The 144,179-nt window shown below is 24.9% G+C and overlaps 1 long non-coding RNA gene across 1 annotated transcript; it reads left to right on the top strand.

Moving 5' to 3' along the window:
* The first annotated feature begins 36,043 nt into the window (after window positions 1-36,043).
* Window positions 36,044-143,456, top strand: LOC129612830 (uncharacterized). Its single transcript, XR_008697279.1, has 3 exons — window positions 36,044-36,180; window positions 114,130-114,171; window positions 143,287-143,456. It is a non-coding gene; the product is annotated as an uncharacterized LOC129612830 (long non-coding RNA).
* Window positions 143,457-144,179: the final 723 nt, after the last annotated feature.

Raw genomic sequence — 144,179 nt, 5'->3', positions numbered from 1 at the left:
TGGTGACTGACAATAATACCAAAATTGTAATAGGTTTGAAAAATATATGGGGAAAAAATTCCTAAAACATGGAATATACATGAGTCTGTAGGGTAGTTATGAAGAATGTTTAATGAAAAAATTTTGATGAATAAAAAAAGAAGAGATGTGAGTTGATAAGATTAATTATAGAAGCAATTCCCCAAAACTAAATGTACCTAAAAAATTTTGAGTAGGTTTTATATAATAAAAGAATTTATCGAAATATTCAGGTTAGAATATTTTACTTTTACAATATTGTTTAATTATAAGTGAGTATATTTTAAAAAAAGTCATAAAATATTATGTAAGCTTTTGAAGAACCAAAAGCTATTATGATTTTGAATATGTTTTACGAGAATTTGAATATGTTTTTCATACATAAAATCTTGATTTATTAAAGAGCCAATCGGGATTTAGGTTTTTTTATCAAGAAACGATAACCTTATAGATACAACCATATCTTTTTACCAAGAAGAGGCTCCGAAGCCGAGACTTATTGCATTAAAAGTAATTACTTTTGAATATCTAAAATCAGAAACTTAGTCGTATTTCAAAGAAGAAAGCGATTGAGAATTTTATTCCATAAACAACAATTTACTTTGTCAAATTAGGGCAGGACATAAATTTTAATAAAAATTTTTGGTTATATCTTGAATTTCGGCAACATGAATTATAAAATTAGTGTTAGACTTAAAATATTTAATTTTTAATAAAAAATAATTTCAATATTTAAAATTCAAAAAATGAGGCATAATATTTCATTATGGTACTGTTGTATAAAAAATTATTATCAAGTAATTTAATTTATTGAAAAAAATTTTTGTAAAATAGTTTTAATTTAAGGTGGCACTACATTATATTTATAAATAATGCAGTACATACTAATGTTGCACCTGTAAATATGCAATTTTTTTAAAAATATTTTTTACAAAATTATAAATTGAATTCAGTTTAAAAAAGTTTCTACATTATATAACAAGATTTATAAGATTTTTAAATTGCTGTAGAAAATTAATTTAAATTTTATTTTTTCAAAAAATGATAATAAACTCAGTTACTATTATGTACAAATAAATAAAATTAGAGAAATGAAATTAGAATTTAAAAAAATATTTTTAAGAAATATGATTATTTTTTCTACATTATTAATTTGGGACTTGTTTCAAATGTACCTATATAATTTCCATGTATGTAAGAATAAATTTGCTTTTATATATCAACATCAAAAGAAATTGAGAAAATTTTGTTTGAACATAATAAAAATTAAAAAAGAAAAATTTTAAATGAATGTTTGTACACTAATTATGTTACACATAGATACATACACACATAGATACACATGTACTTAAGTTATATTCAAATATCGTTTATTATTCATAATAAAGAGCTTAAAAACACAAAAAAAATAACAAAATATACGAAAATTGATGGGCGGTCAATAATTTCAGATGAATTAATTTGCATATATAAAGCCAATTTTTCCTAAATTTCAAAAAAAAAAAAATTTATATACATACATAAATACAAACACATATACTTTTGTATAAATTTTTATAAATGCAACACACTTCATTCGACATGATCTTAAAAAAAATTGTTTTTGTTATAACAAACGGACTACACACTAACAAATTAAAACACCAATATTCTCCGCTGTAAAATGTGGCGTGTGAATTTTTTGTATATTTTTTTTTATGATATTGGAAGGATAGTGAAAATTAAGTATGTATGTATGTATAAATTGTATATGTATTATTGTATATACAAGGTGAATGAATGAGAATAGTATTAAAAGAAAGAAGTGAAAAAAAAAGTATAGCGGCCGCGATGATCAAAATTAAATTTTTGTGATAATTGGCTAATTAAGAAAACTGCTTATTGGTTTTTCATTAAAGAAAAAAAACAGAAAATAAAATTGTTGATTTTTTTTTTACTTTTCTTAATTTTATTTTCCAATGAATATGGTAATCATGGGGTTTTTATATATATGTACCAATTAATAAACTAATTGACTTAAATTATGTACCGGAGTTTTTGATTATATTTTTATAATTTTTAATTTTTTATTATTATTTTTAAATGCATTTTATGTTTTTTTTTATGAAATAAAGTGGTAATTTTTTTTTAAAAATTATAATCTAATTAATATTTTATTACTAAATTTGAATAAGAAGTGGGACATCCATAGTTTTATTTCTTATGAAAATAGGCAACACTTAAATTTATAATATTGTTTAATTTAAAATTTATATAAAAGAGTTAAATTTGCCTGTGCTAGAGCAAAATTATCTTATGTCACAATTTGCAAAGTAAAGATCGAATCCATTACCAATTAAACAATATTCTTGAATAATACAAAATATATATATTTTCCATAGAATGTACATATATATAAGGCCTGACCTGATAATCACGGGGTAGTAGTAGCAAAGTGGCATATTTGTGCTATTTTGAGTGCGGTAAACCTGCTGCACCTGCCATGTCAACTAACTAACCAAAAAAATGTACATTTAGAAAATTTTCATATGGAATTTAATTAAAAATTCTGTCTATAATTTCAATTCGAAATGTTCAGTATTCTTATTTCCTGTTGCTTTCCCTATATCGCATTTAAAAAATTGAATAAATTTATTAAATTTTAAAATTAATTAAATCTGAATTTTTCATAAATATATTCGTTCATATTTTTGGCTGATAAACGGAAAAAATAATGTGCATAAACACTAATTTGCTGAATTGAAAATTTATTATAAAGGTAAATGATATACATACACAAGCAATTTCCCCTTCATCGCGCCACGACTAATACTCGTAAAATGCAGATATTTGAAGAGCATGAAGTCTAATATTTAATAAATTTTTCTTTACTGTTCTATTCCATAAATGGCTCACTCAATAATTATTAATAAACGCTTTTATGTATGCATTTATTTTAATTAATATTTTTTTTTTTTAAATAAAAATTTTTTAATTTAGAATCGTAATATTTAATAGATCTAGTTTTAATAGATTTTATTTATTAAAAATTTGTTTAGAATTTTAGATGTTAATTATTGTGAAATATTAACAATTAATATTTGAATATTATTTCGTGAATTAAAATTAATTATTTTAGAACTAATGAATTAATTGATTTCGAATTGTTATTGACGATTAGCCCTAATGGCTAACTTTACTTACTGATTTTTTGAAAGTATATATCTTGTAAATTATGGTTCTTATACAACTTTTTAATTAGAAACAATCCTATATACAAGCTGAGGTTTTTCCGAACCATTTCAACTGGTCGAACTTACCAGTATAGATGATACAATATTATTTAAAATTATGCGACTCAAATTTTTCATAATTTAAATAACTCAAACATATATGTAAGAGTTTTTAGTAAAAATTCGAAGAGAATAATAATTGTATATTTATTTATTTTAAATGATTTTATAAAACTGAGGCGTGATTCCTATGATATATCATTTTGTACAATATTTGTAAATAATGGAGTCTATCTAAATAAAATCTAGAGTTCAATTCAAACTAATCGACAAATCCATTCAAGTCGATGTTAGGCTGCATTTTTAAAAGATGCCCTATAAAATTTATGAACTGAAATGTTAATACAATAAAATTGTCTTCTATGTCTATTTAAATCATCTCTCTTTAAACATTTTATTAAAGATTAATCATTAGAATTTTTTTTAAGTAATTTAAGAATTTCATGAAATTTTTTGTTCTTTTTGTATATATTATTGTGTCTAGCTACCAAAAATAATATTTTATATTCATTTTAATATTAAATTCTTAATTAATTAGTTCTACCATCACCTGCTTTATATTTTGGATACCAAAAATTATTATTTTTGTGAATTTCATAGAAATTCATTAATAAAGAATTCAATTCACATTAAATTTCTATTGTTTTCTCTCGATTTTTTGGAAAAGATATTTAAATATTTCAACTATGTTGGCCTATAGTTTATGGTGCTCTAAATAATATTAATGAAAAAAAAAAAAAGAAATTTGTTATTTTTTCATTGTAATTTTTTTTTGTAAAGCCGGAAATCTTAAAATGAAAACAAAAAGCCATAAAAGTTTTTCTAAATTGTTAAAAAAGAAAATATTTTCGTTGTTGCTTACTTTTAACTCGCCCCCTAATAATATTTTCTAAAAAAAAATCTTTTTAAAACTTCATTCTTTTGCTTTAATTTTTTTTATTGTTTTTAATTGTCTTTTAGGTTATGTTTTTGCTTTTTGAATTTTTTTTTACAAAATAGTAAATTAATAGCTATATAAGGGGAGCTCCCCAGCCTAGTAGCTGTTTAATATTACTTGTGTCGGTGTTTTGTTTAATTGTTAAATTTGATTTTGTTGTTCTTGTAAGGTGGCAATAGAAAACATATTAATTTTAGATAATTATGTAGAAATTTTTAAAATTAATTTCGAATTTAATTTTCGAATTTAATATTTTGTTTTATCATAGTGGGTATGGCCGTATCAAATTCTTTTAATTGCTACTTAATTGACTACTTCATTTAAAGTTGCATATTATTAGGCTACAACTAAATTGATTTGAACAATTAATTCTATTTAATTATTTTCTAATTTTACCAATTTTAATATTGTGTTTCAAGTTATAAGGTGAGTAGATAAGCAACATAGACATGGGAAAAAAATAGAGAATAGTCCCGAATAAAAAGTGATTTTAATACATTTAGCAAAATCCGTTTGATTACTAAGTAGAACGTAATGCCGAAAACATAAAATAAAGTTAAGAAATTGCAAGAAAAAGCTTTTGTTATCAAACCTGGTACAATGTACCCTTGATATCAAAATTACATCAATATTTCTGTAAAAATATACTATTGGACCAATCAACGAATAGTGTGTAGACAAATATTCAGCAGTGTAAATGTATGTGTATAACAGAAATCATTCAAAAAATTTTATTTTATGCATGCAGTGCTTACAAAAATTCAAGTCTAACGCGATCTTATTCAGCAATATAATTTTAATTTATTCTTCTTTTATTACTATAACTTCTGGCTCAGTGTACCGTAAAGGTTTTACTCTACAATATAAAGATCAATGACTGATATACAACATGTAGTTTGTTCTTTTCTTTAATGGGAGAATTATGGATTATGAAAGAATGTTTACGCATTTTAAATCATTTAATTATTTTAAAATTATTTTAAATTGAGATTTATAGAAATTTTATTTTAAAATTAAGATTTATGAATAATAATTATTAAGTAAAGAATCAACTAACTTTATGAATACATGGTGTACAAGACTCGGTAGCGAAGCGTAAGATGATAAAATGGGCTCAAAAGAACAAAAAATACCAAGTGACAAGTGAAATTTTGCTTTTTAAGCCCTTGTTCTGGAGTTTGATGTCTCTAAGTTGGTGATTCGGAAATCCATCGGGTTTACTATATTTTTACTTACAACTCAGGCAATATAATAGAAAACGTTAACATGGTATATTCTCATAAAAGCTAACGATAGTGGCCGTCAGGTGGTGTGTCACTGGTGTCGAAGTCTTTCTTTATTTTCGGAAATGGAAACTTAGAGTTTTTGAGACTGCAATTAAAAAAATCTTATTAATTTTTCATACGTTTACATTCCTATAGTTGTTATTATAAATGAATTTCAAAACTTATTCCATTTCAGAAACAATTGTTTAAAAAAAAATAACAAAACAAAAAATACTTTTCCTCAATTTTCTTACTGAATGAATCATGCAATTCTTATGCTTTAAATTTAAAGACAATATTGCACTTATTTACATTTATTACCTATATTTAAACGTAAGACTGTGTACAGATACATAAATTATTATAGTGCTGCCGATATAAATTTCAACAACACTGTATACACGCTACTTTATACTGTACTGACAATAATAACCTGGCGGTCATATTATTCATTACATTTTTCGATTTTATGCTAATTCCCCTCTTTCTTAAGTCAAAAAATAAACAATTTTATTTTTTTTAGATTGAATGATTTTTGAGGTTTCGATGGCGTTTTTGTTTTTTTTTTGTAAACTTCAATTTCGTTTTAAATTTCTTTATATCGTAGCTTCTTCATTTTGCAAAAAAGAATCAAGAAACGAAAAATTTGAAAAAAATAAAAAGAGTGGAATTCATTAAGCATGAAAATAATCAACCGATTTGACCGACTAGGCGTACATTTTCTCGTTGCACATAAAAATATTTTTCTCTATCTATATTATGACTATGTACACAATACTTACTTACTCGTATACAAGTTTATTACGTTACTATTATCTGGCTTATAAAGGATTTATACATACACACACACACGCACTACTGTTATTGTTATATGCGAACTGTGTGATTGCATGCAAAACCTTAAAGACAAGCTCTAGTGATTTTTAACCATTTAAATAAAAAAGTATTAATAGAAAGAAGAGCAAAACAAAGAAAATTCCATATGGTCTTCTTTAATGTTTACACAAAGCAGTACAGTACTAGTAGCATAGCGAAAAGAATTTAAACTTTTCATACTTTATAGACTAACGCTGAAGAGTCCAAACTATGTGCGTGTGTGTGTGTTTTGTTAATGGTTATATTATTATATTGCTTCTGTCGAATTGTGCTATTTTACAGTCGATCACGAGGTTGATGACTCTGTAAAGAGAGCATATAAAAGTGAATATTTTATTGTGCCATCATCATTGAACATTTTTTTTTTCTTTTTCTTTTGGTTTGCTTGCCAATCAAAAAAAGTGCATAAAGTTTTATAGTATAGGTTTTCTTGGATAGGTATTATGTGATTGATAGAGGCATCAAATACGTATAGACAGCAGATATACATGGCAGAAAGAGATGGGATATAGTGAAGTAGGAAATAAACGAAACACATAAAAAACTCAATTTGACCTCTGACAGACAACTCTTTGCAAAATTTTCAAGATCATTACAGCGGTGTCACCGAATGTGAAAAGCCATTTCTTAGAACCTAAAGCATGTTCAAAAAAATTGTCAAACAAAAATTGTAGAGATTTTGGGAAGGTTTTTGTCGGTATGCCTCACGACCATATGTGATCAACTTTTCTAAAGACTCTTATTGGATTCTTGCATAGAAAAAGCAGTTTCAATACCGATATGCGTGCTGTAAAAATTTATATCTATGACAAGTTTTAAGTCTATAGTCTGTTGCCTTTTCAAATATCCGTTTCAATGGCAGACAGGAAAATAGGCATAGCTAGATCGACTTAGTGTTTGATATTGAACAAGAATATATAGATCTAATTTATTTTATCTTCTTTTTGTTGATTAAAACTTTTAATTTATTCAGCAGATCTACATCAACACGGTATTTATTCAGCCTTTGTGTTGTAATTGCTGAATTTCTCAGAAATTCACAGTAACAGAAATCACGGTATATTGCATTTCAAAGGTGGAAACAAAGATTGTGGGAATATAATATTTTGAAAAAAAAACTAATAATTTCTCCTACAATTATTTTTTCAAAGAAGAAATTATGGGAAGAATTTCCAATTAAAAATTCTCCTAAAATTTAAGGTTAAAATTTCTTCTATTCAAAAGCTGTCAATTTCTAATAATTTTACCTAAAAACTCTTTCCTTTTGTTTTTTATAATTCTATGAAAACTGATACTAAAGTTTATGCTACGAACCATAAACCATCGATCATTTTATATAGAGAGAGACAGACTCCTTTTGTATAATATTATTCATAATATAATATTGTACGAAGAAGAGATTCTAATCAAAACCGACCAACTGTAAATAAGGGTAAGAGAGATGAGTAAAAGAAAACAATAAACCAGCACATATTACAATAAATTTAAAGTAATAAAAAAGTGAGAGCATAAAGAGCGTAAATTTATTGTACTTCAACTTAAAGCGGTGTAATGCAGTACAAGATAACGAAAAGTACAGTGTAGACGCTATAGACATTTTGTAGTTTAAGATAGAATTACTTAACTTTTTGTGTTTTTTTTTTTGTTTTAACTTAACTTTATATTATCATCAATCGTTACTTTTATTTTTTACTGTCATTCAATTGCTACGAGGTCTTCTTTCACTAAACATTTCATATTTTTTCGTCTACTATATGGTTGGATTTTTATGGTTTTTTCACAAAACTATGATTGTACAGAGTGATTATTTTTTTGATAACGTACATAGCATACATATGTACAGGTATACAAAATTTGTTTGATTAATATAGACTAGAGGGATAGCATAGTAGAGTACAGTGAGTTTCTTGAAACGTTAAATAATGTACTAACTGCTGTGTTCTAAAAGATTATTATTTTATTAGTGTGTAATATAATTTAACTTTTTGAATTTTTATTGAGAAGCCCCAATTTCGATTTAGCGTTGGTTACTGAACCTGACACAAGCTCCAATATTTTCTCAAATTTTAAACTTAATTCATGAATTCTACTCGAAACCAAAAGTCTGACTACTATGATCTTGATCTAGACCAGTTTATTTTCAAATTTTAAACTTAACTCCTGGAATCTGACTCTTACCTCTTTATAAAAATTCTAAAAAAATATTTTTAAATTTCCAGCCTTGATTTTGATCCCGATTTTGACACTAACTCCGACTAAAATTCTGATTTATTCGAACCCAACTTTGAGCTGAGTTCAATTAAAACACCGACCAGTTTATTTTCCGATTATAACCCTGACCTCGACCAGTTCGTCATTATTTTTGAATTGTATACAAAACTTGACTGTGATTCTGATTTTTTTAAGCTAATCTTCACATTACGGCTCCACTATCCTGAAAATTGAAGTTTTGCAAGAAATTTAAAGAAAAATGCCGTCATATAAGTTCTGTTCAAAAATTTAAGAAAAAGTTTAATTGTGAATTTATTGTTACACCTTGTATAATGTGGTGTGACATAGATCACATCAATAGACTGTAAAATTTTTGTCTGTACATTCGTACTAACAATTTTAAAGTAAAAATTCTTCATATATCAACTTTTTGATTATAGTTTTCTTCATGGTTTATGGTTATTTTTAAAATAGAGGAAAATTGTTTTTCTTCTCCTTTTGTTTTGCTTTTTTAACTTTACTTTTACATTTTGTTTGTCTAACATGCGTTTATATGTAACGATATTTTTGTGGTTAGTTATTTTCTAGGTCTATCAATACCATCTTTTTACATATACAATAATACAAGTATAACTATGTATGTAATAATGTTTGAAGACATTTTTCAAAAAAAAAAAAAGAGAAAATATTTGTCAGAAGCAAATTAAAAAGATGAAAAACTTTCTGGTCTATAAAAACATAAAGAAAAAACTTAACAGTCTATCATCATCAATATCATCAAAATCATCATCGTTATCATTATCATCATCACTATTGTCGTCGTCGTCATCGTCATATCGTTACTTTTTGTATATATTGTGTTTTAAATTTCCTTTTGATTGTTTTTTTGCGGATGAAAAAACGTCAGGTGTTCTGGCGTTTCCTGTTCATTTCTGAAGTTTTAAATGTTACTCGCATATACATGAGTAAAGTAAGTATTATAATATGATATATAATATGGTATATAATGCTATAGGGTGTATATATCGTTACAGGCTATACATTATACTCATTATAAAAAAGATGAGAAAAACAAACGGCAAACGAAGGAAATTTAAAGTTGATTGAAATAGTTTTTGTAGTATAAACATAATATTATAGGAATATATTTTTTTATTATTGGACTACTTTCGATTTGTAATAATTTATTAGTGATGATAACAAGGGATAAGATATTGTGTGATAATTACATGAACTTGTTCACTTTACAATAACCCTATAGTACGGTAAAATAAAATTAAATTTTAATTACAAGAAATTTTTAAAAATCAACCATTTAAATCTCATACTGTAAAATATTATTAAAAATTTAATATTATTATGACAATATTGAGCACACAACTTTTGTAATTTATTTAAATGTAGACTGGGTGGTACATAATTAATATCGTATTCGCTTAACCCCTAAATTTTGTCACTAACTTATTATTGGATTTTTGATATTTTCATTGTTAATTCTTTAAAAATTTGAATAGATTTTAAACAAAAATTATATGAGAATTCTAAAACAAGCAGATTAATTTTTGATACTTTCAAAATATTTGAATTTCGTTAAGAATTAATTCCTAGAAATAGTTGTACGTTTCTCGAATCTCTTAAGTGTTAAGCTTATATTGCTTAACCTTTTATAAACGGAAGAACAGTTATTGAACATTTCTTTTGAATGTTACACATTCATAACTTTTTCAGCGGGCAAAATAAAATTAAACAATAATACAAAAAAGAAAAAATAACCCTTATTATACTTTATTCCATATTGTATAATGCAGAAGCATATTGGCTATAAGGTATTCTACCTTTAATATGTATGTAACTATGTATGTATAATACTATGTATTGGCATTCAAGGAATAAAAAAAATGCAGTGAATTTTAAATGTACACAATATTATAAAAAAATACAATATCAAAAATTTATGAAGAAAATGTACTTTACTTGTCCATAATGATGATAAAATAAGTCAAGCTTCAGTTATTTTATTTTTGGAAAAAGAAGAAAAAGGAATGGTATTAAAAATAATTTTTGTATATAGTTTTTCCAGTGAATAATAATGGTTTATTGATATATCATTATAATGAATGTTCATACTGTATGTATACGTAGTAGGTACTTGATCTATTTCTGTTCTATAAAAGAAACCCCAAGGGAGATATTTTAATTCTTTGTAATATGAAAATGTGGTTTCTTTACCAAGTTTTTTACATATTTGTAAGTTTGTGCTGTATAATATTGTAATGTTAATGTGCTATATTGAAATTTAAATATGCGATAATTTTTTTTTCTACTTCTTGTAATTTTCTGAAATTCTTTTTTCACTTAAACTTGTTAATTGAATTGTATAAAATGAGAATATTTGTTTGTTATACGAGTAAGGAGGTATAAATTGGTAAGATTACCTGATAACATACACTTGATTGTGCTGAATTTAAAATGGCTCAGTCTAGAGTCTCTCGATTCGTTGCTTAAATATCTAAAATTAATTTATGAAATTGTAATATCTGTTAGTAATTAATATAATTTAAGCAATTAACAATATTGAGATACTTGTAAATGAGAAAAAATATCCTATTTGTCATTAAAATATTAAATTTGAGGAAAAAATCAAAATGATTAGTTTTGAAAATTTCCGCAATTCATGTCGATTCGACTCAAATTCCCAAAAAAAGCATGATTTGTTAAAACTGAAGTTATCCTAGTTTTAAAATCCACTATTATGAATTTGTCATTCTTGTTTCCCATTTTCAGTTTTTGTAGGTGGAAGTACTCCTGAAAGTGAATTAGATCACTTTAAAAAGACGAAAGTTGTCCTCAAATATAATTGGCCACTTTCCATTCCAAATTACGGAAATTATTTATATTTTTATTCCAAACGTGTAATTGAATGGTGCTCCAATGAATAACTATTTAACTAGACGAAAATTCTTGTATTGTATATGAATATTTAAGAAATGTGAATTTTCTCCATTTCTACACATTTAACTTCTAATCTCAGGCCGCTAATATAAATACTAAATTCGACTCTGAATATATGCACTTCGTATATCAATTTACCTTTGATTCAATCTGGTTTTTCTGTATTCGTTATTGATTTTGACTAAAATGAAAAAAGCAGAATAAGCAGAAAAAAAAAATTAGTAAATATTGGAAATTCTATAGGATTTTAAAATTCTGTAGAATGAAAATTATATAATAAATTATTGAAAAATTTTCAAATTATTCCAAGTATAATTTGTTTTTTTAAGGAAATACATTAAAAAATATTTACGCTATGAATAGAGAACTTGTTTAAAAAATAATATCTAGTTACATTATAAATTATATTAAAACTTCTATATTTTATGGTAATTGAGAATTTTTCAAATAGAAGACAAAAAACAAAAATGTATTGAATAAAATTTTAATTTTATTGTAATTGTAGCACTTCTTATTGCTGACACTGAATAAAATTATTTTGAAATATTCTGCATACTTACTCAATATTACTGAAATAGGTGTATTATAACAAATTAACAGATGGTCCAAGAAATTTCTTTATTATTTTAAAAATCGTAGATACATTGTTCTTATGCCCGCTGTTGATTATGACGAAGTCTTCAAAAATTAAAGTCATCAGTTTTTAAGCAAAAACTTTTCTGGAATTAAACGATTCCGCACGTGAAATTCTATTAGTTTTGGTTTTCCGCAAATAGTACTTAGACATAAATTAAAAATAAAATTGGAATTTTAAAAACTTGAGTTTTAAAACTTTTATTTTAAAAAAGAAAATTTTCTACTTTTATATTTTGCTAATTTTATTAATTTGTTCGATGTGGAATAACAATTTTCAATTTTGACAATTTATATTTGATTTAAATCGAAATCGATCTTTAATAAAATCGAAATATGTATAAAATATTTTAGCAGAATTCAAATGATTTCGAGCCTCGAAATTGCAATTTTTATTTTATTTTCAAAGAGAAACAAATATTAGTTACCGTTTTGTATTTTTTTACCCCATATTCAGAAATAATTAAGTAGTATTGATAAAATTTCGATTACAAGTACAGTACTGTCATTCGAGTATAATATAAGAAAATTCTTAAAACTTCGATAAAAATTATGATTGTCAATATTGATCAATAATATTGAAGAATCAATTCATTGAAAAATGAATTTAATCGAATTTTTATTAGATGACAAAGAAATGACCATATTTAGAAAATAATTTTAATTGAGTTTATAAGTCATTCTTAATTCATCTAAGAATTAAAATGACACTTGTAACAAAGACTGTATCGAAATTATTTAATAACTTTGAGTTGAATATTAGGATTTCTAACCATGATTCTTCAAAATGAAAACAAATTTAGAATAATTCAAGGTTTCCTTTGTAATCTAATCTAACATACTTACATATTTAATCTAATTTTCAACTTGCCATAATTTTTAAATCTACATAGAAAATCCATACTTACTTCATTACTATTTTAAAATTTTTGATAGTAAAAAATTTCGATAAAATCGCATTTTGTTTTAATAAAAATATTTTTATACTAATTTATTTGATTTGAACTTGATTAATAGGTCTGAACTGAATTAAATTAGAAAATTTGAAAATTTTAATAAAAATGTTAAGAGTTTTGTTTGTTAAATCGTACTAATGTTGGGAAATCACGATGTTTAATCACGTTTTTCATTTTAAATTTTTCATTTATTTGATAAAATTTTTTTAACAGTCTTAATAATTTAATTTTAATCTTTAGCTAAACAAATTTACCTTCTCATTGTTTACATAATTGGAATAGAATTTCAAGGATATAATAAACTTCAATTTTATAGTATTTTTGAAAATTTATTGAAAATTTATAAAAGAAATTCAGAAATACATGCAGTGTGCGAATGAAATTTATATAAAAATATGATATTAATAGTTTTAAGTTTATTCGTCAGCCGTCGTCAGCCCGACTAGTGAGGTTGGGAGTCGAAAGCGAGATAGGCGAAGCTCTTCATCCCTGACTAGACATTGGAGACTGGCTGATCACTTGTACAAATGTGGGAAATCTAGAGAGTGGTTGTGTAGGTTTTGCAGTGACGAAGATGAAGCTGAGCATATTCTCTGCTTTTGTGATGTATTGGCCAGAAGCCGATTGATGGTGCTTAGGTGAATTTGTAATTACGTGGCAAAAATTGACTTAGCTGGCGCTTTATAAAAGGTGGGATGTTACAATAAGTTTTCTACAATCTACAAATCTGTGATCTAGTGTATTAGAAGCTACTTATTTCTTCACTCACATTATTTTCTCATTTAATAAAAATTACATAGCATTATGTATACATTTAATTTTCTCCAATTCAAAATTAATTACAAATCAATGTTTAAGATGGCGCTGTAATATTAAAGGAATTGTAATGCAATTTTAATAGTCAAATTAATTAAGTTGTAAATTAATTTAAAATTTTTAGTAAACATAAACAAGGCAATTTGAATTTATATAGCCGCTAATTAACGTATTTGACATTAAGAGACAGAACTAATAAATTCATTTTCATAGAGTTGACACATATTCTGAGAATTAATAAAATATATTATGCTACAAACGTACACCTATAGGTAGGTAATACCAACTCAGTTACCATAATAATATTATACAAAAGCTATTTAGATCAATAAAGATTGTAATCTTTTTAAGTCATTATTTAAAGTTACGAGTAAAATATTCATTATATTGATAACACATGAAATTTATGTGATTTTGTATAAGAGGTCATGTTGAAATTTGTTTTATATACTTAAGTATATGTGCATTAAAAATTATCATTTAATTTAAAAGAAATGATAAAGAAATGAAATATCATCTAATTTCAATTTGTTTTTCAAATTTTTTATATGGTATGCATGTGCAAATATTTTTGGTTTAAAATTGCTATTAAAAAATAAAGTAAAGAAAAAATTTTTTTCTTTGAAATCTTGTAAAACTTGAAATGTTTGACAATTTTTCATTCTCTTTTGCTACGCTGATAATTTTAACGGTTCCGTTTGTAACAAGAGCTGAACGTACATATGTGTATGAAGTGAGTAGAACAAAGTGGTTGAGAGTAGCCATGAGGTCAAAAATGTCGTCATAATGCTTTTTTCCAGCAGTAAAGCTTTAATTCCTAAATTGAAATAAATATCAGCCGTAGTATTTTATTGACAAACAGCATTATCTGTTGTAGTAATTTTGCATTGTATTATGTTGCGTTACGTTGCGTTGGGTTGCGTTATAGTACTTCTTAATTGTCTTATATGAAATTGTCAGTTTAGAAGTTAATAAAACCTTTATATACATACAGAGTGAATCAGTTTAGTATTTTCTTCACATTTAGGTAAAGAAAACCGTATAAATCTTGTGATTGAGAGTGACAGACTCAAAAATATTACAGCTAACTATCGGCTAAATGTTTTCGACGTTTTCTCATCTATTCATTAATTCAAACTGCTGCCATTTGGTTTGTATTGGAGCTTTCTTATACACATCTAAAACCAACATAATCAACTTTGGAGCGAATTGTGCCATTTGCCTACCAGTACCTCAAAGTTTACTTGCTCACCTTTAAATTTGTATGCTGTTTTTCTTTTATTATTACAAGAAATAATTTACCTCCGTTTTGTTATTTGAATTTTTTCTTCTTTTATAATGAAAAAAATCTAACTCATACCATAAAGCTACTTTGTATCAATTTAATGAGACACAACATGCATAATTTTATTATTTATTACTATTATGAATTGAATTCAGCAAAAATTCAAAAAGTACATTTATAGTCATAATTAAACGTAAATTCTACAAGTTTTGATTTAATCAATTTTCACTTTTTAGATAGAATTTCAGTTATTTTTGTTGTTTATGTAATTGCATTTGTTATTTTTTTAATTAATTAAAATGTTAAAGAATCCAATATTTTTATATTAATGTATATTAGAAAATGTTAAATTTTGTATTTTATAATATAAAATGCAAAATTTATAATTATTTGAAGAAAAGAGAAATAAAAGCAAAAACAAAAATGTCACACATTATGGCAAAATAAGTTTTTAAAATAGAAATAATTTGTGCTTTTTACGCCTACCCTATAGCTTATAAAAATGTTAGCTAATTGAATTTGAAATGTTGATCGGCTTAATATGGCCAATTATATAGGAATAAATATGTAAAAATATTTTCATACCGTTATGATTCACAAAAGTGATAAAATAATTATCACCAATGAATAGTGAAAATAAAAAAAAAATTATAACAAGTTTTGTTTTGATTTATCAAATATGGCAACCCTGAAGAGACATAAAAAATATTTTATATTATGTTTGGTAAAAATATGACGTATCTATCAATGATGATTGAATATTTTCGATCATAACGGATTAAGTTTCTTAAGTAAAATAAGTAAAAACGCTGTAGCCTGAAATACAAGTTGTATAACCAAAATCTGATATATATAAAGCATATGACCGACTGCACATTGCTAACAAATTCTTGCGCCATCTATTGAGCAGTTGATGGGAAGACCTGTTAAGCTCTGTAATCCATTCTTCGTAAAAAATTCGTTTGCAAATAGTTGTTTCGCTCTTTTAAAAAACAAATTTGAAATATATAATTTCAAGAAAATACAACAAGATTTTTTTTGCAGGTGGTCGAAAATGCTAAACAGAGCCTTAGGTAACGTTCTTAAAACTAAACATATGACATAAAAATTGAGCAATTTATCGAATTCTGTATATTAATAAACTCAGATTCCACGTGGATTCTAGTTCATTCGAAATTGAGACTTACCAGGGAAGACACATGGAAGCTGACAAATTAAGAATCAAACTCGCAATTATTGTAGAAATTTCGTACTGTCAAAATATTCCATTAAGTGTATGTGATGCGGTTGATAACAAACTCGTTATAAACAGCTGACCTTTTTTAAGCTTGTTTTTTCTTTGTTTTTCATTATTGCGTTCGAATTTCTAGCATTTTCAAAAATTTTTTAAGTATTTCGTCGCCAATTTTTTTTAATTTTTATAGCTATATTTTTATGTGTTTCGAATCACTCAATTAAAACCTTTAGAACACAAAATTCGTTAAGATTTCGGAAACAATATTAAAATATAAATGAAACGATGCATTAAACAACTGAAGAATTAAATTTTTCTATATTTTTTTTATTAATTCTATAATAAAATTATAAAAGATAATAAAAAATAAAAGAAAAAACACCTCCATACTTAAAATTAGTGAAAATAAATAGTTATTATCTTGTTAAAGTGATGGTGAAAATCTTATAATGTCATAATGATTATCATGAATTTTGATTACACCCTACTGTTATTCAAAAGTTAATTTTCTTTTAACTTCTTATTTTTTCAAATTAAAGTTGGTGGGATTCATAATATTGTGTAGTCAATGAGCATATAAAAAGTATATATTTTTTTTCTCTTTTCTTCTTAATTTTCCATCTTACTGTTATTTTTAATGAAGAATAAGAGAAAGGCAAGAGGAAAATGAAGAGAAGAATTTATTTTCTACTTTAATGAACGTAAAAAAACTAAATCTTGTTAACAATATTGTAATATTCAATAATCATCAAAATGCGAGTATATATTATATGTTACGCTAGAAAATCATCTTAAAACTTAATTCATGTTATACAGTCAATTAAACATTGAGTAAAATACAAGCAACTGTGAAAAATTTTGGTTCATTGAGAAGAGAATTTGGTAATTTGTGAGGTGATATATTGGAGGAATTATTTTTATAAGCTAGTAAAATTAATTGACATAAATTTATAAGTATATTTTTGATTTGTAGATTTTAAGGTTGATTGAATAAGTGGAAAACGATATTTTCCTTTCGGTCGCTGTAGCCATTTTTGAGGCGACCAAAATGCCTCTTTTACTCACACGCTGACGGCCGCAGTAATCCTATTTCAACTATTAGAGTTCTATTTCAGGTAGTATTCACAATTTGGATTCTTAAATTGGTACTGTTACTATCTACGGAAAATTATTAAATTGAAAATTTTTTTTAAACGTATCATTTTCTATTATATAGGCTGCATTATGTATATAACAGATATGTGAATCGATCGCTGCATATTAATAAAATCTATCGTTTAAATTTTTCCGATATAACAATATTTTAGATATACTATATTCTCTTAAATTATTCCGGAAAAATGACAAAACTGATAATTGAGGATGATTTTACACAATAATGTTTATTACATAATTTAAAATTTAACATTATATATCTGTTATACGTTAAATGAAATTTAATTTTATAATAAGAATTTATAGGCATTGTTATTATTCAAGTGAATCTACATTATAATTGTATAGTACTTATGAATAGCACATATATGTTTAAAAGGAGAAAATCTTCAAAAAAAATTCATTATAACAATTATATTTTACTCATAATTTACTATCAAGGTAAAATATACCTTTACCCTATAACACCTTAACCATTTCATACATACACTCACATACTTGCATATTCCATAATTATTTCAATTTTGTCAAAAAATTTCTCAACCAGAAAATGATTATGATTTCGGAAAAATATGGTTATAAATGCGATGATTATGGAACGTAAAATAGATTGTACAATATTATGGTATATGAGTAGAGGTTATGACTATGTACATAACCTATACAATGAATTTATTTGGATCTTATAAGTATAATAATTTTGAAATGCCTTTAAAATTTTTAATCATTAATTAAACATACAGGTTAATGATTATGATTATATCATTATCATTATTATTACCATATCAAAATATCATTTTCTTATTAATGTTATTGAGATTGATGTTGCACTTTTGTTATTGTGAGTACTACAAAGTGAACTCATTGTTATTATAGTAGTTTTCCCATTACCTATTTAATGATAATATTTTCATTTTTGGAAACTATTAGCAATAATGTTTTTGAAATTTTATTGGTACTCATTTAGACAACAAACTATCTAGATATATATAATATAAAGCTTTAAGGATTTTATGAAAAACAATTGAAATTTTCTTGGGAATTAACCATGAGAATATTGTATAGTGGAAAATTTTAGAAAAATTAATGTAGATTTTGGAAAATTAGAAAAATTAATAAGCTTTTGATATACAACCACAATGTAAATATAAGTTAGAAATCTAAATATCAGGTACATTATAAGATTTTAACTATTATGTAGAATAAGAGAGTGGTCCAGTAAGAGAGCGGTAAATACACACAGAAATTATAAAAATCAATGGCATAACCAAAGGTTTTAAATTATTTTTTGGAAAAAATTTCACTTTTAAGAGTGCATAACAGTTTTATCAATTCCCAATTCATCACCTTAATTACAAGAACTTAATTGAGAAACATTTTATTGCTACAAATGATTTTTACGAGTTAAATGAAATCCTCGCTGATAATTTACAAGTTTTTACTTTTTCTTATTCGTATAACATAGATCTAACGCGCCATTTTCAATTTATTCTGATCTTCTGAGTATTTACTGTTTTCTATTCATTTCAGTTTGTTAAAATGCTTCATTAAAACCTTCAATTTTTACAAGCATAAACGGAGATTGTATTGCAAAGGTATTGACAGGAAACTGATTTTTCCATCTCTATTTTGGGCTTTGTTTAACTTACCCATGTTTAACTTAATTTTGCGATTTCTTTCAACACACTTCTCTTCAAAGTCTTTGGTCTTCCAATATTCCTGGATCTCTGGTGGTTCAATTCTAATGCCTGTCTTGCTATAGAGTATTCAAGTTTTCTTAGAATGTGTCCGAACCATTTATATTCTTCTCTTAATTTGTTTTTCTATTGCTTCTTGTTCACATACTGATCATAAGTTGTTGCTTGTATTATATTCGATATTTATTTTCTGTATTGCCTTTTTAAGGTCAATTAGCGCTTAAATGAAAATTTTAATTGTTCTTTTAAATGAGTCTCGCAAAATTTTTGACATTTATTTTGTGGTAACAGGTTCAGTTATTATCGATAGTCACTCGATTTTTTCGGAATTAATTGTTAAAAACACACTCTTTCTTTTGTTTGAATTCGATTGATCGATTGGAAGATATTAAAATTAATGAACCCGATTCATAGGATGATGTGAGGACAAAAATGAGATTTTCCCACCTATGTTTATACTCGTATCATTTCCTATATTAATTGAAGTCACACTTTCAAATAACTAGTATACACTTAATCCTCTATTAGTTTCTATTACAAATTTTGACTTGAATTAATTATTTGCATATAACAAATATGAAAGCATGCCAACAACTAGTTTGTTATAATTCAATTAACTTTTAAATTTTTTAAACATAATATATTTAACACTATTTCATGATTTTTAAAATTTTAACTTTACTTTTCTTTTGTTAAAATTAAAAAGAAAACCACTTTATTTCATAAAAATATCACCATGATGGTGGGTAATTACTTTAAACACGAAAATATTCGTCATATGGGTAAGCAACTATATATTAATTTTTGGTGTCATGTTTTTAGGCAATAAATTCATTTTTTTAAAAGTTACATACCAAGTAGCTCTCTTAACCTTTGTAAAATTTCATAATATACTCGTACGTTTAACAATATCAATATAATCATCTTAATCTTGGGCTTCCTGCCATTGTAATGAAACAAATCGGTTGAAATACTTTAAAAATTTAAAGATTAAAATTATAAAAATTATTTTTAATACTCATACGTATTATATCAGAAGAGTAGGTAATTAGGTTTTAAGTAATTTCTTTAATAATAGTTGAATTACTTCTCTGAACTTATGCTAAATAAGATTACATAAATTTTGTACAAAGTTTGTATTGTTTGTTAATTTTATTCGATTATTGCTCAAAATTTATATGAGTTTTGAGTGAAAATTCAGAAAAATTTCAATACGTACATATATTTGAAAAGACATACACGATGCATTATTGCCTAAATTCAAAATTGCAGTATTACTGGTATTAAATACATATATGTAGTTCCGATTGTGAGTCTTACGTCTGAGTTGTATAGTAAATTTCGAAAAAGCTATTTAAATAAACTACAACTTTGTCTGAAATATAATACGCGTGAAATTGAGGTTATGTATAGTAAAGTTGTAGAGCATAATGTGAGAAAGTTGTAGAGCATAAAGAAAAAAGTGGATATTTTTGAGATAATAAGCGTTTTTTGAAAAATTTTTTAGTTTTTTAATTCGAAATTTTGTGTTTGAGCAACTTTGAAAACAACAATCGACATACTGTTATGTAGTTCTATTAGTCCACAAAACATCAATTGGCAATTCTGAACGAAATTTTTCTCTAACTTCAACAGCTTCGAATATATAATGGATATTCTTCATACTTGCGAATTGCGAGCATTGCGAATTTAAGTACGTCTAACCTCTGGTATCTCTTACCCTGACTTGCAAATTTGCACTAATACTACTTTAATATGCAATTCAGTAGTTACAACAACGCATTAGCTGAATCTAATCCACAAATGTATTACAATTTTAAGGACACAGTTTCATATTTATAGTACATAATATATAACTATAGTTCTCTTAGCTATCAATAAAGTTTAAATAATAAAATTGAATATTTTTAAATATTATTTATTCATAATTTAATTCTATATATAATCCATTTATTTAAAATAAACGCTTAGCTATATTAAAAAATATTCTCTTTTACATTGTTATAAGATTCAATCCTTTCACTTGATTTATATTTTATTTAATTATTTTGTCACCTATATATTTTAAAAATTCAATATAATATTAAATTCTCATCCTTCTATACTGCATTCACTTGTTATATAATGCACTACATAAATTTTCCAGTTAAAAATCACCTGATCACTGCATTCATATTACTTATACTGGCACAATGGCACCTTTTAACTTGAACATTAGGTACCTATGTAGCTTGAATTGTTATTTTTATCACAAGAAATGCTGAAGTTGTTTATCCAATGTAACCTTTAAAAAAAAAACGAATTTCAATTCTCTTGTAAATATTTTCGTATGATTTCATACTTTTTTTTTAACTCATGAATATTCATATTAAGCAGATATATAGAAAATATTATGTAAGTGTGGTGATGATGATGCTAAAAAGAATATAACAAATTATTATATCAAAAAATATTTATATAGAAAATTTTTATTCTTCCTTTTAGGTCCTTTTATACAAGTCCTTTTTTTTTCCCCGTCCTTGTACTCATTTTTTTTTTCTGTATATTGCTCTAGATCTAAATCTAGGAGAAAATGAAATTTATATTATTAAATTATCTATGTTTGTATATTTGTATGTATGTAAGATCAAATTAAGTTGAAGTCATCGGGTGAAGTGTCAAAATGTAATTTGTACTTGCTGCCTGCACTGATAAAAAAAAAATGAATTTTTTTTTTCTCTGTTCGCTCTTCTCTTTTAACGTAAAATAAGTTGAGTATCTGTTCTTGTATAACAATTTGTTTATATTTTTTTGTTGCTGTTATTTCGTTTTATGTTATTAAATCAAGCATAAAATAGAAAATATTTACAACACAAAACTTACAAGAAACAAAATAATAACAAACACTAGAAAAATAATAACAATAATAATAACAATTTAAAGAGAAACTAAAAATACATTTAATTTTATTCTGCATAAGGCTCTCCATAATGTATAGAATATATGGACATAGTACATGCTATGCCTTCCTTATCTACTCTATTTTGTATATGCAACGAGAGTTATCTAAAAAAAAAAAACTATTAAAAAAAAATTTCTTTAAAGTGTCACTACTCACTAGTGTCGTCTCTATAATATAAGAGTTGCACGAGTCACCTGGACGGTATAAATAAGAACACTTAAAAATAAATATTATTTAATTTTTTTTTTTGCTTCTTCTTATATAAGCGAAATGAGAGTATCCTCTTTACAGGTGCCCAACAATGTTTGATGATAATTGATAATGATAATATTATACTGTGATGATGACGATATATAGTAGATGGTATAATGATGATGATAATAATGATATTGATGAGATTGATGAATATCATGGTAATTTTGTTGCATGCATTTTGTTTTGTCTGACGTTATGTGAGAAAAATTGGATGAATGATATTAATGATGATGATGAGGAGAATGAAATGAAAATTCTATTAATATTTAATATAATAGAAATGTAAAATTTGAAAGTGAGAAAATATAAGAGTATAACAGTTGATCAATACAATTTTAAGATATTTAATTTTTGTAATAAAAGTTTTGGGGAATTTTGTAAAACCTACTGAACAGATGTTATTAACGAATCTCGACTTAAATATATAGCTAGTAATAATTGAGTAGTCAAAAGTGTTGTTATCTGCAATATTTAATGAAAATAGTTTTTGCATAAATTAAGGCGCTATATATAAACTTTTCTCTTCACGTAACCCCGTTTTTGTTGCATTTGTTTTTTTTTTTCTGAAGTGTTGTGTCTAGGTATAACAGATGTATTTATGGTGTTATAAGTTTTTGAAATGTAATTTTTTGAAATTATATATAGCAGCGACCCTTAGTAGGCTAAATAAATAATTTCTACTAAAATTTATTAGAATTATGGTGCTAATAAATATAGTATATTAGCATCATAATTCTAATAAATTTTGGTGGAAGTATATATATATATATATATAGTATATAGTATGTAATGTGCAAATTTTGAAAAATTCGGCCAAACTCAAGATATGGTTTAAATATTTATGGAGTTGTATGGGAGATATATTAACGCCTCTTTCGATCGAATAGAATTATTAATAATAATTGCTGGTTATGAGATAGACATATAAAACTCTTCAGATTTGAGTAAATTATAACTATTCCTCATTCTATATTCACATGCATATAGTGGACTCGTATACCTACCTCTATGAATACGTATAATATACACTCCTATACCTACATAATATAAAATAGTATACATATATTTATAATTAACTTTTGGACGTCACCCGTATATAAGTTGCATTTAAATTGCATTTTTGTTTTTATAATTCTTAATTCTTAAAAAAGAACCAACAACAAAAAAATTAAAATCGAAATCAAAAAGAAGGAAGGAAGTGCAAAATAAACGTTGTTAATGGCTTTCATACTTATTATACAATAACGTATGTATTATACATGTAAGTATGTATATGAATATTTGTATCGGTAACTTTTATATAAAAATTCACTCTAGCATAGTATAAGCGCTACCAAACATATTTTATATCATGTACATTTTAATATAGAACATTTAAAAAGAATTTTTTTTTTTCATAAAAGTAAACAATAAAAATGAAAATGAAAAAGAAAGAGACAACTATATACTCTTATATTTTCATTCATACCAATCTCATATTCTGCAACAACAAAAAAAACAACAATTAAAACAAAAAAACCTCATCAAATATTTTGTGTTTAGTTTGTCTCTTTTTGTATGCTAGCAATTCAGATATGAAATAGAATTTTATAGTATGAATTTGTGTTATGACTGTAATAAAAGTATGTTGTGACAAACATTGCATTTTACTACATCTGATACAATGTTGTTATATACATAAGTGAATAAGGAATACTGCATAGTGGCAGCAGAGCAGCGGATATTTGAAACAAAGCGAAAAAAAAATTTAATGGTAATTTCATATTATTATCTAAAAAACATATGTTACAATTAATAGTCGGAATCTTTCATTTTCATTTTGAAATCTAAAATTTAGTTTTACTCTAATCAAATACATAATTCTATATATATGTATATACCAAAGGCAATTCTGGGAATTGGGGGGCATATTGTTCATAAATTAATTACTATTCGCATTTTTACTCTATTTAAGGTCAAATTAAGTGTAAAAATCATGGAAAAATCTCCTTAAGTGGTATGTAATCCACTTCATGCACGCAGTTTTAAAACTATATTATACTATCCTATCGCATGTAATACTGCATAATTTACTGTTCACAACTGTCAGAAGACTGTATAAAAACTGTGTATTTATTTCATATGTACTTGATCCAACAAAAATTTTGAATTATTGTTTATCACCATGTGCGTTTACCATTATACAACGTAGGATATATAACGCCTTAGAAGTTAGAGCTAACATCAATTGGAAATACTTGATATACTGGAAATACTTGACATGTAATACTGCATAATTTAATTTTCATAACTGTCAGAAGACTGTATACAAACTGTGTATTTATTTCATATGTATTTCCGGTACTTGATCCAATTTTCATGACGTTGGTTAACAGGTTCTGTTTCAAATAATTTTTTAATTTTTAAGAATTTTAACCATCCTTCATTCAATTCAAAAAATTTCACGTATGCAATCACAAGTCGAAAGCGTTAATTTTCGATTACGATTAATTTCGATTATGTACAGTAACAAAATATTGTATTTTTTTTTTGTGTCAGTTTAAAATCAAGTATATTAGGTTAAAAAGCAAAAGTTATAGTTTTTCTAACCACATGCAGGGTTTGTCCTTTTTTAATGTTATTCGTTTTTTTAAAGAACAAAAAACCGGATTTTTATTTTTCATTTTTTCTTGTTTATTTTACTTTTTAGGACAACAAATGCAAGTTATAAGAAAAAAAAATTAAAACAGGTGCCTAGAGTTTCATGTTTTTTGTTTTTGTTATTGCATTTTCTTGTTGTTCGATATTATATTAACCTTTCATAGTTTTCGGGGTAACAGGTATAACACTGTTTATTATTATATTTAAGAAAAAAAAAATTATTACGTTTTGTTTAGAGAAAAAATATTTTTTTTCTTTTATATGAGTACATAGAATTGTGTGTTTCAATAAGGAATTTTGGAAAATTATAAAAAGGAATATCATTTTGGAAATGTGTTAAATGCTTGACATAACTTTAATATTACCGTAATAACTGCATAATATCTAAAATTTAGCATTTATTTATAGTCAAATTCAAAATTACTTTGACACAATATTTGACAATTTTGATTTATAAGCCGGAACAAATCAACGAAATATATGTTAGTCTGTCATTGGAAACATCACTATCAAAATTACCTAGACGTGATATCGTATACAAATACAAATTTTAAAATTCATTCAGCTATTGATTCAGCTGTTTAGTGTGGCTTGCTCTAATTCCACGGGAACAGTTTCTAAACCATAATCTACTTGGTGGTGACATCCAAAATTTTTTCGAGCTTATTTTTGAACTGAACTGACCTTTCTAGGTTTGATTAGAAAATTTTTTGATTTTAAATTATATTGAACACTCTTATACATCTAGCGGTAAATTTTTTTTTATTTTGGCTATTTAACAGCAAAAATAATTTTAACAGAAAGATGTGTGTTTGTAAATATTCCTACATTATAATGTATGTATATGTATATATCTATTGGTCATGTGCATCAAAATTTAAAGCGCCATTTAGTACCTGCTATAGCAATACAATAAAGCTGCAGCTTGCAATACTATACATGTTTAGATAAAATAGCAATTTGTTTCCAGATGACTTAAAAAGAAAAGTTTGGAGAATGAAAATTTGAATAAAAATTTTTTGAGGGTAATGTAAATTTTTTTTTGAAATTAACAAAATGGGGGAAAATTATCAGATATATGGGGTTAAAAATTTAACCTTTTTTTTTTTTGTGTTTAAGCAATGTTATAAATGTACATACGATGTAGCTGGTGTCTATTTAATTTGATAAGTAAATGGAATTTCTTTTGCGGTTTTTTAAAATTTTAAATTAAAAATTTTGCTTACCTACAAATAAAATAATTTTTAAAGTAATTTAAAATGATAAAAATTAAATATTTGAATAATATTGCATTATTGTAAAGTTTAGAGAAAAATAAATTGTGTACAGGAAATGCTGTTAAGTGCAAAACAAAAACAAAAATTAGGGAAGAATAAGGAAGAAATTAGTAATGGGGTAAACCTGATGGAAAATAAATCATAATTAGTTAATGGTGATAATTTTATTTTTTTTTGTTAGTAAGTAAAAATTTTGAGATTTAATCTTAAATTAAGAAAATTTGTTTAGAGAGTTTATATTGATACATATGTATATACTTACATAATTGCTGCGATCTATTTAAGATAATAATCTAGTACGATCTACTCCGGACAAGTTGCGAATAATTTTTAAATCTGATACCCTTCTTTTTTACACAAAATCATGTTTTGCTTTAGATAGCTGTAAAGTGGTAGCTGTAATGGATATAACGCTACGCGACGTAATGTGACATAACGTGATGTGACGTGACGTCATTTTGAAATTTCAAAATTTTCAAATAGTTTATATAAATTACTCATTAATGAACTCAATGCACTTGCTGTATTGCTACAATTCAAATGGAATATGAACTAAATCGATTATCCATTAGACCGGTTACAATGGGTGATATACTTGGTCTTCAAACCTCCTGCTTTTCACAGCTACTACTTCGTATAGTCTGGCTTTGTATATAGATGCACCTATAAGTGTTGCACTAAGAGTCTCATATACCCTTAATCAATTTAGTGGGATTTTCCTTAGGTGTCCAGTTCTGTACTTTATTTTGAATAATCATGTAAGAATAATTGTGTGTATATGTACATATTTTTTTTATTTTCTCATTTATGATTATTAAATTTGCATCTCTGTGATTCATCTATTGAACCTATGATGGGGTACTTCTTACAATTACCACAATTTCAACAATTAAATCAACGATAAAGTCACATTACTGCTTATACCTGAAACTCGAAACAGGATTTACATCTTAGATTTTAATCAGTCTCAGATTTGTCGTTTTTGTAAACACTGCAGTACTCTGGAATCAAAATTTTTGAATCAAATTGATGTCAAAGTAACTAATTTTTTTCAATATTTTTTTTTATTAGTAAAATAAATTTTATGTTTTTATTTAATTTGTTTTTATACTTAGCTTATTTTTTTTATTTAATTCCAATTTTATACGATGTTATCGTGTCATTGCCAATCCCTTATAATAATTTTGTAAATAAAAATAAGCCGTTGTTTTCTGTCAAGAAAAATAAAAAAATAACAATAAAAAATTATGACTCAACTTTTATGAATGTCTTAATACAAGCATTGGCTTAGATGTGCATCGGTGTATTTCCAAAGAAAAACTATATAATACGTTTATGTACATATGTATATATTTTTACAATTGAAATCGAATATTGATCCTTCACTTTGTTTTGAATTAAAACATAGATGTATATTATATAACATGTAGACTATATTATATAACATGTAGTTGTGGTTGTAGTGGGAGCTCTATGTTTATTTTTTAAATTTTTATTATCAATAAAGTATTCGAATGTACGGTAAAATTCTGGTTAAATTAATTGTTTAAAAGTATTTGAAACTCGCTTTTACTGTTAGTTTTTTATTTTAAAATTCGAATTTGTGAGAATATAAAAATTGTGGGGCATGGTGTTTAATCAAAACAAAATATAGTAAAACGCATATGTAGTTCTTTTTGATACTTAAATTAAAATGACTGAATTATTGAGCCCTCTGGCGAATATTGATATTTCTAAATTATTTGACTGCGATTTTAAAAAAGGCATTGTATGCATTCTAAATATGCTAGTATGAATGGTAAAGTAGTTCTATGAATTATTATTGCTTAGCAATTTTGAATTCTGCTTTACTAATATTAGAGCATTTGTTGTAATTATTACCTTAAAATATTTTTTTTCTTAAATCCATTTAAAAATGTTGTAGATTTGGGTTAATCTTACTTAAAATATTCCTAATTATTTTTTCACTCCTTGACTTGAAAACTTTTGTGTTTTTCTTCCATATGCTGTAAAAATTACATGGATAGCTAATTTACACAAAACGGCTGCTTAACTTGGGAGGTCTATATGTTATTCTTGATCTGAAAAGCAAGCATGTATACCTGAAAAAAATTATTTATTTGATTCACAAATCTCTTGACATCTGGTGTATAAAATTTATATAACGTTACATAATGTCAAATTTTTTCTACTTTTCTTTTAGTTTATTTTTATATATGTACATAAAAACCTTGTGTTCCGCATGTGTTTTTGCTTATTGTTTTACTCTTTATTATGATGACACATTGCGTGTATCACCTAATTTGTTTTCATTCTGAAATATCGGTAAAAATCAGAATGATTTTGTGGTAAAAAATTTATAATTAAATTTTTAGTTTGATTTTTCATTCATAGTTTAATATATAAGAAAATAAATACCGCAATTTGATATGAATGAATTTTTGTATTTAAGTTTTTATTTATAATTTTTATTTTGCAGTTCAATAAGGCGGAAGCAGAGTTTGTTAAAAATTTTTTTAGCTGTTCCCTAAAAATTATGTACTTATGCGCAGCGGCTAGATGTAGTTTGTTCAAACTGCATATAGTTCAACGACATTTAAACCGCATAAGCAGAGTTCATGCTGTTGAATTTCAAGCACCTTACAAATATATTCGGAAAAAAATTAAATCAACTTTTGAAGTCTGAAACCAATTTGATTTTTGTAGCTGCTATTAACACATAGTGTCTCCAGATAAGTTTTGAACATAACTCACATTGTAATCTCAAATCCTATATGAGCATTTTTTTCTTCCGTTATTTTAGGTTAAAATTTTCTCAGTTATTTTTACAAAATCGTTTGCACGTATAAAAATATTTTTATATTTCAAGTTATATACATAGGAATAGTGATGGTTGATTTTGACAGGTCAACAGGTTAAGTTGCGTAGAAAAGAATCATGATTACAATATTTTTAGTTTTTTTTTCAGGTTATCTTAGATTTTATCATCACGCACATTTTTTCTTAAAAAAACAAAAACATTTTTTTTTTTCTGATTGTACCTACTCACAATTATTTAGAATATTAGTATTAGCCTACCTAAAACACTAACTCAAATTTATTTCAAAATCATTCATACGGTTAAATTTCGTTTTTTTTTTCAACAAAATGACGTGACCACGGCGTTTGTCAATACAAACATTTTTATAAGAATTAAAAATACAAAAAACTTATGAAAATAAAAATTTTTTTTGAGACAAAAAAAAATTCTTTATTTTAACAATAATTTTTAAGTTTACCCAAAAATTAGCATCCAATTTTTTGTTGATTTTTAAGAATTTTTTGAATTTTCTTTTTTTTTTTGATTTACTTAATTAAGTTGCCTACTTTATTTGGTCTTTGAAGGTTTTACAAGCTTAAATTATTAAAAAATTTTTTTTACTTAATTAAAAATAAAAATTTTAAGAAACTTCATTATTAATCAAAAACGATTGATTTTAAACAGAAATTTGTTAACAATATGATAAAAATAAATATTATTGTGAATAGTTTTATGAAATTTCGGGAAAAATTAGAATACTAACACTTCGGAAAGAAAAATTATAGGACGTTTCTCTGTATGTTAAAAACTTGACAATCATGCCAATCATTTAATTTTGAAAATCACACTCTTCTGCAATTAAACAAGATTTGCAACAAAAATTTTGGATTATTGTTTACCATCTTATGCATTTACCGTTATACAACGTGGAATATATAACGCCTTAATTAGAGCTAACATAAATTGCAAATACTTGACATACTGGAAAATGCCTTGTAAAAGAATCCTATTTTATTACGCATTATACGATATAAAATGATTATTACGAAGAATTAGAGCTTGTAATCTCACAACACATTTAGATTTTTGCGAAAAAAAAAATATTTAATTTACTTATACGTCATACAAACTAAAATTTTTCAACTTGTTAAAACTAAAGAACTGCGTGGTTAACTAAAAACGATAATTATTCAAATTTTCTTTATTTTAAAACACAAGATCAGTAAGCATAAAATAAATACAATAATTAAGAAATATTTTGTAACCAAAAGAGTTCATGCAAAAATTTAAAGTTATATTTGTAAATTTTACGAAATTACGTTTTCCGTTTAAATTTTTGATGATATTTCGAGAAGCGAATTCGTGGTCATTAAATTGAAGCGATTTGGTGAGTCATTTTGAAAGGCGAATTGGTAAGACATTAAGAATTTTAAGAACTTTATAATAAATCATTTGTATGAATTGGTTCGTGTTCATAATAATATCAATTCCTTACTATAAAATATCACTATTAACATACTTAGTGATTCCCACAGTAAGTTTCAAGGTTCTACCATTGCCGGTTGCATGTTAACTACGTTGATTTTACACGCCATTTTTAAGCTTTTCATCTAACAAGAGTTTTTGAGGTTTATCGGTACAATTGTTTATCTTGTATTATTTATTTTTTTGTATCTCTCTCGTATTTAATCCGAAATCAATATTTATTTTAATTTTTTATAACATTTAGATCTATATTCTAAATTTTTTGGATATAGATCCCGAAATACATGGAATTTATAATATTGTTAAAATTGTTTGTCGATAATTGATTTATCTTAGTATGTTATTATGTTGATGCTGTTGCACTTTAATAAATTTCTAATTATGGTTTAAAACACTGCTAGAGTGACCATTAAGTATTACATTTTTTAAATAAACATAGCGTTAATACGATAGAAATTTTGACATTCTCTCATTAAAAACTCTTTGTACTCAATTTCTTACGAGATAAATTTGAATTATATTTAGGAGAATTTATGAGAATAATTTTTTATTTATTATTCATTAATAAAATTTTTATGTTGTTCTCTTTTATTCCATAATAATCTTGTAAAAACGTTATTGTTATGTTAACCGTGTTTGTAGTTTTATATTTTCACTATAGATTGAGTAAAAATATGCAATTCTTCTCTATAATTGGAATGAATGAATCGATTATATCAAAAAATCGACGTAAAATTAAAAAAAAAAAAATGAGTGAGATTTGTATATTTTTTTCTTATATTTTTTTTTTTCACTTATACTCGTACAACATAATAATGAGTGAGTTATTCATTCTACCACTTCTGGTTTTTTATTTTTTACTCCCGATCCTACCTTTATACAACATATTTTATGTAACTTTTATTTTTCTTCACCAGAGCGTAAGTTTTAATGTTTTCTGCACGTTGTTTTGTCTTTTTTTATTTTTGTGTTTTCTTTGGTGTCTCACTTTTCAGTGTTTTTTTGTTTTTTGCTTCTATAAAAAATTTTTTGGTCTCACCTTTTATACGAGTTTTTTTTTTACTTTTCTATTTCTGTCTCTTTATTGTTATTGTTCTTTTTCTTATTTTTCATGTTCGAGCTAAGATTACCGCGCAATTTGAATACTTTGTCTGCTTTAGTTAAATATGACTTAAGTCAAATTGTAGTTTTTTGTTTTTGTTTTTGAAAACTGTTTTGGTCTTTCAGTTTAAATTTGATTTTCGTATAGTACAGGTCGTGTTGCGGCGGTGCGTTAGTTTTAAAAGAGAACGTTAAAAAAAAAAAATATTCGTGTATAATGTAGTGTGATTTTTATACCAGTTTATTAGCTTTGCAAGTTCTATTGAGTATATGAAAAAATAAAAAGAAAACAAAAACTTCAAAACTATTTTTAAAACAAAAAGAAAAAAGAACGGAAAATTTACGGTTCTTTTGAGTATTTTGTTATTTTGCTTTTAATTCTATATTATTATTATAGACATTGTTTTTCTTTTGGAAGGTGAATTCCCACCTGTCCAACAACGTGTGTGTATAACATTAAATAAATTATATTATATGCATATATATTATAAAACAAATTAAATATAATATAAATAAAAGGTGGATTTTGAATAGAGTGGCTTTAGAATATTAAGAAGAATTGTTAAGCAATTTAAAACATTTCTGAAAGAAGATAGAGTTATATAATATTATATAAATAACTGTAATGTAAATTCATACCGTACATTTTAAAGTATTTTATATTATATAAGTATGTAGGTAAAGCTGGATACAATATAAATAAATAAGATTAAAAATTACATAAAAATCTTTACTTGGATTTGAATTCAATTGTGTTTTAAGTGGAATTTTTGGAAATTATTGAATTAAATTTTTTCTATATTAAAAATATTTTTTTTTCTGAAATGATTTATATTTGATTTACTAAATATTTTGTAATATTTTTAATAAATAATAATTTTGAAAAATTTATTTGTTTGGATAAAAGATTTTGAGCAATAAAAATGTAAGTATTTGAGTAAGTTTTCAATAGAATTTTAATGTTATAAATTGAAGTATTGTGGTAGATTAAATTTAATATTAAATGAAATTAATTGAATATCGCATACTTTAAATGATTCAATATTAAAATATTTAGTTAAACCTGTGATTAATTAAATAAGTGCGAAATACAGATAAATATCACGACTAAAATTAAAATTGTTAAAATTTCGTTAGATAAAAATTTGTACATTCGATTTTTCGTTCATTATCTAAGATGTCATCCACTACGTGTGAATCAAATAAAAGTTTATGTTCTCAAGGTCTCACTGGCTTTCTTGTCTCACTTACACATATTTAAAAAGGCATAATAATTGTTTATTATATGGTGTCTTACTAATTTTTATGTGATTTATATCATTATTTGACATAAAATTTATTTAAGTTGGTACATACGGTAAACGGCTACAATTCGCTCGCATATAGAATTTGAATATAAGTATATTATTCATACTTACTATTTGGTACCAATAATAATGAATAATCTTCAATTACATATTCTAAAACAAATATAAGTATAAGAAAGCATACGAGTATACATATGTACATCTGGTTAATTACAGAAGATTATTTTAATTCATAATTAATAAAATTAATATTAAAACTAAATTCGAAAACACAAGAACTTCTTTTCAATATAACAGTGTTATTAACCTTATATTAATTAATAAAATTCATTTAAAATAGGTAATTAATATTTTATTGTACTAAAGCAGCGAGGTAAATATTACAATAACTTTATGATTATATAAAATATTATAAAGTCACGTTACTGTTTTTACCTATTTGTAAAAGTATTTCTAAGAAGGGGAAAATATGGAGAATATTATAAGATTTGTAACAGATAATTAACATTTTTATTGCTTAACTTTATAATTGTGTACACAATAATAATATGAAAATAAGTTATTCATCTGTTTGTTAGCATAATTATTGTGAGGTTATGTGGGTAATTGATTCGTCTGAATTACCCATATTATTTGCATTTATATTTAATGAGTAATATTATATAAGACAATAATGTCATTTACAAAATAAGATAAATCATATAATAAGATTTATTGTTAAAATATAATTATAGTTTGGAATTTAATTTGTTGTCTCCAATTTGTTATACTTAATACAAAACCACTCATATAATTTAATATTTTAAAAAATTCAAAGCGTAACATAATATACAAATGAAAATATGCGTGAAAATTTAAAATAATTTTTATAATATTAAAAGTAATTTGTATTTTTACATTGGTTTTCTTATTCATATTTCATTTTCATTAAAATTTCCATATCATATACATACATATGTAAGTACTTCTTAATGGGTGAAATTTCTTATACTAAATAATAATTATATTCATGTATATATCATGCATTTATCATATATATAACGTATAGGTACATATACATTTACACAATATAAAATATTCGTAATCATATTAGTTTGTTTATTACTATTGTTTTTATGCGATTTTTACTATTAGAAATTTGTATAATGCATTGTTAAGCACACAGAGAAAAGAAATTGCTTTAACATAAATTTAAATATTTTATTTATGTGCTGTTATTTACGTAATATACACGTATAATATACACGAAAGTTAATATTTCACGCACAAGAGCTATTCGTAGCCATATTTTTGAAATTTTTCAAATACTTACTCGTACATTAAGTAAAAAATTTAAAAGAAATTTATAATTTTATTAAAATATTTCCATATTAATACTTGTATAAAAATCAATCACAAAAATTCAAATTCTATAAAAAAATTATTATTTAATAAAAGTTTTTTTTTTTTAAATTTTTCAGAAATCAAAGTATACCTTGACTTTTCAATAAGTATTTTGTTACAATTAATGAAATTATTCTTGTAATATAATTCTATAATATTAGAAAAATTTTTTTGAAAACCTAATTAAATTGTAAAATAATTGAACGTGAAAAAAATCTAAATTGGAGGAAGAATTTTGTGAAAATTATTAAAAAATTATATGCATATTACTTACTTAAATAATATAATAACTAAAATAAACGTAACAAACAATAACTGAAATATGCACATTCGTTTTTATTAATATAAAAGGCAATCTTGAAATTTCCAGAAATTGTTAGAATTTTGTGGAATTCAAAAGAATTTAAAAAAAAAAAGAATGAAAATAGTGAGAAGCTTTTAAATGAAAGTTCATCAAAGGAATAATTGGAAACTTTTTATGCAATGAAATAAAAAAATATTAAAAATTCGAATTTTAACAAAAATAAAATTAAAAACGCCTGCTTTTACAGCCGAAATATGTATGTACGTCGAAAAATTCAAAACTGTTATACTGTCAAAACTGTTATACATAAAAATTTTTAAGAAAAATAACAAACAAACCAAAAATTTTATTCAAACCCTAAAAATCAAATGCACATAAGTGAAAAATTTCAATTATAATTAAAAAAGAAAACAAAAATTTAAAAAATATAAAAAAATTAAATGAAATTTAAGTGAAGTGAAAAATAAAAGAAGTGCCAGTGAAATTCCAATAAAATTTAAATTACACACAAGAAATCAAAAAGGCAAAAAAATAAAAATTTAAAAAAAAATTTTTCTTCATAAAATTATAAAAAAAAAAAAATTTCAGTGAAAACGTATATAAAATTAAATTAAAATTGAAATTAAATAATAAAATTTTTTATAATATAAATGTGTGTTAGTGTTACCATATATTAGATTGTAAATTGTATGTGTTACAAAAAAAAAAATGATGAATGATATGGCGTTGTCGTGTATACATAGGCCTCTTTTAACTCCAAAATTTTTTTCTACTTAATTTGATATGAAGATAAAAATAAATTTGGAATAAAATTTGATCAAATATTTAAAATATTGCAAGGTATATATACTTACAGTTATACATATAATATTAAAACGTATATAATAATTATAAAGTAATCCTACAAGATATAATAAATGTATGTATGTTACATATATATAAAAAACTCAATTATGTATAACAAAAAATTAAATTCATATAAGTAATAAGCTTTAAAATAGCATTAAAACATAATTATTATTTAAAAGTGATTCCGACCGATATAAGTGCGTTAACATACATTCATTCGAAGTACATATAATACCTATATACAATATTATATCTATATAAGTGTTATATTAATATGATATATGTGCGTGTATAACAGTGAAGTTTTAATATAATTGAAAATAATTGGAATCAATTAAATTTTTGTTATTATTTTTTTGTTATAATTTTCCTTTTTTTTTTTGTGTTTAGTGGTTTTTTTTTATATCTCTAATTAAATTTTCACTTTAAATATTATTAACAAAAAAAAAAAAAAATTTTTTTTTTTAATTCGTTGCTTTTTTTTGGATAAATAACTTTGTGCTACAAACACCAGGTGTTATAAATTTCCAGGTATTTAATTTTTTATTTATTTTTAAAAAAAATTTTTTGATTTTTAATTTTATATTTGTTTTACTTACTTATATTATAAAAGTTTTAGTTATACATATTATGCATATAAATAATAATTATTTTTAATGATTAATTAAATTATATTATATAAAATATATATATTAGATTTATTGAACAATACTATCATATTTCAAAAAATTTGCTAAATTTTTCAGTTCCAAACCTTATTATACTTATATTTTACAATTGATTTGATCACAAAAATGCAAAATTAATAATTACTTGCCAGGAAATTTACTATTCTTATTTGAAAGTTAACTATTCTTCTTATGAAATTCATTATTTCACATTAAGAATTACTATTCTAATTTTTAAATTAAGATAGTAAAATCGTTGCGCGCATATCTAAGTAACTAAATTATTGCGGTAATTCAAATTGATTGTGTTAACTATAAATTGCAATCAGTTTGAAAAAAAATTACAAACTGTTTGATTCCTTAATTATATGCGGTCATACAGTTGTATGTGTACATGCTATGGAATAAGCAATCAAACAGTTGCAAAATAAGCAATCAAACTGTTGATAAATAAGCAATCAAACTAAAAATTGCATGTATGCTGCGTTCTAATATGAAATTCGTTCCTTCGAATTCATACTGAAGTTTTATATGGCATTCTAATACCTTAAATTTTATTTGAGCAAAAGAATTAAATTAATTCATTCAATCCTAATTATATTATCTACATATACTAAATAACTATTATACTTAATTTAAATTTAAAAGCAAGAGAAGCAATTAAAATTTAAAACATATCTTTATACTTATATATTTCTTTAATTGAAAGCTATTTAGTTAATAATAATTATTTGGTATTAAAATTTACCTTTCTGATTTTTATGATTTAACTTAAATAAAAATAAAACATTAAATTTTTTGCAAAATATAAAAAAAAACAAAACTCAATTAAATTCGAAGTAAAAAACTGAACAAAAAAAAAATATAAAAATTTTGTGTTTAATTTTTATTTGTAAACATTAAAAACAAATTGATTCCAAATTTATTTATTAAAATCTTTTAAATATTTTTTGTATTATTATGTCCTTAATAATAAATTAAATTATTAATTTTAATCTTAAATGAGATCTTTTTAAAAGGTATTATGTATGATGTAAGTTTTACACATGTTTTGTAATTTAATTTTTTCCCCATTTAATGATTATAAGGAAATTCTTATTCAACTTAAGAGATCATTAATTTCAGTATATAGTTGGATATTATAAATAAGTAATTGAATGTAGAGGTAGTATAGCTTGAATAACTGCGCCTTTTATTTCATACCTTAATATATAAGTATATTTTTATAATCTTTTTTAAAATCTTTTAAAAATAATAATTGACCCGTATCATATTCTTGAAATCTTTCCAATGTTAATTGGACAAATAAATTTATAGTTACTAGTTAATAATATTAATATTTATGTATTTTATATGATTTTTGTTTCATTGCTAATAATAGACAACCAATATTTGTAGATAAGAAATGTATGGATTATTGTTAGCAGTTTTTGTTTGATTTGATTAAAAATCGTAATTATGAAGTTTGATTTTGTTTCACGAATGGCATTCGTAGATATAATTTGACAGAAAAAGCAGGAAATTGTAATCAAATCAAAAAATATTCATTAAAAATATTTGATGTTTCACATCCTTTTCGAATCAACGAACATCTTTTGATTAGAAACAATCGATTTTTAAACATTCAAGTACTTTGTTTGATGGATAAAATGTAATGTGTAGTTTGACATTGTTAACTTAAGTGCTTCGAACATGTTCGATATTAATATGATTTGATTGAATTAACTTAACTGCTTCAAACATGTTTGACATTATTTTGACTTGACTGAATTAACTTAACTGCTTCGAACATGTTCGATATATTAAAGGTGAATTGATAAACTGACTTTTTACAACTATTTAACATTGTAAACAATTTTCCAAAAATTTCAAGAATTACCTATTTCTTTTTTTTTTAGCTCTACATTCTACAAAATCTTTAAATATTGTGCATTAATTTTAAAATATTAACAATCCATTTTGATAATCGATATTATATTTGGTTCGAAAGAATTTCATTATTAATACGCACACATCGCGTTATAATTATGAAGGTTTAATTTGAAAATAAGTAATGTTTAACATTATATTTAAGTAATTCTCTCTTCCTTAAAACTATTTATGTTCATTCATACAATTTTTATCTGTATATGTATAAGTTTATTGATTAATAATACAATCTTAATCTTCAAAAATTAATTCCAATTTGTTGTTTTTTTTATTTTTTGCAATATTTTTGAATTTATCATGTTGAAAATGAATTTTTTCTTTTGGTTTTATAACAAAATATTTTGATGTAATTTATTAATGTAATTGACTGACCCTTCACATATTTATGTATAATATGTTGTGCTCATACATGTATGAATGTGACTTGTGTGCTTATACCGCAATAATTTGATAACTTTCGGAATTCAATGTATAATGCTTTTTTTGTTTTGGTAATTTCTTTGAAATAAAATAATAATTACAATGAATTAAGGACAATTTAGATATATTCATTTTGTTCGAAAGGTTTACACTATGTTATACACTTCATACATATGAGAAAAGCGAATTGTAAAAGTAATTTTTTTTTTCTCTGTTTATTGTTTTTATTAATTTATTTTGAAGGTTTAAAATTAAATTCATTTTGGTTTTTTTTTTGTAAATTTAAGTTATTTACAGCTGTATATAAATAATTCTGTAATTATAGAGATGATATTTCTTTTAATGTTTAAGGAAATATTTTATTTAATAACATTTAATAAAAAAACAAAAAACAAAATGAAGAATTTAAAACTTAAATGAAAAGGTTTTTTTCTTTAGTTGCTTAAAGACGCAGATGTTTTTTAATCGCTGGGAATTTGTTTTCATGGCTTTTTTTCTCATTTTCAAATAATTAAAGGGTTTAAGTTTTTTTTTAACGTTTTAAATGGAAAAAAATTATAACAGTTAGTGAAAGTAACTTTGAATTAGTACCTAAGTGTTAGTGTGTTAGTATAAAATTATTTTATTTGAAAAATTTTTTTTTTGTTTATAGACCAAAAGTTAAAAAACGAAAAATAATTAAGTTTTCATGAGTTTTTCTTTATGTTATTCTTAGGGCCTTTTAATTTTAATAATATGAACGTATATGTAAGCGATTAAATTACGATAAAATAAATTTTAAAATTAGTAAAATTATGCATAAGTGTTGCTTTAAGTTTTTACTCACTCATTTTGATATTGCATTTTAAAAAATGATAGGTAGGCGCTAGTAATAATTGTGCGGCATAGAGTAGGTCAAATATGCGCTCGTCTGCAATGTGGAATTTAAAATATTAATTTTTAAATAATTTAATCTAGCATACTCCATTTTAGTAGTTAATTTATGGTTAATCTGGCAATAAAAATATTATGTGAAATAGTCCACTAACAATACTAAAATTTTTATGTCACCTTTTTTAAAATTGGATTATAGCGAAAATTACACTTAAATAACGGTATTTTCTTTAAAAAAATGTTATAATTCTAATTAAATACTTCATTATTATTGAAATACATGAAGCTTACCATAAAATATCTCAAAAATTTTTTATGGGCGTATTTAATAAGACATAACTCATAAATTTCGTTATGCTTGTAATACATAGCATTTTGTAATATCATCTTACCTTCAATTGACCTTGATTAATTTAAGGGGGGGGGGGGGGGAGCAGGAAGGGGGTATGGGTTTTTAAGGATAATAATGAGCTTTTATATTTGAAGAGCTTATTCGTTCATTTATGGTAATTATTCCCGAAAATCATAAAAGACAAACTTGCAATCTAATCGTAATTTAAAAAATAGGTTCAAAATTCCACATAGTATCAAATGTGATATTATTATAAAATCCAGAATAATGAACAATTTAATTTTTTATACTGATATCTGGAGAACAAATTATTGGATTTTTAACTAAATTTTACATTTAATTAATTACAATACGTTGAGTAATAATTAATGTAAAAATTTTACATTAACGATTTACAAAATAATAAATCATGTTTAAAATCGAATCAATAAATTCAATATTTCAGTAATTTTGGTTCTTATTTAAAAATTTTAAAATTTGTTATATTAGATTTCTTAAATTTCTGAAATTTTTATTATTTCTATAATAAAACACTTTCTTACAACATACTTTATTTGTATATGTGCCATAAAATAGTTGTATATATATATATATATATCATAAAATATTTGTAATGCAGATAGATAAAATAATAAAATTTAATTTGAAATTTTTATGATATAAAATAAATTAAGCATTTTTATTGGTTTTCATATCATAAATTAATAAAAGAAATTTTAATAATAAAATTTATTTATTATTCACAGCTTTAATCAATTTTTTTTTTTTTTGTAAAATTATATTTTATAATAACATTGTGCTTAATGGGTTTTAAATAGTATTAAGTCATTATTTAAATTTTTCATAATTATTTATTTAATTCGATCTTAAAATAATAAATTTCTCTTAAGCTTTTAGTTTAAAAGCATAAATTTTACATATTTTGTAATATTTTGTAAACATTTTTTATACCATAATATGTTAGTATATTCATTGTAACATTGTAATTATTTTATTTTTTTCAGATTTAATTTTATAATACTAATTAAAATTATAAATTGTATATCGGTATGTAATTAATATTTCAAAATTATGTATTGAAATAAAATGCATTGAGAAAATTTTTTTTTCCGTATATTGAAAAGATTAAGTAGCCCACTTAAGTCTTTTGTTATTAAAACGCATTTGAATAACATTGTAAAAATTTGTTCTACATATTATCTACGTTTGTATGTAGCTACGCGTTGTTATATTGCATATGTTGTATGCAGTTATATTGGGATAACGCATTCAATGGAAAGAATTTACAAATTTCATTTAAAAATAAAATTAAACTGCAAAAGTAATAAATTAGTTTAAAAATAAAAGAAACTTTACTCTTAAGGCTTTTATCGAGTATAATTATAAATTTTTAATTTAATATTAAATTTCAAAAAAAAAAATATATTGCAAATAATTGCAATATTTCAAATAAAAATGTTAAGATAATTATGAGCTTTCGGTATTATTTTGTAGCTTTGGGGCTACTTGTAATAATTCGCGTATAATTGGAATAGATTTACATAACTTTTATTAATATTTTCTAGTATTTTAGATTATTAAATAATTAAAAAATTATTTCGGACTTAATAAATAAGATAAATAATTTTAAATTTTTGTGCAATTTTTTGAGAAATTTATATGATTCTGAAATTTGTGAAATGCTAATAATATTGGTTTCCTTTCTTTTCTTTCCCTTTCTCTGGGGACCGAGATCCTTGAGCCACTATCAACCGTCAACTTTTAGGATGATTTGTGATTTCCGTCCCCACTTACATCAGCGCAGGCCCTCGACAAACCGCAGCATAACAACTACATTATGGAGCGAGAACATCCCCGGGCTTTTATTAAATAGTATTTATTAAACGATATATGGGCTTTTAGTCATAGTATTTATTATACAATAAAAATTGTAAGATTTTTCAAACAGAGAATTTAATTAATTTTAAAAATGAATATTATTAACAAATATAGGAAGATGCTAAGACAAGAGGTAATGCTAGTCTTCGTATAACAGTATCGAAAGAATTTGCTAACAATGAATTATATAAGAACGAATGTAGCCATCATTACTATAAAAAATATGTATAAGGAGATGTTAAGACAAGAGGTAATATAGAGCATTGTATTTTTGATTTACCTATAACTTTACGCATGCTGTGATTTTATTAAATTATTATTTGCTTTCTAAATTGTTGTGAGTTTAGGATGTCGCAAAAAAAGTAGTTATTGAGTAGTTATTAAAAATATTTCTGTGAAAATATAGTATAATCTTGAACCTCAATTACCCAAATATAGTATAACAAAAATTAAACATACCAGCAACAATACTAGAATTACGCTTTTCGAATTATTTAAATTACATACTAATTAGAGCTATACTGCCAATTATAATTTTAAACTAAATCATATGTGCTATGCATTCAGTTCACGAATGACAAATAAAACCAAACCTAATATCAATTAATTTTTATTTAAATTCCAAAAATCATATTTTATGTGAAAATTTAATTATTAGCATAATTTTTACTTAATACTTACTTATTTTAAAATGAACATTAATTAAACTTTTAATTTATGAAATTTCAAAAGAAGCATAAAAAAAAACAATTCGAAAAATCGTTACTTCCCACTTAATACTTAATTTTTTCTATTCTAAATTAATGACTATTGTTGATAATTTATTTAAAAAAAAAAATTAGAGTATAAAAATAAATTCGTGATAATAAAATGATTTAATGTCTTGCATTAAAATCTACAATGTTACACATTGTAAGGGCCCTTTAATTATTAGATTTATTCAAATTAACAAATTCCATATATAATATGTAGGTAAATGTGCGTATGATATGTGTGTTTGTAGTATATGTATAATATGCACAACATATACACATATAATATATTATTTTATAAATTTTACTGTTAATATTTTTAATCCGTTATACAAAATAAGTTATTGATCACGTTATTTTTTAACATTATAAAGTAAAAAAATAAAAAACGAAACAACAAAAGGAAAAAATTTAACAAAATTTAATTATTAATGAATGGCGTAAAAATTATTTTTCACTATTCGAAATTTTTTAGATATTTTAGATATTTGTTGTTTTACTCAACACACATGAAAAATGCTTATTGAAAAATCTTATGTCGTAGTATGAATTGACGTTTTTTGATAAATAAATAATTAAAAAATTTTGTGATTTTAAAATTACCCTATTTAAATATTTTATATACCTTTTTATATATATATATATGAGATTCACGAGAATCGATAGTCTATATTTTTGAAAATATATTTTAGTAGGTAGCTGAAAGTAATATGACAGGCAAAAAATAGCGCCACCTTTTTAAACCAATGTTCGTCATTCGTTTTTTGTCCGTGTTTTTTTTTACGCGGAAGATATTGTTGGCAGTAATTTGAACTTAGAAAAACAGTTTGTGTATACAGAACACTTTTATCTATTAATGTAAATTCTGTTATATAAGAGTAAAAATGGATACAAAAGTGTTAAAACCATCTATTGGAGAATTGTGCAAGTTATTGCTCTCATCAATAGTGTTCTCTCATTTTATATAGTTATATTAAATAGTATAGATCTATTGTGCTGACCCCCCTCCCCCCCCTTGAGTGCAAGGCGTGGCTCAATCAGCTCGAGATTCATCGAGCAATTCATCGGGCTCGGAGGACCGCAACTCATGTAACATGTAAGTGATTAAATTCTATTGTGATGCAATAGTTGCATTCAAAAACTATTTAGGAAAAGCTATGCTTGAAACTTTGGTCGAGTGTGCCATATACTTGACTTATTTTACTATTCTTATTTATAGACTATTGAGTTATAATCAAAAAAAAATTTTTTTTTCAAAATATTTTAAGTATATTGAGAGCAGCTTTAAATTTAAAAATTTTCTTTAAATTTAAAGAATAAAAAATAATAAATGATCGTGTCATCGATTTATAGTCTAAAATAATTTTTCATATTCTTTACGGAAACGGAAAAAAATTCAAAAGCAACAGGTATAAAAAAGTATAAGAAATGTATAAAATATAGAAGAAAATTATAACTCTCAAGTATTTGGTAGTCAGTCATCGCTATTAGAGTGTTAATTATATACAAATTAAAGATACAAAAATTAACTTTTTTTTTTGTATTTATTTCACTTTAAATTTCTAGGCATTTTAATCGCTTTCAAAATTCTATACATCCCATATATCTAATATTTTTGTAATATTACAGTAGAATATAAAAATTCAAAGAAAAAAAAAACACCATAGACATTGTAATTTATTTTTTTTTTTTATTATTTTTCGGAGACCAATAATTCACGATTTAGTTTTTTTGTATTCATGACAGCGATGAAGCAAAAATAGAAGAAAGAAAGAAAAAAAAAACCGAATATAACAGAAGAAAGGTGTGGAGTTAATCTACGATTAACAAAATTTTATTGTTAAGTCTAATAGGTTTAAGCATTTTTTTTTAATGAATTTTTTGGTAGTTTTAATGGTTTAGAAAAATAAAAACAAGAATCATAAAACGCAAAAGAAATAAATTATCGGAAATCATCTATCATTTTGTTGACTATTTTATAATTCTTTTTTTTTTTTCTATTCCACGAATATATTGCGGTTGTATACCAATTGAATTGATTATATATAGAGATGGAAATATCGTTTATCTTCAAACGTGTTTCTTTTTATTTCATATAAATTTTAAACGCACTTTCCTAAATTTAAATGTATATGCGACGAGTATTTTACAATTAGGAATTGTCTAAATGAGATTTAATGTAGACTTAGCAATACTTTTAGGTTCGGCTATATAAGTAAGAAGATTTTTAAGTTCTATTGCAAAAAAATATAGTTATTTAATTTAATTAATATAAAATTTATATTTATTCCGAATTCATACGGATTATAAATTTTGGCTGTTTAAATTGGGTTGTTGTGTGGAGGCTGTTTCGAAATTTTGTGATTATCGTGTGTTACAGCTTCTGCAATTGTTCTAAAATTTTGAAATAAGGTACTGATTTCAACTCTGAATGTTTCGGAATTAAACTCCGAAATTCGGAGTTTAAAAAATCAAAATTCGGTTTCAATTTGAACTCCAGATCCAACTTAGATTTTGACTCCGAATATTACTTCGACTCCGAAATTTATTCCGAATCCTAATTCGATTTGAAAAAAGTTTCATTTTCGACTTTAACTTTACCAATCTGGCTGTTCTCAATTTCAATATTTCGTAAGTGTGCTTTAATAAGTACGTTATAGGATTCTGTTACTGTATCGAACGCTAAGGCTAAATTTACTTGAAGATTTCGTTAAAAAATAATATAACGAACGAATTCTATTTAATTGTTTTATAAGTTAAGCTTTTTCTAAATTCAAATTTTCAATAAAAGATATTTATTTATACATTATTGACAATTTTAGCATCACTTTTCAATATTTTCCCGATTCCATGTTATATGCTGTTATTTTTTTGGAATATTATAATGGAATCAATAATAATTAAATAAAATGTAATTCTTTATCACGTTTTTACTTTTAATTTATACTTATAATAATAATTATGGGTTTTAATTGTCAGTTTATTTTCTATTTATGTATATATTTTAATGGAATTTTTCTTGTTCATTATATTATTATATATATATATTTTTCATAGAAAATTTTCACTTTATTTTTACTATAAGTATGTAATGTTTATTTGAAAATCAAGTCATATATTATTATACTTGAATACAATTATTGGTATAAAATTAAGTATATTACCATATATAATGGGTATATAAGTTCATAAACTTTTTGAAAACTAAAAAAAGAAATTCCAATAATTAATAATATTGTAAAAAATGAAAATAAAATCAAAATCGATTAGTTATGAATGCAATTTTTCTACTTTAAATAATTTTTTATAATAGAATTCGTTTATTTATGTATTTGTTTGTGTGATAGTCTCTCAAATATTAAAAAATTTTCATAAAAGTTCATTAAACTTTCAAAATACTAAATAATTTTTACTATTATGCACTGATGTTAAGTATTGGATAGCATATACATACATATGTAATAATAATGAACTTAATTGTGTAACTAATTTAATGACCTAGGAAACCTCAAACCAGCATTTTGGAATTGTAAGTAATAAGTAATATTTGATTAAATACTTATTAATAATATTTGAATGGTCATACAATTCATAGTATAACATAAACTTCGTATATGTATATTTATTGAATTTTTTAAAGTTCCGGATTTTAAGTTGTAATTCATGTATACAATGGTTTTTAAATTAAATAAAACTTAATATACTTACCTTACTAATTAAGAATAACTCAAGTAAATCTTGTAATATCTTGTATATTATTGTAAATTATTTAATAATAGGTTGGTGTTACCATTATATATATGTAAATTATTAACTCAATAGTAAAGTTTTACAATAGTTATTGTGTAAGAATTCAATTGATTTGTAAAATTGAATAGCTATAATATATGGGAAACTGTATAAAATTACAAAAAAATTAAGTATAATTCTTGGTTACATTTTTAATTTTAATGAAGTAAAATTTTTTCCCAAATTAATATAAAATTGTTTTTTTACTACATAACATTCATATGTGTATGATTTACTAAGAGTCATTCATTAATAATTTTAATATTGAGCGGGTTTATTGGTTTATTATGTAAAATGTTTTCTATATGATTTCATATTATTATAGGTTATTTGAAATTTATTTAATTTATTTAATTTGCCGGTATACTTGAGTATTATTGAATATTGCATTACTTGTATTTCGATTTATTTTGTAAGATTAATTTGTCTACTCTGAATCAGGACGTTTATTAGTAAGGAAATCCTTAATTTGGAAAATATTATATCTTTTAGTGAACAGGACGTTAAAGTCTGTTGAATGATACTATGTTAACAAAATATATTGCTTTTCATCTGTAAAATTGCATGATATAAGTAAAGTAAAATATATAAAGTGTTTAACTACAACCAAAAAGAACCCGTTATTATTAGTATTAAAAATAATTCCGAAAGTTTTTTAATAATGAAAATATTTAATTAAAATAAATGTGATTTAGTTATGAATAAGTGGTTTTCAAGATACAAGGGATCTTAAGAATATTTGATAAAAATTTTTACTTGCATACGCCTTTTTGAGATACGCCGAAAGGAAATTCTAACTATACGTTTTTAAAAGGACTTGTGAGCACACAATATAATGTACTTTAGGAATAACAAGCATTCTAATTCTAGAAAAATTAATTACAGACTCACTTGATATTTTATAAATCCCATTTCCTTTGAATTCATATTTGCTTCTAATTTAGATTAATTTAGCTACAAGTTGTAAAATTAACTTAATATAGAACTTATGTCTCTTTTTGCTCACGTATTCTACTTCAATATCAGTTGATCATTATGTTAAGTTTGTATTATTGTAAAATAATGATGAATTTTACCTTGGAAGTCGGAACAATTAGTAAAATATTAAAAATATCGAACTTACCTATAGAAAATTTCTCAAATTTCTCTAGATGGTGTTGAAATGTTGAAATGTACAGCTGTTTTTTACTAAAATTGTGAAAGTACAAATAACCTGTCATCTCATAGTAATTTATTGTGTATGTTTGCAGCTCAAGCAGTTTTTTTTTTCCAAAATTTTCAATTATTTTTCACATTTCATTTAACAGTGCCTCTTAACAAATTCAATTAAGATTGTAAATTTCATTTTGTACATTTAGTAATATGCGAGATATTTTAAAAAGTAATTTTTATATTTTTGTAATACTTTGATCATAAATTGAATATTAATTGCAATTTCATAGTCAATTATTTTTTTACACTCCCTTCTCCCGTTTTTTTTTCACATTTATTAAATTGCAAGCAATTAAAAAAAAAACACAAATTTTTTTTTATTCCAGTATAACACTTAAATCGATTTAATTTGAATTTAATGGCTACACAAAAATCAAATAAATTTTTATACTAATTTTTTTTTTTTTCAACATTTTACATATTTTATTTTAACAGTGTTTTTTTTTTGTTTCAAATATCACTCAATTTTTTTTTCGAGATTAATTTTAAAAGGAGATGTGCTATTAAAAAAATTAATAACTTTCATAATAAAATTTTTTCAATTTCAATAATAGTTTTGAAATATTGCAATATAAAATCAAATAAATTTTGTAACTTTTAATAATTTGGAAATTTAATAATTAAATTATTAAAATGTTAAGGTTGTTGCGTGCCAAATTGTTGATTTTTATGTTAGATTTAAAATTTAATTGTTATAAAATTATTAAAGTTAATTAATTTAATTATGATTTTGTTTTTAGTTCAAATAACCTAAATAAATAAAATTTTTTCGAAAATGTAAATTATTTCATCCTCAAAGGCTTTTAATATTTTATTCAAGGTGGTTGTTTGAAAATAGTTTTTGTGTAGCCTAAGGGAGTATAGAATTTATTTATTTAGTTATAAAAAGTGTTTCGTATAAGGTTCAGAAAAAAATCGCCAGAATTTTCAATTCCAAAAAATTTATTTGACTCTTGGTTTAGAGAAAAAGTCACCCAAAGCTTGGTTGTTTTTGAATTTTTTTTTTAAAAAACACGAAATTTCTCGGAAATTTCGACGAGGTGAAAGTTCTCTATTCAATATTTTTTCAGTATTCCATAATAAGTAAAGTTTCTCAAAATAATTTACGACAATGATTATGGTCAATTTTAGAATGAGAAGAGTTCACATATCTAAACAGTTCTTACCTGAATATCTAAAAAATTCAACGTGAAAATTCAATTTTACGTGATTTTACAAATTCATGTGTGTTCGTCAGAAATTTAGAAGAAGAAAAAAAGAGATATTTAAATATTTATATTAATTTTTTTTTTGGATGTCTAAAATTTAATTTACATCAAATTTTTGTAACAAAATGTTATTCTGTTATATGTCAAAAAATATAGAAAATAATGAATGACATATCAACATATTAATCTGGACATATGTAATTGGGTATGTTATTTTATAAAAACAAAAATAGCAAAAAAAAACATTAATTCTCATGTTCTTTGGTATATGATTGTCTCACTTAAATTAAAAAAAATGAGAAACAAAAATTTGTTGTGGTGCAAAAAAAAACACAAACCTTTCATGTTCTTTTTTTCTTCTGAACATTTTTTTAGTCGTGACTTCAAACACTTGTCATATCATTTTGCCAGCATTAATCAAAAAATTTATTCAAAATAAAAAAAAAAAATTAATCAATTGTGGCAGAGATTTTTTTTTTCTTTTTTGTTTTTCTTGGCCGCATCCATTCATTCACAATTTACGAATTTATTTTACGCAAGATCTGCAACACTCTTAAGTGTATTGATTTTGAGACAATAATGAAATCAATAAGATGAAAAAGAGAAACAAAAACTGTAGACAATTCAAAATTTTTGTTATTTTTGTAATTTTTCTCAATTTGTTAAAAAAACAAATACATATACTTAATTATAATTTCAATAGGTCAAAATCATTATTATTATAAAATTATTATTATTACTATATAGTTGATTTCAATTCATAATTTTGATTGATGATAACAATTTTTATATATATATATACAGGGTGTACCATATATAAAATTGGCTTATATAGCTGTATTAATAAAATACGTCTTATGAGATTCTCCTGACGACCATTAATATTTGCAAGCCTGAGGAAAACACGGTTTTTATATTGAACATTTGCACAACAGAAACGAACACCATTTTCAACAATAACTTCTTAACCAGATCAGGTAGTATAATTAGTCATATAGGAAAGTGAAGGTAATTTGTCAAGGTTGACAGCTGTGTTAAAACTAGAGAAAACTTCAATGTTACGTCATCTATAAAATTAAAGTTTTTAATAATGAAAAGTTAAAACTTCAAATATTTCGAACTTTATAGTCGTATGGTTCCGGATTCTGAATAGGTCATAGATAATGTATACATTCATAAGAAGGCCCTTATTCTGGAGTTTCTAATCATATTTAATAATGCTTCTGTCGTATGCAGGCATGCAACTATATTTAAAATTTCAAAAAGTAAAAATATGAGTCGAGTTTGAACCCCTAAAACTCCGATCCTGTTGAAGTGCGAATATCGCCTCCATACAAATATTTTATCTACTCATTATTGCCTATACAGTGGTATATAGCAGTACACTTAGATACGAGACACCTTGTATATAGGCATATTCAAGTAGAATCAAGTAAAAATCATAACTATTATCATTATTATTAATTGGTATTATCATTATTATTACAATCAATATCATTATTATTATTAACATTGATTATTAATTGTTTTTTCTTTAAAAATGAATAACATGCAATTTTTTTTTTTAATTTTTATTACAATAAACAAAATACATGAAAACAACATAATGCGTGACAAATATATTTTGAATAAGATAACGGGAGATATATATCTTAAAGAAAGAGATAGATATTACAATAATGTATGTATGTGGGTACTGAAAAAAATAATTAAAGAAATTGTTAAAAAAATGAATTGAAATTTTTTATTAATAAAAAAAAAATTTGTTGTTTTTACATTAAATTTTTATATGATGTTTTGCCCTAATTAAATTAATTGAAGTGTACTACTTAGTGAGTGGTTTATATAAAACTGTAATACTATCAATACACATACGTAAGTATGTGTATTGATATACTTTTGTAAATTTGTGAATGAAGGTGATTATTATACAGCAATAATAATTTATTGAAGAAATTGCGTGCAAATCTATCATTCTTTTATTTTTAAAATTAAATGTTAAAAAAAAAAAAATCATAAATATCAAAAAAAAAGTTTTTAGGGTAATAATAATTATTATTCTTTTTAGAGTTGCCGCATGCTTAATATGCATGAATTTTATATATTAAATTAATTGCTTGGAATTCATTAATTTTGATTGAATTTCACGATATATGCGGATTAGTAATAATAAATTAAAATTTACTGAATCAAAATCACAGTATTAACAAGAGTGATATTAATTTAGAAGAGTGATATAATTTTGAGCTTGTGTACTAAAATATGAATAAATAATGTCGAATTTTGGTTTTACTATAAACTGAAATGAATAATTTTATTAAAACAAAATTTTGAAAATTGCATACTTTTAGGTGCACATAAATTTTTTTTTTTAAATTTTTGATTACTCTTTGAATATTATTTGCAATAAGAGCTTGCAATAAGTTATTATAGATTCTTGGACTAGTAAATTTACTAAAAAAATTTGATTTTCAGCACTTATTGATTTAATTTATAACGGAGTTGGCAACTTTAATTTGCAAATTGTAATAAATTCTTTATGTAAAAAATAAAAGAAATTTAGTTTTTTTTTTTGGTATTGAAAAAATGTTTATGCTCTTTTTTTTTCTTTTTAATCTTTTACTGTTTGTCTTACTTAATTCATTGATTGATTGATTTTTCTGTCAGATTAATGAAGTTAAAATTTTTTGAAAAAAAAAAAATGAAAATATAAAATGAATTTGAAATTTTTTTTTTCAATTTTTCATCATATTATCAAAATTTTCTTAATTTGGGTATGGTGAGGTTTTAAAATTTTTATTTCTCTTTTTGTTCATTTGTTTTTTCTGCGTGTAAAATTTTCATAATAGCTTTGTGTTTTATGTCGTGTGTTTTAAAGTATTTTTTTTTTTAGGTAAAATTCGTGATGAGTTTTACAGTCACTGTCAGAATTAATTTTAATTTTTTTTCTCCAAAAAATTCACATTGAATTCGTGTTAAATGTAATTTTATTATTTTTATTAATCTAATTTTTATATTTTTGTTTTTTTCATAAATATTTTGGAATAAATTCAGAATTGTTACATTTTGAATTAAGTAAAACATTATTTTTTTTTGTTTTTGTATATTACTAATAAAAATAATAAAATTAAATATAAGAAGAAGAACAAAAAATAATTTCATTTTCCACTTTTTTATTTGGTATCTCTATCTCTTAAAGTGGATAGAAGTGGAGAGAGGGGAGGCTATCTTTAAAATTTTCGTTTCTTGCCTTTTTTGTGTTTTTATTATATGTTTGAATTTTTTTTCTCTGTGTATTGTAAGTATAATTTTGATGAATTGTAACTTGATTGATTCGATTGATTGGTAAATAATGGAAATAAAAAAAAAAATACAAAAAATAAAAAGAGAAATAAAAACACTTAACTTAAGGGAAAAGCATTCAATGAAAATGATAAAAAAAGTGGTGTTTTTGACTCTGTAAATACCAAAAAAAAAAAAAAACAAATTTTTTAAATATTGATTTTATTTAAAAAGAACAAATTAATGAAATTGAAAATAAATAAGAGGAATTGAAGTTAAAAATGGAGGGAAAAAAAGCAAGATGAGAAATAAAAATTACACAAAATTGAAGGCGATCAAATTTAAATTAAGTGAGTTAAAGAGGAAAAAAAAATGAAGAAGAACTTGAGTGCAATACTTAATTGAGTTTAAAATTTTGTATCAATTTGGTTTCAAAATTTTTTGTATGTGTGTGTTTTTTTTGCCCCGTTTTTATTTTAATGATTTGCGAATGTACTTAATAGTAGTACGTTGAATTATTTCTCTGGCGGGATTAAATATTTTATTTTTTTCGATTTGAAATGAAATTTCCGATTTTTATCACAATTATTCGATCTTATGTGTAAAACAAATTAATTTAGAACACAAGAACAAATGTTAATTAAGTGTTTTCAAATATTTATTTCTCTATAACTTTAAATTTGATGATTGAAATTTCAGGAATTATTCAGAAAATCGAGCAACACAAAATGTATTGATGTTTTCTTGTTATTATAATTGTTATCGGATAAATTAAGCCTCAACTATCATGCAAACTAACATTGCAAGAAATAGCAGTAATTTAAAATATTATTATTTAGATAAAATTCAAATATTGTCATTATTAAGTGAGGACGGAAATAGAAATGGTGAAGAGATTATTAGGCTTTGAGTATATTACCATGAAAGTCATAAAATTATTGGGTTAAATTACAAACCTAAGAGTATCTGTAATAACACCAAGATCAAAATAATCAGAATTTGACTTCTATATTTTGATTTCGTGTTTAGTAGAGAGAAAAGCGCAAAGAATTCGATAATAGAAACACCAATTGAAAATTTTTAGGACAAGTTTTGAGTCTGAAATTTCGTCGCATTTCATTCATTTGGCCGTATTCTTTAATAATATTTATTTTAAAATTCTTCTAAAGCATTAATTGCATCATTTAATTAAAAAACTGCTTGGTATTTCTGTATAGAAGGTTTTTTTATAATATTTACTAAAATCCAAAATCCCTTTAACGTCTTTGTACATGGCACAAGTTCTATATTTATTAAATTCTCTTTTTATATAAAATTCTATTAAATTATTATTTAGGTCATACATTTCACTTTCACGAATAATATTTGACTTTTATTAAACTAAAAATCAATTATTTTTTTAACGTGATTTTTTTTTTTTCAACGTAAAGAATTTTGTTGTTAAATAAACTGATTTTCCTAAATCTTTTGATGTTTTTGAAATATCAAAGTACTTAAATGTTATACTAAAAAAAATGGGGGTTCGTGAATGTTGTTCTTTTATTATACATTTTTAAAGGAGTATATAAAATCAGTAAAGAAGTATTCCGTATATAGATAAAGAAGTACAAAAATTAAAATAATCAAAGCAAATTAAATTCATTAAAATTCTTAATCAAAGTATTTGAAAGCAATATTTTTGAATAAAATTATTTATTGAGCTATTCTCTCTTCTAATAACTGTATATTTAATAATTTTAAGTCTAGATTAAATAATTTTAACTTTAATTTAGATATAAAAATTATGGTATATTCAAGTTTTAATAATGCAAACAATTTTCTAATGAAATAATTCGATTATCGTATACAATTGCATACTTTTAGGAGGGTTGTTAATTAATTTAGATCAATAATTAAGGAAAGCTGTTAAATTAATCAAAGTTATAAGATTTAATCATAATAAAGTAAAATAAATGTTTACGAATACCCATAAATAGTTAAAATTTTAGACTGTCGCTAGTTCTTTGTGTAATTTAGAAAAATTTGATTTTATTATCCTATACTTACTGAATATTTTAATGAATTGATTTAATCAATCCGGACGTTGAATATCGGAATTAGATAACAATAAGTTTTCAAGATTTTGATTTCTCCCTTTAGATTTACAAAATTTGTAGTTGAAACCAATAACAAAAATATGACAAGATTGCTATAACAGATTACTGAATTGATTTTTTTGTTCAACACATTTCAAAATTAAAAAAATTTCAAATCTTTGATAATTCAATTTTTGTTTTTGCATAATATGAAAAATTAAATTAATTTGTCAATAGCCAATATCCATTCTCACCAATACTTACTTCAATTCTCAAAATTATAAGAGTATTAAAAAATTATTTATTGAGCTTTTAAAAACCAAAAGTTAAGAAGCATATGGGCACCAATTTTATTTTTCAAGTAAACTTTTATTTAATTTCCCATATATATTTTTGCAAAATATTTAATTTATATTGTTATTTAAAGTTTTCACCTAATTTTTAAATTAATCCTCTGAATATTAAAGTTTTTTTTAATAATTCAATTTAAAGTTTTATTTTAATTAATTTTTTTTTTTTAAAAAACAATATTATGTTTTTTTATTGTCTTTCTATATATAACAAAAGTTTATCCTTTTCAGTTTTCGGAAAAGGAAACACAATGAAATATGCGCTCGCGATATACCAAAACCATCAAAAAATATATTCAGCGCATTTTTCTTATTTTTCTCGTTTTGTTTTTAATTTTGGTCTCTTTTTTTTCCACTGTTTTTATACCGCACTGAAATTTTTTACAATATAATGGTAAAACGGCATTTCAATTAAAGGCATGTTGTTCGAAATTCTAAAAGTATTTGTATAGTTTGTTTTTTTTTTTTTAAAAAGGCTCATATAATTTAATTATGGTAGAAAAAAAAACTTTTTAACAAAAAATAAGAGGAAAACAAGGAAGACATAAGTGAACAAATTCCTGAATATAGTCAATAAATTTTACTGGAATTTTTTTTTTAAATATGTTTTTAAGCTTTTCCATTTTTCATTCTTTTTGTTCTCGTATTCGTACTATTAAAAGTGTGAACAGTTTTCTCAAATAATTGTTATTTTAATCTTACTTAAAGGAATGAGTTTACAAAAATTTTACCATTACTATAATTTATCACTTTGTTTATAAGGTACTCCAATGGAAGGCATAAAAGTTAATTTTGTTAAAAAATCAAAATATTTCACTTATTCACAACAATTAATTCAGCTAAAAAATTCAGCTAAGAAATGAATTGCTGAATTCGAAATATAACAGCTGAATATAGGTGCATTCAGAATTCTATAGCTATATTGATGAATTTAGTTTAAAAACTCTATAAGTTTATTACAGTTCGGAAGAGTATTTTTTTTTATTTTTGGTCTCTGGTTACCATAATGAACGGTGGCGGAACAGGTTTTGTTCCCTTCAATAAAGTGAAAATTAATAAACATAGGCGGAATTATTTATTGTGCACCGACTCTAGGTGCAAAGCCCTGCCCACGTGCGGGACAATAAGAAAGATTTGGCTTGTAGCGATGTCTCGGAGTGACATTGACTGCCTTACGGTAGTTTAGACGGACACTGGCTATTGGGGGAGCATGCAGGTAAGCTGAGATCTTTTTAAAGTCCTGACATTCTGGCTCACAGAGAATGATTTTCGTTTCGTGAAAGCAAAACGAATAGCTCAATTTGAAATTTTTTTGAAAATAGGAAAAATTGTTGAAAATTAACCTTATACGGTACAAAATTTTTAAAAATGTTCAAGAAAAAGAAGATCAAAAATAAGAAATATAAATGGGTTCGTATGGTTAAAAAAAACTTCTAAAATATTGTTAGAGAGATTTAAGCTCTAGCAATGTTGTTAGAAGTTCTAACAAGATTGTTAGAGCTTCTGTCTAAGAGCCTTATTGGAAATTAACCCTGTAAAGTACCTTCTATTATTGCTTAAAAAAGTGGGTAATATTAAAATTTCGAATTTTCAGTATAGTTTAAGTACATTAGAGTTGTATATGATAAAAATTTACTAAATATCCTGTCTAGATATCCGTTTCCTACACTAAAAATTAAAAATTTTTCCTGACCTTTTATTTGTTTTTTTTTTTTTGTTTCTGCCGCAACTTTTTTTTTTATTTAAAATTCGGCCGCTATTTTGTAAAAGCTTTTAAGTAAAAGTTTTCGTATTGTAAAATTCCTACCTTTTTTTGTTTATTTATTATTGTTATCTGCATTTTAGAGGATAAAAGCAAAACTATTAAAATAAAATAAAAATATTTAAAAAAAAAATATTTTTCTATCTATAGTGATTTTTTTCCGAAATTTTTTTGTATAGAATATTAAATAAAAAAAGGTTGCAAATGATGTGAGGAAGGAAAACAAAAAAAAAAAACAATAACAAATATGATAAATCGCCACACTTAACAAGATTAAAGTTCATGCTATAAAAAAAAAAAAAAAAATATAAAGAACAAAACAATAGTATAAAACGAGAAAAAATAGAGTTGACCTTGTCAACTAGGGTTCTGGCACTTACTACAATAAATCATTTGTGAAAATTTGGCGAACTTAGCTCAATTACTTTTTGAGTTATCGTTGGGACGGACGGACGGACGGATGGACAGACAAAGCTAAATCAACTCAGAATTCGAGGCTGATCAAAAACATACACTTGAGTCTATATCTATGACCGTTAATTCTCAACGTTACAAACGGTAAGGCAAATTTAGTATACCCTTCGAACATACGTTCGTACGGGTATAAATATGTATTTTTCATTTTAATAGGGTAACATTATGAAAAATTGGTTAATATGCTGAAAATATTAAAAATTTAATTAAAAACTTTCGGTGTCTCTTAACCTGTTGGTTCTCTTATTTTCTTGTGAACAATTAATGCAATATTCAGGAAGGGGTTAATTAAAAATGGAAAATTGTTAATAACCCCCTGGGTTAATTAACTATTAGGCTGGAAGGGGTTACTTAACAATGGAAAATTTTTGAGTTTTAATCAAAATTTAAATGACTGCTAGTGCCAAAATATTAAACTTTTATAAGGTAAACTGATAAATGGACTTTAGATTGCTGTAATTTGGAAAAATAATTTAAATTTTCTTTCGATGACGGGCGGAGTCATTGTTATAACAAGCTTTAAATGATTGAAAAAATCTCCAAACCATATTTTAAAATTTTCAATTCAATATCTCACTTAATGTTACATGAAATGCATTAAATATTGGAATAGAAATACTAAAATAACCATTTTCCTCTTTTTGTTTACTTTTGTGTCAAATCACCTTTCTTAACATGCTTAACTAAACTGTTTATTTATACTATTATAGAAATTGAGTTAAAAAATTGTATGACGATGTTCTATACTAAATTCTCTTTAAGTTTCACTAAAGTGAAAATTTAATTAAATTTAAAGTGAATTCAAATATCAAAAGAATTTAATAGGCATTGCAAAACAAACTCTTTTATATTTGTGTTATCCTTATATCCTGTATGTATAGATTTTGAATTATATAAAATTTGTTGGCTCTTATTTTAGAAAAAGTTACTGTTCTTTGTGTTATTTTTTGTGTTAAAATTGAAGTAAACACGTTTAAAATTTACAAAATGAAAGTAAACTAAAGTTGACTGCAATTGAATTCTTTTAAAATACTAGATCACACTAGCAAAAAATTGGTTACTGTATATTGGTTTTTATGGTGTACATTGAATTCACGTTATGATATATAAGGATAACACGATATAAGATATGTAAAGATAAATATATAAGACCATATATGCAATATAAAAGAGTAAAAATTTAATTTACTTTGCAATTTTAAAGTGGTTTGAATACACTTTGTATATTTTTTTTAGAAATAAATCTGTATTGGAAGGATAGTTTACAAGAGGATTGTGCGTATACCCATTCCAAATTTTTAATATAGTACTTTTAATATAATAATTGAACAAATTTCATGGGTATTTTTTAAAAATATTTTTTTGCAATATTAGGCTATTATTGTAATAATAATATACTGTTATATAGTATGATTTTTTAGTCAATAAAATAGAATAGTAGCAAACAGTAAGAAATATAAGAAAAGTTTTATAGTAGTTGTATTTTTTGTCCTTTCTATTAAGCTAGGGAACATAGGGCTTTTACATATCATCGCCAATTCTCTCTATTTTGCGCTAAACTTTTAACTTCAGACAATATCTTGCTGGTTTGCTCACATTCTTACCTCACGGTTCTACTCCAAGTTTTTCTTGTTGTACCAATGCTTCTTTGGCACTTTACTTATGTAAACTAGTTGTTGTAGTTGCATTGTACTTATGTATACTTGTTATTTATCTGTATTGTTGGAAATTTTAATTCGTACAATTATATTTCAAAAATTTTCTGAATAGAAACCACGAAATTGCTAAAACTAGAAAACTTGGCCCTTAACGGGCTAATAAGATTTTGATTTATTGTCATTAAATTTTGGACTTTTTTATGGTTGAAAAATAATTTTACTCCTCTTCTCAATTTTAGATTACAGAAAATCTTACTCCTAAATATATGCAATATTTTTTTATTTGTAATTAATTTTATTTTTGATATTTTTGAAGTTCAAAAAACGTTTTAAAATTTTCAAATATTTTCATTTCAATATAATAGTTATTCATATTCAGCCATGTTATGGTTAATTTATTATGATCACTTAAAAATCCTCGATTTCTAGTACATATTACAGCTAGTTTTATAAATTGCCCGAAATTAAGAATTAAATGCGAGTTAATGAAGCAAATCCCTTTTGGGAAACTGAAGGAAAGAAAGGGTTAAAAAAATTAATATTTAAATAAGAAGACCTAAGGAATTATTTGTTTAGATCTCTACAAATTACCGTCTCGGTTTCGGGGAAATAATTAAAAAAAGAATTGCCTTTCAGAAAAAATTATATAATGAAGCCAGACTCGACTATGAATGTAAATAGTTATTGCAATTGCAGCAGGACCTTTTCTCTTTCTTAACTTTCATGTACATAAAATGAAAACTATCCAAATGTCATGAAATTTTGTGAATTTTTGATAAGAATTTTAATTTCTAAGTTCAAAAATTGAAAAATAATTTATTTAGAATAAAATTCTTTTAAAATCCAAAATTATTAAAATATAAATAAATTATTTTATAAATATGAAAAATATTTTTAATAATAAGCATAATAAAAATATTCAAAGTAGATTTGTAGAGAATTGAAATCACTTTTCTTATAATATTTTATAGTTTATTCACGTTTAATTTATTACGTGATCATTTCTTTAAACAACAAACAAATTTGAACGTAAAAATCTATAAAAGAAAAAAATCTGTAATAAATTCCAATAATATCAAAAATTCTTTATGCTATCTATCTACACAAATTTTCTATGTCCAACTATAAATTTTAAATTTATTTTATTATTATTTGTTCTACAATTGATTTTACTGTACATATTTGTATGTATAATGCATAGTGAATACATATTTAAGATTTCTGTTCTCTTTCTATGTCCTTTGTACGTATGCTTATTATTTTTTCAATAAAATATTCATTACTTATAATTTCATATTTAAAATTATAAAATTTTTCTATCTTATTACAGTGAAATTTTACTTATATGAATTGTTACAAAAATTTCAAAAATCATTGAATATTTTAAATAATACAATGGAAATTTAAATGATTTTATTTATTAAAAAATGAAATTTCTGTGGTGATAAGTGAAAACTAACTAAATCTATTTAAGTAAAATATTGCAGGAAGTAGCATAATAATATTCTAAAATAAAAATATTGACATAAAATTTTACAAATTAGAGAAAAACAAGTAATTTAATTTTGTACAGATTTGTAGATTATGGAAGGATCTAAATCGGAAGATTGGCAAGAGAATGTTCTTCCATTTGACCAATGCAGGCTGTTACGGATTATTAAAGGAACTAAGTAAGTTCAACTAAAAATTTTCGGCGACACTCTTCAAGTTTGCAAAATAATATATTCAATAATTTTTGTATAAAATTTTGGGTTCAAATAATAAATTCCGGCGAATCACTGAATAGGCTTAATTGATTTGTTCGAAATTTCTAATTTCGATTTAGATAGTTTTGCCTTATTACCACTGATTTTCCTATATTTATTAAATGATTTTCTTCAGAAATCTAAAATTGTTTTAACAAAAAACTTTCATAAATTTTACTTTTCATTTACATATATAAAATTTAAATATAAAATCAAAAATTAGTTATTATTTTCATAAATAAAAATGTTTTTCAACATACAATCAATCAATTTTTGTTTCGTTTTTTTTTTGATTGAGGTTATCTTATACAAAATAATTAATAATTTATTGTTATTTTTAGTTGAACTCAGAAGTTATGCATAAAATTTTTATTTACAATATTTATTTAAGGATATAAAGGAAAACAATATTTTATTTTAAGAATGAAGGGAAATTCTATAAAATGGAAAAAATTATTTATAAACTTTTTAAAGACTATTTTTAGATATTGTTTTTGCAGAATTATTGACATATGAGATACAATAATTTTTTTTGTTTTCGTATTAAAGAAGGTATTTGTGTGTATGTACGAGTAAATAATATTATTTTGTAGCTATACTAGGAAGTTAGGTTTTGGGATAACAATTAGAATAATGATTTCCTACAATGAATTCATATTTGACCAAAAATATTTCGTTGTAATTGCAAGAAATACTTAAAATTTCTTAAAATTACAGAAAAATCTAAGAAATTATTTAATGTTTTTTTGAATTGCCTCAAATTCTTGTAAAAGTCAATATTGAGGATATTTAAGGTATTGAAAATTTTTCAATTTGAATGAAATCGTTACGAATTCGGTATGAAACTCAAAGTATTTTATAAATATCGATTGTTTGCGACAAAAATGGCATAACTAATAATTTACACATTTGAAAAAATTTAATTTTATAGTTTTGGAGTTAATATATTTTTTTGCCTATATCACTGTTGGAGGCGTTTTTGTACAAAAAATAAACATTTCAAGTGCTTATTTCTGTACAAATAAATAAGATATCGTAAGTTTTGAATTAGATCACTCCTACAAAAAATTGTCGTACACTAAATCATTAATTTTCAAATAATAAATGTAACAATATTAATAAATTTTTCAAAAATCCAATATCGCCGAACAACGATATACTCGATTTTTTCGATTTCGTTGAATAATTATTGGAAAACTTTTAAGCCTTTTCAGATTTTAACACATTAAAATTTTGGTAATTTGCTCTTCATTCTCTTATACTACGTATTGATTAAAATTGATCAAAAATGGGTGTATAGGTTTTTAGAAAAAGTCGACAGAGTTGGTAGAATTTTGAAAATAATTTGTCGCTAAGTTCTTTATAATCTTAATTGGTACATTATTATCCTAGAAAACGTTGGATTATTCTTCTTCAAATCCTGTCCGAGGAGAAAATTTTTTTAATCTTGTCTGCTTTGACAAAATGCTTTGATTATGTCATTAATAGCTCTAAAGTTGTATGAATAAATTTTCGACTTTTTTCTATATTCAGAGATTTAATTTTAGACCAAAATTTAGAGGCTTTAAAAAATTAAAAAAATCAATTATATTTTCAATTAATTAAAATTTCTATACCTTATCTTTTCTTTTCCTTTAAAGTTTGTTAGTGAAAATTACTTTAGAATTTTAATTATTTATAACAATTCATAAGGCTGTTAAATTTTCCTAATAAAAGGTACAATATTCTTAAAGGTTTTAGGTATAATATTGTACTTCTGTATTATTTTAATATTGTATATAAGTATCACATATTTATATTATGTATTAGTATTTTATTACTTTAAATTACAAACGCTTATAGAATATATTCTTCTATTTACATTCTAATAATTAAAATAAAATTATTTACAAATTTAAATCCGATTTAAATTTTATTTATTTTGATAATTACTTTAAAAATATTAAAATTTTCTTTAAATTTCTTAAAATTTTATTAAATTAATTTTATATTTATATTTATAGAAAAATCATAAAGAATGAGTTTTTAATTATTAAATAATTATATTTGGATAAAATAATAATTATATTTGAATAAAGTATTATGGTTGTGGGTAATAATGATTATTTTATATATAATATGTGGGTAGGTTTTCATGTGTGCTTCATTATATTATAATAAATAAATTTAATTTAAAATAATTTGAGAGAATTTTTTTTTTTTTCAAAAATATTTCAATAAATCTTTAATTAAAATTTTTAAAATAATAATTAAATTTCATTATGATTCTTAAATAAAAGTTCAATATACATAATATAATATTTCTAAATTTAATATATTGATTCATTTGGAGTTTATAGGATAATTTTCATTGATTCAAAATTATATTCTTCTGTTACAATAGAATCCTCAAAAAAAAGGACAAATTTAATAGAATATATTAAATAGGATTAAATAGAATTTTTAAAATTTCAAAGTATTTTCATTTAGAGATTTTTAAATTTCAACTATACCTAGAAGTCAAATAAATTCAAAGTAGATTTATTTTAGAAAAGGATAATGTTATATGGAACATAGAATACATAAATAGATAGTGTTGCATATAGAAGTATTAAATATTTTTTTTTTTAAATTTTGTTATTGTATAATTTTATAGTATTATATTAAAAGTTCTATGATCCATTCAATGTAACACTGACTCATATAATTTCCTTGTACAGGATTTTTAGGTAATTTGAATTGCTTCTAGAAAGTATTAGACAAGAAATATGACACACTGAATTACTAAGTTTCTCTTAGTAATTCATTAAAATACTTTAGTAGTTCCGTGAAATTAATTCGACTATTTCGGTACCTTGTCATTTGGTCGCTGACCAGAGCTTCTGCATATAATATTATTTAAATATTACATATTATTATATGTTCGAATAATAGTATATTTAGTTCAAAAACCGAATCAATTTCCAATTTCTACTTTCCGACTTCGAGTCGTCGATTTTAACTCGTAGGCTATTTATCTCTTCTCTCCGCATTTCGATTCTGTCTCCTCGACTCTGAGTTTTTGATATTAATAATTTGATTCGACTCTTTGGCTCCGATTCTTTGACTTCGACTCATTGACTCCAATTCTTTGACTCAGACTCTTTGACTCTGACTTTTTGACTCTCGCTCTTTGACTCCGACTCTTTGACTCTGACTTTTTGACTCTCGCTCTTTGACTCCGACCAAATTCTTGATTCCGACTCCTTAGATTTGCTTCGATATCAACTACCCTATAATATATAAACTTTTATGGTTTGATTCCCTTGGTCTAGTTACCCCAATACAAGTGAATATTAGATCTTTTAGTATAGTGGTATACGTTACGTGCTTCCGACTTCCGGGAACTTAATTAAATTAAAATTTTCTGTGAAATTGTTCCATTTATAATAATAATATAATTGGTAAATTTAATTTGTAAAATTTAAAACTTCTTCTGAATTCGTGGGTTTTCGTACTCGTCCAATATTTTTAAAATTTTAACTACATATTACGTAAGAAAATATTATATAAACATGCTCAAGTAAACATTTTCCACAAATTTATCACAATTTTTCATTTTATTTATTTGTTTTTAATGATTTCAATTTAAAAATAACATTTATTTTTATGTCATTTCCATATGAAATTTTCTTTTATAATTTTCCAGGAATTTTTTACTTTTCTATTATTTTTATTATTTGCATTTAATGTTAAATACTTAAAAATTAATATTATGTGTGTAGGATGAAATTTCATTTTTTTCCATAAAATCTTTAACATATTTCTGCTTCCTATTGATTTGTTGAAACAATTGATATACCCATAAAAAAATAATAATGGAAAAAATCATTTTGTACCTTTTTGTCTTCTAAATCAAAAATCAATAAAAACACTAGTAAAATACATTTACCTATACTATTGTGCCATACTTACAATAAAAGTAAAATAAATTATACATAGAATTAGAACATAAAATCATATTGAAAGCATGCAAAAACAAATAAAACATAAAAACCATATAAGAAAGAAAAATAATAAGAAAAATAGGAAAATTTTAACCATTCAAGGATATTTAAGACATCATCAAAAATAATCTCGACATGTGGCTAATGTTTTATAATTTAAGAAGATGAAAACTATAACAAAAAAAAAAACGAGCAAAAAAACAAAAAAAAAGGAAGAGAAAGTAAAGTTCTATATTATGTGAGTGTTATTTAAGGATCTTTATTTATATTGGTTTGGGTTTTATGTATCAAGAATGCTTAAGTGGGATAGTAACATTAATAAAAACAAAAATAAGAATAAGAAGAAAAAAGAGAAAAATTTTTTCTTTTTTGTACTCTGCATGAAATCTCAATATCAAAATCACAAATGTTTTATACTTGGTAACAAGCGTTTTTAGTGGTAAAAAACTATTTTTTAGTAGTATTATAAAGAATTAAGGACTTTTTAACTTATTATTTTTTTTTGTTTTTGATTGGATTCTTCCTCACACAGTGTCTCCTTAGTGAATAAATTTTATAAATAGCCAATTTTTTGTAATCTTGTTTTTTAAATTTTAACAAATTCTGTACATTATAGTACTTATATATTATATTAAATTTATATTTGTTGAGGTGTAATGTTTTTTGACACAAAATTACATTTGTAAATTATTCAATTAAACGAAAACTTACAATATTTCAGAGGAAATTGAATATTTCAGAGGAAATTGACGACACAAAGCCAAACAGAGGCGAGGTTTGGCTTTGTGTCGTCAATTGAGCTCAGTATATAAATATACTGATATAAATAACTAATTTAATTTGAATTGATTTTTCAATTAATTAACATTTATTTTTTCTCAGTGTACTGATAGGCATATAGGCTGGTTAATACAGACTTTTAAATTGCACCGAAATTGCAACACATTTGTTTTTTTTTTGAATTTGCGTTTTTAATTGAAAAAAATCGCATAAAATTTTAAAATTTGGATCCATAAAATTGATACACTCAGAAAAAAAAGGATTCACAAATTTAAATAACATAAACATAAATAATATAATTTGTGCAAATCTGTTGTACAAATTGACTGTACAACGTTTTATGAGTAGATATAACAAAATATTTGATGATCAAATTATTAACAAATTTTTGAACAATAGACAAATACACACCTTTGAATATTTGGAAATACCTAAATAACTCTAATCCTCTCTTAGAATTTCATATTGCGGTAAATCTCTTTATTATGCCTATAAAGTGACTGACAATTTCCTCAAATTTATAAGGAGGGTAGATCACGGTTCGGTCAATATATTTTGTGAGGATAGAAAAATAGTCCATCTTTTACTTCATTTTATCCAGTTGCGGCTCATAGTTTTGTTGTCACAAACTTATAAATTAACAAAAATGACATTTTACTAAATAATTTAAAAGAAATTGTGCATTATTAAATACTTCTAAATGACATACGAAATAATTTGCCTTAAAATGGAACCTTATAATGTTTTACAATTGAAGTCCTACATATACCGATAGGACTAAGAGCATTCATGTAATATATAAGTAAGTAGGTAAATACATTAATCTTTAAATTATTTACCATATAGTTTTTTTTTTTTGGTAAATATTGTTAGTGTATAACAAAAAAAAAGTAGATAAAATACGAAAACTAAAATATGTATTTATTTTCACAAACGTGTTTCTCTATAACATATCCCATATATTAGCGTATATACATATAAATAGGTCTAGGACTTTTTTAGTATACAATAAATTCCATTAATTCTAGTCAGATACAATTTGATAAGGGAATATGAATAAAATTGGGTTTCCAGTTTGTTTTTTTTTTCAAGATTCCATTTTTTTTTCTTTTTCAAAATTTTTTTCTTTTTTTTCGATTAGGTCCTGTTACGAATAGATATAAGCTAAAAAAACGAAATATAATAAAAATAATATGTTATGTAGAGAGAGACACAGAGTGAGAGAGAGGAAAAGAGAAGGAAAGTAAAACAAATATTAAATTTTTCAACTGTGACGTGTACGATATACGCAAAACTTTTAACATCAATCCGTATACCTAAAAGAAGAAAAAAAACTGAAGGATATCACATAAATGCATACATAAATTTACATAAGAAATGTTTATATACTCATATTACACATTTTATACACTCTAAAAAATAGATTTTAAAACTTTGTAAAATTAGTCTGACTAAAAACGTAATCAATTGTGTTGGTGGTAAATTTTTACAAAAAGAGTTAAATTTTTTGAACTTTACACCAAATTATGTAAATTTTTTTAATATTACAAGGTTAAAATGTAAAATTACTTTCGCTTTAGTGCAATATTAATTGTTATCTAATAACTGTTTCGAATTTTAGTGTGAATGTTCAGATTTTTAATCTATCTTTAACCATATGTGTTTTTACTTTTGCACCATAAATTGTAAATGTGAATGTATTATGGGTCGTGTAATTTTGCCCTGGTACTTAATATGGTATAATTAAAAGCATTCTATAATATAAAAATAATTCTTGTAATTTAATTAAGTTGTAAACTTAACAAACTCACACCAATTTATTTGTAAATTTACATCTGTTATATTAGAATATCAAATATTTTGAATTATGTAATTTTGTCCTTGTAATATAAATCAAAATTGATCGCTTTCTATACAATATGTATTATTAAGATAACTTTATTTTTTTAGAGTGTACGAAAAAATTCAAAACTATTCACAATACCAACTTTACGTTTAGAGTATATTAGAAGGGTGAGATGCTGGGATGAATGTATAGAGTGAAATGAAATTTAGAAATAAGAATTGAGGAAACAAATTGTAACACAATAATGCGCACACATTGCTGTATGATTGATTAATGATGTCGAATTGTATAATCTGATTAAATGATATCAATTTGTTATTGTATAAAATGTATATTACTATATGTATTTACTACATACAAGTATTTAACATGTAATGTGTAATGTATAATGTGTACATAAATAGTTCGAAACTAAATAGCTATACAATAATACATACATTATGTAAATATGTGAAATTTTTCTTGAGATTTTGCTATTTTTTTTATTCAACATTTAATTTAATGATTTATTTGGATTGCCACAAAACTTAAGTATATTGTATATTTGTATTCAAGTAAACATAATGCTTATACGTATACACTCCAACATGTATGATTGATTTTTTTATGAAATATAGATATAGGGTAATGCTGATGAAGTAGAATATTATAATATTATTATGAAATTATTAAAGATCGTTATCATTATTATTATTTAATGTAAATTTAATATAGAGAGATAAAAAATGTAAAAAATATTTGTATGTAATGCTAAGTACTTTAGAATATTGTATAACAATTTGAATTCCTATATTTGAATTTTGAAAAAAAAAAGAAAAAATATGATATATTTTTGTTAAAGGGCTCTACAGCAAAAAAAAATATTATTGATGTCATGGAAAAATCATTAAAATAAATTTTTATTTCTTAAAGTACTTAGTTGAGTTCAAGTTCTGTTTTGAAGAATAACACGTGTAAAAATTATTGAAATAATTTATTTTTGTTTTTGTACCAGAATTTACCTACAATATAGAGGAAGCAATCTATTAATAGAGATGTGAGTAAATATATGTATGTGTAATTTATTTAAGTGTGAAGAAAATAATCCATACTATACATATATGTGTAATTTTATGTCGATAAAGAATAGAATATTAACATTTGTAGCGGTATTTAACAGTTGTATATAACATTGAAGTTGTTTAAACGACATTGCAATTTTTATTATTATTCTCGCCTCTATACTTCAGTTTATAGAATGAGGAATTCCAAGAAGGAAGTATTTCCTACAAAGTTATACGTGAAACATACGTTTTTACACAATCAGATTTCGGGTCGAGTCATCTGTATTGCCAATATATTGATTCTTACAGCAAACGAGAAAAGCTCATTTGAAAACGGAAAGAGCTTATAACTTAAAACTTTGCACCGATTTTTAACTGCAAAGTTCTAAGTTATTCTGCATTCGGAAATAATTTGAAGGATTTAATGGAGAGTGAGTGTTGTTGTTTTAAGCTTTTTTTCAGAAAAAATTGAAAAAAAAGTTCGTCCTTTGTTCAACGTTCGTTCTTCTGTTTATAAAATTTCTACATTGTGTAAAGTAGGAAGCTGAACTTTTATACAGAAACACGAAATTTTAAAGTTGGAATTTTCAGTTGCTTATATTTCCGAAACTGGAATCTTTTTGAAATTTCTATAAAAATAAAAGCCTAGGGAGGAAATGCCATATCACAAAAAAAATATTATTATTTATCATAACTCACTTACTTAATTGTCGAATTCGATCATAAAACGTTTCTTTCAATTTTTTTTTTCTTTCATCCTAAATGTATGCAATATTTTCATATATTTGGTATTTGAATGAAAGCAGTTTTATTAGCTAGTAGATAGATTTCTATTTAGAAAATGTATTTTTAATTCTTTAGGGGAAGAGTAATATTTTACTTTATTTATTATTTAAAAAGAGGCGAGACCTTTCGTAGTAGTACTAGCGAAAATATACTTCCCGTTATACTAAATCAATATTTGATACTATGATTATATTTGCTTATAATATTTCGTGATCTTCAATATTTTACACCAATAAAACCAATAGGCACATTTTCATGAAATTAAATTTTAAAGAACCTACAGAATGCTTTAAATTAATTAAAGAGATTATGAAAAAACATTGAATTCAATTTCGAAAAACCGATAAAAGAATTTAATTTCGAAATTGTTTTCTCACATGATACCATGTTTGCTATTAATATGTTCAATATACAAATATAATTTACATGATGATAATTAAAAATTTTCTATAAAATTAACCATCTTAATAATCTCAACTTATTTGTTTACACCAATATACTAAAAAAAAATTATAAAACCACATGGATTGGTGTCGTTGGGTATTTTATTTTTTTTTGTGGTTGTTTTTCCTATTTAATTCAATGATTATTTAGATATACCATTGAAATATGAATAGAATTTATGGTCAATTAAATTTTAATTTGAACAGAAAAATTAAAAATTTATTAAAGACTCAAGCATTAAGTAAGAGGAATTTTTATAAGAGTGTATTTAAACAAATAAGTTGGTAAATTGAAAAAAAAACAAAATCCTTACGTATCAAACAAAAAAAAAAAAAATTTTTAAAATTCATCGAATCATTTAACTATGAAGGTTACCATATTATTTCAAAGTTTAGTTGTAGTGTGTTGAATGATAATTAAATTTACAACAGAGAAACACACAAAAAAAAAAGAGAGAAGAGTTACAAGCATAATTTAACTTTGTTTTTTTTTTTGTTAAAAGTCTAAGAAAGAAAAAATGATAGAAAAAATTTGATTAAATGATTTATAAAATAAATTTTTGAAATATGATTATTGAGGGCACGAAATATATTTGAATATGCTATTGCAGACGGTATTATGAATAATAAAATAATTTATAATACAAGTATGATTATGTTTTAATCCGTGTTCATTAATTTATGAACACAAGTATGATGAATGATTTATTATGAAAAGGTATAATAAATGTTTTGTATGATATCAGTTCTTTATGATTTTTATGTATGATAAGTATGTATGAAATATATGTATGATAAGCAAGTCTTTATACATGAATAATTATGTTCGATATGAATGTATGATAGGCATATATGTATGATATGTTTGCAAGAAATGTATGTATGATAAGCATTTATGTGTAATACGTATCAGTGAAGTATGATATGTATTTATGACAAATTGTGTAAGAAATGTATGTATGATAATCAACTGTGTGTATGATGTGGACATATGTATGATAAGTACATGTATGATATAATTCTACTGTCGACGCTTTTATAACTCTAACGATAACACAAAATTTCGGTTTACTCTTTATAAGAATTAATAAAAGATGTACTGAAATTTCTACTGTCATACTCAAACGTTATCATACTTTATTAATATATGTTTGCTTCAAACTCAAACTGTATTATATCTTAACATGTTCCGATTATAATTTATAATATTAAAAATCTTGCAATATATCATACAAAGATGAAATTATCATTATTTTGCAATTCACTTAGACTTAGTATATTTAATCTTTAATATTAATCTTTAAATTATTAGATTTTTTATAAAAAAATATTTCAAAAAAAAAAAAAAAATTCTAAAATTTCATTACAAAATATCTTATATAATTGCCGAAATGAAAAAAAAAATTTTTTATTTTTCTTTGTTTTCAAAAAAAAATTAAATTTTTTTTTTTTTTAATTATCATGCTCATCAATGCGCTTAAGAAATTCATAAATTCAATCAAACTCATTTACCGTGCATAAATAATTTCAAGTTTTGTAATTTACAATTATTCAAATTTTCTTTATTAATATTCAAATTTAAGTAGTACATGAGCATAAAGTGTTTTATTGGAATCTACATGTATGTATGTGTTTATAATAAAACCGCAACTAATATAAATATTTCAACACACCCCTGCTATATATATACGTATACCGTTTATATTGATATACACCGTGTACTTTAATGAAATTTTGTAATTCCCTCTGTATGTGGGTAATAAAAATTGAAAATTCAAAGCTTAAAGAGTTTTGAATGCAAAATTGCAAAAGTAATTTAAGTTTTTTTTTTCGTTTTTTATTTTATTTTAGATTAACAAAGAATATTTTCATATGGTTCAAAATATCTTTAAACTTGGTAATTATTTTTATAATGTTTCGCATGAAAAATAAAATTTTTGCTTTTGATTTCATATAAAAATCTTTTGTAAAATTACTTGAACTACTTGAACTATGAATAGAATTTTTTGTAATGTAATTTTTTCTCCATTTTCCATTCTATTTATAACATATATTTTGATTGTAGAAGGATGTTGTAAACAAAGTTTTTTTTTCATGTTTTTAGAAAATTCTTTTGTTAAATTAGAAAATTATTTTAATTTTTAGTCTTTTACTTGTAACTCTTTTATATTTAAGCTAGTAAAATTATTAACAATTTTCTTAGTTTTGAAATTTAGTTCTATGATGCACACAGAGCTCTAGCTTTTTTTTTTTGGAAAATTAAGAATATATGGAAACATTGTTTAAACTTTTCATAATTACTACAAGTATTTAAAAGTAAAAACTTTGAGATTAAAAATTTCTTTTATTCTAAATTGCAATTATATTTTTAAATTTTTTTATTTTGTTCTCTTTAATTTTATGTTTTAATTATTTAAAACAGATTTTAAAAGAAAATTTGTTACAATATGGCAACATTTTAATAAATTTTAAGAATAATTTGAGTGAATTTTTGTCGTAATTCATTGTCGCAATTAATGTTAATTAGAATTAACAGAATTTCACTTGTACAGTGAATGGCTGTAACTATCATGAAATTACAGTAGCAGTAACAGTCATAGTCCTAAATATGCTGAAAATTCAACGGCATCGATGCTGTTATTATTTTTTTTGTCGGACAAAGCTACTTTTTTTGGACAATTCAAAATTACGCCTAGATACACACGAGCCCATTCCTGTGCATGAATAGTTTTATTTTATAAACAACTGTTATGAATCACCCTCCCAGAAGTTTACATCAATTACATGCAACTCTGTTTTAAAAGAAATTTTCGAATAATAATACTTAGTTAGTTATTTAAGAAGAATTTTTTCACAATTCGGATGATCTTAAGATGGGCAAATTAATGGCTGATGTTTCTTTCAAATACTTCCGTAAAAATTGGATTAAACTACGTGATTTAAATTTATCTTTTATCTTATATTAATTTGTTATATTGCTTTTTTCTTAGGCTGCATAGAATTGGTATATTCAAGGAAAATACTTACCCGAGTTAAATTTAATTACTAAATGAAACAAGTAATTGCACTAATTAAGGTTTTAATGTCATAATAGAACATTTCATACGTTTAACTTTTAAAATGCTCTTAACTCATAGTATAGTAAAATTTCTACTTAACATAGATATATAATAAATTATGAATACCTTGCAACAATTTAATAAAGAAGTAAATTAAAATATTTGTTTTTTGTTTCTGAGGTAAATATTAAATATTCAAGACACAAACCATATTTCATTTCACTTCATTAAATGTAACAATAATGTTTTTTTCTTTCTCCTTCTCTCACATAATATTTTTTATTAATTTATGCAATAAATTGTTTTTTTTTTTTTTTTTCATTACTGTTATCCTTGATTTCGTTCGTTCTCCTCTGATTTAATAACCTCTGATTTTTAATTTCTTTCAAATGATTTACATAGATTTTAAAATAAAGAAAAAAATAGAAGAGTGCAAATATAATGTAAAGCATAAATTTTTTTTTTAATTGTTTAATTTGTATTATTATTTAAGTATAAGTGTATATACACGAAATGAGCAAAATAAAAAATTTTACTCAACTTAATTATCACTCAACGAATAATTAATTTAATTAATTACCTTTTCATTTGGAAAACAGAAAAGGAAAAAAGTGAACTCCAAAAGAAATTCAAATAAATAAAATTAAAATTTATGAATTAAAATAAAATTTAAGGTATGTGCTATTAAGTGCGATATAACACACGGAATCTAAGAGTACCTATATATTACATATATCTATATACAAAGTATAATGTGAGAATTTTAAAAGGTGGTGGAATAAAAAAAAGGACCTCATGAATGTTAAAAATGAATAAAAATAAAAAAATAAAATAAAAAAATAGCACGAAAAAAGTTAAAAAATTTCGGCTAACGGCACTGCCATTTCGCGGTACTGAAAATATTTTTTTTTATTATTTTTGGCTCCTTTAACACTCCTATATCTTTTTTCTATTTTTATTTTACCCGGATTCCAAGTAGGTTTATAATTAAAATTAAAAATATAAAAGAAAAGATTTGCTTGCCTTCTTCGTAAATTTTTTTTCTATGTGTATGTTGTTTATCTTTGCAAATTGTGCATCTGATTAAGAGGGGGAACGGAAATGTGAAAAAATGGTGGAAAATATAAAATGAAATTTTTTTCTACAATTTGCTGTTCTTTTGATTGCTCTTTTCTCTCTTTGTTTTTATTTTATAATACTTATGTATTAAAATTATATTCTCATTTAATAGGAGAAAAAAAATGTTAGTGGCAGCAAGCAATTAAATAAAAATTTTAAGTATATATTTGTGGTGTTTTTTTATAAGAGAGCTAATAAGTTAGGTAGAGTACTGATAATTTATGTAGTTACAAGTGTGATTTACTTAGCACTAGTGAACTTAAATTAAAAATTTATTTTCAGTTTGGTATAGTGTTTAAATTTAAATTTTAAAAAATTAATTTATTACTTCATTTAGAATAGTGGGATCACTTTGAACTGTTAGGCAGTTGAGCTTACGAGACATGGTAAAACCAGAATTTTAACTGAAAAATTATTCTTACTTTTAAGAGCGCAAGTTAATTTTACTTTTAAGAGTGTATGGAAGTAATTAAATTAATTCGACCAGAAAATGTACAACATTTGAGTCGCACAAGAGCTTTTTATGCAACTATAAGAATTTTATAGGGAGGGAGTGTTGATGCGAGGGCAAAAAAGCGGGTGAAGGAGACGAGCGAGACGATAAGCAGAAGTAAGATTAAAAAAATTTTCCAATTTCGGAAACATATAACTCAATTTTTTCCACTTTTGTCACATGATACGCATTCGATTTTATTACCTCGTCGTATAAAATTATTATTAAATCCAGCGATTAAATTATGTAGGTTACATTTACTAAACCAGCATGTGAAAATCCAAATTTAACTAAGAGAACTGGGCAAATAATATTCTTAATTCTGATATGATGATAATATGGAATGGAAATTTATTTGGAGATTAAAAGTTTTTTTTCACTTTGTTTTTATTTGTAATTATGATTGAAACAAAATATTTTATGATTTCTACTAAAGTGAAAAGACATTTTTGTTTATTAAGTGCAATGTAGATCAAATATTGAATTTGAAACAACCGTAAACAACTGTGTCTAAAATGATTAATCAATAATAAGTTTATAATGTTAATATGATTTCAAATCAACAATATTATAAGGAAGAATATAAGGAAAATAAGTGCAAATTCCAAGTTAAGTAAATTTATTTTATAATGGTACATTAATAACATTAAAAGGAAATCGAACGATATGGGAATTTTGTAAAAGTTTAATGTTTGAGGTTAGTTTATTGAATTTGAACAAATAATTGTATAAACGAAATTAATAGAATGTTTCTTCTTGAGTATCTTAAGTAGATTCATATTTATACGTTCCACTTAAATATGTAGTATATGCACCTCTGTGTATTCTATAATATAACGAACTTTTATTAGAAAGAGATCCAAATAACTTACCAAATCATATAGTTTTCATAAATTAATACATTTTATTTGATTACATTTTGTAAAGCGAATTAAAATTAAAATTTAAATGCCATATTGTTACAAGCCCTGTCACATATCAATTCGGCCATCTGACTTTGTGAATCAGAAGTAACAATAGTTCGAAAGGTTTGTTTCATTTACAAACGGGCAACCGTGTATTTTCAAAAGTCCGAAATGATACTTTTCCGAAATTTTTCAGTTTGTAAAGCATTCATTCGAAATTTGATCAATTTTCTTGTGTCGTTACTTGATGGTTTGGTATATCTTGTTTTTGATTATTTACATAACTCTACTATATCACAGGATAGGCATACAAACAGCAAATGATGCTTTAATTTCAGCAGAATACAATACCAGCAAAATAACAAAAATAAAAATTAATTGAATAAGCAAATTAATACCGAATGAACGAATTAGTACCGAATATACGAATTAGTTCTGAATTAACGAATTATAGTACCGAATCGAGTTACTTCGGTCACCCAATTCGCGGTTATTCGTGAACTATTTTATTTTTAAAGAAAAGTTTTGAGTGTCTACAATTAATATGATGTGTAGGGCTTGTATAATTACATTAAGATTAAGTATTATATTAGAGCTTGTATAATTACATTAAAATTAAGTAATAAATTCCAATATTAGAAAAAAAACGCAGTAACATTTCACAAATGTTTCCAATAATGAAAATTCAATATTTATTGAAGGTTCGCCTTTACCAATAATTTAAGAATTTTGTTTAAAATACCGTAAATAATTGATTGGAATAATTTGACTTCAGTTTTTTTTTTTTTTATTTTCTTCTCTTTAACATAAAAAATATTGAAAGTAAAATAAAGTAAAAATAAAGGTTAAAATAGATATTTTATTGTAAATTGTTTGAAATAATGTGTAAGGAGGTTAAGAAGATGTAGGTTTACTTACAGTTAAGAGAAAAAAATATAGATCAAGAAACTTGAAAGCTGTAATAAAAAACAAAAATCTTGAATCAATTCCTTTATTTGCTTTATTTTTTTTTTTTGAAATTCAGCAAAACATTTAAAGAGTGTAATGGCATGAAAATCTATTTAGACAAAAAGTAAACAACAAAAGAAAAACAACTATAAAATAGTAAAATAAAAAAAATAAATGAGGGAATCCAGTAAAATATTTTATGCAAACATTTTTGAGCTTTGGCTACTGTTAAGAACCGAGAACCTTTGTTTATAATCAAATACTTGGAATTAATAATTTACTTTCCACATAATTTTTTTGTAGATACCTTTCGTTTCAGTTCAATACAACGCAAGTTGAAGCACGCATATAGAAGACAAGCTTTACTTGGACAATAAGTCGAACCTTACTTGAATATCTGAGCTTTCATGTAAACCAATCGTGGTATGTACGTTCGCCAGGTTTTAAACCCCAAAAAGAAGCGCAATCCGAGGAATCAGGGTTGCGCTTCTTCAGGAATTTTAAATGTTTTCTCTTCCTAGCCACAACAATTTTTGCAGATATCATTCGCGAGTCGGCTCATCCTTTCGGCGTGGTCAACAATTACACAATGTATAAGGTATAACAACTATCACAGCTTTGATATTTTCTCGACAGAGAGGTATCAGATCCCTGCTGCGAACTGGATCTATCGTTGCTTGTTGTTTCACTTGCCCATCTGCTATTAGTTTGTCTTCTTGCCTTGTCTAGCAATGGCTTACTAGTGCTTAAAGACATTTCCAAACTCACCTTTTCATATAAGATTTCAAGATATTTTAAAATATTTTAAAATTAGATTTGAGGAACGTTTAGTTTTAAAAATTTATGCGAATCTCTTTAATAGCCTTCTATTATGTGCGAATGCTACTACTTCTTTCCATTATTTGTTGACTGCGATAATTCACAGTAACATTTAAACAATCGTATAAATAGTTTAATATCAATAAAAGAATATAAAAATGTAGGCCGTATTGTCGATTGTCGGTCTTATTATTTTATTTTATATAATGGCTGTATACGTATACGCGTACATAATTCTAAGAATTTTTATTATTTGAGCTAATAAAAAATGGTCTTGGTACTTAAATTAAATATATAGATGTAAGATACATATATATTGGTATAGATTTAACATACTTACAAATGTACAGATCTTATAATGCTTTTTAGATACTTAAAGTAATGAATATTTTGCTACTTTTTATTTCTTTTTCTATCTTGGCCATTACTATAATGAGCCATGAGTAATTTATGCCCATTATGGGTTAAATGGAGGGAATGTAGACCGAATTTTTTTTTTTCTTTTTTGTTGATTTTTTTCTCTAATGTACCTATAGAGTATATGCTGTACGTGAACTCATGAATGTGTGTAAATAACAATGTCTAATACTCTTCAAATTAAAATACTTATATTAAGAGTAAAATAGCTATGAAAAAAAATAAAAGATTGTTTTTGATGTAACATAATTTTTATATCTGTAAGTATGTGTTTGTGTGAGTATATAAAATAGATTTTAGTATGAAAAAGTTTCATTAATATGAGTGAGGGTGCATTTTTTTGGCTTTTCGGATTTTAATTTTTGACATTTTATACGCGACTCATTACATTCCTCAAAATTAAATCAATTTTGTTTTACTTAAAATTTCAATACGAAAAAAGTGTAGACCGAGCAGAACTTCCGAGTTTTTAATTTAATGACAAAAATATTTGAAATTTAATAAGTATTAATTAAGAAGATGTTTTGTGGGTAATTAATTTAACATTTTAGACCTTGAAATTACCAAAGGTTCAAGATCATGGAGACCAAAGAGTTTATTTTGATTTATCATCTCAAAATTTATTGATTTTATAGAGACCGTGTGACATATCAAGTACCTGATTGGAAAATAATATTGAATGAAGGTATAATTGGCGTGAACATTACGTGGAGGGTAATAAAGGCGAATGGGAATTCTTAAGGAACTAAAAAGGGTAGGGGAGGGAGTATTTGAAAATTTGAGGCATTTAATGGAAACTTTTTTAAAGTACTTTTATTAGAAAATATCGCCGGTCAAGTGTTTAACTCGTAGGATAATAATTACGATGATTCGTTATGCACTAGGGGGGAGGGTAAATAAGAGTAATTTTAATCAAATTTGTGGGTAATTCGTGTTGTTTAAATTTACATTTGCGGTAACTGATTTTAGCATACTTGTTAAAATGTGATGTAAAATGTGATGTTTAACATGTGGTAAAAACGGCTCAAAATTGGAGCAATTTGCTTACAAGCGATTTAACTTCTATGTTTTTCAGTAAATTTACGCTTTAAAATATTCCAAGCGCTTTAAAAATCACCCATTACAATGTATGTATGTATGTGTATCTATGTCAAATGTTAATGTTATATAATAAGAGCAATTAATGAGAGCTCTTACGTTATTATTAAGGCTTTTGTTTTCATTTTTTTTATGATTTCTTTTTTGTGATTGTTTGTTTATTTCAGTAAAAAATCGGTAGTTTTAATGTGAAAAATAACTGTTTTTTAAGTTTTGTTTTCTATTCTTTTTTCTTTTTTTAATTATATTTTAGTTTTTTTCTTCAATTTTTTACATGGATAAGTAGTTATTGTTTTTTGGTTGAAGTATACAAGATTATTGTAATTATTGTGGTCCCAAAATGCCGCGATATGTTAAGAGGAATGACATTAATTACATTTTTATGTTTGTTCTTTTTCTCTTTTAAAGATATTTTAATTAATTATTTAAAATTTTGATATTATAGTAAATATGGGCCCACTTTTGATTATAAAAAAAATTTCGATTATTGTAATCTAAGTAGTGTTTTTCTTTGTTTCTTCACCTTACAAATATGAAGTTTTGAATTTAATTAAAAATACGGAAAAAAATTTTCTGAATAATTTAAATTAGAATTATTTTAAGAAAAGACAGTTAAATAAGTACTTAAGGATTTATTTTAAAACTTATTAAGTTTTCATAACAGATGGGGTATACGTACTTAAATGCACTAAGAACTTGTTTAATTACTTAATTTATTAAGTCATAGAATTTTAAGCAGTTGGCGTGAATAGTTAGAATTTTAATAATAATCATTCTTTACTATTAGAGTTACTCATACAATATAAAATTTTTTTAATACTATCCACTTTTATGTCTATTTAAAAGTTTTTTTCTTACTTATTAAAGTAGAAAGAATTTGTTTATAAAATTGCAATTTTATAAACAAATAAAATTCTATGAGAAAAATATTTTCCCCGTACGGGAGAATTTGTTCTTTAATTCAGCACACATAATATTATGTATGCAGCAATCGCGCCTCAATATTAACTAATAGTATAACTTACCTCATCTCGTGACGAAAATTTCACGGTTTGATGTGACTGCAGTACTGTAGTTTGTCAAGGGCATAGGTATAGGGCTAATGTTGAATTGAAATAACAAAAGATCCTATAGTTGGACATGAGAAGGGCTTCAGGGCCTCGGTTCCCGACAGGGGAAATCTAATTTGGGTAACTATTTTAATAGTTTTTTTTATGATTCTTGTTTCTTCCCTAAAATAATGCAATAAGAGGTCATAATGATAAGACAAATGTTTTATAAGACAAATAGAAAAATATGCTCTATGCTGGATTTTTCCAATTATTGTCACCAATTCACGGTAATTATGATTCCTAATCAATCAAAGCCAACATATATGTAGGTAATATTATCTCTTGAAATCTTTATTGAACAAATTCTCTTGAAATAGAGAGCATAAGATGAAATTAAGTAGCTGAATAGAACTTATAATTGACTTTATAAACATACAAATAAAGAACAAAATATCGATCAACATTGTTTACACACACTCATTGCTCTTATTATACTTTAATAATATTTGTATTGCACTTTATATACGATTTTTTTTTTGTGTTGTTTTTTTTTTGTGTTGAAATATTTTAAATTGTATGGCGTGTGGTCTAAATGAATGAAGATGAATGAGATTTTTCGATTAAAATTATTGTTGTTTTAATTTTTTTTCTATTTGTGTCAGAGGTTATAATAATAATTGTGTGTAAATAATATTAAAGCTCTACATTTTCATATCACAGACATGACGTGCTGTGTTACCAATATTTATGTATGTATGTATGTATAATATAAAATAACAATTATTATTGTTATTATTATTTTTTTTACTTATTTCTTTTCTACATGATTTTAATGGTATTTTTCTTTTAAAATGGTGAAATTAAAATGCAATTAATTAAAAAAAAAATTAAACACAATAATTCATATACATGTAACGTATGTTATAAAGTAAATTATGAAATTCTTTACAGCAAAAAAAAAAAATAATAAAATTATTTATTGTACAAGAGAAAACAAAAATTTGTAAATGGTATTTAAAAAAAAAATTCTCTTTGATCTTCGGTTTTTTTTATGAAACTGAAGAAGTGGTCTGATCTATAGTGTAAGTGTAAATAAGAATGAATAGTTAACTCTTTCAGTTCCTAGGTCCAATATTTTTTTGATTTTCACTCTTCGTTTTCGATTTCTCTTTCGAATCACTTTATAAATATCGTATTTTGTAATACGTTCATTACTTTGCCTATACCTTTAAAAAGTAATTTCCCCTCGTTAGGATGGACACTTTGCTGAGGATTTAATGGGTTAATATCGAAGAAATTGTTAATTCTCTAAAATATTATTGTTCTATTTGATATCAATGATGTTAATGTGACTTGAATGCTAAGACTAATAAATTTTTATAAAAATAATTAAATTTTTAAAATTTTTAAAGGTGAAAAAGGTGAAAAAAGTGAAAAATTATTCTAAATATCTTGATTAAAATAATCATGTTACGAAGGTATAATTAATGTACTACACTACATATCACTTGTGTTCATACAACTTGTGTAGTATGTGTTCTTGCTGTGTTTACCATTCAATAACAGTGTTATACAATTCTATATTGCAAATATTTGAACAGTAGAGCGTCATCTATTATTTTGCATTTATTTTCAATTGAATGCAAAATAGTCTTTGGTATATACTAATGGTTACCATGTTTGTTCATAATTTTTCGAAAATGTTTTCTAAATTTGAATGAATTTATTATAATATACGCTATTTATTTTTAATATTATTTTCTAATATCGTAAAAATAAACCTGTAATAAATTATTATAAATTTTATCAATTCCAATTCGAAAATAACCTTCAAGTTAAATTGTTTACCAAGTAGGTTTGATATTCGCCTTAAGGAATTTTTTATTAATCTATTAATTTTCTATTTATTTTTTGATAATTTCTTTGTGTAAAAGTTTCTTTATAATTGATATTATACAAAGAAGATGGGGGACAGAAGGGAAAAAGTAAGAGAGAGAGAGAGAGAAAGATAAAAAGCAAACGGATAAAAAGGATATTTTTCTTTAATTATAATACGTTTCATTACTTTTAACCGCAATTAAGGGCATATTAAAGAGCTCATAAGCCACTGTTGAACCCAAAAATATTAAAAGGAAATATTTAAAAATGTCAAAATCCTTTTCTCTATTTTATATATTAATTGTAATAAGGCTTGAATTCATATCCTTGCGAGAATTTTTTTTTTAACAATTTCCTTAATTATTAAGTCATTTTTTTTTCTCTCTGTGTTTTGTATGTGTTGTTGTATTTAGTTTTTATTATAATCATTTGAGCGGATGATGTTTTTTCTTCTCTTCTAATATTTTCGAATTATTTTCTTAAAGTCTCTTTTTCCAAAACGACCTCACAAATTTAGATATTAAAAGGTTAAAAAGTTCAGAAAAAAAGAATATGAATTTTTTTTCTAAATTTCTTTTTCTCTTTCTCTGAATAATTTTTTGGGTTGCAATGCAGAAAAAAATATTTTGGGAGTTTACTATGCAAAAATATTGGGTTTTAATATTTGGGGACAGAAAAAACGTAAAAAAAAAAAAAAAACACTTTTCTTGTTAATATTATTAAAAAGGATTTCTAAAAGGAAAGCAAAAAAAAAATTATCCTCCAGCGTTTTTGTCTTCTTTATTTTTATGTTTAAATGTTTTTGAACAAAGTGTTCAACAGCTAACAAAGCAATGACAATCACAATATTTTTTTAAATTTTTTTTTTTATAATTTTAATTTTTTGTTAAATTGTTAAAATAATTTCTATAAGCGCTTCTTGGCAATGAAATAGCTGAAATAGAGTTGTCAGTTTCAATTATTAAAAATTCAAGTTTAGGCGAAAAATATTTCCCAAAAAAAAAAATGAAATTATTTTTGGTTTTCATTGAAAAATCTCAATTATTTTAAAAAATGAATTTTTAAAAGAGTTTTCTTAAGGCTCATTTTAATTTAAGAATAGTACTGTTTTCTGATTAGTGGTCAAAAATAAAATTTCTTGAATTTATTGAAATTTATAATTGAATTTTATAATTGGATTTGGTAATGAACTCAATTTCAAATAGGAAAGTGAATGTTATCGCAAATATTTAGTGCTAACGCCTAAATTTATGCAATTTTTTCAAATCATTATAAATTTATCATTGAAGCTATGTATTTCATATTTGTTATACTTAAAATTTCAAAAAGTAAAAAAAATGTTTATATTGCCGTTAAGTCACCGTTGACACTTGTTGTGCTGTCAACGTTGTCTCTATACAAAAGTTTTACTTTTTCATTGAAATCCATATAATGGTAGCATTTAGTACTTAGGTTTTCAGAGAAATATGGTGCCAGTCCAGAAATTGAACTTTTACTACACACTTAAATTCACATTTTAGCCCATGTATAGGAAAATTATCAATCAATTTCTTTGAAACTTTTCATATAAACTCTGGTTGTTATGAAGATTTCAGGAATCGGACATTCATTAGGTACCAATATCATATTTTTTACCATATCTAAAGTAGTAGTTGACGAATTTTCTGGTTATTTAATATTTGAATTCTGCTTGATACCTGAATTAACGGAAGAACTTTTCAAGGAACTCGAATGGTATGACTTAAATCTCTACTAAGAATCAAATTTACATTTTTCTAGTTAAGTTCACTAAAAACTTACCAACTCTCTTATAATTTGAAAGAATTGTTTGAAAAGTGTTTTCATAATCACGTGTTGCTCTTCTTGCAAACCAGAAAGTACGATCACTTTTGTACTTGCTTATGCCATTAGAGTTTTCTTTAATAATTATTCAGGGACATGTAAAATTGAACACATGACAAAAAAGCGCATTAAAAGCAGCACTCTATTTGATTCGGTGACATCTCCACTTATACTTATACCTCACTTTACCACATACATACATATTCATACATTCACGAATACAATTTTTTAAATTTTTTTAAAATTAAATTAAATTTTTCTGAGCTACGAGAGCAGCAGCATTGTATACATAACATAAACACAAATTTTTTTTTCCAAATGTGAAGTAAATTGAATTAAAAATTTTTATTTTTATTTTTTATTTAATAAAATTAAAAATGTGACTCAAAACTCAAGTTATATTACAAAATAATAATATCATATACAGGATATTTACTTAACTTTATTCTAAATTTACAATCACATCTACCCTAAATATTATGTTATATTAAACCATAACCTCACTTTTAATATTCTTCAAGTTGTTTTGATTTTTCATTCAACAAAAAAGAAAAAAAAAACGAAGAACAGCTTCTTTATCTAGCATAATATACTCATGAGTATAAGAGTATAACGGTACTTCTTGAAAATATGACTTTATATGTCAACGGATAACATAATATTTTTAAAGTTCCCGTATACGAGGATTACACAATTTACATCCTATACATGCCTGTACATATTCGCATATTCTATATATAGCATAAGATTGTACATTGAAAATGTTATATTTTAAGAAAATTTTTGTATAACAATTTAAGAGCTAAAAACAACAATTTTTTTTTTGACTTAAAATAGAAATGAGCGGGTGTACAGTGAATTTCTTTTCAAATTTTTATTTATTTTTTATTTTATTTTGTATTTTCTTATTTTTTTTTTAGAAAAATGCCTGAAACATACCTATGAGTTTTATTAGCCTGATATTGTTACAAATGTGTATCCTTTATATGATATTTTGCACAAAAAAAGAAAAAAACAAAGGAGGCAAGAACACAAATAGAAAATAAAAATCCTTTTATATGCACATTATGTATACATATAATATGTAATAATAATATATAGGTGTGCATATTTATGAGTTATGTACATATATGTGCATATGAAAGAGAATTTCCAAAGAAAAATGAAATTTTATATTTTCAATTTAGATTCCGGATTAGAAAAAAATTTGTGAAATTTTTTGTTATTTTAAAATTTTTGATTCTATTAGTACTTCTTGTGCATTTCAATATATATTGGGTCCAAAAATTTGAAATTACAGCAAATTTACTGTAGTAAGCGATATAATGTTCATTTTAGTAAATACAATAATATTGCATACTTTTAGGGTAATCTGGTAAATAATATGACTTACTTATAAGAATTAAGATAACTAATTTCAATACTATAGTTGGGAAGATTCTTAGATTTTCCAATTTGTTGGCAATATTATTATTGGCTTGATCTGGAAAAGCTAACAATATTGTACAAATCAGGAGCTGAAAATTATTAAATTATCATTTATTATTAAATGTACATACTGCTAACAATTTTAATTTCTGCAGCTCTACGTCAAAAACTTAAACATAATATGGTTTTAAGATAATGACTGCTTTCAACAAGAATTTTGCCATTGTAAGATTTGCTTATATTGTTTCTTTTAAAAGAAGAAATAAGTTAGTATTTTTCTTGGTTTGTGATTTCAATACAATAAACAGTCAAATAATGGCATTCTGAAAGATCTAAACAAGACATAAATTGTACGCAAGAGGAAGTTAATTTAAAAATGTTCTCTTACAAAATGTTTTTTATTCTTCTCTTACAAAGATTCTTTCTCTCTCTCGTTTTTTATCTCCAAGAGTGAGTAACAAAAGCTGCGTAAACAGGCGCACAGACGGACTAAGACAAAGTAATTTACGAGAATTAATTTTCGATTTTAATGTAAGTGTGCTTACAACGGTGTCCTTGATTGGTCAGCTATGAATATTTTTTTTGAATATATTTTCACTATTTAATTTAATTAAATTTTGATGAAATCTTCTCTTAGGACTACGTAGGCTAACATAAAATATGAAATTAAATATAAATATTACGTTTGAAAAAAAAACAACCGGGGAAAACAAAAAACGTAGTAAGAACACACGTTTAAAGATTTTCAAATGTTTTATTTTTTTTCTTCTATACTTTTATTATTTTTGTTATTGTAGTTGTTATTGTTGCCATTGCTATTACTGTTGGTGTCATTGTTACTGTTTTCATTTCTGTTGAAGTTTTTATTATATTTTAATATGAGAAGTGATAAAAAACAAAAAAAAATCTAAAAAAGAAAGTAAAAACAAAGAAATTTTTTTTTTTGCTTTTTTCATATTTTATGTCTTTAAATAACGAGATTAGAATTTTAAATATGTTCAAAAACAGTTTCCATTTTCTTTTTTTTTTTCGAATGTGGAATCAAAATGTTTACCAGTATGAAAAAAAAAATTTGACTTAAAAAGGTAAAAGCATGCGAAAATGCTTTTTGAATACACAAAATTCTCATTTCGTAACGTAAAAGTTCTTAAGAGCTAAACAATGATTTTTTTCAGAATTAGGAACGATTAATAGCAATATGCTTACAATCGAAAAGGATAGAGAGAGAGAGAGAGAGAGAAAAAAGACAATTGTCCAATAACGAAAATTTGAATATTTTCGATTTCCGTAATCTTATAAAGTAAATTCGTAGAATCAACACGGGCAGTGATTTGAATTAAATCATTTGGACTCTTAAATTTTTCTTGCTTATTTATTAATTAAAACAATGCAAAAGATAGGGAACATGGTAACCATCATCTTGAGATAAGCTTTTCATTCACATTTGTTCTATTCATAAAACCAATATTTTGTGGCTCGTAGCTAAGGGTTATTCAATTTGGCTCCCCGAAGAGTGCAATCAGGCTAACAGACTGGTTGCGATATCGATGGATTTTTACATCTGCATTATTTGCGAACCAACTCAAACTTTTCAAGAAATAGCTTAGATTTACAGTATATTTTGTAGCTAGGCACAAAAATCAGTGCTTCTTCCGTATTGATTAACACATCTTTCTATTAGAGGAAATTTAGCTCTATTTTTTGACAAAAATCTAATGTTAATCCCAATACTCGAATGTTGCCACCTTTATCAATATAATAACATAATTTTTCTCGATTATCGCATTGCGTATTCAATTTTTTTGGGAATCAAAGTACGATACCTGGCAAAGTATTAGGAATATTTGTAATCAGTTTTTCAAATTTTGTAAATCAAACATGTATGTAATACTTATCATATACTTGTATGATTTGATTTGACGAGGTTTGAGCGAATAATCGAACATGAATTTTAATCGAATCCATGAATAAAATTGTAAAATTTAAGTTTTCAAACTATTATATTGAGTAAGACCATGATTTTGTTCATAGATAATTTGTTGAAATTATTCACAGAATTATATTATACACATTTCCAAAATTTTAAATTACAAATGTGAACTCAAAATAAATAGAATATTATGATGATATACTTTAATATTATTATTATAGAAATATTTAAGAAAGAAAGCAACAAAGTCAATCACATAACATGTTGAGCTATATTATATAGAGTCACTTAAAGACTCAAATAAATTTTATTGTATAAGACGTATAATATTAAAGTATGTCATACATACATGATGATGGTACGGGTATATGAAAAGGTAAACAAACAAATTTTTTGTAAAACATTGATTTTGTATTAACAAAAAAAACAAACCTGTGAGGTAAGAGCGCATATACTAATAATCTTCTTTTTGTTTTTAACTTGTGTCTAACTTTATTTTTTCATAATTTTTTTTTTTTGTAAATTATTCTAAACCATTCGCATAATATTTAAGTACACCATGAGTATAATATGAGTAAATCTATTTAAAAAAGTTAATCATTTAACAAAATAAATCGCTATATAATGTTAAAGAGAATCAAAAATGAAAGAAAAATGAGAAAGAAAAATTATTAGCAAAGTTAATAATAAAAGCCTTTAGAGAGATCAACTTAAGAATATTAATAAGATATTGTTATAATAAAATATTCTTATTAACTACAGTATTATATTTAAAAATGAAAAGAAAAATAAGCCAGTCAAAAAAAAATATTATAAAGAAGAATTTATTAAAAATTAACGTTAAAAAATAAATGTTATACTTGCCACAATACAATAAAAATTTACTCTGCATTTAAAAGAAACAAATAAAACTAAGAAAAAATTGTTCACCTTTGGTTTTGGTTGTGTGGAACCTGACATGTTCATAAATAATTTTTAACTTCTTATTTTATACACAGTTAATATGATTGTTTATACCACTTTGTATAACACTTTATTATGCTTGCATATAAAATCATGAGAATTACGAGAGTAAGAGTTCATACGCTTACTTATAGTTTGAAGGGGATGAAGTTGTGCATACATAATTAAGCAAAATTTGAAAGTCTTATTTTATAAACAATAAAATGTAGTATAGAGCTGCTTTGTTAACGATACCATCAGAAATGTATGAATTTTCGGATTTTATAAGAAATTTTCAATTTAATTTTTAAAAAATTTTTATCCTATTCTTGATATTGTAGAGAATATTCGAGAAATAATTTTGTAATTTAGTATTCAAGTATTTGAGTAATGGGAACAATTTTGACCTTAAGGGTGTTCAGTTTTGCTAGGTCATAGGCATTAATCTGTGATTCACTTTTACAGACAAATAATTGAGGGGAGCTGTGATAAATGAATAAAACATTCGGGGCAAATGAATAGCTCTATTTTTGAAAATTAATTAATGCTACATTTTCGATTTTAATAACTGTTAAATTACGGTTTTGGCAATAGAATAGTGAAGTCTTGTTGAAATAAAATGTTGTTTCAATCTGAAAACTGTAAGGCGTTCCTATCTAAGCCATTTAGAATTTCAATTACAATATTATTAATCTTGTAGCGCCGTATATCCGTCGATTGTGTATACTACGACTCTTCGAATAGAACGTCTCAAATTTGAACAAAAGAGGTCCGAGGTTTTGCTTTGCCTCCATACATAAGTACATATAAATTGCATTGAATTTCTTTATCAAAATATTCTAAAAATAAGTAGAATCATTTATATAAATGCTTCTGGAAATAAAATTAATAAAATTATTTTATGTTATTAAAAAAAACTTGTTTAAATTATGAATCAAAAGATTAAAATGTTTAAACAACACTTATAATGTTTTTGAGTTAATTAACCAATTGTATACATAATTATTATTTATATTATGGTTAAAAATTGTATGTACAACCTTAACCTACACCTATTATTAACAGCTTAATAATAATTATTATAAATGTTTAAATAAATAATTAAATTAAATGTGTTGTTCTTCTTGTTTGCATAAATTGTTAATTTTATAAAAATATTCGTACATTTTTATTATTATTTAAAATTAAATTCGATTAATATTAAAATTTTGAAAAACAAAAAAATTCGAGATTTTATTTTCAGATTTATTAAAAATTATTGCATATTTTTATATAAAAATATTTGTATATTAAGTGTATTGTTTGTTTTTTTTTTGTATTATGAACATCCTGATTTTAATTTTTGTGCATATACAAACATAACAATAATTATTATCTTGTAATTTATTGAAAACAAAAGAAGCATAAATGAAAATAAATTTAAATTAAAGTAATATTATGGTTTGCAAATGAGCACATTTCTTTTGAATAATTAATAAGAATGCTGTTCAGAGAAAATGTTTTATTTACAATTTTTCTTTAAATTAGAATTTGTAAAATTTTTGCATATTTTTAGGGTCATACAAAGAGTCATATATTAGAGTGGAATTCTGTAATTTATTAGTTGACTTAGCGTCTCTATTTGCCACCTCAAGTGGTGAAACCTTCAGCGGAATATACAATAAATGGTGTACCGCTCACAATAAATACTCTACTGCTCTTTCAGGCAAAGACGGCAGACCTTGCCCTTTACCTTGCCCATTCTTTTCAAATGAATTATCGAGAGGCAGTGCCCAGTGAGTACACCCACCAACGAGCTGGTGTGGCCAGCTTCTGCCCCTTCGGCTCCAAAGGGAGTATAAGTTTTTTGGATTTTTTGGAAATAGGCCCAGGCAATTGTCCCAAGGTGTGTAGGATTAAATCCCAAAGCATGATTCCGGCCAAAGGAGTTGACACTGCCATCTGGGCAAGACCCTCAATGGCTATACTTGTAATGTGGCTATAATTATAATTATATTTTTTGATTTTTATTTCGATAATGGTTAATTTGAATGGCTTTTTTATCTCATATACGTCTTTGTTTTGGGATTTGAGAAATATGTTTCTGATTTCGGCACAATAAGCTGACAGAAAAATTTATAGTAAAGAAATAGTTTCGGTACGAAATTCACTTATATTGTTATTGTGTATAATATTGGAGTTTTCTATTTTAAAATTTGTAAAAGTGTTGCACGAGCACAGGAGAATTACTCGAATGAATTTAATAAGCACATTTCTTCCAAGTTTGTTCAAATAAGGTGCTAAAAACTGCATATAATTGTTATCTATTTCAATAAATCTTTTGTAATCTCATATCATTAAAGTTAAATTTAATTTTTTCATATTACATATTAAAAAAATAATATTATACAAAATATTACCAGGATGTTCTCACCTATTATTACTTATTGTGTATGGTGAACTTATTTGGTTTCGAAATATAAACAATATACAGAAAAGTTTTGTGTTTAAAACAAGTTTTTTACTCTATTTTTTTTGTTCCTTCCTCAATTTGCTCATACTTACTCTTTAGTTGATTATTTTAATCTGAAAATTTTTTTGTTTAAAAAGTGAATGCATATAAGTACTAAAAACTTTAAAAAAATAATTATTATTTATTTAATAAAAGTTCACTTGTTATGTTTAAGCTTTTGTTTTTTATAAAATTTTCACATAAAAACTCTTTAATTTTTTTTTATTATGCATTTTAATGTGTTTACTATTTTGTTTATATGTCAGTTGCATATTTTATGTTATACACATAATGAGTATAACAGCTATAATTTAAGAATTAATTTGTGAAACACGTTGCACGTACAATATTGTATATTGTGTGGCATTTGTCTTATACATATTATAATTGTAAAGTTAAGGTAAAATTAATGCGTATGCAGGCATATTTTGTAGAAATTGTAGAGTTGAGTGTAGATACCATTTCAGTTGTGTTACGTACTACCTGTGTGTGTTATTCAAAAACTTTCTTATTATAATTTGTGGGTTTTTTCCATTAGGCGGTAATTTGCAAATAGAAATTGTTTTGTATGCAAGTCTACTATATAAAAATCAGAAGTTACCCAAAAGTTTAAATATTGAAATTCTGATGTTTGTTTTCCATACAAAAACAGTCTCCCAGACTTAATGTGCATTATTACAAAACATCTTTTTCCATTCTGAGGATTTAGTTATTCAGGACATTTCATCTGTAGGCGAAACTGCTTAGGAAATTTTAATACATTCGAGGTTCCAACTGTCATTTTTTGACATTTTTTGTTAGTGTGTCGGAAGTGTTCACGTGAGAGGACACATTGATTATAATTCGGCTTAAAGGAATTGATAAGCTGTTGTTAATAATATGATATTGGCAGAAAATACTTAATATAGGTGATAGTCTTCATGAAGCATCGTGTTTTTGGTTACAATTCGGCTAAGTTGAGAAGCCCACTCAATACTTGGTAAAATTGTAATTGCACAAATTATTGAAACGAACAACTATTTAACTCAAAATTATTCTGTAGTCCGTGTGAGGTCTGCCGTCTTTACCTGAAAGAGGGCAAAGCGATAGAATACTTATTGTATGAATGGGAGGTGATGGCTCGCCTACGACAGGGATCCTAAATAATACACATAATACCAATGACATTGCTGTTACCTTGACTGCTTCCATTACCCAGCTCTGTAAGTTATATAAGTAAACACTTAAAGTATTAAATTTTTCACTTAAAGTAAAATTTCTCTTAAATGAAATCCTTATATCTTTAAATTTGTTTCATTAATAACAAAATTTTAAATTACTTTACGAAAATATTGTATAACAATATTTTAATTTTATGCTCTGTATGAATTACATGACCCATTGGCTAGTATTTTCCGATTTAACGCTATATAATCTTAATTTGTAAATAATAAAAGAAATGGAATTTAATTTAAATTCAAAGGAACAAGAAGCTTTTTTAGAGCCAATAACTTACTGAAGATTGTACCAGAAGAAGATGAAGAAATTAAGAATTTTAACTTTTTCTTGCTTCTCTCTTTTTGTTTTTTGCCCTTTTTAACTAACAAACGGTTCTTAAATTGCATCCAGTAAAATGATTTTAACTAAAATCTTTTTAATGTTATTTTCTGTTTTATTATCATACCACTCTACAACTGAATTCTGTTATTGTTCTTGTATATTGCTGATTCATAGGGAGTTATGCAATTAATGTAGACGTCTTTACATTTCGGAAATGTAATTTTTCATTTTAAATTTTTACTTGAATTTTCTTCTTACAGTTTTCTTGCTTTATTTTTCTGAATGAAAAGTTTCAATGTTACTCATCTGAAAGATTTTGTTTGAATTGTTGTTTTTATACTTAGCATACTCGTATACTACTCGTTGTTCAAATCATTCTTTAGTTGGTTTTTTAATTTTTGTTAATTTATTATTACTGGTTTGCTTTAAAGCCCTTTTCTTTTAAACAAAATAGTTTTTTAAAATGATTGAAAGAAATAGGTTGATATTTTGTACCCATTCAAAGTGCCGAATTGGTAAAAATTTACTGGACACATTGGATTGAAATATTGGAGTCATAGGTTCAACTATATTCCGAATGATTGTTAACCATGGCGAATTAAAATTTCAAGAAAATATTTGAATATATGATTGATTTTTTTTTTAAGAAAAAAGCGTCGGCTCTCTAACCTTCCTAGCTGGTTAAGGGGTTACACCCAATTCAACACGAAAACAGTCGCAAATTACAGCCATAATGAAGAAAAGTAAGGCTATGTATGATGAATGTTTTTGTCCTCATTTTATATTCTTCTTGTTTTAAGTCTGGAAAATGAGTTGTGAAGTATTGTTTGTATTTAATATGTAAGTGCTCTAATAAAGAAAATTATTGTCCAAAGACAATATTCTAAACACATCTAATTACTTAATTCCTATACAATATTCAAATTTGTTATCACTTTATCAATTCCGGCATTAGACTTAGAATCAGATAGAAATTGCTACTTGTGATGGGATTAAGCACCTTTCGGTTCTTCTTCTTATTTTAAACTTTCACAAATTCAATCGTTCAATTTAAGATATATTCGAGTGATATTTTCAAAAATTACTGTTTAAAACAATTTGCATGTATATTTCGGAAATGAAAAACTGAAGCAAAAACCTCTGCTATGAAGGGTTTTTTTTTCGAGAGTGAAAAATATTAAAGTTGCTGTGTTAGGATGATGAAATATAGGTCACTGTATACATACTGGGATAAGGTTACGGATCTAAGAGGGATGAAAAACATTTTTGAAAGCTCCTTTAAAAATTCTTGAAAAATTCTTGTGGCCTTAGTGGTGTTCATTGCTCAATGACAATTTAAAAAATTATTTACAATGTAAATTGGTTCTCAATTTTATTGCGAACATGTAATGTAAACATGTAAAAAAAATGTTAAAAATGAAAAAACTCATTATGATTTTTGTTTTGCTGTTTTTATATTTTTTTGATGTTTGTTTTCGAAAACATAATATTTTGACTTTAGTGCTATAATAATATCTTTGATTGATCATAAAACATGCTAATATAAATATTTGTGTAAATATATTTGTATTGCTGTTATATACTGCATATAATGTATTTTAAACTGTAAGTGTAGTACCTATAGACACATTTTATGTATAAATAAATTATGCATGTGTTATACATGCACATTAAAAAAGTTTACGTAAGAAAGAGAAACAACTGTCAGCATATTAAGCGCCTTGTTATTTTTTTTTTTGACTTTAATTTTATTTTTTTTTATAATGATCTGGGAAAATTTCAAAAAAAGTTTTAAAATAAAATGAAAAGAAAGTTTATTTTTTTTTTTTAAATATAACAAAGAAATACAAAATTACTTCGAGAGTTTTTGGAAAACTTTAAGATATTTTAAATTTTATTGTTAATTTTTATGTGATTTTAAGAAGTTCAGGTTGTTGATAATAGAAATTGAATAAATTGGAACTTGAATTAATGAGGCGGGTTTATCAAACTACTAATGTTTGGCTTTTACATGGTTAAAATAATAAATGAGTTATCGCTATCTCTCGTACATATCTCTCACGCTATCACTCGTAATCCATTCTCAGAACGTAATTAAACTAAGGTCCAGGAATAACATCACATGAAGAAATTTTAAGACAATAAGGGAAGGCAAGACTATGAAGTATTTGTTTTTCCAGTTTCTAACCTCTTGAAGGAGGAAGAAAACACTCAATGTCAATTTTATTTTCTAGTCGAATTAGGGTATTCTAGTCGAACACTGGGCTGTATTGAATGCTGGCTATATTATTTCCTTCTTGAATTTGGCTTTCAAATTGTTTTGAAGTGAATCCGAAATATTTTGTGTGTATTTGTTACAGTCATTCAGGTTTTTCATATTAATTAAAGCCATCTATCGGAATTCGAAATAAACTCTTTCGTACTCTTTCTTCAAATTATGACCAATTGGACATTAACAACGTCTCATAATGTAGGTTTTTCTTATAAATTTGAGAGAGAAGAGAGTCTTTGCAGAATATAGTTGTTATATTATAGAATACTAAAATTTCTGAAGCAGTTCCTCTTTGGTGTAGGTTGTCCATGCACTTGAGAAGTAATAAGTGTAATACACATTTCAAATTTAATAGGGAAACTAGAATATTATGAACCCAATCAGAATTTTGGAATTCTATTTATCGTTAAAGAGAATGATGGACAATGCTTTTGTTTGCTTCTTATTTTGTTTTTTTTTTCTTTTACTTTGTTTTACCCTTTTTCTCTTTAATATTCTTCTTATGTTCTTATTATTTTTATGTTTGCAATTATGTTATTCTTATGAATCAATAATGTTATACATTTTATTATATGTATAATATATACATAGAAAGTTTGTATAACGTGTATAAAGAAAATTATGTAATGTTATGTTTGTATGCAAATGCTATTGCAAAGTATATAAATTATTTTATCAGCTACGGAAGTTGGTATTCTTTTTATATGAATTCTCTTTGTTGTGCCATTATAAAAAATTTTTTTGTGTTTTTTTCTTAAATCCGTTCGATTATTCGAATTTGATATTTTTTTTCGATTTTATTCTTTGTTTCGCGCGTAAAATTTTTTCTAAGGAAATAAAAATGTGCATAGTATAACAATTTGCTGTATATAACTGTAAGAGTATAGAATAAAAGAAGAAAAGTACGAATTAAATTGGAAAATAAATTCGTGAAAAAAAAAACAGAAAATACATAAATTCAAAACTGTTCTACTCACTATTTGTGAAGAACGATGACGGCATGCAAAAGTATAAGAAGAAAATTATAAAATTATAAAAGCAAAAACGAATAGAGGTCTTCAATAAAATTTAAAAATGAATGATTATTCGTATGAATTGATGACATTTCCGGTTTCTAAAATGTCTTTTTTTTTTTTATATTTCAACTTAATGATGTCATGAATTAAATGAGAATCGAACGTTAATGTTGACTTTTGTTTTTATTTTAATTTTTGTGGTTGATTTCAATCAATCTTAAACGAATTTAAGTATAGCAGCGGTTTTGGTTACGCAATTTAATACAAGTAGGCTGGAATGCAATCAAGTTTTTTGTTAAAGTTTTTACTTAAAGAGTAGATGTCGGTTTATGTGGTATCATACAGCTGCTGCGTATGGTGTGAAAAAGTTCATGTTTCATTATAGTTGCTTTTTTTATTAGAATAAATCATTAGCGTGCGGTATCTATCAATATAACACTTTTGAGAAAATTCTTCCTGTAAAATATCATAGCGGATCTGCGTGCTCCTGATACATTTGCACACCCCTACTTCGTTTAATTTTTTAAAATTTAAAATTTACATTTCAAAATGAATAAAATTTCTTATTTTTTTCAGCTGAAATATAGTAATTATAAATAAGAAAGAAAAATATTTACATATTAATTTCATATTATTCAGATGATGGCGCCACTATACAAGTAGCTAATTCTTTTTAAATTCTCATTTATTATTCAAAATACACCTTTACATATTGCATTTATTGTACATATATGTATACCTATGTCTAAGATTCATATTCCAAAACTTGTATGTATAATGTTTACACTTACCTATAAAATTGTAAATTAAATTTAAGCGTTTATTTTTGTCTTGCGTGATTGAAAAGTTGATTAAATTTCATAGAATTTTTATAGTAGTTTAGTTATTAATTCAACGATAATAATCAGATTTTATTATGAATTTGAATTTTAATTTCATATTAAAATTAAGTTTTTTCTTGGTTTACTCACAATAATGTGTAAAAAAAATTAGTATGCACAATTAATTTGATAATGAGATTAAATTAAAATTTATGTAGAATTTTGAAAGCATAATTTTTATTTTGCATTTATTAAATATTAAATATTATATTTTTAAGTGTATATTAAATGAAGTGTGGCAAAAATTAAAGGTTAACAACTTATTTTCGACTTTCAAATTAATAACTAATTAAATGAGGGTTTCGTTTTCTTGATTATCATGGGAAATATTATAAGGAATGAAAAAGATTAATCGACATTGTATATTTTCATTATTTAAAAAAAATTAATTATATCTACTACTGCTACTACATTAGGTAAGTGTCAGAGTAAGACAACCAAGGGAATTTGATAGAAATTAGAAAGTCGGCCGAAATTCTGGTTAAAAAAGATTGGTCTTTCAAAATAAGAAATTCGCCGTCAAATTGAGAAATTCGATGGATATGAAGAATTCTGTCGAATTGAAAAATCCGATCGAAATGAGAAATTCGATCGAAATGAAAAATCCGATTGAAATGAGAAATCCGATCGAAACGAGAAATTCAATCGAAATGAAAAAATTCGATAGAAATGAGAATCGGAGTAAAGGAATTCGATCAGAATTCTGTTCAAATTGGGAATCCAGTTGCAACGGGAAAAGTCGCTTAGAAGTTCGATTGGAATAAGAGCTTCCATTGCAGTGAAATATTCCATCGGAATCATTGGAAAAGAACTCATTGGAAATAGGATATGTGTTTCTCAAATTATGTGCTTTCTTAATGTAATACTCGATTTTATAACTAAATTTCTACAATTTGAAAACATTATAAATGTAACAATACATCTCAACAGATAAAAGCTTGTAGTTTTCTGTATACGATTCGTAATTAAAAAAAAAAAAAACGTGTAAAGATTAAGAGTAAAGAAATTTAATTAAGATTAATTATTGAATTTATGAATTTTAATTTTAATGATTTTAAGATAAAATGAAAAATTTAATTAAAAAAAAAAATTTATAATGTATGTAATTTTGTTTTTTTTTTATATATTTCAATTTTAATTATTATTATTTTATGCTATTAAATTTCAATTTCTATGTAGATACGAAAAATCGCATGAATTGTAATAATAATTTATTACTTAAACATTTTTATACAACCAAGATTATTAATTAATTATTATTTTATCATGTTGAATGTATAGATAGATAACCCTCTTGTAAAATTATATTGTGGGTTGTATAAGTAGACACAAAAGTGATTAATTTAATTTTAATCAACAAAATTCTTATATTCTTTATTAAAATTATAAAAATGTTTTCTCAAATTCTCATGTGAATTTCTTAAATTACTAAAATAAATTAGTAATTCTCGATTATAAAGAATTTTCTAAAATCATTCGTCATAAAATTTTAAGTAGTGATTTTGTTGATAGTGTTAATATGACTTGATAGAAATCGGTAATAATTATTATATTATATTGCCGAAAAGGATTAAGAGGTGTCGCGTCGAAATTTGAAATAAGAGAATTATACATCTGAAATAAATTTGAATTAATTAATAAGATTTATTCGAAACTTACACGACAGTAATGTTTATGAATTGAACTGTTGTATATTAGAGCATGTATCATACTTTTATACTGATATACATATTAGTTATGTAATATAATACCATAACACTGATGCTGTTATTATTAATTTTTGTCAGAATATTAAAGTAAAGAAAATATATTTTAAGTCTTGTATGACAATGGTTGCATTCGTGTTTAGAGTTCTTATTAGACTGCGAGAGATCGTATTAGTTAAAACTGCACTCCAATAGAACAAGTAATTCAGGGCTATACCCACAAAAACTCTGGTGCCATAAAGTTTGATTTATATTTTAATGATTTTAATAGAGGTGATATTATAATTTTAATAATGACTTCTCTACTAGTTGAGGTTATTATAATTTAAAAGCAAAAAAAAAAAAGTTTATGATGTCGATTTGACAGAAGATCTTTTGCACCAACAAAACAGGAATGCTGTTTGCATTAAACTACAAAATTGTCCTGCCGTTGCAGATATTTGTTAGAACTGCAAACGCAAATTTAACCAATGTATTTCTACATTATGTTATCCTTGTGCTTTATGTAATCATTTATTGTGAGCAACTACCTATTTAATTCTATATTGGTTCTGCATAATGCTCAATTTGTATGTCATATAAGCTCTAACTTTTTAAGTTTAACATAATTATGAGAGTATACTTTTTGGATACAATGATCTTGTAAGAGTATTTGCAAACAGTTTCATATTTCAAATTTTATTAAAAGACAAAATATGTATTTCTTTTAAAATATACTATATTAGTTATATTATAATCTACTTCCATTGCGAATATGGTAAAAGAGAGTTAATTAATATAATATTTATTTTGTATAACAGTAAAATATCTAGTGAGAGTAACATACATTGACAGGTATATAATCTAACAGACATGATTTATCTCATGCTTTACTTAGTGACCATATAACATTAATAATGATATAACTGTTATATTTTACTCTCAATACTCATTTAATCGTTATTAAAACAATATCCTCAAAATTCTGTATCTTAAGCTTGAAGAATTTATAATTGATATTCTTAAAATGTTTAAAATAATTCAAGTATATTCTTGAATTGAATATAATAATTTTTAATTTCATTATTATAAATTTTCATAATTATATTAAAATGTGTTATATAATTCTGTATAATTGTATATATATTTATTATTGAAAAAATGTTATACAAAATTATTATAATAATTTTGAAATATAATAAAATTATTTTGATTAATAATTAACATTATTTATTGAGCATATTGTAATATCAATTATAAAATAATTGAGATTCTATAAAGATGTTATACAAATGATTAATATTATATAATTGAAAGAATAATAATGTTATACATTTACATTTTGTAATGAACTAAATAAAGAGTTCATAATGTGTATATATTATATGTAGTACTAATTGGTGTATTATTTACCAATAATTATTATTATGAAAATTAAATAAATTAAAGGTGTGAATTTAAAATTTTATTTCATTTTTTAAATTTTATTAACATTATTAAATAAATTTTATAATATTTATTTTATAATATTGTTGTCGATGTTGTTTGCTAGTTAAATTAAACACAAAATGTGTAGCTAGTTAAATTAAGTGTAAAAAAATTTTTTATAATTTGGTAATATTTTTCTCATTATAATTGGCACATAAATGTTTTATTTAATTATGGGTATTGTTGTTCGCCTTGTACATTATATTGTAATATGGTTTCTCAAATTATGAAAATTAAATTGTAACACGATTTTGGACATCAAAAATAATGTGTATTATAGCACCACAAATATGGTTGTGTTGTGGTGTTATAACAATACAAAATAATATAATTTTTATAATGCTAGTGGTATAATATTGTCATTCAAGCATTAAGAGTGGTGTTCGCTGATATGTAATACAGAGTTTGTGTTAAAACATCTCTCGGGAATTAAAAGAAGGAGGCTAGCCGGGTAAAGATACGGGATATAAGTCAACTCTTCGTTGGCTTGAAATAGTTTTTGAATCCTTAATTAGAATTATGCTAGCAATGTTGCTTTTTTAAAGCGGTGTTGCAGTATATTAAATTATAATTTAAAATTTTGAAAAAAAAACTTCTGTGACTAATAAATTTTGTAGATTATAGATTTATACGAGTAGGGCAATAGTGCACCGTGACCACGTATAAGGATCCATTAGTTATCCCTACAGAATCTGCAAATGTCCCCACTTTCAAGACTCACCCGACTGAGGTGTCTCCCAAGTATGCATTGGCCCAAAAAGATTCTGGTGAGAATTTTCCCCTGATTCTTGCACATCCATAAAATTTTCTTAAACCGTCTCTGGTCATAATCACCCAGGAGTTTGCGATTGATAAAATCTCTTCGCAAATTTCGAGCAGTAATTCGTGTATAGTGGCATTTTTTGAAAATTTTTAATTTAGAGTATAAGCAAAAATTTGAAATTCAATATTGTTTAATTTTCTGCTTATAATTCTCTTTTAATAAATTCATTTAATTCGGAAAAGAAAGATGAAAAGACTGAAAATTCAATTTTGTTATAAGAATTCCAAAAAAAAAAATGAGGAAATTTCATTGCTTTTTTTTTAAAGGATAATTTTTTTATATGTTTGCAAATTGTTTTTACAATGAAAATTTTTTGCCTTCCACTACCCCACAACAAATTATTCAGTTTTTTTTCTTGCTTTGCGTTTTTGATTTTTTCTTAGTGGCGATTTTAATTTTTTTTTCAATCATTTTGCTAAAATTTCGTTATAAAAAAAAATAATAAAGAGTTGTGTGTGCGTGTGTGTGTATTTGTATAATTTAATTATGAAAAGAAAATTGTTATATAGAAAATTGGAACAAAAAAAAATTTACACAGTTAAACATGAAGAATCCTTTGAAGTTTGAGTATTAAATTCCATTTTGTTTTTTGTTCCATTTATATTTACCTAGGTATTTCAATAATTCATGAAGGTTAAAATTCTAAAGGTTGAAAAGAAAATTAAAAAAAAAAATGAAATAGAAATGCGCAAATAAATTAAACATGAAAATTAAGGAAGGAATCCTTAAGGAAAAATGAAAATAGAAGAAGAAAATAAGAAAAAAACGCAAAATGGAAAAAAGTTGTTTAAAAAACACTTTACCACCTACACACTCACACACACACACTAAAACGGAAAAAATTAATTCATTTTTCGCTTTTAAAATCGTTTTTTTACACAAAAAAAAAAAAACAAAAAAAGAAAAAAAAAATTCAAGTTAGCTAGCTAGGTAGCATTCTCATGAATTTTTCAAGTGCTATTCAAGGAAGCTATACAAAAAAGAAAAAAACTCAGAAAAAACGAAACGAAGACAAAGGAAAAAAAAAATTCTATAAGATTAGAAAATTGAGGTGAAACGCGCCTTGCGTTTTTTTTTCATATCTATGAATTTCGTTTTATCCTTTTTCAATTTTCTTGGAAACCTTTAAAATTTGCAATTTTATTAGAAAATAACAGAAAAAATAATAATAATAAATACAGCGAATACATTTTGATTAATTTACGTAAATTATAGAAAATTTTTGCCTATTTTTAGGCGTATGATAAACTGGTTTTATTGAAAATATTGATAGAAAATAATAATAAAAGAATTTCTAATATATTGTTATTAGGTTAGATTTAATATTTGATTAAATATACAGGGTGTCTCTGTACTAAGTATATTTCTGCATAGAGCTAATGTTAAAATGTGTTAAAAAAATGTTAGAACCAATGTTGTTTGAATACTGATGAAATACGATAATGATGAATTGCTATAATGTTGAAATATGCAATGATGAATTGCTATAATAATGAAATGTAATGATGAAATGTAATGCAATTATAAAATGTCTTGCATGACGAAATGTTAGGGAACAATTGTTTATAGTTCAATCAGTTTGGAGGTGCTCTGAGTTTTACTCGTTTTTGCATATATTTTGAAAATTTGAATACTTATAAAGTTTGTTATGATGTTAGATATAGATGTATGATGAAATACAAATATATATATATATATATAATATAAATATACGTAGCATTATTAGATATAAATATATCTAATATTAAGTAACACGAAGAGTTTTTGTAGAATTGGCACAAATTTCTTATCACGCTTATTGTGAATCTCACTCGTAAAATTCTAGAAATTTCAACTTTGCGAAAGAAAATTAGACTTTTGAGTAATTGTAAATCTCACTCAATAGCATCAATAGAGTGTAATTTATTACAGCTATTAAGTGATATAAAATTTAATATTTTGATAAATTAAACTCTAGTTTTGTTCTCATAGTGTCACATTTGAGAGTTTTGAGTGTGCTTTTAATATCGTAATTCTCGTCATGAACAATATACTCAATATTATAAAATTTTTGAATTTAATGTTGAAAACAAAATTCCAGACAAGAATCATAGACAGGGATTAATATTAATTGCTACCAAATTTTTCTAATAAATAATTTAATCGAACCTACATAGTGAGGCCAGGCGTGAAAAATTTATTTACTTGTTTTCAAATTTCTTTTTTTTAACGGTAATATTTACGGTGTGCTCACAAGATATAAGTATAAGTATTATTCAAATATAAGTATTGTAGGCGAAAAGGTGCATAAAATAAGATTTTTAAATTATTTAAGAAAAACAAAAATGTATACTAAATATGACGTGGTTGTTATTATGGAAAAAAAAATTAAAATTTTTAAATAAAATAAGAAGAAAAATTAATTCTTATGAAAATTCTATTTATACACAAAATTGAATTAGAAATAAAAAATAATTTGTTTTTGTTGCCCTGAAAATTTATCACGAATTTTACGAATTTACATTCGAAGAAAATAATTATAAGATTTTTTGATTTCGTTTATAACAATTAAAATCTAAGAAATAATACGCATAATTTGCAATGTTAAATGCGCAATTTTTAAATAAATTTAATTGCATTGTCATAAGTATACAATTCAGCTTATAAATTGTTATTGCTTAATTGCTTGGCAATACTTAATTATTGTAATTTTGAAATCAGGAGACTATAATTTTTATATGTTGACTCACACTACCAGTATTTGATAAATTTTATAAATATTTGTACACAATTCACTTTATACAAATAACAAAATTTAGGTAATAGGCGGAAATATTATTTCAGCACCTTTAGCAAAATTAAGAAATTTTGTTCCAAACTCGCACTATGTCTCATAACGTGCTTTCTTTATTTCATCATTTACACGAGTAACATCTAAATTTCTGTATTAGTCTTATAACAATTTGAATACCAGAGAGCACTTACTTTATTTCGAAGGACTTTGTTCTGGAAAGTTTGTATTTGCTTGATTTACGTCTTCTGGATACTATGTGTTCATCCAGGCTTTATTATTTGAATATATATAAGCACTTGCTTCCATTTACAAAAATATTAAATAATGGATCTGAGGATTAATTGATAATAAAAATATTGCAATTTATTTTTAATTTTCTTTAAAATTCTTTAAAAATTTGGTCAAGAAACCCTCCACCAAATTAAATATTTTTAAACAATTCTTTATGATAGTATTGCTCTGCATATATGAGATGAAAATAACAATAAAAATCATTAAAATTTTTTCTTTCTGACTTATTTTTTGGTTGATAAATGAAAAGGTCCTTTTTATTCAACATTTTTCCTTTTATATTTTTGTTTTTCGGGAAACCATTAAATGATTTTTGTGTTGCTGGAATTTTGTTTCATTTGTTTTTTTTTTTTACCTTGGAAATGTTTAAAAATTTTATTTTTATTTACCTGGTAATAAAAATCAAAAATAAACGAAACAAAAAGAGAAAAAACCAAACTGACCTTGGTAACCATTTTTCTTTTTCTCTTAAAATGTAAAAATTTTATTTAAATGGAAAAAAACAGAGAAAAAAATTAAAATTTGTAGGGTTTTCCATTATTTTCTGTGTATTCTTTTTTCAAATATTTCGTTTTTTTATTGTCCGACCACATCTTATGTTGAACCTATTAAATACTTACCACAAAAGAAGTTGAAAAAAAAGGACATTTTTTGTTTTTAAGATAAAAGGAATACTTGTAGATTTTTTTTTTAATTTTTTAGGAAAATAATTTTTCGCAATAAAATTTATGAAAAATATTTTTAATTTTTTTTTTTTTATTTTCAATTGAAATTTTAAAAAATATCCGCAAATAGTTTAAAAAGGCTCATTTTGGAATATGATGAAATTTAAATTAAATTTTTTTGATAAAATTTTGATAGAAGAGAGCATGAAATTGAATTTTCTTCCTTGTTATATAGGTGAGTAGAATATTGTTAAAGAGCACTTACCAAGTTTGTGGGTTAAAAACTACTCACTTTGAGGTTTGCTTCAAATAATGGAGATTGAATAATATTGTTTTGCGTCACGTTAAGAGTTTGGAATCTGTGTGTACGTTTTGGTACTTGGCAAAAATAATGAAATATACGGCAACAACGTCACTGAAAACTGAACTTCAATTGTTTATGGTTCTTGCTAATGCAAAAATTTCAAATAAGTTTCTCAGTTTCTTTTCTTTAACACATTGCCCCTTAGACAAAATGACCAAGAGGTTTGGGGTCGCTACGATGAATATGTTGTGGATGTCGGGATATGGCGGAGGTGGAGGATGTGGAACATGTTCTTTGTGCCTGGCGGTCTTTGATGTGGAAAAAAAACGTTTCTTTAGGACTTTCTTTTATGGTGCCCTAGCACACCTGTCCGGGAAGTCTCTCACATGACTTTTAAGATTCGCCATGGAGGTTGATTTGTTCAAGTAGATGTTCTTTGGGATTGGGTTACATGGGGGTTGTGGGATGCCGGTTTAGAGTTGCCGATGAATCATTTTGTTGATTTAGTGCATGGACTTTAACTTGATGACCAGGTATTTCCCCCCTATCTTACTACTACTACTATTGAATGGGCTACAACTTCTATGGGTAAACAAATTTTAAAAAAATCCTAGCACCTCAAAAAACTTTATTTCGGCTTCTTCCACAATTTGCCTGGGTTGTTTTGATGAGATCAGCATTAAAAATTAAATTTTGTTTTCAATAATTCATGTTAATTGGCTTTACCTATTGTAAATCTGCAAAATTTTTGTAGAGTGCCCTTGATTACGGTTTCAAATATATTCAAGCTCTATTATAATGGTATTTTAAAGATTAATAGGTACTTTAGAGTTCTTTTCGTTGCTGAATTTTGCCTTATATTTTATTCGATTCCCTTAAATATCTACAAGATTAAGTCACAATACATTTAGTGCAAGGTGCTACAAATATAGGTCTATATAATTAAATTGTACTACCACACTAAACACATATAATATAAAATTTATTTCAAATTAAAAATTGATTAAATGTCTACTGATTCAATTATGTATTTTAATTTATCATTTTAATTTAACATTGCATAATATTGTACATACATCTACATATTTTTTATATTTACATACATTTTATCTTTGACAATTAAATTTATTATTCATTATTATTTGAAGTAATTGGATTCTTTTTACAAAAAAATTTTCATTTCGAAAAAATTTAAAACAATTTTTCCGTTCATCAATTTTAAAGCCAATTGAAAAACGATATTAATACTCGGGTTGTATTTTGCCTTCCTCACTTCATATTCACTTTATTCTCTTTGCGTTTTTTTCGTCGCTCTTCTTTTTATTATTTTTCATTTTAAGTCATTTTGCACTACAAGGACGTTTTCTACGAAATTCGATATCCAACAAAAACAATGAAACACGGAGAGATTTTGTTTTTGCTTTTTTTTTTTTTTACAAAAATAAAAAAACAATAGAAGAGAGCGGAAAATAAAATAACAAAAAATTTTGATGAATTACTTTAAATAATTTAATTAAAATATAATGAAAACTGTTATTTTAAGTATGAAAAGAGGAGAAAGAGAGAAAGATAGAAAGAGAGAAGAAATAAAATAAAGAGATCTGAAAATACATTGTGTTTGTGTAGCTGTTTTTGATAAATAATAAGATATTTAACACTTTAAGCGAAGGAAAAAGAATAACTGGAGAGAGAGAGGGTGAGAGAGGATGAGAGAAAGAGACAAGATAACCGAGTAAAAATCTAATGTAACAATCCAATAAAAAATTATTTTTAATTTTTTTTTTTTAATTCTTTCTTTCTTTAAGAGACGATAATTATTTGCATGCGAACTTGTGAAATAAGAAGGAAAGGAGGGAGGGGAACTAAAACATAACGGAGATTTGCTTTTGTATTTGGATATTAGACATAGGAGATGAGGAGGAGAAGAGCAATGTTAAAATTAGTTTCTTCTTTTGTTTCAAATTTCAATTTAAAGCCTGTTGTTGATCCTTTTTGCATCTTATTCATTGTGCATTATATGAAAGGTATAATCAATTTATTATGACGTTTGTAATGGTTTTAAGAGAATGTTACCTGAACAAGTTTCTTCTGCTTTACTTTGAAAATAACTTGAAACTTTAATAAAAATGTGCATGGAAAAGATAGTTTTATAACGTTCGAATAAATTAATTGAGAGAGAGTGGAAGGAGATTATGTTTGTATTTATTATTTCTTTCATTTGCGAAAGATAAATGATAATTTTCGGTAAAAAGACCGAATTTCCGTGTAACAATAATTTGGTAATTAAGTTTTGTTTGTAGTCTAAAAACTCGGGACTGATTTTAGACTCTTTGATAAATTCTATTTATTTTATCTTAAAGTTAAAGTTAAATTTATAAATTAAACTTTGTACGAAAATAGCCTTAGTGTTATCAGAATTTTCGAAAGAGATTTGCTTTTAAATTATTATTGTTACTTTATTTTTGGGTTTTTAATTCAAAATAATTTGCAAGAATATAAAGGAGAGACAGAGAAACGAAAAATTATTATTATTATTTTCAATAAAATTTATGGATAAAATTACGGTAATACAAGCATTTTTAACATTTTTAACATTTCAACTCATCATCATTACCATCATCATCATTATCATCGTTATCATCAACAGTGTTATCATAAGTATCATTACGGATCATCGTCATCATTGTCAGTTATACGCTCACACTTAATACTTTGTAATAATTGATTTGATTTCATTTTTCATCTCTTTTATTTTCTCTGTTTCTTTCTTTCTGCACTTTGTTTTCTCTTTTTTTATTTTTCATTCTTGTTTTAACTTTAAATCGAAAATTTTTTTAAAAAAAATCAGAAAGTTTTGTATAAAGAAAACAAGAAAAAATTTTTACATTGTTAAAGAAAGGTTAAGAATGGTTCTTTAAAAAGATTAAAGTTCGTTCATCCATTAGAGTAATTTTTAAACTATGGTATCAAATCTATTGACCTGCAACTTTTTAAGTTTGTCAGTTAAAAATATTGTGTCTCGTTTAAAAAGATTGAAGAAAAAATATGGTTTTCTCCTTCTTTTTTTTTGATTCATTTCTTTAATTATTTTGATCAAAAAGATTTCAATATTTTTTTTGCTAACTTTTGTATTGTTATAGCTATTATTAAACAGAAAAATGATAAACAGTAATCTGACATTGAAAATTCAAAACAAAAAAAAAAACAATTTATAATTCGAATTTTATTCATCAATACGACAATTTGTGTTTCATACATGTTGCATTCATACTATTCTGTTTGATCATACTAATGTGATAATACAAATTTCTGTATGATGTTCGTTATATCGGTATACATGGTTTTAGTTGAAAAATTTTATAAGAAGAATAATATGTCAATACTATTTTGTAAAATCGGAAATTTACTATAAAATAAATAGCACTACCTGAAATAGGATGAAATGTTCTTGTATAATATTCTCAATACATATAGCCGTTAGACAAGTTAAACAAATCTGAGTTCTATTTTGTTCCATAAGTATGGAGATATGCTAATGAAGCGAAATAGAGTTTACACGATGTAATATTGATGTAGGTAATAATACAATTACGATAAATAATACAGTAATTAATTGTGAGCAATGTTAAATTAAAAATTTATGTTTGATTGGAAATGGTATGTTACAAGTTTTTCGCAAAATAAATTCAATTCGAAATGTGGTTGCATACATTAGCCTATCCATCGCATTAATATTGAACTAGCACAGTTTTTGCATAATTAATTGTAGTTGGATATTTATGTTTCACGAATATCAAACATTGTTATAATACTTAATTAAAATTTTGGTTCGATTGAATTGTTCGATGCAATTGCAATCATGTTAAATGTTTAAATTCTGTATATATTTTAAGACAATGTTGTTGCAACTGCATTCAGTTCATTATTGCTTTAGGAAACACAATTTAATAAAACAAAGTTCCCATATCAAACATTGTTAATTTTGTTTGATGAAAATTGACTGGCATTTTATTTTCGTGATTAAACTCCGATAAAACGAAAATTATCAAATCAAACTTTTATCATACATTTATCAAATCAAACGAAATGCACAAACAGTATTTGATGGTATGAAGTCTATTTAATATTTTAGTTGGATTGACATGTTTGATATCAGTTAAGAAGATGATTAACAAAAAAACCTTGCACTTAAAAGTTTAGTAATGTAGAATTGTGTATAGAGAAAATATTTTACAGTCAATTGTAACAAAAAATAAAATTTTACTTATTTAAATATTTAAAGAAAAAAAAAAACAAGAATTTTTTATCAAGATTTCCCATTAACAAAAAAAAAAAAATAAAAAAAGGAAAATCAAAATAATAGAGAACCTTTTTCCTATTTTTAAAACCAAAGAGAGAAAAAAATGAATCTCAATGATTGATTCGATTGAATTTGAATAATTTTTTTTTTTTTTGTGTAATTTTTTATTTTTGCTTATTGTTTAATTTGGTATAAAGAAATTTCCTTTTTTTTCTGTATATTTCTTGTATTCTTTTCTCTGTAGCTATTAATATTAATGTAATATGTTCCACAATGTACTCATACAATTGTTACAATCATACATATTTATTATCTTATACCGATAATATGATGTTCCAAGTATGCACAGGCTGTCTCGCTTTTGATTCAAGATTAATGGTAGTCATAGAAATTGTTTTTCAATATAATTGATATTTAAGGGAATTTTAAGGAAAATGAAGAAATCCGAATAATAAACTAAAATATTCTAAATTAAAAAAAATAAGTCAATAATTAAGTTTATAAATAAAATGAAGAGGCGGCGTATTTAAGAATTTGACGATATTTAATATATTAAGGTTGAGAATATTCTTTTTTTGCAGTTCTTACTCTAAAAATTCACTGAATACTGATATTACACTAAAATTTTTGTAAAATTTACCCACTTCAACGCACATTGTAATCCACTTTCATCTTGACTTATGATATGATTGACTGTAAACTTGCGGATTAATATGCGATTAAAACACATGATTTTTTAATGTATCAGAAGTATTTACAATATTTTTGTCTGTGCCACGATATTTTCCTAAATATTGCCAACATCCACACACTACCTATTTTTAGACAATAATTATTCGGCAATTGTTCTATTTATTCATTTCATTGCCTTCATATAATTCAGTTAATAAATTTTAATACACTCTGTATACTGAATTATTCACAAAATTATTTACATTTGCATAAATTAAGTATTCGAATTTTTTAACATAATATTTTATTAAATTTTAGAAAATATTTTGAATGAAAAATTTTTTTAAAAGTTTTATACTGCATTCTTATATTATTTTACTTAAGTTTATATTCAAGAATTCAAAGTATTCAAAGTGTGTACATACTTGAAATTGTTTGTAATGTTGGTAATTTAATAAGAATTACATAATTAAGTATATCAGAAGTAATTTTGTGTGTAATGTGAGATTTTACATAAAAGTATAAATTAATTTTTTTTTTTTAATTCACATATTGTAGATCTTCCATATTATTTAAAATAATAATATTGAAATTAAATAATAATTGTTATAAATTAATTTTCGTTTAAGATTAATTGCACAGATTGAATAAATTATTTTTGAACTGATGAAATTTTTGATAAGTACACATAATGTGATTTCGAATTTAATGAAAGTTAATTAATTTGAAATACATTAACAATTTATTGTTGCTGTTATATATAGGATAAAATATTTAATAAAATTTTTTTGGTTTTTAAAAATTCTTTAATGGTTAAAAGAATATTGCATACTTTTAGGCTCATTTTGCGTTACTGTTAAATAATTTGTTTATTATAATTATAATTATTTGAGAAACCATTAGTCATTATTAGACATTTTATAAGCAAACGCTTAAAAATTTGGATTGACAGGATGATATTATATGTTTTATCGGAATTGGGAGGTTTAACAAGAATTCAGTCAAGAGCAATGTATGCAGTAATAATGTATTAGTATGTTATTTAGTAGCAATGCATTACTATTTACTAAAAGCCAGAGATCTGGTGATTTTATTCAGAATTAAGATAATTACAGATAACATTGCACGAACGCGGCGCCGTGCCACTATTCGCAACGTTAAAATAGAATTTCAAAAGAAGAACAACGTTTCCAGTATATTAATTTAATTTGCCCAAAAAAGGGTTAATTTTTTTAATTTTAACATCTTTGTTATTAAAAATATTTTACTTTTATGGGTTTAAATGGTAGAAGAGCAAAAACAAGAAAAAAAAACCAACAACGAAAGCAATTTTCGTTATTCCCTTGAAAATGTAAATTTTTATTAGTCATAAGAGAATTTTCAATTTATCACTATAAAATCCGAAAAAAAAGTCGGCGGTTTTTAGTTTCATACACCATTTTTATACTTCAAATCATAAATAAATTTACAAGCCTATGTATGTATGTATGTATGTATGTACTCGTATATGAGTATATACATAGATAAAAATGTAATAAATTTTGTAAATTTGCTATATTATGAGAAATTTGTTTATGTATATGTTGTGGTTTGTGCGGTAAAATGAAATGCAGTTGGGTCTTATTAAAAACAAAGCACATAGAAAAAAAAAGCAAAAAAAATAACACAAAACACAAAATTACCAAATTATTCTTTTTCTCTGTTTAAATTTTTCTCTCCTTCTCTGTCTCTCTCATCTTTTTTCATCTTTAATGAAAATTCATTTGGGATTCATTTTGGAGAAAAAAAAAGTAAAAGTTTTTTTTACTTTCGTTTTTTTTTTCTATTTTAATTTTTGTTTTTTTTTTGCTTGTGTTTTGGTATTCTTTATAACACCAAAATTATTTTAGTTTTGGAAACTTATTTGAAATATATTAATTTTTTTTTATTAACTGTAAATAAAAGAATTTAAGATAAATTAGCAATTGACTTTGAAATGACATAGGAATTTCAAAAATATTAAAGTTATTTTTGCAATCTTTTTTGTCACCGAACTATTTACAAAATTTCCTGTACAGTACATTTAATCTTTTACACTCTTATGTTGTGATAATATAACAATTGAGTAAAAAGTATACAATAATAAATTGAATAGAATTGTGCGGAGCGATCCGCTCCAATCGATTCGAAAACCACATTTAAATGAGGCAATATTAGAACAAGAATGTTGTTCAAAGCATGCACCTATACCTCATAATATGAATAATCAACACTTATAATTTGAATATGAGAGTAGTGATAGTAATGTTAATAATGCTATGGTTGGGATGAATTGTAATTGAATATTTTTGGTCTGCTGCTCAGATTGCAATTTCAAAAATGACTATTGATTTAATTAATATCCAAAATGATAATCAGCGATTTATGCTGAAGACTAACTTATGTATAGGTTAGTCTCAACACTCTGAATACTTAACACATTAACTACGCAGTATAAGTAATTAGCACTGAAAATTCAATTCTGAAATTTGACATTGAGTGATATGTGAAGGCACATAATAGCATTTTTGACCAAAAACACCAAATTTTAAATTTTTAATAAAAGAAGCCCATAAAGTTTCTCTGATACTCTGCTATTCGATTTCATTCCCCCCAGATATACATATATTGTAGAAGTGTATCTACAATTTTTTAAAATTAGCCTATTTACTGTTATTTGATTAGAATTTTTTCTCTTTATCTTCTTATTTATTTATTTTAGAAAAAAAAAATGTAAATAGAGAACTAGAGAGAGTTACGATTATTCTTCAATTTCACTTTATTTTCTCACATTTCAAATTTCTCACAAATCAAAATTAATTTTTTTTTTATTCGTTTGAACGAATTATTAAAGGATATTATAAATTTGTCATTCCGTTTGTAACGCTAAGAAATAAATATTTATATCTATCTTATATGTTTTGACTATGTGTGTCCGTTTGTCCACTCCAGTGAGAGCAAAGAAACCTTTTGGGATAGGCTAATAATATTTTCAGCAATACTAAAATTGGTATCACAAAACCCGTACTTAATTTGATGTGAATCACAACACTGGCTCGAGTAGCTTCCATGCAACTTTAAAAATAATTTAATCATAATTTAGAAACAGTGAAGTTAAGAGTATATAAATAAATTTTTATTTTCTTACATTGACCGCCATACAGTTCGAATAATAATTTGGTCAGATCTAAGAAACTGTCAAACCTGCAATATTTAAACTTAGCATAAACGAGTATTGGGTTAGGACAATTATTCCAATAAATTTTTGTAATGCATAATTTGTAAGAGGTAGACCTATACAAATTACAATAAACACGCAAACTCACTGCCACCTAAGTTCACCAAGTTTAATAACAGGGTTTTGCTTTTCAAAAACATACGTACGGGTATCACCAAGTTGACATGGTCAACTCTATTTTTTCTTCTTGTGTGTATAAGTAAAATTCTAATGTTTCTTTTTTCTTATGGGGCAAGCAAATTTTTTTTTTTTTTAAGAAAAAACATTTTTTTTTTATTTATAGCACATAAAATTTTTTTTTCTCGATTTGTTTAATTTTATTCAATAAGTGTGCATTAAAGCAGTGATGTGAGTCAGTATATGAATGTGTTTATATGTAGGTGTATTTCGATATTACTCATTTTTTAAGATGAAATTAAATAAAGAGCAAAAATACAATTTAGATCCATTGACAGATTTATCGAAAACTAATGAAATGATGAAATATTGTCGATTTCAATTTAATTTTTATACAATAAAGAAAAAAAAAATTTAATGTAAGGCTTACATAATCTAATAAAATGTCATGCCGCATTGATAGATTCTCATAAAAGTCCACGAAAAGGACTTTGTCGGCTTTCGGACGATATTTGTTCTTCCACAAGGCAATATTTGATTACACTTATTTCAAGATCCTTTCGGAGTCTTTTTTTATATACATGCACCAAAAATGAACGATCCAAGACCTGAGAAATATCAATTCCAGAATTTGTTGCGATCTTCTCTTACAAATGCCTTCTTGAAAGCTTTTAGATTCTTCTGTAGTTATTCTAATTTTAAGTAGTATTTATAGTCGATGAGTTAGAGAAAACGTCCTGTACATATTAGACTCACATTGCCCCAACAAGGAAAATATCAAATCAATTAGAGAATTTCATTTACAAATATGAGCTTTCTTTCAGGAAAATACAACCATCGTTTTACGAAAAGTATAGCCTAGGGTAAAAATATAAGTACTTTTAAAACTTTGTGTGAATTCGGTATATTTCAGTGACCACTGGATACAATTAAATGTAATTACATTTAAAATTTTTACCAGATTTAATTTCTAGTTAAATTAACTTGAAGCTTTTAATGATAGCTGTCTGTCAGCTATCGTAATTAAGACTTATTTTATCACAATACCATAACGCATTTGAGAAAAATTCGGGATTCTCTCAAAGCTATAGTTATATAAACAATAACTGTCCTATTCTAATGGCCTATGTGAACCCTATACAATTGAATTTAAGAGGAAATTTAAATGAAAACAACAAAAATTGTTACAATTTCATTATTTGAATATAAATTTCTTTTGACAGGACATTTGAATAGATTCATCACTTAATTTTGTTTCAGAAAGAAAGAAAAACAGAAATAAATCCAAAAATTCTTTGACATTCCAGCGCCCTCTTTTCAACGAGAGAGACATTTTGATTTGATGACGTTATTAAATTAAACAATAATAAATAAAGAAAAAATAAACATTTTAAGATACAAACAGTCACAAAAAAAAAGCAAAATTTTATTTTAAAAGGGAATTTTTTAGTACCTACTTTAGGAACTTAAGAAATAAGAAAATAAGAAAAAAGTTTGCCAGTCGCAATTCCTCTTAGGCTGGGAAATAAGAAGATGGGGTGGATTTATTTTTCTTTAAAATTAACTTACTTCTATTTTTCATAATATGAAAATTGATTCAGTGAATTACGATTTATAGAAAAAAAACATTTGAATGAGAAGGGATGAAATTGAAAATTTGACAGGTTTCAGTTGTTACCAATAATTAATCATGCAAGATTTTTTCGTTTTTTTTATTTTTAAAGCGATTTTATTAATAAAATGCAAAAATTTTCTTTATACCAGACTATGACTGAAGTGCAATTACCCTATCCTGAGCAAAATTAATTATATTCCACTGTAAATTATTCTTAATCAAATTTAAATTGTGTAGGAGTCAATTCAATTCTAAATTTGGAATAGAAAATTTAAATTATTCAAGGTTTCCATACACAATCCCTTTTTAATTATTTGATCGAAATTAATTAAGAAAAATATTTGTTTTGATAAGATCTGAAATTGTCTTGATAAATGATATATTGTTTAATAATTTAATTTTATGGTATTTTGCATACTTACAGGGATATTTACTGTATGAACTTTCTTGCTTATTGTGTTATATAGAATCGTCTTATGCGTATGAATCATAAAAATTACAAAAGCTATTTTGTTATTAATATATTAAAATGGACGAGGCTATTATTACGCAAGTATGTCCGCTCTGCGGCTGACTTGTTTATGATATTTTTCGATAATATACCTACTTAAGGCTTGAAAATATCATAGAATTATTTTGAATTTCTGATGCCTTTTATTCTATTTGGAAATTTTAAAGCAGTGTGAGCTTTTTTAGCTTTTACAACTAAAGTAAGACAATCAAAATTTGTGAAACAAAATATTACTGTGCCCCGAAAAATATGCAATTTTTGAAAAATTAAATTAAGATATGAAAATTACAATATTAATCGTTTATTTTATTTAAAATGGAATGATACTTATGACGACTATACCTAATTTCGAAATTTGCTGCTAATTTGAAATCAGCTAGGTATGTTTAAATCAGCTAGAATCCGCAGCTCTTGTTTAACATGAATTAAGCAATTCATTTTGAAACAGAATTCAGTAATTCTCGTCTGATGTCAGCAATTTATTTTTTAACTTGCATGAATTTCTAAAGAATTTCAATATAAAATTTATTTTAAACAAAGAATTTTTTCTTCTACTTTCAGATTCAAGACAATTTGAATTTCGTCAAATTTATTGCCGTTATTGTAAGTTGATTTTTTAATTAAAAAAAAATGCTTATTCAATTACTTATACTCAATCTAACTAATAAATTTGTTATTACTTAAAATTCATCTATTTCCTAATTTATTGTGGGTTGTGTAGATAAGCACTAACCCCCTCGCCCCCCCCCCTCCATTTTTTTTTAAATATAAGCTTTATATTCAAAGAAAATCTAATGTAGTATTATTTTTTCCCCAAAATATATTAAAGATATAAAATATAAAACTTTAAAAGTTCATAAAAGAAAAACAATAAGAAAAAGACTTCGAAAAATTAAAAAGAAAAAAAAAATAAATTTGAATTTACCACGAAAATTCATTTACTTAAAATGAAAAGAAGAAAAACCAAAAAAAAAAAAAAATTTAAGTGAAAACATTCTACACCATTATTACCGTATCAAATAAATAAATCGTTTTATGTTCAAACAAAAAACAAAATAAGAAAAAACTTAAAAAAAAATACTGAATAGAACCAAGGGAACCAAACAACACTTTTCAAACATTAATGGGGGTCAAATAAATCAAAAACAAAAATATACTTACTTGGTTTTGTTGTTTTATTTCACCCTCATTCATAAACTGTTCACAATACGGGAGAATATTGGTTTACGGCAAGTGTTAGCTTGATTTTTTTTTTATAAAATTACAGTTCGAAAAAATACTTCTGAAAAAATGTAATGTGATAATTTTAAGCCAATTAAAAAAGTCATATATAATAGCATTTGAGGAAAACTTAAATGAGGTAAAAATGTGACCGAGTCACTGAGAAAAATAATTGCAAGTATGAAATGGTAGAACAGAATAAATACAGATAACTTGATTATTACAAAAAAAGAAGGAATATAAAAAAATAATAGTAGCGAAATTGGTCTACGCATACGCAAATATTTGAGTCGAATTTAATTCAATTTGTTGAGTAAAGATGAAGGCAATGCAGTTCCCTCACTATTTTAAACAAATTTACTATTAATGTGATCTAAAATATTAACGATGCCACCCATCATTTAGCCTGTAGGAGGCCTATCGGCATCCCTGCAACACACACTTGTCCCTTTAAATCCGTTGAATTTGCTTGAAAAGTCTCAGTAGATCACCCACAGGCGTCCCTGAGAATTCCTCCAATCCGTCGAACCGGTATCCTCCCAAAACGTGTTCCCTCCTCCGTATCAGAGAAAGGCACTCGCATAGCGTGTGATTGACATCCTTCACAACCCCAATGCCTTGGCGTCCCCAGTAAATATCCGAAGAGGAAATGCTGTTTTTCCCAGCAATTTCTGTCTTTCTTATCTTTCCCAATAAATACTGTCCCGTCAAAATGTCTACCGCAATACTAAGATTCTCCCTGCTCAGTGTCAGCAGTTCTCTCGTCCTTGCACCGCTCCTTTGTGGCCACATGACCCATGTCGTTGCACAAGTCCTCCCGCCATATCAAAGAAAGTTTTTCCTTCTTCTAGTTTCCTCATCTATAATCTTCAATACCCCTAAGTAGGGAAGCATCGATCAGTGCATTTCTGCAGTATCAGCCTCCGCCCCCCCATCTGGCCAATGTGTCGGAAATCTTTATAAACGAGCATTCCAAATTAAAATAAATTATTTGTAATAAAAAATTTGTTTTACAGGCTTCATATTATGAAATTTCTGTCTTATGAACAATATTTATGATATTTTGGGCTGTTTCTTATATAGAGATTTAAATGTAATTGGGCTCTAATCAACAACAAAATTACATTGATCATTGAAAACTAAATCTGGAGTAGTAGTCATAAGGATTGAACAATATCCTTTTGTTTTTTTTTTATTTTTTTTTTAATAATTTACTCACATATTCGCAATATGGTTTTTAAAGGAAGTAAAAAAGAAAAAACAAAAAATAAACTTGAAAGAAACAAAATATTTCCGTACTCTTTAAGAAGAAAGAAAGAAAACCAAAAGAAAAAAAACTTTTCATTCTTAGCATTTCTTTAAGTTATTCGAATATCCTTGCATTTTTTTTCCGAACAGGAAACTTCCTTTTAAATATTTCCTCATAAAAGAGTATGACTTACGTCGTATAGGGAATCGAAATAAAAAAAAAACAAGTCTATAAGAAAAATATGTTAACATTTTTACGTATTTGTGTTGTTTTATAATAAACTAAAACACTTAGCAGGGAGTCTTTATTTTGATTATAAAAATACACAAAATATAATTTATGTATTAAAAGTATATAAGGATATTACAATCACATCCACACCAACCGCCCACTATAGAATGGAAGCAGGTTGAAAAAAAATAAAAGAAATTTTTTCTAGGATTTATTGTTTTTTTTTTTTATAACTTTAAAATTAGATATTTAGATGCCAATTATTTTATTCTATGAGAAAGAACCCCACACGTGCGATTTTTTTTTGTAATATTCAAATAATTGAAAGTGTATTTGTTGTGCTATGTCCTTAGGAGAGAATAAGGAAAAAATAATTTCAATTAATTCCAGATCGAAAAAAATATATTTAGCTATACCTCCTATACTCTTCAATAATTGAATTTGAATTAAGTGGTTTTTAAGGTTATGAAAAATAAAGGAGATTGTGGAATTGAATTTAACAATAATCTTTATGAAATCTTGATTTTTAAACCGATACTTAAAATTTATAAAAAGAAAAAAATACTTAAAAGCTATAAAAAGAAATTCTGTGATAGCCGATCAAATAACTTCAACTACCATGGTCTGTAAGACTTGAGCTTGATTCAACAATTACCATAGAAAAGAGTGTGTTAAGCTGACTAGTTTATTAATTTGAGTATATCCTTAAAAGTATGTGTGCGGAGAATTTTTTAAGAATTAGAACTTGGAATAAAATTAAGAACTACCAATGTCGACTATAATGGTTTTTGTTTGTAATCACAGGTTTGATTTTTATAAACATCGTAGAGTGAAATTCAGTTGTCACATGACATTAGAATCAGGGTTAATAGTCGCCTTTTTCAGAAGGCGAGAATTGAATGTACAAAATATTAGTCAATGTTGATGTAACCAAATTCACTTTCAATATGGTCATTGGTCACCCTCTGGAATGCACTTTAGAATTTCAACGTTAAGTAAAATTTAAGAAATTGAGAATTCAGTAGATTGTTTTAATAAAGTAATGAGCTCGTTTTGTATCTAATTGTGTCACGAAGAAACGGAGAATAATTAAATATCTAAACCGGCTTCGGTTAAGACAGTCAAGCTTCATAACAAACTGTAATTAGTCTTACATTTATAAAGGGTGTTGATACATTTTTGCAGAGTCTTTGGACGGGAACCGTTTAAAGTCTCAGTGTATATGAAAATCCCTGTGCGGTGGGTGTGAAGGTTATCATATCTTCATTTTTTTTTCTTCAATTAGACGATTATTCTTTAAAGCCACAGGCGTGTAAGCCAATTGAATTTGAATTTCTGAATCGTATATAAACTTAATTTAGTTTTTGTCAGTTTTAGTTTTGTGTTAGTTAAGTAACCTTTTAATTACAATATTCTTATTTCAATATGTTACAATGCACTATATCAAAATTAAACCTAAATATTATTATTAATTAAACTTATGTCATAAAAAAAAAAAATTAAGTATGTTGTCATGAAATTCATTTTGGTTTTTACTTTACAACATAACCAAAAAAAAAACAAAATAAGAAATAATAAACTGAGGATTCAAAGTTAATTAAAACTGAAAGATACAAAGTTTATTTTTTGGTTTTCTTTCCTGCTTTTTAGTACAAGATTATTTTTAGGAAAACAGAAACTTTTTTTTTATTTCAGTAGATTTTTATTTTTTCTTTCATAAGGTTTTCTTTTCAAACGAAGAGTATGAAATCGGCAGAATGGATAAACTTTTATTTTATTTTCTTTGTCTTAAAATTTTGAGTTCCTGCTTATCTTATATTATTATAAAAATCCAAAATCCGCGTATAATGAAAATGAAATAAACATGTCCGCCCTAAAAAAAAACAACTGAAAATTAAAAGGAATAAATTTTTTTTTTGTTTTTGGTTCGTAATAAAATGGAAACCTTTAAATAAAACTGACTACTCAATCTAAGAAATACAAACAATAATTTCATTGTTAACCTCAATTCTTTTTAATATTTAAAGTTTTACACTTAATTTGTATTTTTCGGATATTTTCTAAATGAAAAGGAAAACAAAATAATTTTATTTTCGCATTTTTAATTAGTTCATACGCAAGTATTATGAAGTTTTTGTACTCTAAGTATTTAAGATTGGGTGTTGCAGTTATTACTAGACTTTTAGTTAGAATAACCTTTTTGATTATTTTGTTTTCGAAAATTACTTAATTCGAGAGAGTTGGATTATTTCTCTTAAAAATTTTGGAATAATATAGTAGCACAGAGATGACTTCGCGTAAATTCGGAGATCAAATTATAATTAATTGCAAGAAAGTTTATGGTACTCGTACCAACAAATTGTAATTTCTTCACATAGTTCCATAAAAGCAACTTATAGCGATTATCTATATATAAACGGCTCAATAGACTTGTATGAAATAAAGGTATGTTAGTTTAAAGATGACAGATGTTTAATTTGCCTATTGCAATATAGATGACAGGGCAAGCGTTGATATGATCCTAACTTTGGTTACAGTTGTAGAAAACCTTAAATCTATAAATCTTATTCTGAAATTCTTTTCGAATTATGGATTTAGTATACCGCTTCTCGAAATGAGTTCGCTAATGCAATAGCAAGTCACTTAAGTCGAATTCATTACGCCTTCATCATTCTGTAGATTGTCTATTGTCGTCATAAAGATGAAATTAAAAGACTTGGAGGATCGATTGAATACAGTATACACGGGTTATATACGGTAGTTAAATATAGTATTTAGTGCCGATTGGCGACGAGTCAAATTTTTCTTATGCTGCCAAGAAAAGTTTCTTAGAGTATAAATTTCGACAGAGTTACTTCGTATGGGTAGGGAAAGGGTCCAAGCATTTTCATTAGCGGATGCTGATTTTTAATTCCCAAGGAGGTTATTACAATATGTTAGGCTGCTAACAGTAGTATTAAAACTTAGGTAACAGCTTTCTAAGGATTAATCTACAATGTGTTTTTTAATTTACAATTAATTTTCTAAAAGGTTTAAGGTACTAAAGTAGGAAATGAGGCGAAATTTTTTAATATATTATTTTTAAAAAATCTACACTTAAGAGTAGGTGAATGAAAACTGCGAATGACTAGAATAATGTCTGGAATGACTAGAAAAAGGTTCAATTCTGGTTATTTTGATCTTTGTTTGAATAATATTGTGGTACCTACATTTTCTGCTGTACTTGACCCAGACATTTTTACTCTTATACTAATACACTCTAATCTCTACTAACTTTTCCCTATTGGCATGGCAACACTTTTCATATTATTTTTTACATGATATAAGAAAAAACCTATATCAGATTATCCGGTAGCCGAATAATCGTTAAGTTGTGATTAACGTGTGTTGTTCATCATATTTTATTCCTTTATTGAAATTGTATTGAAAGCTTTTTATTTAACTTTTTCTGCCTTTCTACTGTTGTTTTTTTTCTTTTTTTTTTTTGTGGGGATTTACTCTTTCCCTCCGGTATATAAAATTTTGTTTTTTTTTTATTCTCTTTTTTTACGATTATTTTCTAGGTCATCAAATTTATTTTTCACTGTTTTTCTTTTTTCTTTTTTTTGTTTTTGGTTAATGTTATGTTTGTTTCTCATCATGAAACTCTTATCTGAGCAAATTCAAAAAAATAAAAACAAAACTGAAAATCCTCAAAAACATACTGAAAACCTCAAACGCAAAAATCCATTGTATGTCAGTTAAGAATGTTGCTACTCTGTGAAAGGAGGAAGGACGCCAAATATTTTATTAAAAACAGCAAAAAAAAAAAAATTCATATTGTCCCATTCCGTGCTTTTGAGATTTTTAATACGCTTGAGATTTTCGATTAAAAGAACGCTTTCAGTTTTTTCCATTTTTATGTGATTAATAACGCTTTTGGCAAAAACAATATCTGAATAAATGGGTGGAAGTTGGAAGAGTTTTTTTTGGAGAAAAAAAGTGAGAGAAAGATATTATTAAAAATAATAACAAAAAAAAAAAAAAAAACAAAAGAGAAAACGTAATATGAGAGAAACTTTCACAATTCGCGAAATTTTCCATGTTTTTGTGATGGGGATTCGTTTTTTTTTCTCTGAGCAGTGGCGGCAGCAATGCAGCAATTAATCACTTTTTTTTATATTTTTTTTTTATTTTTCATGCGTATATATTTGTGGTTTTTTCTTAATATTTGTATTTTTCACCTTTTTTTTCTTTCTTGTTATTTCGCTCTCTCTCCTTCTCTCTAGAACGTAACATCTGTGATAAAAGATTATAGAGTTTTTTCTTTGTTTTCATATTCACTATTGCCTTGCTGATTGTGATGCTCTTATGAGTCATATGATGATTTTTTTATTTTGTGCCTCTCTTTAATGTGTACGTATATGTATGTTATGTAGGTGATGTATTTTTTTATTGAACATTATTAAGTATATTAAGTGTATAATGGTTTTTAGTGTTGTCGAGAAATCAGAATAATAAGTCCGATAATCTAATTCGGGAGATACGGGTTTATGCATACTAATTTAGGTATGTACATTCAATTACGAAAATTTGCGAAAACAAATATACAAAATTTCTAATTTTTTTCCAAAAATCTCAAGAAATACAATGAGTGCACAAACATAATAGAATAGAATTCTAAGCTCTAAACATGGTATGTTTTTCATATAGAAGATGTTGGGAGGATTTTGTTAATTTGAAAATCCAAATTATTGACAGTCGTTTTAAGACAAGCAATACTAGATTTGTGTACGTAAAGGATTGAATTTGTTCCACTATCATTTTATATTTAAAAACGGCAACACTATTAAAAATCATCCATAACAATAATATATCAACATTTTGTACTTATCACACAATATAAGATAAAAATTATGCGTCATATCAAATTGCTTTTGAACGCATGTCGAATTATTTCCCATTTTTATTCCCATTACAATATTCGATTAATTTTTAATATATAGATACTTACAATGTTGTTGATGTATGACTTCCTTTTTAAAGGTTATAAAAAAAGGTTTCGATTTTCGCACTTATAAAATAAAGTCTCGATAGAGATAAAGAAGAAGTTCATCAAAGAATATTCAACCACATATTTTATTGAATAAAAATTATGAATTTTTATTCTTTTAAGCATAATGCATAAATTATAAAGGATAGCTAGAGAGAAAGAAAATTTTTTCATAGTGGTTTCCCTAATTTACTATATAAAATATTTTGATATACGTTATCTACTCATAATTTCCATCAATATAATACTATATCTACCTATATAAGTAAATAATGTATGTGCTCAAATATACGAATAACCTAAATTACTCGTAATACTCATATGAACAATTATCTTTAGTTCAATCTAAGTTTAAATCACCTATGGCTATTAATAAATGCTCATATAATTCACTTTTTTTTTTTACTTTTGCGTTCAGATTGTAACGCGTTTTTATATAGTTTTCAAGATATTAACACTGACTGTTACATACTGTGATAATGTAATAATTTACGCCTAGAATAAGAGATTAATTTACTTTTTACAAGTTAATTTAAGTTTGATCTTTCTCTGTGTTGAATTGAAAAAATTTGGGTCATATTTAATTCATTTTTTTTTTGTGTTTCTCATACTCTCTACTCTTTTCGTTTACTAATAACTTTTTGTAACAGAATTTTAAATTCAATGAGAATTTCTTTCATTCCAATATGTTACGTTTTATGGTATAAAATTGATTGAACTTTTGGAAAAAAAAAGCAAGAGAAATGAAAAGAAAGGATTGCATTCTGTTTATTGTAAAATATTTCAAATACATATTGTTCTCTGCTATTTAATCTTAAAAAAAGTAAAAATCAAATGATTAATGATGAAATGCAAAAATTGTGTAGAAAATTTCGATGGGATTTATGGAAGTAATAGAATTTATAGGACATGCATAGTTGTTTAAATTTTTATGTAAAAGATGAAAAGCAAAGGGAAATTGTATTGCAAAATTAGAATATTGTTAATGACGTAAAATTGGAAGAAAGTTTTGCATTTTTCTGTTCCGACTATGACTCTTAATTACGCTTTGTATTTCCTTTTTAAATTTCGGTTCCAATACCTATAATACAATGAATCCGATTTGGTATGTAAATTTTAAATAATAGTACATTTCTCAAACTTTATGCTAGTACCTCGACCCTGTCATCGGTAATTGGGATACTTTCAAAGCTCGCATCCCTGAAAATTCCTGATTCGGTTGAGACTTCTAATATTAAGTTCTGAAAATATTTGAGGTAAATTGCCGCTCTGATCCAAGATCCTCGAATTTGATTTTTACATGTATATTTTAAAATAAAAATAAATCTTTTATTCAAATTTTTAATTAAGATCCCGACCTTGGCTTCGGTTATTGGGGAATTTTGAAAATTTGATTCGGAATTTCGACTTCTTGACTCCAACCTAAGCTCTACGATTCCGAATTCTTGAACCCGTTTCTAAATTTTCAGATCAGATTCCAATTCTTTAGAATCTGGGTTCGGCTCTTAAATTTTGATTCTGATTCTAAAAATTTGACTCCCAATCTTCGAACTAAAAATTAAATTCAATTAAAATTATTGTTAATTTGTTATTAATCTTTAGAAAATAGAATTCTCTATCATATATGAATTGCTTTTAATAAAGAGAATGTTCGAAATTCATTCATTTATTAAAGTAAAATTGTGTAGGTGATGATGCCCTTTGATTTTTCTTTTATTATGGTTTGAATAATAAATTTTTCCATGAAACATTATGACTTATTGCACTTAATTTATTCATGTATAAAACGTGTATAATAATTATGCATCCTAAATTTTTGGTAATTTTAAATTCAAAAAGTGAATGCATTAATTTTCATTACCAAATTTTGAATTTGCCAAATAAAAAATTGTTTTTATCGAGTGCCTTTACAGTTTAGGATGAATAAAAAACAGAAATAAAAAAATATCAAACTTTTAGTTAAACCAAGCTAAAAATGGCAACTGAATTAAATGTTTTTCTAACTTGACAGCATCACCTTAATTATTATTACAATAGAATCAAAAAGGTAAGAGATTTTTCCACATTTTTCGACAATTTATTTAATTAATTTTTGTAAATAGTTTTAATTTTATAAAAAACTAAACTTTTTACCGAAAAATTTTTTAAAAAATTTGCTAAGTGATATGAAATTTGTTGAAAAATTTCAAGGAGAAAAAAATATTTCCGTAAATTATAGGGAAATTTAATGGGGAATGTTAAGAAAATTTCGTTTGTTAATCCTTAACTCCATATCGCTCTTTGTTTTAGTACACTGTACAAAAATTTAGGATTTAGGAGTTTAAAAATTTAAGATTGAAAAGAAAAGTGAAAAATTGCTAAGAAAAATAATGCAAATCCGATTAACAGAATGATTCCCAAAATTTGGTTTCGATTCCGACTATGACTCCGAATTCGGATTAATTTTCTATACATAAATTTTTTCAAATAAATTTTTTAAACTGCAATATTTAACTAGAATCAAGCAATTGAAAAAATTTTGAAATTTTGGCTTTGATTCCTAGAGCGTTATTTTAGGTATTCTAATTGAATCTTTTCTGGGTTCCGAAAAGAATTTTAGTAAATGGTTGACAAACTGATTGTGTTAATGATAAATTTTTCCAAAATTCTCATTGTATCGCCTTACAAAGTGGGATCTGCATTAGATTCGAGGTCCTTAAAGGCTGCATGGAGAGGTTAAGCCCCTTTATTCAGTCACAGCCAATTTCGCGACTTAAACATTGTAAAACCTCGACCCGAAAAACTTCACACTCCGCAGCTATCATGCAACGTGATTAAAATACCAAACCCAAAGTGTTCTGAATCTTAAATTCCAATTGAAATAATGTTTTTTTACCCCTCACATGCTTACATACTTATATTTTATGTTATTTTTCAATTTTCTCTTACTCATATGATTTCTTCAAACCACATTTTTGAATTGTTCATAACATTTTATAAACATAGGAGTATGTGTGACATGTATTAACAAAAATAAAAAAAATAATAGAAAAAAAAATTCAAATAATTTGCACGAATTAATTTTGAAATCGTCGCCATATTTTCTACCAATTTATCATCACTCATTTCAATAAAAGAGAACAAAAAATTAAAAAAAAAAAACAAAATTTTTTGACTGAAAGTAGAAGTGTATAGATGGCAGCACACTTTTTTATCGAAATCATAAAAAACATTAAGTATAAATTTTTTTTTTTGTTATTTTTCACTATGGTCCCAAAAAACTTCTTAATCTCTTTTGGAAAATCTGGCCCATGTGTATTCTGTATATTATCAAGAGAGCGCACGTAAGTCGTCTACTTACTTGTACATTCATTCGCTTTCGATATAAATAAATTAATGTTAAATATAAGGTGAGTACATCATTGTTATTGTGAGCACAGAATATGTGAAGATCATAATGATGAATTTCTATTAAGAACAACAAAAAAAAATGATGGTTTTTTTTTAATACCGCAGAATTTAAGATGGATTATATTCATTGTTTATATTAGCATTACGTTTATATATTTATGTAAGTCATAGAATAGATAGGGTATTATACGGAATAATAGCTATATTTTTATAGATAGATTTAAAATAGGTAATAAATTGTAATTCCAATAGAGTGCAGGAAATAATTTCTTATTTTGTTAGTAGTCCTTAAATAGTGCTTCAGAGAGTTTAGTGCCGAGATCGAAAAATGAGTGAAAATTGTAAATAAGAGTCGATGAGTGAGTTGTAATGAGAATAATGAAGTAAAAATGGAGTCAAGGAAGCCGAAGATTTGAAATTGAGAAGCCGGAGTTAAAGAGTCAGAGTTAAAGAGCCGGAGTTAAAAAATCCGAGTCGAAGAGTCTGAGTCGAGGAGTCTGATTCGGATAGTCGGAATTAAAGAGTTGGAGTTGTGAAGCTATAGTGTCGAGAAATTGAAATATCTAAGATGTATGAATTTGCTTGAGATTCAGAATGTAAATTGCAATTTCAAATATTCCTTTAAAATTTACATAACAAGTCGAAAGTCAAGGCCGGAATCCTAAAATTTTCAGTCCGATACTTAAGTTTTATTTCACTTCTTTCAAAAACTTACTCTAGTTGGTTGTCAATGACGAATAATATTGTAAGCTAATAAAACAATCTACTATTTTATTATTCTATATTATTTTATTTTATTATACCACACACCTTACGAGATAAAAAATTTCGACGCGGAGCCATTAATTTAGCTTCGTATCTTTAGCTCTTTAGCTTGTGACTTCATGATACTAGGAATTAAATATGCAACTAAGAATGTCTCCATCGAATATTGTTATGATCATGTGGAATTTTTTCATATTTCGTATATACAATGTAAGAAATAAGGGATACCTCAAAGTTTGGAAGCTCTGTTCATAAAAAAAAGAAAATTTACAAACCGTCTGTTATCATTGAAAATAAATGATTTTCAAAATTTATTACTTTTTTCTCGATAGAGAAGGGATAATGTTTTTTTTTTTACGAAAAGTGAATGTTATACGAAATATGTGAGATATGAGAGAGAAAGTTGATATTGTATCTTGAATATATGAGAGAGAAAAGTTTTTTGATTAACATTTATTATTTTTTTTTTTTATAATTTATGATTTTAAAATTAATGAGATGAAATAGCGTAAATTTTCATATGATATTGTTATATAAAATGAGTGGAATGAGTTGAATGTCACAATATTTTTTGAAAATATGGTTGAAAATAATCTAAATAGCTCTAGCTAAAAGTAATTTTATGATAAAGAACTGATAACACGACATTTTAAATTTAATGATAAAAGTTTGAATATTGGTAGCCGCATACCTTTATTACTATTGTGTGCCGCAATAAGTATTATACTTAATATCATATATATTATAGATAATATATATGATTATTGATTCTAGATTTCGTATTAAGTTAGCTGAGAATCAAAATATTAAAATGCAAAAACATGAAATGCATAAATTGAATAAGAGTTTGAGAGGAATTTATTCTAATAAAATAAATTTGTGAGATGATGACAATTTTTTTTGATAATGATAATCTTCTTCATATGTATGTAATCGTACTCTATACTTAGGTGTATCGTTACTTTCATTCTATTAGAAATACTCATATGATTTATAATCGCATATTATTTAGGTGATATGAAGTTGTAATTTATTCACCACATGTTAAGTAAAAATTACAATAATTGTCTTATATTATTAGGTAGGTATACAAAGAAAAAAAATGGAATTTAAGAAAAGGTGTGACTATGCGATCAATATAATATTAAATTATAAAAATTTAAAATTTAAATTGAACAAAAAATTTGTAAACTTTTATATCAATGTTATTTTTCTAAAATTTTGATAATTTTAGGCGTAAAACACAATAACAGGTCATAGTTTTTGATATTTTATGACTAAAAGTTACCGTATACTAGCACCATCTCGTTATGAATACAGAATATCACGTAAAATATTAACCTATCTAACATTTTCTTCTTTCTCCTGAAAATTCCAAATTTTTCAGCTTATATGTCATATTGTTCTCTATTTATGTTTTCTTTAATAATTTATTATGCATTATACTTTTCAACTCTCAAGTAAGAGCAAAATATTCGTAAAAATGAGAACTGACAATATAAAGAACAGTACAAATGCATTCATTGATTTATCGTAATTCAAGTTGTAAATATCGTAAAGGTATTCAAGTAAATCAAACCAAGCGGCCAATAACGAATGTGAGTAATTTTCATTTTCGTTGTCATAATTATTTCGTGCGTACCCTTACATCTATATTCTGGGCGTCAATATATTTTGCTAAACTATTATGACACTTACGATTTGCAGACTTTTTGGAAATTGTTCTTGTTATTTTTAACCGAATAAAGAGAATAACTCTGAGCATTTGATATTGTACTTGTTATCTTTAACCAAATACCAATAGGGAGGCCCACTAGTATATTTGCGGGTAAGTACTGTAACTGTAATTGTTGTACACAATTTACACTTTAAGAATATATTCTGTAGCCTAGTGTTAGGGAATTTATTTAAACAATTTTTTTAAACTTTAAACACTTTAATTTCAGATTTTTCCGGAAAAAAATGTTTTGAATTATTTTTATCTCAATATTTAAAAAGTCTCTTCGAAAACTATAATAAAAAAATTATAAATTAATTTATTATTTTCTTAATATAATTTCGCCGTCATAATATTCCAATGTGATTACCAAAAAATATAATATGTGTTAAATGTCATAATGAAAGGGCTATAAAGAGATTAAAATACATTTATTATAAATATACGGTACTTATGCTTTCTTCTGTTATACGCACTCAACTAAATTAGGTCTAATGGCATTTTGTTCACTAAATATTTTTTGTTTTTTTTTTGCTTTTTCCATTTTACCGTGAAAATTATTACAAAGTTGATAAAAATTTTTAGCTTTTTTTTTTTTAATAATTTTTATTACCATCTCGTTGAGTTTTTTTTTGGTTTATTTTTATTCATTTCCAAAAAGTTCTCAAAAGTGTAACAAAATCTCATAAAAAAAAATTTGATTTATGACTTTGTTTTTTTTTTGTTTTTTCAACTTTAGGTGAATTCGTTTTTTTTCGCTGATAGCTCAGCGAATTAACATTAACAACGTATTAAGGGTAAAAAACAAAAAAAAATTAAAAATATTAAAAATCGTGATTTCGTGAGGAAATTATAATAAAGAATATAAAAAATATTTTTTTAATACAAATACTAATAATCAGGACCGGTTCTAGCTTCTAGTGGCGAGCTGCCCTATATGGTTTCTGATTTGTGCGTCTTCGCTCAGTTTTAAAGCAGTGAAGAATTTGCAATAAACAATGTAAAAAATTTTATTTTTTAAAATTTAGCTTTTTTGTTTATGTTTTCAATGGCGACTCTGTTTTCCGGTGCCCTTTGCAAATGCTTACTTTGCATATACGGTAGATCCGGTACTGCTAATAATATTAATAACAATACTATGTAGGTGTATATTTGTATATTTAAATATTGATGAAATAACTGTAAAATATATAATTATAAATATAATGTGAAGAGAAAAATTATAAAAGTATGTTTGAGTAAAATATGAAAAATGTGAGCCTATATACTGGTAGAGTTTGTTGTTTGTTTTTGGTGTTTGGTGTTTATTGGAATTTAAAGAATGCTGTTTGCGATGATAAATTGAATGGAGGCACCATTTGTATACGAAAATAAAAAATGAATTGAATAAAATAAAAATGTCATAAAAATGTGTGATTGTGGTATGCACGTTTATTACGATTGGTTTGTTTTTTTTTTATTAAATAAAATTTTTGTAATAAATAATTAATTTTAAATATTAACAAGGCTTCAATTTTATAGGAAATTAATAAGAAATCTTAGGAATTCAAATTTAATTCGGAAAATTAATAATCATTTATAAATCAATTCCATTTAATTACAATATTAACCCTTTACTACTGTTGCAAAAAAAAATCATTAAAACTTTTGTAAAAATATGCTACTGAAATTCATAACGACTTTGCAGGGAACTAATCGCATTTACAAAGTTATTTTTGCAGAATTTTGTAAAAGATCAAAAACATTTCTATTAATTAATCGCTATAAATTGTTTTTAGGGCAAAGAAATGCACTACGAGAAATATTTTGTATATAGTCAGTGCGTCATGTAGAACTTGTTTCAAAATAATATCAGTTAAGTACTACATTATTTGACAATAATGAATTTAGTACTTTAATAGAGAAGTTTGTTTCAGCAGATGATCGTTAAGCAATAACTATATTCAAAAGAAACTGACTAAAACCGAGATTGGCAATAATAGCTCTTATAAATATGTTCTTGTTAATTATAGCCGTTTTTCATTCATTTTTAATAACAGCAATGAATATTTTTTAGAATTTTTCTAATATTTTAAAAATTTTACAAAGAAATCATTCTAAAATTTTATAAGGCATGAACATTTCAATTTATGCTTGTACAATAAATTCCTTATAATTTTTTCTTATATTGCTCGTACCTCATATTTTAGTCGCATTTCATATCCAGTACAAATAAACATCCTGGCCTTATTAACTCAAACTTTAATTTTACTTTAATTATTCAAATTTCAAAATTTTTATTTCAATCAGGATTTTAATTTATTTCAATTAGAAGAGAGAAAAACCAAAAATATTCACAAAAAAATTAGAAAGAGAAAAAAAATTAGTATTCATTGTGCTTTTCATCAAAAATTCATTGAAAATATGAAAAAAAAAAAAATTTTTTTTTTTTTTTAGATAATAAAATCATAATGTCATTTCAATATTTTCTATCTCCTATCTATAATACTAAAGAATTTAATTAAAAAAGGCACTATTGTCTCGGTATATTATGAAAGAATCAAGAATTATGAAGAAAAATAAAATTATAATAAAAAAATCTTTTGAAAAAAAAAAAATTTTTTTTTTTTATAATTTAATATCCTTATTTTATTTGTGTCTGTAATAGAGTAGGATGAAAACATTTTCATGCCGGGATAATTAAAATTTTCTTCTGTATATAATATTTTGTATTGTGTACCTAGCTATACCTAATCTTTTATCATTTATGATTATGCATAAGGTCAAGGTCAAAATATTAATATTAGTGTATTGGGTTTTCTTGACAAATAAATTTTTATCACAGTGTGATGGTTAACTCGGCGAATTATTATGTGTGCAAAACTTATATTTGTTATGAAAAATATTTAGTTACATTTGAAGGAAACTATGCTTGGCAGGCATGTGCAACTTTTAAATTAATATTCGTCGCACTAATATGGACCACAGCATTTTAATACACAATATACCTTTTACTTCTAACATCACTAGTGGAGAGTTGAAATGCTCCAAAAAATATGTTCACAAATATGAGTAGGAGTAAATGTGATTTTTCCGAATTGAGTATTTTATTAAATATTTTATATAAAGTAGATTTGGACAATAAATCAAAAATTTTATTCCAAATTGATTTCACTCTCTATTATATCATTAGAATTTATTTAGAGTCTAACGGAGCAAATTCCGAAATTTTCCGAAAAACTATCGCGGGTCGGTTTTAATTGCAATATCAACTTGAGATTGCACGTCTCTGTTTTGTATACATTTCTTTTTCGAATATTTTTATAAGTAGACTTTGTTATTAGTGAAGTAGAATGACTTAGCGCAAATCAAATTCAAGGAGAGTAAATAATAGATTCTTCTTTCAAAGGAATATGTTGATAGAAAAATCGTATTTTTAGCAAAAATGCAACTCCACTACTGTAAATCTGCAACTCCACTGCTGTAAATCTGTAATTTTTCAGTATTTCCCTTCTCTTTGTGAGTTAGAATCCTCTCTAAAAATCTATTTGTTTTTCTTTAGCCTTGTCACAAAATCTCCAATTCATTACGGTCCGAAATCAATGCTAAAAGTAATAACTTATATAGGTTATAAACAAAATTCTGGAAATTTTAAAATTTTCATCTTAAAACATTCTATCATTTGACATAATTGTCTTAGTATGTTGTGGCTATGCCGCTTATGGTACATATGTACCATATTAAGTTATTACACATGCACACACACACGTTTATACATTTAAAATTCAAATAAATTGAGGTAATTTTTTATTCTTTCCTTCTCTTTCTCTTCTTATGGAATTTTATTCTTAATAAGACACTAAAACAATACCACAATAAAATAAAGAAAGATGTAAAATATTATTTTTTTTTTCTTATTTTGTTTTTATTTTGATATTTTTTTTTTGTGTTTTTGATTCTGATTCCTTTGGGACAATCCAAATAAATTTATTTAAGTAATTTCATCCTTGCATGGTTGCCAGTTAAAATAAATACGAACATTTATTTTACTTGAGGGAGATCGCGTCTCTTTGTTTTTAAATGGAAAATACCCGATTTTCCAAAACGTTCAAATATAAATTCACTATAATTTTATAAATGGTAGTACATTTTTCTATGTATATATAGATTTAAATAATATGTATGTAAATGGTGTGTCATTGTATTTGATATAATAAAATATCTAAGGAAAATTTTGTATAAATATTCATATGTTCATAATAGTGTTGTCGTATATTGTGAAAATTTTGTTAAAAATAAAATTTAGTGAAATTTGTTTGAATAAGCTTTGGGATTTTTGGGAATTTCTAAATTTTATACGATTAAGAGTAAAAATTATTATTGCTGTGATTTTCAAATTATTTTTGTTTAAATTGAGTTATTCATCGCACTCGTATGAACAAAGATTTTGGGCTATAATGTAAGAACTGACTATTAGGCTCCGACCGAAATCTTGTTCTTGTTTTAGGTTCTGACTGGACGTACGAGAAAAGTATATTATAGGTGAATATTTTGTACCCATAAGAAATTTTACTTAACGATTAGAATGTTATGATAAGGCAAATTATACAAAACTGTAAACAAATTGAAAATTGAAATTTGAGTGAATAACGGTAGAATATTTCCAATAATAACGGTATACCCGGCTGAAGAATCAAAATACCATCAGGCTCTGACAGTTAGCCTTATCATTTATATACAGTTATTTATGAAATATTTGCAAAATTTGACAAATAAAACTATACTCGGCAACACAGTTTTATATAAAATTTACGTATTTGAATATATACAAATAAATGTTTGTTTATTCATGGTATTTATTATGTGTATGTATGTAAGTAATTATTTTAGTATTATTTAGAGAAAATGGAAATGATTTTTGTATTTGCTACATTTTAAGAGAGAAAATAACATGAATAAATTCCCTTTTGTTAAGTCCTTTGTTGTTTTGTTAAAAGAAAAGGAAGCTTTATATAATATTTTTGTGTTTTGATTTCTTGTTTTTATTATTTATGTAGTTTGTAGATATTTTTTGTCGATGTATATATAATTATTTTCTTCTATGTTTTCACCATTTTGTTTTTTTTTATATTCTTTAATATTTTCCTGATGAATATTTATTTATTTTAGAAGATGATGATGTATTCCATGAAATAAATTTTCAATGTAAATAAAGAAATTCACATAAATAAAGAAAAGAGAAAAATTATTAAAATCAAATTTATATAGTTGTACCTGTTTACTAGTGGTTATATAAAAACTTTCCTAGTATAGTTATTAGAAATTTCTAATTAGATATTTTGATATGCTGTATAGCGCCTGATTTCAGTGTTTGTATTGATTGGCCATTGACTGAAATTTCCGACCACGGTCCTTTATTCTCAGACATTATTAGAATACAGGACCGTAGTCGGACAGTCGTTATACATTTATCCCCCATATTTGGAATTATTTGTTATTGCATCATCTGCATTAGAAAACATTTTTATTGATGACTTTGCACACTCTCTGAAATTTAAGTATAAAATGTTTATTTTCTTTTAAATCAAATTAATTCTTATTTTCTCTACTATTTCGATTTCTAGGGATGGTGAACAAGGTGCTGGGAGATTATCAAAGCGATAATAAATGCTGTCGTTGTTTTTCTTTTGCTGAAAAAGGTTTAGAGTTTAGTAGATTTTTCAAAAACATTTCAATTCTTTAAGACTGCGGAATAGAAAGTAACCAATTTTGATTCTTTTTTTTCAACGCTCATCCCATTGATGCATTGAAATCAAGCTCAATGAGACTATTTGAGAATGGTTTTGGATTGAATATTCAAACTTATATTTAAAGCTGAAAATTTGCATTGCCAGAATCATTTCTTGTTGCAAAGTTTTATTTGGTTCCGCAAGTGATCATTCATCATCACTGGCTGAACAAGGTCTTGGTAATGCCTTCACCTGTTGTAAGCTATGCCTCCACGAGGATCGGTCTCTGGTCGATGTTTTCCAGTTTGTTATTTCTATTAAGTGAGCATCTCTTTTTACGTTGTATATCCATATTAATTTGGGACGGCCTCTTTTTCGTTTCTCCTTATTTCTATACCGACATTGTTTTTACTGTTTATGTTTGTGTCTAGGAGTCTCAAGTTTCGTACGATTTCAAAATTTTACTCTCCTATTGTTAAGTTTTGACCTAGAGCATTTGCTCTTGACTCACTTGATATTGATATGAGTATTTTCAGATCATTCCTTTTAAAAACTTATGTTTCATCTATAAGATATTGGATTTATTCACCTCGTACATTTAATCAGTTATTTAATATTAATGTTAATAATTTCAAAAGTTACAATTAATTACACAGCAGGGCTATTATGAATATTGTTAAACTTATAATTTTTTTAAATAAAAACCGAACAATTCCAAATAAATTTTCTTACCAATGATACCCAAACATAATTTTTAAAATTTTCCTTGTTATTACAATACCGTCGAAATAACAATTTTTTATTATTCAATGGTACAATTTTACAATTTTTCATTTTCATAACAATTTTTAATAGCAAAAATATGCCATAAAAATTAAAATATTAAAATAAAAGAATTAAAAACCATAAAAAGAAAAAAAATATTTTAACACGCGGCATTAATGTATATAGGCGGCTGTTCTACATATCAGATCTAAGGTCTTAATTTATTTTTTGTTTTTTAATAAAATAAAAATATGGAAATCAACAAAAACATTAAAATACAAGAAGAAAAGAGAGGAGAGAACAACAACGGATGCATAAAAAAATAGCGTTGAAAAAATAACGATATCCGATGAATATTAAACGGATACGGAAGTCTTATATTTTACGCTTGTTGTTTTTTATTTATTTTGCTCAAAAAAAATACAAAAACTTGGCCTAAAAAGTTTAAGAATGATTAGTAATTCGCTCAAGGATATCAAATCTAGAGGATGAACTAAAAATAAAAGTATTTTTTTTTTCGTTTTGTTTTGTCTTTCATTTGCTCTTTCAGTTGAATTACTCATTTAAAAACAAAAGTGAAAAAAAAATTATGGAGATCTCTCAGTAATGTCCGCTAAATATTTTTTATATAAAAACAATATTTCGGGCTTCAATATCCTCAGACTATAGTCTCAGTCTCATTTAATTACTTTAAAAAAAATTCCACAGAATACTGAATAGTGATGGGTAAAAATAATTGGGGGGATGCGAAAATATTGTAGTAAAAATTACAAACATTTGGAGATTTTTTCAAAGCAACATAAAATTTTTCGAGTGGGTAGTAAGGCTTCCAGTACTATTCGGCCGAGTACCCGGCTTTAATCTGTAAAGAAAGAAAATGCGGGAGGGGGCGAATATGTACGTTTGCCCAAAATAAATCGCGAATGACTGCGACGGCCCGAAGGATATGTCCTCTAGCCCTACACCGTTCCCTTGGAATTTACCAAATCTAAATTCCCTAAAACTCATTTTAGAACTTGTCATGCTGGTTGAACCTGAATTAGTGCAATGTGAATTCAAATATACATGGAAGAGAGGAGGAGCAACTGATCTCGCATTAAACGCTAATGCAGTAGCTTTTGGAATTTTGTAATTGGAAGAGTTCTGCAAGTGAATATGAAAATGGCACTCTTCCATAGAATCTTTCATGGTTGTTAAAGTTTTCATGAAGATTATTGTAATTGCAATCTCTTGCCAACAAAAACCAGCCATACGTAATTTAAAATGATTGAAAAGACAGTCGTCTGTACAGTGAATGAAATTAGAGCCATGAATTTCTTAATTTCGTTTTTTGTGTTTTTTTTTGTAAATGTCATTCACGTTAACAACGCAATTTTTTCGTTGATTAGAATAAAAGAAAATAAGAAGATGTGAATTTTGTTTTGTTTTAAGTTTGGGGCCGAAAATAAACAAAATAAAAATAATATGAGAGGAAAAGGACCCTAACAACTTCTTCTTGCCGACTTTTTTTTTTGTTTTTTTTTTTTTCTTTACTTTATTTACATTTTCTTTACATTGCTCTCATACGTCTTTGTTTTTTCTAAATTTTGAATTAATGGAATATTGGTAATTTTTTTTTGTCTTTATATTTAAAAGGAATCAAGAAAAAAAAATATTTCTTCATTCACCAAAATGTTATGATTATTTACTTAAGTTTTTGACTCGAAAAGAAAGTAATAAGGATTTATTTGTTTATAATAGCCACTCACACACAAACACACACAAATATTTTTGGAACGAAATGTTTTTTGTGTAAAGAAAGTCATCACCAGACTTTTAATTTTCAAAATTAATTTTTCAAAAATTTGAAATATTCAAAGAATTTAAGGAAGAATGTAGAAAATGATTAAAAGTCCGACCGAATAATAAGGAAGAGAAATTTGTATAAGATATTTTTTAGCGTTTATTGAATAGCAGTTGTTGTGGTCATTCTGCTGTTTTACTTTATTGAATATGGTGTGAATTCTTATTCTGATAATTCTTATTCTCCTATTAAATTTCTCTATCGCTTTTAGTTTACGCACAAGCAACAAATGTAATCGGTTCAGTAGTTTCCCCTAATAATGAGGAACCATTTTCAAAATTCGGCCCTAAAAGTATGCAAATTTTTTAAATAATTTTCCAATGTTTATTAGATTCAGATTTTAATAAAGCTCTAATGTTATTGAAAGTTGAATATAATGAAACGGACAAGTAGAATACAATGAAACAGACACAATTACTTAATGTAAAATTTCTACTTTTATAAGTACTACAACCGTATAATCTGATGAACAGGTTCGATTTTAGTATTTTAAGTGTTTTTGGCAGAAAAATTACATTAAACTTTGAAACTGCGCGTTCACATTTAAACTACATTATTATTGTAGTCAGTTGTTGATACGATTAGTGATACACGCGAATGTAGTCAAAATTAATAAAAATATTTAGTAAAATAAAATTTTTGGTAAACTTGACGCCTGATGATAGGCAATTTTTTTGAATTTTTTTTTTTAATATTTTGGAAGATGAAGTTTCGTCTTCAAAACAAAAGAATAAAGCAAATATGAAATTTTTCATCTTCAAGTCAAAGAAGATTTTTAAAAGAATTTTTTTTTGGAGAAAAAATAAACGAAAAAATTCCCGAAAATTTATTCTATATAGGCCCCTGTTAAAGCGAAAAAATGTGTTATTATGGAAAGAAGGAATATTGAAATTTTTAGTTTATTTTGTATTTTCGTTTGTATTTCCATAGCTTTCTCATGGGAGAATTATTGTTTAAATAAAGCAAAACACGCAAAAAAGAAAATGGAAAATTATCATAAAAGAAAAAAATTTTAACTAAAAATGCTGATTTTCCTAAGAGGCTAAAAACAGAAATTAATTTAAATCAACCGGAAATTAATTTATTAAAAAAAAATACAAAAAAAAATAAAAAGAGAAATTCATCCATTTTCCACTTTTTCTTTCTTTCGTTTTTCTATTTTCATTTTAATTTCTTTTATTTATTCATGGGGGTTAGTAAGACATTCCTGTACAATAATAAATACATTGCAAAATAGGAGTAAAACGAAAACAAAAAAAAAATACTGTTTAACAAGACAGACAGCAAAAGAAAATGAAAAAAGAAGAGAAAAAAATTACTAATTTGTCTGTTATGCATTAACGCAATGAAAATTAATAAAGAAAGAAGGCGGTTAAAGAAAATTTTCACTTAAATTTAAAATTCATATTGATTTCGGAAATGATTTTTCATTATTCTTCTCTTTTAATATTATTGTTGTGCTGTTGTTGCCGCTCTTGTCGCTGCTATTATTTTTATATAGATCAAATTGCGGTGAAATGTTTAAGTATGATATTTCCTCCTCTTAATTACTTATTTATATGTATTACCTAGAAAATGTAGCAGTTGTTCGTTGAATTCAATTTTGTGTGTGTACATGCATTACAATTTTAATTCAAAATTTAAGAAATAAATGAAATTAAATTATTTATGTATATAGTACTGTGAATAATAAAAGGAATACCTATATCACTTTCGAATTCAATTTGTAATGAATAGCACACTGTGATTTTAGTAAAATCATAGAAAGTTGTTTTAATTTCTGTAAATTTATTTATTAGATTTCCAAAATAATTTTTCGTATCATACAAGATTTTTATTATAATTATGAAGTAAAAATAGGGTACGTGTTGAGTAAGTTATTGATTAAAAGTGGTGAAAATTCTTAAAAATTTTTTTGTATTTTTTGAACACCTTAACAACAGATTTTAATTAAGACATAATTAGTAGCTACTTAGAGAGTTTAAAGTTGGTAGCCGTTATTAGTAGCCGTTTTACACAATTTAATTGTGCTGAGAAAAATTAATTGGAAATTGAAAGTTATAGTAGAGAGGACAAATGTAGATGTAGAACATTATACAGAGGACAAATGTAGATGGGGGTAACATTATACAGCGAGAAGACAAAGGATCTGTAGAGAAGATCAATAATAGTGGAAGATAGAAAATAAGGCCACGAATATATGAACAAAAAAAAAAGGCAAATAAAGTGTATGAATTATAAAGGCCAGTCATATTGTATATTGAGTAGAGTGCCTTAATTTCTTTCGTGTTAAAATACATGCAGTATTCTGTAGTGCACAGAAAAATGAAAATTTTGACGGTATATTGGGTTCCGTATTGTACCCTAGCGCAAAATGTATAACATCTTAAGTTCAAAACAAAAAAAAAATTGTATTATGACATAAGATGTTTCAACTAGGATAGAAATGAAAAATATCGACTTAAGTCGATTTTAGTGTGTCCATAAAATGGAAGCGGGAGGAGTGTAGAGACACTGGATTCAGAGCAAAATAATATAGATGTAGCGTCCAGAAGTTTAAAAATGTTCCACAATTATGGTAGAACATCTTAAATTAACTTCAAGTAACTGACACAAATGTTATAGCGTTACTGGTTTTTGAGTTGTACAAAGTGCGTTCACAGAACACCAAAAAAATAATTAAAGAATTCCAGATGCTTCCCGTAAAATTTTGAGCATAAGTGTTGCCATTAAAAATCTTTGAAATTTTGCGTTGAATTTTCAGTGTATAAGATTGGCTGATAGTAAAGAATTTTATAAAAACTCAATATTAGAAATCCAAAAATTTGTACCTCGAAATGTGTAAAATGTTTTGCATAAGGTCAATACTCATAAAACTTAAAAAAAACATCAGAAGAGATAAACTAGAAAAGGAAGATGATCTGACCTTTTGCATCTGTTAAAATATTTTAATATTTACAAATAAATTTAAATATGCTCACGTATTTTTTTATTTTATACCTTCGAGTATTTTCATTATCCTATGTGTGCCTGTTATGTGCATATGTGTTCATTATAATTATAATTTAGAAATTTAAAATAATCACTATTATCATCATCACCATCATTATTATCATGGTAAATTTTAGTTCAGATTGACCTGATCTCATTTGACCTCATTTCACAGAAAATTTTTGTTTTTGTTACTCTCTTTTATTCTCTTTAATTTTTTTGTTTTACTACAGTGTTAAATTCTCGGGAAGTGTTTGGAAGAGAATGGGAGAGAGTAAAGGGAATAAATTTTGAGAAATTTTCTTCTGACATTTTTTCATCTCTTCTTAAATCACTTCTGTGCTGTTTAGGGTTTTTTTTTACGTTTTTTTTTCATTTTAATCTGGCCTCTCTATATGGTCATTTATATATTTGTATAGGTTTGTTTGAATTTTTTTTATTTCTTTCACGGTGTCTCTGCGGAAAGTGTTCATAATCGCATATGAACGAGATTTTTAGGTACTTTGATTTCAACAAAAGCCATAGTAAATAAATGAGATAATTTTTTTTTTGCCAGTTTGTGACCATTTTAACCTTTTTCAAAAAATTTATAATGAAAAAAAATTTTTTTTTTGAGGAAAAAAAAAATTGTTTTCTTCATATACCTACCTATACCTACATACACCAATAATAATTTTAAGACCTTGCATGACATGGATGGATATTATGTAAAAAGAATCGGAAATTTCAATATAACCTTTTAATGTTGATAATATTTTAAGCATGCCTACATATTTTGTTTCTATATAATGTGTGAACAAAGAAATGTCAGTAAGAGGAATGACCCCTTTTGATTTCATTAATAATATTTTTGCGGTATAAAACAACTGTAATACTTTTGTTTTGTGTTTTTTTTCAATAGGGATTTTACTGATGCTTAAATTTTGAATATATGAGTACATACATGTAGGTATACACATAACTACATATGGCATGCTATTATTCAAAATTGTTGGAATGTTGAAAATTTGATCAAAATAAATCGACATATGTCGGAAATATTTTCGTGTTACGTTTTTTTTTTTTTTTGATTTTCTTTTTGCGAATTCGATGATTAATTTGACATTTAAAAATATTTGCAAAGGTAAAATGAAAAAAAAAAATTTTAACTTTTGTTTTTGTTGTAGTTGGCATGTTGATAGAACAATTGAGCGAATCGGATTGGAATTGTTGGGAAAAAACAAGAAAAAAATCTCTTTCCTTCTATTGCAGCAGCTTTCATTAAACTAAATTGATTTAGAATATTTAAGTTTTGCATACCTTAATAATTTTATATATTAATTACACTAATTAAAATTTTAGATTTGTTTTAAGGTTTTATATTTAGAGTAAGCGTTTTCTCCCATCACAGGTATCGATATTCCTTGGTCGTTTTAGCGTCGACTACTACTGTAGATTGCCATTTAATTACCATAGAGTGAGCAAACAAAATTGTTTCTAAAGCATTTCAGAATCAAGCTTACAATACTTCATATTCCGCACAGTAAATGATTCGGTGTAACATTGATCTTTAAGTAGAAACTGTAATATAGACCAGAGACCGCGATGTTTATAATATTATAATCAAGTATAAATTCAAACATCACACAAAGTTGAGTGAACAGACAAATAATTTCACATCTAGACAATTAAATGTGATCAACTGTTCTCCCTGAATTTTGAAGAGTGTCATAAGCTTCTTAAATAGATGTCTAGAGCAATCGAAAGGACTAATCGTCCCCACTATTGCTGTATCGGTAGTAGCTGGAATATTAAGAAAAATTGTTAATTTATATATATTTTTATTTATGACTGCCACAAGTCAGCCTGCTGAAAGTTCACTGCAAACATTATCATAATTCGTGTAACATAAAAAATTTAATTCATATTCTATTAATAACATTTCGTCATATCACGACAACGACAATATCCGATATTTAGTAGTACTCGTACAACATTCACTATAATTATAATTACTGTTATAACTATTCTTGGCGTTATATTAAAAAAGTATTTATAAGAATATCTCAATTGAAGTTCAAATATTATTTTCAATTAAATTACTAAACTGCACGTACAGTAAAGCATATAGGAAAAAATGCATAATTAAATTCAAAATTTGATTTGTAACTATTCTTTAAATTTAAAATTGCTTAAACTTTCCATGAAAAAAATGATTTATTATTGTACCGAACCTTAAATAATATTTTTGAATATTTTGAAAATTTAATCAACAAAAAAAAATTATTTATCATCGTAAAAAAATTTTAATATTCGCGTTACAATGAACCTACGACAGTATATTTAAGATATATGTAATTATAGAGATAGCAATCGTCATAATAGTTAAATAGTTAATGTTATAATCTGTCTCACACCTAATCGAATTTATAAAATGACTTTATATAAAAAAAAAATACACTAGCTATACTGTAATTCTTTCAGTGTCTCTCGAATCGGATTGTTGTTGTAAGATCAGTGACTTTGACTTTAAAATTGCTTATAACTGTTATACGGTAATAGATGATAATGTCGAGCTTATACAAAGGAAGAAATAGCAAATTGATTATGATATACTTTGTGTATGCATAATGTGATGAATGTATGTGCATATATATCACTACAATGACAAACTGTTTAAAATTTTCTTAAAGAGTTAAAAGAGTTATAATGAATGGTATTGAAATAATTTTATTTTTATTTTTTCTTAATAATAATGGGCTTGTCACACTTTTATCGTTTACACTATATTTGGAGTCTGTTATTCAGTATTTATCTATTTCTATATATTGAATCCATATTGTTATTATAACAACACCTTATTTCAAGAATATTAAATTTAATTTTTATAATTAAAAATTTTGAACTTCCCACGCGCATTTGAGAATTAAATGAAATTAAAAAAAATTCTCAGTTTTTTTTCCGTAACATGCGAATAATAAAATTGGAATGAAAGGAATAAATTTTTGGAATTTTGCTTATGAGTTGATTTTCCAGTAGTTGACATTTTTAACAGTAGATATCGCTATATCTATTACAGGTCTCTGTTGTCATGAACTCTTACATTAAATAAGCAATACAATTATTAAAAATTTAATTCAATTCAAATTATTCTCTAATCCGTAAATGTTGGAACTAAAGCTCGTAGTTGTTTAGAATAGAATATAAACTAGTGACGATAGATCAGATCACAAAACAAACTTAATATTTTGGTGACTTATATTATTAACATTCATATTACATTCTGTAATCGATAATCAAAAATTTTTTGTCAAATAGCAGATCAAATGAAATAATTCTCAATACCCTGTTAATGCATAGCCCTTTATATAAATATCGTAAAAAGAGCGCATTCGTATTTCTCAAAAAATTTTGCTTCAACTTTTAATGCAAATTAAAATTGAATTCAAATTTAGACCTTACAAATTTTGTTCGAAATTCTTAATTTCGATTTAATGTATTGTACGCGTTCATCGTGGACAAAAACCTTTTATTTTTCTAAAATATCAAAGTATGGGTAAGAACAATATTAAAGTACAGGCAAAGAATGTTAGAATAATAATGTCAAAGTACAAATTCCATAAAAGAATTGAAGAATGTCCAAAAATATAATAAAAATAATAACGATCAAAATTACAAAAGTATATACGAATAAAAGAGTAATATACAATCAGCATAAATATATAAAAGTGTTATACTACACCTGATTGAATAAAATATGTTCTCTTGAAACGATAACCATTTATAATAATCCATAAAATAATATCGACACACATACACCAGTGCATTTTGTACAACTTACATTGTTAAATAAAATTTCTTACATTGTTGTTTGTATAATAGATTGAAATCGATTGATTGATTAACTTAAGCGACAGATGGATTTTAAAAAAAAAAATGTTGATTAGAATTGAATAATAGTAGATATATAGTAGAGTAATATTATTGATATTGTTGGAGATGGTAACAATGGACGAATTCTTTAGAGCGTAAAAAATTTTCTATCTTTTGTTACTTACATTATTTCTACGTTATTATTTAATTTGTCTTTTGTTAAAATGTTTTTCTTTTCCGGATGTGCTTACATTATTTTTTAAAAGATTGTACAGCTACATTGAATTGAAATACTATTTTCCCCGTTATAAATAGAAAAATAATTTCTATTATTATAAAATTCTTTAATTTTACAGTTATTTTTGTTATAATTATTTTAAAATATTTTTTAATTATTATCGATATATTGTTAGAATTATTTTTTTGTACAATGATTACCTTATGGGAAATACCTAATCAAGTTGGGAACCGAATAATCGAAAATGTTTTCCGAGACAGATGTGAAAGTGTTTTGCAATAGGTTTTCATAATAAAAATTCTATAATAAACAACTCAATCATTAATTTACTGGAATAAAAGAAAATGAAGAATGAGCCTTTTTTGAGCTCATTTTGCCTCAAAATGCTCATTCTTAATGTCAATATTCAAGAAGTATTTGGAAAAGGTAATTTTTTGAATGACCTTACTAGTATTTGATATTAGACCAGGAGTTTCGAAATAATCGCAGACTAACGCCACGTAACGCTTTATTTTTTTTAATTCATTTTACTTTTTTTAATTAATGAACACGTATCGACTTCCAACTATCAAATATCTCTACTGTTTATATAGAACAATAATTATGCACTCATTTTAATTATCGTTTCTTCTTTATTGCCCTAACATTCAATTTAAAAGAATATATAAATTGAATATATAAATTTATTAAATAGTATTTTATTTTTTTATTTTCAGATTCGAGTAGGAAATTAGAATAAAGCGGCTCATCAATTTTTGTGTACAAGCTATTTGGAAATGGTAAGACATTTTTATTTTAAATCTGATCTTTTTCATTTAATTTTCCTATATTTAAATTAATATTTGAACGGGTAATGAAATATTGTTTTTATAAAATTATTCAGGTCTCCTAGTTTATAATTGCATACTTTACGGCGGGACAATTTAAAATACGGTAATAGGCGCGATTTTGAAATTATTGTATGTAAGAAAATTTTAGCAATTTTATTTAGATTAAAAAGTTTATGTAAGTTCGTGCACATTTGTTAAATCATAGATTGTTTATTTAAATATTAAAGCCTTAAAAGCAAGAATTACAAAACATGTTCCTCTCTAATCAAATTTTTAAGAGAGAGCTTTAATACCTAAGCAAAATTATTTGTACATGCATACGTTCAGGCTACTGTGATTTTATTATGTTCTGTTAATGGCATGTAGAGTATGCTTCTCGAGTATCTAATCAGCGAATATAATTACATTTTCAAATACATTGCAAAGTGGTTGGATGTTAGTCGAATAATTAAGTTATACGAGTACTTTTGTGATTCACCGAGTTTTACGATATTTTGCGTGTTTGACTTTGAAGTGATTGAGTACAAAGCAGCATGTGAAGAATCTATCCACGCATCTTATGTATTTCACAATATTTCTATTTAACTTTAAATTTTATTCTTCTTTGAGATATTTGTATAATTAGATTTATTTCTTACGGGAATTTTTCCATAAAAGGGAAAAATTCAACACTTTTACTATAATGGCATTCAAAAGAATCGTGCGAAAATTATAATTTAAATTTTATATTGTTGTCCAAACATGTTTGCATGGCCTACTATTTTTTGTATTCTATAAGA

Source organism: Condylostylus longicornis, unplaced genomic scaffold (genome assembly GCF_029603195.1).
Source record: "Condylostylus longicornis isolate FDR11 unplaced genomic scaffold, ASM2960319v2 ptg000077l, whole genome shotgun sequence".
Lineage (NCBI taxonomy): Eukaryota > Metazoa > Arthropoda > Insecta > Diptera > Dolichopodidae > Condylostylus > Condylostylus longicornis.
The sequence above is the reverse complement of the archived record's forward strand: the minus strand, read 5'-3'. Positions and strand labels throughout refer to the sequence as shown.